The sequence below is a fragment of the Heptranchias perlo genome, chromosome 40 (genome assembly GCF_035084215.1).
Source record: "Heptranchias perlo isolate sHepPer1 chromosome 40, sHepPer1.hap1, whole genome shotgun sequence".
In the NCBI taxonomy this organism is placed as follows: Eukaryota; Metazoa; Chordata; class Chondrichthyes; order Hexanchiformes; family Hexanchidae; genus Heptranchias; species Heptranchias perlo.
The window spans coordinates 9,998,672-10,142,850 of NC_090364.1; the positions used below are offsets into that span (position 1 = coordinate 9,998,672).

Here is a 144,179-nt window from a genome sequence, read left to right on the forward strand (position 1 = left end):
AGTTTATCTTGAGCCACACGTCAGAGATTGATAGGGTACCATTGAGTATCAGTCCACTGTGGATTGGAGAATTATGAGCTGATTAAAGTATTTGGCTATCACCTTGTACTCTAATCAGCTCTAATCCTACCACTGCAGTGCAGAACCTACTCAATCACACATGATAAGGCTCATTACACCAAACCAATGGGAAGAGCCAAGATGGTGTCAGGTGATTGAATTCGGTTCTGATAGCGTCTTACGTCAATTCTCATTTGTGTGAGAAAGTCCAGTGACTCAGAGCTGTCGGCTTCTGAGGTGTCTGCCACAGAAGCCGCCATCACCACAGAGTAGGTTAATTCCACCTGTGCGTCTGTCTCTTAAATGTTATTGGACAGACTGAGGGCTACTATCTTGAATTTTAAAGCCAGTTTGATGTTGACCCACTGACCCCAGACTGACGGTATCTCTGTCATCATGAAATACCACTGGATGAGCGTTATTTCAGTCCCCCAGGGCTGAGTGCGCTCTATCCTGATGATGACAGAGATACCGTCAGTCTAATGCAAAGATTATGCCCGTACTTGATACTTAAAAAAAACCGCATTCCTATCCTATCAATGAACTTGCTGTTTTGGGTCCAGTTCACTCTAGAGCTACTCATCGATCAGCTAAGAAATGGCTCCATTCAATTTAACGTCGGCTGAAAATTCAGCTCAGACTTTGAGGCAATTCGGAAAACCACAATCCTGACAAAAGCTAATGGATGTCTTTATAACTTGTCTTTTCCAAAACGTACTCCCCTTAGCCTTTCCTTCCCCTTTAAGTGTAGGGCCTCACAATTTCACCCTCCCTAGTTTTTCCTTCCCCTTCAAGTGCTGGGCCTCATGATTTTGCCCTCCGTAGCCTTTCCTCGTGATCTGGAAGGAAGGGGGCGAGTCCCCGGCGGGGGAGGCCTAATGTGTCCTTGTAGACCCCGGAGAACCACAAGGAATGTAAAAAAAAGTACCTTTTTGGACCTCTTCTGGTCACGATCCTCTTGCCCGTCCTCCTCACCTGTTGGGAAGTGAGGAGAATTTTTTTTTACGCACTGCCTGAAAGGGCGGCAGAAGCAGATTCAATAGTAACTTTCAAAAGGGAACTGGATAAATACTCGAAGGGGAGAAAAGTTGAAGGGGAAAGAGCGTGGGGAGCGGGACTAATTGGATGACTCTTTCAAAGAGCCAACACGGACACGATGGGCCGAATGGCCTCCTTCTGCTGAATGATTCGAATGGTTTCTCCTCTGTACGGGAAACCTGTGAAGTAAGGGAAGAGAAAGGGTGGGGAAAATTGATTAAAGGAGAAAGGAAATGTACGAAAGACTCCAGGGTACAGCAATCACTGCCCGATGAGGGGAAATTCTTCTATATCTCTGGTGGCTCATTGATTCCACACAGGCTCCGTAAACATTTCAGAGAGCAATTTGAGCTGGCTGCACTTCAATCAGTGTACGATTAAGAGGGCCATCTAATGATGTGAGCCAAGCACCAGAATCACTGCCATGAAGACCCAGGTTCAGAAGCAAATTTCCCCCTCAATTCCCCGGGGAGAAGGTTGCAAGCCAACCATGGCTCCAAATGGAGAGACGGAGGGATAGCAAAAGCTGAGCGCCTCACAGGGGAGACCAGCAATTAGGTAAGTGGAGCAGGTGAGCTTAATGGACTGATTCTTCATTTACACTTCAATTAAGCTATCGTTTAATTGAACATTTAACGGCTCTGTGTTGTTCAGAATTTGCCACTTGAAGCAGAAGGCAAACGTTGACAAACACTTGTGCGAATAAGGCCCTTGCTGCTGGCGAATCAGAAGGTTAGGCACTCTTGAGAATGACGGCAGATAGACCGACAGGCTTGCCGATGATGTTACGGTAACGATTTGAAACGTTGCCTGGTCGCACCTAGATAGCGACGGGTAGAATTTCCTCAGGGTTTCCGTTGCTCTTCCGCCAAAGTTAAGGAGGAATATCTTGAGGAAGCCCGTGCAAATTCTATCCCCGTGTGTCATTAGGCAGTTCGGTCATGGGTAAACATTACAGCCCTGATCCCGACGTTCACACCAGCAGGGGGGTCCTGGGTTAGCAATGAGGAATGGGAACCTTGGCTGATCACGGGAGTGAGCAGAAGAATGGGGTTAGGCTACCACAGCAACCAGAACTTACATTTATATAGCGCCTTTAACATCGTAAAACGTACCAAGGCGCTTCACAGGAGCGATTATCAAACAAAATTTGATACCGAGCCACATACGAAGATATTAGGACAGGTGACCAAAAGCTTGGCCAAAGTGGCAGGTTTTAAGGAGCGTCTTAAAGGAGGAGTGAGAGGTAGCGAGGCGGAGAGGTTTAGGGAGGGAATTCCAGAGTTTAGTGCCTAGGCAGCTGAAGGCACGGCCGCCAATGGTGGAGTGATGAAAATTAGGGATGCGCAAAAGGCCAGAATTGGAGGAGTGTAGAGATCTCGGAGGGTTGTAGGGCTGGAGGAGGTTATGGAGATAAGGAGGGATGAGGCCAAGGAGGGATTTGAAAACAACGATGAGAATTTCAGAATCAGGGCATTGCTGGGCCGAGAGCCAATGTAAGTCAGCGAGCACAGGGGATGATAAGAACATAAGAACATAAGAAATAGGAGCAGGAGTAGGCCATACGGCCCCTCAAGCCTTCTCCACCATTCAATCAGATCAAGGCTGATCTTCGACCTCAACTCCACTTTCCCGCCCAATCCCCATATCCCTTGATTCCCCTAGAGTCCAAAAATCTATCCATCTCAGCCTCGAACATATTCAACGACTGAGCATCCACAGCCCTCTGGGGTAGAGAATTCCAAAGATTCACAACCCTCTGAGTGAAGAAATTCCTCCTCATCTCAGTCTTAAATGGCCAACCCCTTATCCTGAGACTTGCCCTCTAATTCTAGACTCTCCAGCCAGGGGAAACAACCTCTCAGAATCTGCCCTGTCATGCCCCCCCAGAATCTTATATGTTTCAATGAGATCACCTCTCATTCTTCTAAATTCCAGACAGTATATGCCCATTCTACTCAATCTCTCCTCATAGGACAATCCTCTCATCTCAGGAATCAATCTAGTGAACCTTCATTGCACTGACACTAAGGCAAGTATATCCTTCCCTCGATAAGGAGACCAAAACTGTACACAGTACTCCAGGTGAGGTCTCACCGAAACCCTATAGAATTGTAATAAGGCTTCCTTATTCTTGTACTCCAACCCCCTTGCAATAAAGGTCAACATGCCATTTGCTTTCCTAATTGCTTGCTGTAACTGCATGCTAACTTTTTGTATTTCTTGTACGAGAACAACCAGGTCTCTCTGAACACCAGGCTTGGGCTGATAAGTGATAAGTAACACTCGCGCCAGACAAGTGCCAAGAAATGACCATCTCCAACAAGAGAGAGTCTAACCACCTCCCCTTGACATTCAACGGCATCACCATTGCCGAATTCCCCACCATCAACATCCTGGGGGTCACCATTGAACAGAAACTTAACTGGACCAGCCACATAAATACTGTGACTACAAGAGCAGGTCAGATGCTGGGTATTCTGCAGCGAGTATCTCACCTCCTGACTCCCCAAAACCTTCCCACCATCTACAAGGCACAAGTCAGGAATGTGATGGAATACTCTCCACTTGCCTGGATGAGTGCAGCTCCAACAACTCTCAGGAAGCTCGACACCATCCAGGACAAAGCAGCCCGCTTGATTGGCACCCCATCCACCATCTTAAACATTCACTCTCTCCACCACCAGCGCACCATGGCTACAGTGTGTACCATCTATAAGATGCACTGCAGCAACTTGCCAAGGCTTCTTCGACAGCACCTCCCAAACCCATGACCTCTACCATCTAGAAGGACAAGGGCAGCAGGCGCATGGGAACACCACCACCTGCATGTTCTTCTCCAAGTCATTTCCCATCCTGACTTGGAAATATATCGCTGTTCCTTCATCGTTGCTAGGTCAAAATCCTGGAAATCCCTACCTAACAGCACTGTGGGAGAACCTTCACCACACGGACTGCAGCCGCTCAAGAAGACGGCTCACCACCACTTTCTCAAGGGCAATTAGGGATGGGCAATAAATGGTGGCCTTGCCAGCGACGCCCACATCCCATGAATGGATGAATAAAAAAACACTAACATTTAATAGTTTCTCACCATATAAAAAATATTCAGTTTTTCTCTTCTTCCTACCTCACATTTCCCCACATTATACTCCAGCTGCCACCTTCTTGCCCACTCACTTAACCTGTCTATATCCGTTTGCAGACTCTGTGTCCTCCTCACAGTTTATTTTCCCAGGTAGCTTTGTATTGTCAACAAACTTGGATACATTACACTCGGTACCTTTGTCTAAGTCATTAATATAGATTGTAAATAGCTGAGGCCCAAGCACTGATCCTTGCGGCACCCCACTAGTTACAGCCTGCCAAACTGAAAATGACCCGTTTATCCCTACTCTCTGTTTTCTGTTCATTAACCAATCCTCTATCCTCTATTACCCCCAACCCCATGAGTCCTTATCTTGCCTAACCACATTTTATGTGGCACCTTATCGAATGCCTTTTGAAAATCCAAATATACTACATCCACTGGTTCCCCTTTATATACCTGTTAGTTGCATCCTCAAAAAACTCTAATAAATATGTCAAATACGATTTCCCTTTCAAAAAATGTGTTGACTCTGCCTAATCATATTATGATTTTCTAAGTGCCCTGTACCACTTCCTTAATAATGGATTCCAGCATTTTCCCAATGACTTATGTCAGGCTAACTGGCCTGTAGTTCCCTGTTTTCTCTCTCTCTCCTTTCTTGGATAGTGAGGTTACATTTAGCTATCTTCCAAACCGTTGGGACCATTCTAGAATCTAGGGAATTTTGGAAGATCACAACCAATGCATCTACTATCTCTGCAGCCACCTCTTTTAGAACCTAGGATGTAGGTCATCAGGTCCAGGGGATTTATTGGCTTTTAGTCCCATTAGTTTCTCAAGAACTTTTTCTCTACTGATATTAATTACTTTAGGTTCCTCATTCTCATTAGCCCCTTAGATCCCCATTATTTCTGGTATGCTTTTTGTGTCTTCTACTGTGAAGACAGATACAAAATATTTGTTTAACGACTCTGCCATTTTCTTATTCACCATTATAATTTCTCCTGTCTCAGCCTCTAAGGGACCAACGTTTACTTTTGTTACTCTCTTCCTTTTTACATAATTGTAGAAGCTCTTACAATCTGTTTTTATATTTCTTGCTAGTTTACTTTCATATTCTATTTTCTCCCTTTTTATCAATTTTTTGGTCATCCTTTGGTTTCTAAAACTCTCCCAATCCTCAGGCTTACTACTTTTCTTCGCAACATTATAAGCCTATTCGTTTAATCTAATATTATCCTTAACTTCTTTATTTAGCCACGGTTGGATCACTTTTCTCCTGGAGTTTTTATTTCTCAATGGAATATATATTCGTTGAGAATATTGAAATATTTCTTTAAATGTTTCCCATTGCTTATCTACTGTCATACCTTTTAATTTAATCTCCCAATCTACGTTAGCCAACTCACCCCTCATACCTATATAATTGGCTTTATTTAAGTTTAAGACTCTAGTTTTGGTCTTAAGTACGTCACTCTCAAACTCAATGTGAAATTCTATCATATTATGATCACTCTTCCCCAGAGGATCCTTTACTGTGAGATTACTAATTTAACCCTGTCTCATTACACAATACAAGATCTAAAATAGCCAGTTCCCTGGTTGGTTCCAAGACGTATTGTTCTATGAAACTATCTCGAATACATTCCATGAAGTCGTCCTCCATACTGCCTTTGCTAATTTGATTTGTCCAGTCTATATGAAGATTAAAGTCCTCCAGGATTATTGCATTACCTTTGTTACAAGCTCCTATTATTTCATGATTAATATTATGTCCAATGGTATAGCTACTGTTAGGGGGCCTATAAACTCCCACCAGTGTTTTCTGCCCCTTATTTCTTATCTTCACCAATACTGATTCTACTTCCTGATCCTCTAAGCCAAGATCCTTTCTCACCACTGTCCTTATGTCATCCTTTATTATCAGGGCTACACCCACTCCTCCTTTTCCATTTTGTCTGTCTTTTTGAAACATCAAGTACCCTGGAATATTTAGTTCCCAACCTTGGTCACCTTGCAACCACGTCTCTGTAATGGCTGTTAGATCAAACCCATTTATCTCTGTTTGTGCCACTAGTTCATCTATCTTGTTACGAATGCTCCATGCATTCAGATAAAGAGCCTTTAATTTTAACTTTTTACCATTTTTCCCTGCTTTGACCTTATTCGCTGATGCACTATTACCGTTAAACTCTCTGTCCTTTCCTGCTACGGTCTGCTTACCTTTACCCAAATCGCCACACTGCTCTGTTGCCTTGACTTTTCTCATTAGATTTCTAAATTTCCCCTGACACCTCACCCTACAGCCCTAGTTATTCGATTCACCAGGACACTGGTCCCAGCCTGGTTTAAGTGGAGTCCGTCCTGAACGAACAGCTCCCTCTTTCCCCAGTGCTGGTGCCAGTGCCCCATGAATCGAAACCCCTGTCTCCTACACCACTCTTTGAGCCACATATTTAGCTCTCTGACCTGTTTGTCCCTGTGCCAATTCGCACGTGGCTCGGGTAGTAATCTAGAGATTATTACCTTGAAAGTCTGCTTACTTGAACCCTAGCTGCTCCAACTGTTTCAGCAGAACCTCATTCTTAGTTCTACCTATGATGTTGGTTCCTACATGGACCACGACAAGTGGATCCTTCCCCTCATGCTCCATGGGTGGTGGGTGAACGGGAATTAGTGAGGGCTAGGATCGGGCAGCAGGGTTTTGGATGAGCTCAAGTTTACAGAGAGTGTAAATTGGGTGCCGGGGCAGGAGAGAGTTGGAATAATGGTGGCTCGTGCATCTGGGCAAAGACACCATCTGGTCTGGTAGCGATGCTTGAAAGTCTAGAAAGTCCAAGGTTCGATCCCTGCACTGTGCTGAGTTAGCTGATCTCAGTCCCATCAACTAGGAGGCTATGATTAGCTTCAGCACCCCTGGGTTAGTGATGGAAAACAAAATTATAGGACGTTACAGTGAGGCATCAGACCATTTGGCCCATCGCGTCTATGCCGGTGTTTCTTCCCATCTAATCCACTGCCATTTTTCCCGCTCAGCCAAGGTCCCGGTTCCCGACTGCTATGCACTGACCCCTGCTGGTGAGGACAGGATCTGCGCTGTGATGGCTTCCATGCTTGAACAGCCTAAAGACACTCATCACAGCCTAAGTTCAGACATGATGAATGGCAGCTTGGGAAAGGCCCCAGAGATTCTGGCACGTTCGTGGAACTGTACCTCAGCAAAAGCCAGCACCACGAGGAGAGGAGAAAATAAAAGCAAATTGATTTTAAAAAAAAGATAAATTTTTAAAAATGGCCAACTGCAAGGAAGACGTCATCAGCCAATACCCCTTTCAGATCAAGAATCCTAATTGACTCCATTCAAGGTGATATGAACTCAGTCCATTTGTTAGAGCCTCTCCCATCAGTAGACATGAAATAAAATGGAGGGCTTTTCTCAATAAAGGTATTGATTTATTTTTCATATCCCGACATGACCATTTGGTCCTTGTGTCAGCAATCTGCCTTTACTCCCATCAAGCGATCTCAGTCTGTGAATCCCAACATCAAACCCCACTTGAGATTATTTAATTTTAAGTGGGACCCCCCTGTAAGATTGGCGTGAAATCATTAATCATTACTCATAGTCGCCCCATTCCAGGAGAGAGAAAAAAAATCAGCCTGTTTTCAATGAGTGGGATGGAGCAGATGATTGATTACGGTACAAGATTTGCCAAGTGCAACATTCAATCATGCATGTACCCTGACAAACTGGAAATAGGATAATTCTTCTTGGAACATGCCTTTAAACCATCTGAACTTTCTTATTAAAGGAGCCTGTAACTTGCTTCTAAATATCTATTATTTTACATAATGGCCAAACAAATCCTTCAATTAGATTCCTGCTTTTAATTCACTCTCAAGTCTCCATTATTCCATCCAAAAAGCTTATGAACCACTCAAATTAGTTTTCAGTCTGTAACTCAATCCTGGGTAACAATTATTCTAAATATGAATCATCCAAAACCCTCAAATTAGTTTTGGGTCTATAGCTCATTACCTTGTATTCTATATACAAACCATCCAGACTCCTGAAATTAAAATCCAGTCTCGCCCCCCCCCTATCGCTGTAATCTCCTCCAGCCCTACAGCCCTCCGAGGTCTCCGTGCTCCTCCAATTCTGGTCTCTTGCCCATCCCGATTTTCATTGGTCCAATATTGGTGGCCATGCCTTCAGCTGCCCAGGCATTGGAATTCCCTCCCTAAACATCTCTATCTCTCTCTCCTCCTTTAAGACGCTCATTAAAACTTACCTCTTTGACCAAGCTTTTGGTCACCTGTCCTAATATCTCCTTATGTGGCTTGGTGTCAAATTTTGTTTGATAACGTTCCTGTGAAACGCCTTGGGACATTTTACCACGTTAAAGGTGCTATATAAATGCAAGTGGTTGTTGTTGTTTTGAAGGCTTCTTCGACAGGACCTCCCAAACCCGCAACCTCCAACACCTAGAAGGACAAGAGCAGCAGGCACATGGGAACAACACCACCTGCACGTTCCCCTCCAAGTCACACACCATCCCGACTTGGAAATATATCGCCGTTCCTTCATCGTCGCTGGGTCAAAATCCTGGAACTCCCTTCCTAACAGCACTGTGGGAGAACCTTCACCACACGGACTGCAGCGGTTCAAGAAGGCGGCTCACCACCACCTTCTCAAGGGCAATTAGTGATGGGCAATAAATGCCGGCCTCGCCAGCGACGCCCACATCCCATGAACGAATAAAAAAAAACTAATTTCCATGTATTCATTATTCTAAATATAAATAATTTGAACCTGCCAGTTAAATTCCAGTTTAATTTTAGTCCCATGTATCCATTAATCTGTTCGGAATGCCTGAATTTCCCTGAAATTTCCCTGAAATTCAGGCATTCCGAACAGATTAATGGATACATGGTAACCTGAAATTCATTCTGCATCAACTTCAGAAGAACGGCCTCTACTGCACTAGTATAATATTTCTGCTTTGAGTGAGACTGCCAAATTAGGGCTGGTTGTGTTGTGGGCATCTGTGTGCAATGAACAGGGCTGAGACTGCCCGAACTCATTTCACTGATTATACTTACAACTAACAAACAGAGGAGACATGATGCCTTTTTTTTATGTGCTATGTATCTGCTCGACACTGAAAAATATTTGGCCAAACACTTTTTCAGCAAGGCGTTGCCCCTTTAAGAAAGATCGTGCTGGTAAGTGGAGTTTGAAGCTGCACATAATCTACAACACTTCAGTCAAGGGAAACAGAATTGTACATCGGGGAATAATGTGCAGTTTAATCTTAGTTGGCCTCTTCCTCACGACAATGGGACCATTTTTTTTTAGATTAAACAGAAAATGCATTTTTCTAATCTACTAAATATTCAGGACTGGATACTCAGATGCAAACTGATCAACCTCTGAAAATACGTTCCTTTGGGGTCTGTTTGGAGAGAGCTGTGCATCACAACCGTATGACTGCCTAACCCTCTCAGACAGCCCAGCGCTATCAGTAATTGTTTGATGGAAAGCTATAAATGCAAAATTTTCCAAATAGCCAAAGTATTAATTTTAATGCAGCTTTCATGCCTGTTGGTATTAATAGGTTTCAATATTGTGTCCCTTCTGTTCGTATGTTACTTAAAAATAGACAGTGACAAAGAACTCTGATTAACTTTAAGATTTTTTTTTAAAGCTCCACATATCCAAGTGGATTGATTGTAAGACAATTGTCCTTTATCAAATCGTTCCGTGGCCTTGTCCTTCTCCTCCAACCATTAGGGTTGCCAACTCTGGTTGGACGTATTCGTGGAGGTATTCTGGAGGTTCCAACCGCCCCACCCGGTCAAACAGCCTTTCCCTCCCCATCTCCTGTATTTTTATAACTAATAAATAAAAGTGTTCAAAGAAAATGAAAATAACACACAATTTTTTTAATGCCCCCTATGATTTATCTCCCGGGTTGCTCGCAATAATGTCCAGGAGATCAATCTTTAATTCCTGGAGACTCCAGGACAATCCTGGAGGGTTGGCAACCCTACCGGCCATACATCCTTGCACTACCTCTGATATTGGACTACTCCTTGACGCCCATTCTCCCCACTCCGCCATCGGTAGCCCTTCTTTCAGTCATGTTTCCCCTGTGCTCTGGACCTCCCTCTCTGCTTTTAAAGGCCTCCTTAAAATCTTGCTCTTTATATTTTCACATTTCTCCAGCCTCACATTTTTCCCTCCTTTTTTCTCTTCTGCTTGGTGAAACAAGGAGATGCTGCTCACTACAAAAAGGGGCGTTGTGCAAATTTAAGTTCCTTTTCTTTTTCCTTCTGGTGAAATTTTTTGGACTCATCGAGATGTCCGTTGACTTTCCTACTTCAGCCACCCAGGTATCGGCACCATGCGTTGGGTCATCTAGAGCAAAGTTACGTCCTTTACTCTGCCCCACCAATGCACAGCTGTCCCAATATCAAAAGAGTACCATCCACCGCTCAAATGTGATCTTTCCATTTCCCACACCAGTCATCAAGTCACCCATATTACTTAGTCTCAAATTAGAGGAAGTTTTTGCGCTGCAGACTGTGCCCAATGGGTTGAGACTCCTCAATCACATCACATGTAGAATTCCCACAACTGGCAGAGAGAAGATATTTTCATTCTGTTAGTCTAGGGACTTGATTTGACCACCAGGCCTCATGCAGATAGTTGGCTACTGTCACATTCAGTGCCTTAGTTTTGTTCCTTCAAGGAGTTAATGCACAACACTCTTTTCAGTGAGTAAACATGGTCTGTAGTATGGGGCTCCAGCAAGGTTGAAAGGAGTACAAGAGAAGACAAGATAAATCAGGAAATAATTTGACTTAGTGTACCAGAGTGTCTATTGAAAGCATTGTGCCAACCAATGAGTTGGAGGTGAGGCAGGACTTAAGGCAGGACTCATAGCAAACAGTCTATTTTTCAGCAAACAAAGTCTATTTACTCAGCAAACAGAGTTTATTTAAACAGCGCCCTACAGCAAACGGTCTATTTACAGAGTCTATTTGAAAAGAGTCTCTACCAACTACAACAAGCAGAACTCATGACTGAAACTACAGCAATGTCTCCCGATAAAAGCAGGATTATTCCTCCAGCAAAATGCATTGAGTGGAGGATAGTTACACAATACAAATTACTTGCGTAAAATCAATCCCAGTCACTTACAGCAGTGCGGTCTCCAGGCATGATTGATGAGGGAATTACCCAATCATCTCTATTCTGGCCGGGAATAGTGGTATCACTATATTTTTTTTTTTCGTTCATGTGATGTGGGCGTCGCTGGCGAGGCCGGCATTTGTTGCCCATCCCTAATTGCCCTTGAGAAGGTGGTGGTGAGCCGCCTTCTTGAACCGCTGCAGTCCGTGTGGTGACGGTTCTCCCACAGTGCTGTTAGGAAGGGAGTTCCGGGATTTTGACCCAGTGACGATGAAGGAACGGCGATATATTTCCAAGTCGGGATGGTGTGTGACTTGGAGGGGAACGTGCAAGTGGTGTTGTTCCCATGTACCTGTTGCTCTTGTCCTTCTAGATGGTAGAGGTCATGGGTTTGGGAGGCGCTGTCGACGAAGCCTTGGCAAGATGCTACAGTGCATCCTGTGGATGGTACACACTGCAGCCACTGTGCGCGGTGGTGAAGGGAGTGAATGTTTAGGGTGGTGGATGGGGTGCCAATCAAGCAGGCTGCTTTGTCCTGGATGGTGTCGAGCTTCTTGAGTGTTGTTGGAGCTGCACTCATCCAGGCAAGTGGAGAGTATTCCATCACACTCCTGACTTGTGCCTTCTAGATGGTGGAAAGGCTTTGGGGAGTCAGAAGGTGAGTCACTCGCCACAGAATACCCAGCCTCTGACCTGCTCTTGTAGCCACAGTATTTATATGGCTGGTCCAGTTTAGTTTCTGGTCAATGGTGACCCCCAGGATTTTGATGGTGGGGGATTTGACGATGGTAATGCCGTTGAATGTCAAGGGGAGGTGGTTAGACTCTCTCTTGTTGGAGATAGTCATTGCCTGGCACTTGTCTGGTGTGAATGTTACTTGCCATAGAGTACAGGACATGGGGCCTAACACAATATGGCCGCTACAGTTTATGACACACTGCAAGGATAAGAGACAGGCACAAACTGCTTTGATTTTTAAAAAAAATTTGCGGGTGTAGAATATTTTTATACTGATGACAGCATTGGGGCAAAACAGAAATATCATCAATGGAGGTACAGGACCCCCTGTGCCAAGTGGTTTAACATTGCAACCAAGTCTAGCATTTAAACATAAGAGCAACGAGGATTGAGACAGGGGAATTTGGCCCCTGCAAATTGCTTCTCGCAGTACATTTTCTTTGCTATGATCGCATGTACAATGGAATTTTCATAACCCTGTTTTCACCTTGACTGCTTGCCATCTAATATAATGTTTCTGTTCTTACCCCTTATCTGATTTTGAACACAACTTTTGAACTCCTAACTCCTTCACTTCTTCCTCCAATGTCCCATTGTTTATTTTGTACGTGGGAACAACTTCTGTAAACCTTGTTTTTTATTGGGTGTAAACTTTATTCCATAGAATTACATAGAATTTACAGCACAGAAACAGGCCATTCGGCCCAACTGGTCTATGCTGGTGTTTATGCTGCACCCGAGCCTCCTCCCACCCTATTTCATCTCACCCTATCAGCATATCCTTCTATTTCTTTCTCCCTCAAGTGCTTATTTAGCTTCCCCTTAAATGCATCTATACCATTCGCCTCAACTACTCCATGTGGTAGTTGAGTAGAATGGGCCTATTCTCTCTGGAGTTTAGAAGAATGAGAGGTGATCTCATTGAAACATATAAGATTCTGAGGGGGCTTGACAGGGTAGAGGCTGAGAGGTTGCTTCCCCTGGCTGGAGATTCTAGAACTAGGGGGCATAGTCGCAGGATAAGGGGTCGGCCATTTAAGACTGAGATGAGGAGGCATTTCTTCTCTCAGAGGATCTTTGGAATTTTCTACCCCAGAGGGCTATGGATGCTGAGTCATTGAGTATATTCAAGGCTGAGATAGATAATTTTTTGGAATCTAGGGGAATTAAGGGAAATGGGGATCAGGCAGGAAAGTGGAGTTGAGGTTGAAGATCAGCCATGATCTGATTGAATTGCGGAGCAGGCTTGAGAGGCCATATAGCCTACTCCTGCTCCTATTTCTTATGTTCTCATGTAGCAAGTTCCACATTCTAACCATTCTCTGGGTAAAGAAGTTTCTCCTGAATTCCCTATTGGATTTATTAGTGACTATCTTATATTTATGACCCCTAGTTTTCGACTCCCCCGCAAGTGGAAACATCTTCACTACGTCTACCCTATCGAACTCTTTCATAATTTTAAAGACCTCTATCAGGACACCTCTCAAGAGAAAAGAGGCCCAGCCTGTTCTTGTTTCAAAAGTCAGTTTTTTTAACCAACTGAAAGTTTGCTCAGTCTTAAAATTGACCCGGTTGTGTCCCAGATGCAACCTGGCCAACATGTGCCATGTAAAAACCTGTTGGAACCGGATAGAGTCGATTTGACTAAAGAATCACCTCTTCATGCCGGGAACTGTACTTTTTGCACTCGTCAAGGTGAGGGATGTCAGTGCTGGGAAATAAAGCACTTTGCCATTTTTGGCACTCAATCTCAGCAGTAAACACTCCCTGCTCAGCCAGCCACAGAGTAAAATTCCCCGTACTGTACCCTCACAATCTCATCCTGAGAAACGCAAGACCTGTTGTATTATTGTGACATTTTCACTTTCCACACCAGCCATCCTTGTGGGGGAATCTCTGAGTAAATTTTCCAATTTTCCAGTAAGTACTGTTACTGAAGGTAGTTTTATGCTATCAACCCGTACCCATTAGGGCCCGGATTTATGCAACATTTCACATGATATGATCCTTCTTGTTTTCAGAAAGCAAACATATCCCATTCACACCTAAAACACATCATCCTGCACATGTATGGGGGAATTGTCGATTGAAGGCAGCTTTATGCCAAGTTAACCTATTAGTACTACCTTAAGGCACACATGGCACCTAAATGGTGTAGATTGGCTACTCCTGAAAGTATGATGCTTTCCAATTATAAAACATACCAGCTAAAGCTGACAGCTCAGTCTCACCCGCTGTGTTTGGCTTATATATGTCTCAGTGTCAATTCTTGTACATGAACATGAGTAAAAGCTGCAAACTCACTCCCATATGGTATAATATGACTCATGAATGCCTCAGTGTCATCTCCTGTATATTTATGGTGAAACTCAAGTGGGTGATGTACCCAGCCTAACCAAGGAATTACCTTTTGAAAGCCAGGCAAGCTATCTTTTTGAGAGATGAACTACATCTCAAACGAGTATTGCATTTGGGGAGATGTTGGTGATGGCGGAACTGGGTGCCTCAGTGCATCAGATAGTAGCCTTTCACCTCTATGACTTGTGTTTAAATCCAACTCAGACTGACAACAAAGTGTCTTCTGTCTCTTGGACTATCTGAAATGAGTTCGGGCATTCCCATCCCAGCTCTGAGTGGTATTAGCCCGCAAGGCAAGCCCACCCATAAATTGGCACTATGGCGACTTTGGAGAGGCCGCGGGAATCACTGATGCGGGAAATGGAAAAATATTAACTTAGTGCAAGAGGAGTGCTCTTCTGAGGTTGGTACCGAGGCACATTGTCGGAGCAGAGCAGAGGGCGTTCAGGAAGAAGACCCACCATCACCTTCTCTAGGGCATCTAGGGATGGGCAATAAATGCCAGCCTTGCCAGCGATGCCCACATCCTGAAGAATGATTTTTTAAAAAATATATTCCTGATATTTTATACACGTTCCCAGAATTGTTATTTCTTGTGACATGACTGATAGATTTGTCTACTTCTCTGAACATCTTGTACTCTGTTGATTCACTGCTTCCATGAACACAAACCTCCTGGGGTGCTGGTTGGACATCACACTCTTATTACCCACTTTTAATCGCCATGCTGTTTGAAAGAAGCCCTTTTACTCGATACTCATAGGTGTTGATTTAAACATCAATGTATGACTTGTCTGAAGGCCTAGCTGATTAAGGGGTGAGTAGCTAACACGTGAAGACTAGAAACATGCCTGCTTTGATTCTGTGCTGAGTTACCTTGTCTTGGTGGGGGATTGCAAATGGCTTCAGCACCCCTGGGATAGGGAAGAGAAAACCTGGGGTTCCTAATCTATCTTGTGACCCTGCTGGAAAGTGCTTGTGTGCGGACATCAGGTGAGTTCCAGAGTGGGCTTGATTGTGAAGGTCATGCAGTCGAGTACCCGGTTGACCCTCATTGTCTAGGCTCATGCATCAAGAATGGTCACTTGCGTGAAGGCCCAGAAAGTCCCCAATGCCTGTGGAACTTTACCTCAGCATGAAGTCCATGTCATCAGGAGAAAGGTGGGGGGGTGGTGGGAATTGTAAAGGACGTGCTGGATGGGAGGGGGAGAATCAACATGGTATTTTTCAAATTGAACATTTCCAGAAGCACTATCTTTTCTTCTATTTACATGTCATCAAAAGAGGTGATCAGCTCCTAAGGGCAATATAAGGGCTACTGAGACCAGTGGAACAGCTTGTGGTCACTGGCCCTTCCTTAACCAAAAGGTCCATTCACCGAGTAAATGCCATCAACAACAAGATCACAGTGTTCCCACCATCATGGCCCCTTGGGATTATGGAGATGAAAAGCCAGGGTTTCAACTCCTGCTTTTTATCCCATTACCTTGCTGGGGAGTCCATGTATGTGGACAATCCAACCTCCATTTATCTGATGGCAGCTCAGATCTGGATTTTCCTGGGTCCCTCTGTTAGGTCTCCAGAGTCAAATTCCCTCTCTTGTAGCAACGGGAAGTGCAGGTCTCTCGTTTTCAACAGAAGGGAAGGCACGAAGTAAAATGAACAGAGGAGGCCCGCTTCAGTCAAAGGGTCTCCATTCGAGAGTCAGATCCCTGAGAGACCCCTCAGCACAATATAAAAGTGCTTAAATTTGCGAACCATGGCTTCAAAGCAATGACAATATTTTTTCTCTCTTCCTTCGGCTGCAGAGGTTGTCGTAATATAACTGGTGAACTTTCCGCAGCACCAGGAACCCGAGGTAATGTCGCAACCTGGTCAGTGACACAAACTCAACATAAGTCATATCGCTGGGCTTCAAAATCCACCGCATAGCACTCCATCTCCATGAGAGCAAGTAAGACAACAACAACTTGCATTTATGCAGCGCCTTTAATGTAGTAAAACATCCCAAGGCGCTTCACAGGAGCGATTATCAGACAAAATTTGACACCGAGCCACAGAAGGAGATGGCCAAAAGCTTGGTCAAAGAGGTAAGTTTTAAGAAGTGTCGTAAGGGAGGAGCGAAATGGGTTGACAATCCAAGAAAGGGACTGAGAAAGGAGAGAAACGCCAGGCAATCATTCAATAGTGGCCGTCCACCTGGCACCATACCTTGCTCCAGTGGCAAGGGGACCCACCTTATTGTGGGTCTTGTGGCCAGGTTTGCCGACTTCACTTCTGCTTGATGTGTGATGGAGAATGGCAACAGATGGGAATGTGAACAGGGACAGCAGCACCGGGAAGCCTGGTATAACACGGATCTGTGAAGTAAAAGTACCCTTTGAGACTTTGCCACCAACATGTAAAGCCAGCCTCGGATGTGCCTAGATGTGGAGTTAGTCCAACCAATGGACTATTAAACTTTACTGGTACTTCAATATAAGTCAATGTTTCCATGTTATAATCATCAATGTCAGATACATCACTGCTTTGCCAACTTGATATAAATATCCTCAAACTCTCCTCGTTGTTTTTTTTCTGTGAAAATTGTTATATTTGTTTTCCAAATTAATGCTTGGCAAATGACTTGTCCTTAAAATCTATGCCTGAATCTGTTCAGATTTCAGTTTGGAAATTGCCGTGACTGGGGCAGAAGTCCTTTCAATGAAGGAAACCGTTGCTATGGTGACATTTGAGAGCTTCCGAAGGTGCTTAAACTCCCAAATGCCAAGGGGCTGCATTGCAACCGGAGGAGGTCCTACCAATAATAGCTTAATAGAACTTCCTTTAAGGTGGACACTAAATGGACCTGACCATCACATCCAGTGGCAATGCTCGACCGGGACCCCTAGGAAGGACACCCACTGCCACTGGAGGTGAACTTGTAACTTTGGAAATCTTCACAAATTTAACAAATAGATAAAGAAGTACAACCATCACAAATATGAAAAATAAGTAAGGAAAAGGTGATTCTGACAGTGAGTGTTTGTTCTGCAAAGTTCCTGTACCTTTAAGATCTCCACTTTGCAAATTTTTCAAAAAGCCTCTTTATTTCCAAACACGTCTGTAATTAAGAGGCCTCCTGTATAAAGCTCAGAGGATGTCTTTTCCATGAAGAGTATGCAATCTCGTAACATCAGCCTAGAGAATCCCCAAAGAGGAAAATCTCTCTCAGAGATCAGGATTGAGTTCATTTATTTTTTAAAGAAAGATCTTGATCAGTTAAGACACAGGTCAACTGCACTCAAGCCAATGGATCTATTCCACACGAAATGCTTGAGGTGAAGATATTAAGGATAGAAGTGGGGGCAGAGGAGAACTGAACTGGCCTCGCCCTTCCCTATCGCTGTAACCTCCTCCAGCCCTACAACCCTCCAAGATCTCCACGCTCCTCCAATTCTGGCCTCTTGCGCATCCCCGATTTTCACCGGTCCACCATTGGCAGCCGTGCCTTTAGGTTCTAAGTTCTGGAATTCCCTCCCTAAAACTCTCTACCTCTCCCTCCTCCTTTAAGACGCTCCTTAAAACCTACCTCTTTGACCAAGCCCTGTCCTAATATCTCCTCACATGGCTCGGTGTCAAATTTTGTTTGATAATCGCTCCTGTAAAGCACCTTGGGACGTTTTACTATGTTAAAGGAGATATATGAATGCAAGCTGCTGTTGTTGCACAGTGCATACAAATAAGGCCCTGTCATCTCTGGAACCTGGGTTCAAATCCAGCCCAGATGGTTGACATACGTCGATCAGCTTAAGGGGCCATTCAATAGTGGCCGTCCACCTGGCACCATACCTTGCTCCAGTGGCAAGCGGACCCACCTTATTGTGGGTCTTGTGGCCAGGTTTGCCGACTTCACTTCTGCTTGATGTGTGATGGGGAATGGCAACAGATGGGAATGTGAACAGGGGCAGCAGCACTGGGAAGCCTGGTAGTGAAATGAGTTTGGCCATCTTGATGCAGTTGGTGCAAGTCCGCAGTACATACTGCCCACAACTGCACATTAATGAGTGACCGTACCAGGATAGCTCGTGCGGGAAATGGAAACATCAGTAAGGAGCTGGGAGTACTTGATACTTGCACTAGGGAGGAAACAAATTGGAACAGTCTTCCCTTCTCCAGCGCTAACAACAAAATAGAACAGAGAGGAATTAAATCAATGTGCTTCCTGCTCATCAAAGAATGAGTAATGCATCTTATTAAGATGGATATAGTTACATGTCCTTTCAGAAGCTCCTTTGAGTTAACCGCTGCTCAACTGGAGAAACATTACGCAGTCTGAGGTTGATGAAAATCCGCAGCGTATGGTTCAGCCTTTCTAAACAAACTGTTCCCTTCTTTTCTTCCCTTCACTGACTCCTGTATATCCACAAATCGAATAAAAGACAGCTTTAGGGTATGTTTTTGCACCCATCTGGAAAATAAAACACAATAAACATATTGTGCTTTACGAACCCCTGGCTCTCTCTTGCATGAAGATTTTTAAGAGATGGCTTTTTTTTTTCTTTCCTTAGGTCAAACCAGTCTTTCAGCTGTTTAGGGTCAAAACGATAGTCCCGAATTCTTCCAAATTCACTATCAGCGGTCAGATTTAAGGATGCTTTCTGAACTAGGCCAAAGGCTTGCACCGATCCAAATTAGCCCATTCTGACAGGCATTTTTCCAATGAGTCTCAGGTAGGGTTGCCAACCCTCCAGGATTGCCCTGGAGTCTCCAGGACTTGAAGATTCATCTCCAGGACACTGCTGCGAACAACCCAAGACAAACATCACAGGGGCATTAAAACATTGTGGTTTCCTAAAATTTTCTTTGAACACTTTTGTTTATTAGTAATAAAAAATATCAGACATGGGAAAAAAGGCTTTTTGACTGACAGTCAGGAATCATCCAATTGGTTAATGAAGAGTTGATTCGCTTTCCAATTGGTGGGAAGGCAGTGCGTCGAGTATGGGCGTGTTGGACGACCAATGGCAGGAGCGTGGGGGCGGGGTGTTTGGAGGCAGGAGGTCATGTGATGAGACCTCCAGGAATATGTCCAATCAGTGTTGGCAACCCTAGTTTCAATTCAGATGTTTCTGTCCCGGATCGGGTTTTCTTTTCTCTTCCTCTTTTAGACCTGTTTCCCCTTTTCCCACTTCTTGTGTGAGCAGCTGGAGTTTCATTGCCGACCGCCTGCGTCTTCCACAATGATTTGGGCCTACGTCGGCACTGCTCACCTCAAGCCTCAAAAGCTCTCCTATCCTCTGGCGTTTTAAATGGTCCTTAAATTACCCTGTGATTCATTGTGCGTTTATCCCTCTGCATATGGGCAAGGTTTCAGTGAATGTGCAGAAGAGATTACAGGGCGATTCCATCCATTCCACACCTGCACCCACCCCCCGCCAACCTGCGCGATTTGGGGTTTGGAAACATTTGAAGTCCTTTTCACCTTCTACGCCTGGGCAGTAATCTAGCGCAACAGATCGCCCTCCCCATTGGAGAACCCGCTTGCTTTTCATTCCGTTGATCTCAGTGAGGGTCAAAACGGGGCAGTTTCTATAACGGGCAGGCGATCCGCTCTGCCAGATGACTGCCCAGGTGGTAAAGCATTGTTTTATCATGCCACCTCTAGGCCCACAGATAAAGCATGGCGACTTGGGCAAGGCACAGGAGGGCTGTCGGTCTGCACCCAGAATGAATTGCTGCCTTCAGAACAGGAGGGGGAAACACCTGAAAATTTCTTAGAACGTACAACCATTCGGCCCAACTGGTCCATGCCAGTGTTTATGCTCCATGCGAGCCTCCTCCCACCTTACCTCATCTAACCCTATCAACATATCCTTCTATTCCTTTCTCCCTCATGTGTTTATGCGGCTTCCCCTTAAAGGCATCCATGCCTATTCGCCTCAACTACTCCCTGTGGTAGTGAGTTCCACATTCTAACCACTCTCTGGGTAAAGAAGTTTCTCCTGAATTGTCTATTGGATTTATCAGTGACTATCTTATATCTATGGCCCCTAGTTTTGGTCTCCCCCACCAGTGGAAATATCTTCTCTACCCAATCAAACCCTTTCATAATCTTAAAGACCTCTATAGGGTCAGCCCAGGAGCCAGGACCCTCAGCTTAAAGGAAAAGCATCTAACGATCTCCCTCCTCACACTGTGAATTGAATAGCTCATCGTCACATTCAGCTAGACATCAGCCCTGACAGAGCTGCTGAAGCATTACAAGGGGCCAGAATTTGCTGACAAAATAATGGGGAGGCTAATGGCGTTTGCTGTTATTTATGCGTGAACGGTACAGCAACTTCAGGCGGGGTGCAGCCGCACGATTAAGCGGGAATATCCAAAAGTTGCTGCCCGCTGCTCCACCATTAGCTTCGCGAAAATGGCATCTCGCCATCCGCCTCACCAACGGCACGCATTGAATGGCGTGAAGTTGCTGTATTTGCGCGGTAAATACGAACTAAACTCGCTGCAGATATTTAGGACGAGTAATTACAAGCGTAAGTACCCTTTTAATGATGTGAGAAGTGATAATCACTGCCAACAAACTCTCTGGCACCAAAATTAACTGTGGAGTCTCATTCCTTCAGGTTGTGAATTGTTTTAGGAAATTTGAAAAATGTCAAATTTAAAATTTTGTTTTCCTATTTTTCCTTTCTTTTCACTCTCTCTTAATCCAATCTTCCTTTCCCTCGCTTTATTTCTCTTTCTGTTCCTGTTTTGATGTTGAATTCACCCCCTTTAATTCACCCTCCTTCTCAGTCCTTCCACTGTTTATTTCCCAATCCTTAAATCTCCTTGGTTACGGAGATACCCAGTTGCTTGCCCTGTTCACTCAGGCCCCAGACGCCCTGTTTCCCTCGCTGCCCCGTTATCAGCTCGTACTTTCACCAACTTAATGGGCAAAAAATGATTTGAGCTGGAGGGTGCAGGGGCAAATCTAACTAACGGCAGATACCGTTAGATGCCCTGCTGCAGCGAAATCTGGCCCATTACTTTCCTTAAAAGCCACAACGCCCTGTAACTGCTTGCAGTCCTGAAGCTCATCCAGAAATCTGGCTGTTCACCAAACATCACATTTCAAGGAACAAATATTTGCTGAGGTGTCAGAATAGCGCGGCCACCAGAAACAGCGTGGGAAGAAAGTGTTCCTGAGCATTTCTCCGAGCTGAGTAGATGGGTATATAAAAAAGTGCTTATCCATCACTCAATGGTTAACACATTTCTTGATTAATTAGTTACGACATGTATTGAATCATAGATTGGGCAATCAATAATAATCATCGACCTTCACTTTCTTAATTTATTCATCCCCTTTTTTGCTATAAAGAGGTACTTATGTGCAGTAAAAGTGTCCTCAGGAGGTGCCTCGCCAGGACACTGTGTTGGCATGACGACATCTCTGGCCTACCACTCGTATTTAAACGACAAACGAGAGAGCAGGCATGGGAAGAATTTCTTGCTCCTCCCCAAAGGTCTCGTCCCAGTTGGGCTCTGGTCCCTCTTGCCCAAGCAGTCTTGTCGGGCTATTCTACTATGGGAGGGGGGGCTGCATCACAGCCAAGCACGACCATGCCCTTGCCTGACTTGTACGCAGGCAGGGTTTCTAGTGGGGGGTGACACCAGACAGTGATCTAGAGCAGGAACCCTGGCTGACTTCCCCCTCACTATTTCAATGGCACTAATGGGGAACCTCCACTACCACTTAGCTGAAATCAGTTGAGTCACTCGGAGCTGGCACTTTTCTGGCCAGTATAGATCCGAAATCCATTGGGTTAATTACTGAGCCAGCAATCGTTTCCGAAATAAAATTATGTGATAATCTATTATTACATTTAAAGAATTAGGTTATTAAAAAAAACAGTGCCTTATTTCCCTGTAGGAGCTCTGAGCCCATTAAGATCCAAAGGATGCTACACCTGGGAGATACAATTAATAAAAATGGCACATTTTAAAGGTGAAAGCCTCATTTATGACTTGCTGACCAGAAATTCCTACCTATCACCATTGTGATATAAATCTGGAAATCCAGACATGTGAATCTGCTACGTTGACGTTGGGAGTGAATTTCCTCAGGACTTGTCCCACTCAGCTGTCGTAACTTCAGTGAAAGCTTGGCATAAACCCTCGCCTTCTCACCTAAACAGGGTCTTTGCCAAAGTTACGATGAAGTGGCAGAGGTGCAGAGGAAATTCCAGCCATTGTTTTTGGAAATATAGACTTGGTCTTTTATCACACCTCTCAGAAACGTCTCGAGCTGCCGCATAGAATAAATTACTTTGAGGGGTGGTGACTGTTGTTATGTAGGCAACAACAGCAGCCATTTTGGACTCAGCAAGATCCCACAAACACCAGTGAGATGAAGGGCCATGAGTCTGTTTTTTGCTGATGTTGGTTGAGGGGGGAATGATAGCCAGGACATTGGGAGGATTACCTGCTCATCTTGAAATAATATTGCCATGTTTTGCGATCTTCTTGGCCATTTTTCAACAGAAAGGATTTGGAAGAAAGAGTTACTTTAAATGTAGTGTTTAGAAGCAAAGTATAATTATGCACATTATAAAAGGGATCTGAGAGGATAGATGGTTAAGATGCTAATGAGCTAGCTTTGATGTTGTTTCCTCATAGATAAGTAATAATAAGTAATTTGTTAGTTTGTCTTGATAATCAATAAACACCTCACACTCATTGTGTTGGGGAGCTGTTGGTCCTGGGTGCTTGCCAGGAACTCAGAAAGGCCTTCCCTTTTTGGCTGTGAACAGAGAGAACTGAAAGACACATACACAGGCAGCCAAGCCGAGGATTTTGAAAAACAATGATGCCAAGCGGTATTGCCCAGAAAACGACTGTGAGAAGGATGCAATGTGGGGGGAGTTAGACATTAGTTCGGCTAAATCAAGCAAGGCGACCCACAGATGTGGGGAAGTGTAGCGTATTCATTATTTTCCTATCCTTGGATAATGACAAGTTGTACCGATTGGTTGAATCTGACCATGTGGTGCTCTGTTTGTCATGAAATAAGGAAGCTTAATGATCTGTATCAAGCCTTGTCCCACTCGGAGTTTGCTTGGTCCACTTGATGAGATATTGAAGAAGTACGGATACAAAAGACATAAGTATCTGGTTCAGGTCACTAGCGAGTGCTATTGTTAAAACCCAGGGTTATGTTATCATGCATGCAGATATAGGGCAATGTGAGTCAGCTCCCAGAAAAGTAAGCCACTCAGATCACTTACTAATTGACACCATTGAACCTCAGAAGGTATTGATGGCAGACCCGGCAATACAGGTTAACAAGGCCATAAAAAATGCAAACAAAGCACTGGGGCTCATTTCTAGAGGAATAGAATTAAAAAGCAGAGAGGTAATGCTAAATTTGTATAGAACCTTGGTTAGACCATGCTTAGAGTACTGTGCACAGTTCTGGTCTTCACATTACAAGAAGGATACGGAGGCATTGGAGAAGGTGCAAAAAAAGCTTTACAAGGATGATACTAGAACTGATAGGATGTAAGTATCTGAAAGACTGAACAGGCTGGGGCTCATTTCTCTAGAAAAGAGAAGGCTGAGGGGTGACCTGATAGAAGACTTTAAAATTATGAAGGGGTTTGATAGGGTAGACGTAAAGAAGATGTTTCCACTTGTGGGGGAGACCAGAATTTAGAGGCCATAAATATAAGATAATCACTAATAAATCCAATAGGGAATCCAGGAGAAACATCTTTACCCAGAGAGTGGTTAGAATGCGGAACTTGCTACCACATGGAGTAGTTGAGGCAAATAACATGGATGCATTTAAGGGGAAGCTAGGTAAGTATAACAGGGAGAAAGGAATACAATGATATTTCTTTTATTCGTTCATAGGATGTGGGCGTCGCTGGCGAGGCCGGCATTTATTGCCCATCCCTAATTGCCCTTGAGAAGGTGGTGGTGAGCCGCCTTCTTGAACCGCTGCAGTCCGTGTGTTGAAGGTTCTCCCATAGTGCTGTTAGGAAGGGAGTTCCAGGATTTTGACCCAGCGACGATGAAGGAACGGCGATATATTTCCAAGTGCTGATAGGGTGAGATGAAGTAGAGTGGGAGGAGGCTCGTGTGGAGCATAAACACCGGCATAGACCAGTTGAGCCAAATAGCCTGTTTCTGTGCTGTAAATTCTATGTAATTCTATGTAATATTATTTAATGCAACGCCTTGATACACATTGAACACAAGTCTTCCATTTATTTATAGAAGCTAGAGAACCATAAAAGTTTACAACACAGAATAAGGCCGCTTGGCCCATTGAATCCTTGCTAGAGTAATCCAGAATGAATCCCACTGTCCCACTCTCTCCCCATAGCCCTGTATCTTCCTCTCCCTTAAAGGATGCAATGGTTTCTGCTCCAACAACTCTTGTGACAAAGCCACCGACTGTTTAAGAGAGATCCTGTGCTGTTGATATCCCATTGCTTGGTTGAAAGTACAGTACAATGACAAGAATAGTGTGTTATTTTATGTTCATATAGTCAGCAGTATACAGGATAACCAACGACACGCAGAAATGCTTTCTGTTTAAATTATTGGCAAGGCCCATTTCCATGAAAGGGCCCTCTGATGTTGACAAGTCTATTTTCCCCGTGAGTCTTACACATAGTTTGACATCTGCTAACAAAAGGCTGCCAAGTAGCTCCCAAAGTACTTAACTGGCGTCTGTCAGTGAATAGGGAAAAATAACTCATTTCTCAGCTTTTGTTTTTCATGGGTAGATAAAATGAGAAAAATGAATTAATGCTAAGGACCAGATTTGGTCTTGTGAATTAAATGGAAGTTGTTTGAGTACTAAGTGAAATAAGCTTGAGGCAGTTTCAACTGGATTCCTCGTGTCCACGAGACCCCAGCACAAAAGTGCAAATAGCTTGTCAGTGATAGGCACTAAATTGTTGCTCACACTCACTGGCCGGTTTGGGAAGTGGAAATGGAAAGCAGTTAAAAATGTATACGGGATCGTGGGCTTTAGAAATAGAGGCATAGAGTACAAAAGTATAGAGGTCATAATGAACCTTTATAAAACATTGGTTTGGCCACAACTGGAGTTTTGTGTCCAATTCTGGGCACCGCAATTTAGGAAAGATGTGAAGGCCTTAGAGAGGGTGCAGAAGAGATTTACTAGAATGATTCCAAGGATGAGGGACTTTAGTTACGTGGATAGACTGGAGAAGCTGGGGTTGTTCTCCATGGAACGGAGACGGTTGCGAGGAGATTTGATAGAGGTATTCAAAATCATGAAGGGTCTAGGCAGAGTAGATAGAGAGAAACTGTTCCCATTGGCAGAAAGGTCAAGAACCAGAGGACATAGATTTAAGGTGATTGGCAAAAGAACCAAAGGTGACATGAGGAAAAACTTTTTCACACAGCGAGTGGTTGGGATCTGGAATGCACTGCCCGAGGGGGTGGTGGAGGCAGATTCAATCATGGCCTTCAAAAGGGAACTGGATAAGTACTTGAAAGGAAAAAAGTTGCAGGGCTACGGGGATAGGGCGGGGGAGTGGGACCAGCTGGATTGCTCTTGCATAGAGCCCGTGCGGACTCGATGGGCCGAATGGCCTCCATCCGTGCTGTAACCTTGCTATGATTCTATGATTCTATGAAATGTCCCATCCACACAGAGGGTAGTGGAAATATGGAATTCCCTGCCCCAAAAGGCTGTGGATGCTGGCAGACAGTTGGAGCTTTTAAGACTTAGATCGCTAGATTGTTTTAGGTAAGGGTTTCAAGAGATACGGAGCTAAGGCAGGAAAATTGAGTTGAGGTACAGATCAGCCATGATCTAATTGAATGGTGGAGCGGGCTTGAGGGGCTGAATGGCCTCCTCCTGTTCCTATGTTCCTAAAAGGCAAAATGATTCAGTAGGGGGCGCTGGGGGTAATATATTAGCGTGGATTAAAGATTGATTAATGGACAGAAAACAGAGAGTAGGACTAAACAGATCATTTCGGGATTGGCAGGTTGTAGCTAGTGGGGTGCCGCAAGGATCAGTGCTTGGGCCTCAGCTATTTACAATCTATATTAATGATTTAGATGAAGGGACCGAGTGTAATGTATTCAAGTTTGCTGATGATACAAAGCTAGGTGGGAAAGTAAGCTGTGAGGAGGACACAAAGAGTCTGTAAAGGGATATAGACAGGTTATGTGAGTAGACAAGAAAGTGGCAGATGGAGTATAATGTGAGGAAATGTGGAATTATCCACTTTGGTAGGAAGAATAGAAAAGCAGAATATTATTTAAAAGGTGAGAGACTAAGAGATGTTGGTAGTCAAAGGGATTTGGGTGTCCTTGTACATGAATCACAGAAAGTTAACATGCAGGTACAGCAAGCAATTAGGAAGGCAAATAGTATGCTAGCCTTTATTGAAAGGGGGTTGGAGTATAAGAGTAAGGAGATCTTGCTGCAATTATATAGAGCTCTGGTGAGACCACACCTGGAGTACTGTGTACAGTTTTGGTCTCCTTACCTAAGGAAGGATATACTTGCCTTAGAGAGGTTGCAACAAAGGTTCACTAGATTGATTCATGGGATGAGAGGGTTGTCCTATGAGGAGAGATTGAGTAGAATGGGCCTATATTCTCTGGAGATTAGAAGAATGAGAGGTGATCTCATTGAAACGTATAAAATTCGTAGAGGGTTTGACAGGGTAGATGCTGAGAGGCTGTTTCTCCTGGCTGGCAAGTCTAGAACTAGGGGACATAGTTTCAAGATAAGGGGTCAGCCATTTAGGACTGAAGTGAGGGAAAATTTCTTCACTCAGAGGGTTGTGAATCTTTGGAATTCTCTACCCCAGAGGGCTGTGGATTCTTAGTCGTTGAGTATATTCAAGACTGAGATCGATGGATATGGGGACAGGGCGGGAAAGTAGAGTTGAGGTAGAAGATCAGCCATGATCTTATACAATGGTGGAGCAGGCTTGAGGGGCCGTATGGCCTATTCCTGCTCCTATTTCTTATGTTCTTATGTTCTAAGAAAGGGCCTCAAGATTAAAGGTCACCATTTTTTGCCCAGTCAAGAAAAAACAGGGTTGGTGGGGGGGGGGCGGGGGGAGCGAAATAGCTGGTGTCCTGAGGTTTATTTTGCTTATGATGAAAATTCTTTGAAAACTATTGATGTCTCCAGCCTTTTGGAAATTTTCAGAGGCCCGTCTCCAAGTGGCAGGCTTACCTGTACAGGTGACAGCCGTAGTCAAAGCAGCTTGTGGGGGTGGAGCAGAGGGAGCCTTACAGACGAGGGAAATTAATTAGTGCTGACTGGAAAAAGACAGCAGACGCACTGTGCTCATGCTTCATCTTAGCGAGCACAAATAAACACGCACACACACACGTATGAGTGCGTGAGTTTAATTGTGTTCACTAAGGTGAGGAATATGAGTACAGTTCAGATGTTTACACACACACTGTATGTTTATATAAGTACTGAGCTATGGCTCAGTGGGTAGCACTCTTATTTCTAAGTCAGATGTTTGTGGGTTCAAGCCCCACTCCAGGAACTTAAGCATATAAATCTACACTACTAATCCAGTGCAGTACTGAGGGAGTGCTGCACTGTCTGAAGAGCCATCTTTCAGATGAGATGTTAAATCAAGGCTCTGGTCGCTGTGAAAGAACCCATGGCCCTATTTTGAAGACGAGCGGCAGAGTTCTCCCCAGTGTCCTGGCCAATTTTTATCCCTCAAGCAACATCACTAAAAAAACAGATTATCTGGTCATTATCACATTTGCTCTTTGTGGGATCTTGCTGTGCACAAATTGGCTGCCTACATTACAACAATGACTGCACTTCAAAGGTACTTAAATGGTTGTAAAGCATTTTGGGACGTCCTGAGGTTGTGAAAGGTGCTATATAAATGCAAGTCTCTCTCTCTATATATAATTAATTAACACTGGAGTTTTCCATTTGACTTTGAAACGTTCTGTAGAATAGGAATTACAGAGTGAATCAGTGACATCTAGTGGAACAAAGTAGGTTCTGCAGCAGCATTCTTTTTCCATTACAGCAAAACCAACCATTCGAAGTGAAATCCTGCCTGAGGTCTACTTTCTCTCTGACAAATAATTACTCACCTTACAACGTTCCATGATATCCAGGGTGCGGCGAGTCGCGAGCAGGTTATCAGCTACAGAGCCACGAACGCTGGTTGGAAGGTTCTGCAGCTTTCGGCTATCTGAGACACCTCCAGCCGAAAGCTAAAGAGCCCTACAGAGGGCAGCCATTAGACTTGTTGGCATGGCAAGAGGTGGAGACCATTGTAGAGGGGGAACACCAAGAGGTGCAAAGGCTGAGCCGCTATTACGCAAATGAGATTATTTTTCAATTATTGATTGAGCAGAATTATTTTCCTTTTCTACTAGCCCCTGCAGTTGGGACTCCAGTCAGATGCTAATAAAGGAACACCATTATGCAACATTGACACATTAAAAGGTTGGGGTTTTTTCCTGTCCCGAGGAGGGACATATATTACTGGCATATCGATGAGATCTCTTCTTAATGACATGCATGGCAGGGCTGAATTCATTAGAAGCTAGAGGCATTGTGAAAGAGCACTTACTGCAATGAAAAGCTCCTCGTTGCTCATTAAGCTAATAGCAAGACGTCATAGCTGGGAATCTTTCCCAGCAATGTTTTACAATGGCCTGCTGCAGCGAAAGACCCCGACTGTTCTTCCGTACAGGGGTGTGCTTCGCTAATGACTTCACATTCTGGAGGATGGGATATTGTGCTTGGTAATGCAAGCTGCCTTTGTTTGCAGTCACGCAAACGATAACTTCGGCTAACACAGGACATGCACGCTCGACAAAGCCAGCATTAAAGTGGTGAAATCTTGCACCAATTTTGAATGAGAATCATAGAATCAAACAGCACAGAAGGAGGCCATTCGGCCCACCGTGTCTGCGCCGGCACTTTGAAAGAGCTGTCCAATTAGTCTCACTCCTCTGCTGTTTGTCCATGGCCCTGCAATTTTCTCCTTTTCAAGTGTATATATATATGATTCCCTTTTGAAAGCTACTATTGAATCTGCTTCCACCACCCTTCCAGGTAAGGCATTCCATTTTTGCCAATTATCTTAAATCTGTGTCCTCTGGTTACCGACCCTCCTGCCAGTGGAAAACAGTTTCTCCCCAACTACTCTATCAAAACCCCTCATGATTTTGAACACTGCGACTGAATCTTCCCTTACCCTTCTCTGCTGTAAGGAGAACAATTCCAGCTTCTTCAGTCTCTCCACATAACTGAAGTCCCTCATCCCCGGTACCGTTCTGGTGAATCTCCTCTGCACCCTCTCCAAGGCCTTGACATCCTTCCTAAAGTGTGGTGCCCAGAATTGGACACAATACTGAGGCCTAACCAGTGATTTATAAGGATGGACAATTAAAGGAACAAAAAAAGACTTGCATTTATATAGTGCCTTTCACAACCTCAGAACGGTGAAGTGCAATGAACATTACAGCCAATTAAGTACTTTTGAAGTGTAGTCACTGTTGTAGTGTAGGAAACATGGCAGCCAATTTGCGCACAGCAAGATCCCAGAAACAGCAATGAGTTAATGACCAGGTAATCTGTTATTTTCAGTGATGTTGGTTGAGGGATAAATATTGGCCCAGGAAACTCCCCAGCTCTTCCTCAAAATAGTGCCGTGGGATTTTTTACATCGACCTGATTGGTTTAACGTTTCATCCCAAAAGACTTTCCCAATGCTCTTCTTGCCGGCTTCCTACTCTCAACCATTTGTATCTCTGCTCCCTGTATCCTAACAACCACCATTCATCCCACTTCATGGCCTCGCCCCTCCCTATCTCTGAAACCTCCTCCATCCTACAGCCCACACCCCCCTCACCACCACAACTCTCTGTTCATTGCCTCTTGTGCATCCCCTCTCTCTTCACCCCACCATTGCTGGCCGTGCCTTCAGCCGTCTAAGCCCACACTCTGGAATTCCCTCCTTAAACCTCTCTGCCTCTCCACTTGTCTCTTCACCTTTAAGACCATCCTTAAAACTCATGTCTGTGTGAAATCTTTTGTTCACCCCTCCTAATATCTCTTTCTTTGGCTCAGCAGCCGTTTTTGTCTGATTACAACTTTGTGAATCACCTTGGAACATTTTTCTACAGTGGAAGTGCTACACAAATAACATATTCATTAGTTTGTTTAGGTAATTGAAGAAGATCGCATACCAATTATGTTTGAAAATCTTTTGATCCCTCTGTCTGTGAAGAGAGATAAATAGGGACAGGTTTTTTTGAAACAGAAAGGCTGTAGGGGCAATCAAGGCTTTTTAAAATACAGAACTGTGAAAACTTTAGGCAGGCTCATGAAGTCAGAAATGCTGAAGGAACAATTAGAAGACATTGGGCGCTAAATTGGACCGTGTAGAGCCCGTTGTTTCGGCGCTACACTGCCTCTCCGACATCCAAGATGGCGTCTTGGACGCGCACGCACGTTTCCAGTGTGACGTGCGCCAGACGCCATCTTGGTATAGGAGTTAGCGCAGGCACAAATACTGAACGCCATCAGCATGTAAAGTGAGGAGTAAATGGATACAACCAGTGTGCAACGCTGATTTAAAGTGATAAACACCATTTTGGGACTTAACACTCAACTCAACGCACAGTCTTAACCCCGACCATCTGAACATGTCTTAGAGTGCCTGGAGGACCCCCACCAGCGCTATTTAAAGGGACCATGCAGGATTTACAGGTTAGTGGCTGGATTATTGCATCCCACTGCCGTGACATTTGTAACTGTTTTTGGAGGTCTCCTATACTTGAATACTAGGACGTGGGGACATAGCCTAACATTTAGAGCCAGGACGTGCAGGAGTGAAGTTAGGAAATGCTTCTACACGCAAAGGGTGGGAGACATTTGGAATGCTCTTCTGCAGACGGTAGTTGATGCTCGCTCAATTGTGAATGTTAATTCTGAGATTGATAGATTTCTGTGAACCAAGGGTATTAAGGGCTATGGGGCTAAGGCGGGTATATGGAGTTAGGTCACAGGTCCACCATGATCTAACTGAATGGCGGAACAGGCTCGATGGGCTAAATGCCACTGCCACTTGCTGCCTCCTGATATGCGCCACCTTCTCCTGGAAGAAAGTGGGATGTGTGTCTGTGTGATGTGCCTGTCATGGTTGAATAGCTGCCAGTGTGTGAAGTCTGTGAGTTGTGGGTTGGCAGCTTGAAACAGCGGTAATGTATGAGGGTGAGATGAAGCGTCTGATTGGAAGAGTTGAGTACTCATGGAAAGAGTTTGTTGGTATGTGGGTGATGGGGTGTAGTGTGTGGAGCAGTGGATGCGGCTAGTGGTGCAGTTGGTTGGAGACGCCACTTGACAGTTGACCTCACTCACCTTGACCACTCATGTCAAAGCATTGAACTTCTTCCTGCACTGCATCCATGTTCATGCTGCTGTGCGCCTGGCATTGACTTCGTCCCCCGCTGCCTCCCACGGCCTTTTAGATATATGTCTGGAGGGCCCCCTGCACCACCACCCCTCCCCCCACCCCCGCGGATATAGGATGCCCCTCCTTCTGTCCACCTCTTGCACCAAAGTCTCTAGTGCATCAACAGATAACCTTGGTGTACGGACTCTCGCAGGCCTGGTACCAACTGAGATTGGCAGTTTGGTGAGGTCTGACATGCAGATTGGAGGACGTGGGATTTAATAGTGCGCAACCTTTATTCAATGTTTTAACATAACTCATCAGTGTGTAACTATTACGTGTCTGATGTCTGATCTCCGTTCAGACTCCATGCAGACAGTAGACTATTATTTTCAGCAAATAACAGGTACCAGCTACCTTTAAGAGATTTCGAAGAAACATCCTCCCTTTAAGAGATTGAACTCCCCCTGCTGGTGGAAAGTGCAAATTGCATTGATTCCACGTACAAGGCCTGGAATGGAATGCTGAATGCGGGTGAGTCCTCGGGCCGGCCGAAACTCGCGTTCTGTCTGCGCAGAGGTCATTGGGAACGGGGTAATAGCGCATCACGCTACCCGCGCCCAAAAATGGCCCTTCTCCAATTTTTTTTCTTCCCCCCCATCTTGTTTAAGTCAAGTAGGATGACCCACTGATGTGGGGAAGTGTGAATTTGATCTTCACTGTTGCTCGGTGTGTTCACTTGGTGTGAAATAAAACAACTTAATGGTTTCTATTAACCCTTGCCTCACCAAATGGCCTTTGGAGACTTGAAGAAGCGTTCATGTGAACGACATTCGTGAACCAACAGATCTCCCCCCTCACCCATACCTTTCAGCATCTTTCATTGAGTGTATTCTTCCATTCCTTGTTTTTTTCTCCAAAGATGCAATACCTCACACTTACACACATTAAATTGCATCAGTCACCTGTCTGCCCATTCTGCCAACCTGTCTGTCTTTTCCAGTCCCCCTCACTGTTTGTCGAACTTTTGCGGCAGCAGCACTTTTCAAGATTGTGCGGCCTATACCCGGGTCTAAATCATCTCTATAATACCGAGAACAAAGTGCATCCAACACTGATCCATGCTGCTACATTTACTCTTATACCAAAGGAACATAGGAGCATAGGTACAGGAGTAGGCCATTCAGCCCCTCAAGTCTGTTCCACCATTCAATTAGATCATGGCTGATCTGTATCTTAACTCCAGTTACCTGCCTTGGTTCAGTAACCCTTAATACCCTCGCCTAACAAAAATCGATCAATCTCAGTTTTGAAATTTTCAATTGGCCCCCAGCCTCAACAGCTTTTTGGGGGAGAGAGTTCCAGATTTCCACTACCCTTTGTGTGAAGAAATGCCTGAATTTTTCTCAAAATCCGTATATACGACAACTCCTTGCATTCCCTTTATTAGTCCAATTGGTCATTTCTTCAAAAAAAAACATTATGCCCAAGTCCTGGATTGGGGATTGAACAGCAAACTTCTGACTTAGAGGCTACTGACTGACATTTGATTGTAAGAGGATGAGGATTTCTTCCTCAATTTTCATCCCCTTTCCCCCCTTTTCTCCTGGAGATAGGGATAGAGTTCCACAGGCTACAGTAGGCCTGCCACAAGTGGCCATTCTTTATAGAGGAAGGCATCACAACTAAGGCTAATCTCATCCTTACTCAAAATCACACTGAAGGGTGTTGGACTTTTCAGTAACAATTTTAAGGAAACGAAAAGATTTGCTTGAAATCTGGATTAATTACCTGCCTAAAGGAGCTTAAAAGTATTAATTCAACAAAGGAACTGTTAGACTGACTGTTCAAGGTGGCATGCTGGGAAGGTTGGCCAAATTCGAAAAGTGTTATTCACTCTGTCTGGCCGGCAATGGAAAAGGAGGCCTTGAGAAATTGTGGAAAATGGTCGTTAACGCCAAGTGCTGTTTGGTAGCACCAATCTGTGGAAGCATGGGAAACTGAGAGAGGAAAGTTACTGAAAATAAGACCATAAGAGACCATGGGAGATAGAAGCAGGAGTAGGCCATTCGGCCCCTCGAGCCTGCTCCGCCATTCAATGAGATCATGGCTGATCTGATTTTTACCTCAACTCCACTTTCCCGCCCTTTCCCCATATCCGTTGACTCCCTTGCTGATCAAAATGAAAAGCTTGTTTATGTTAGCAAGAATGGTAAAAAAAGCCATTCTAAAGTGAAGGAAGGAGAAAGTCCACAGGGAGACTATGAGGACAGACCAGAAGAACGAGATGTCGATGGAGAATTAACCTCTCAGTCTCCCGAATCAGAAGAAATGGCCATTCTGAGTTTTGAGTTGTACTTCTAATTAAGGTTATATGAACCTCTACTTGTAAAACTTGTATTTTAATGTTAAAGAAACTAATTGTTAGAAAAATTTAAAGCCTTGGTTGATCTTACCTCTGATTATCCCAAAGAGTAAAGAGAGTTAAATTTAAAACCCTATAACAATTACTAGAAGGAGTCAGTGGAGACAAACAATTAAATGAAGGAAGTATATCTGAGTGACAGACAGGTGAGGGGTTTAATCCTACTTATCTCTGGTATTGACTTCGATATCTTTTATCTAAATTGACTTACATCAACCGAACATTTCTGAACAAATAATTTATTCAGTGCATTATTTCACTCTGAAAAGTAACAATTACAGGCCCAAACTTCACCAAACTCAAAAATCTTGTTGGTTCTTTCCTCTGGTTAATTCTGAGTGATGCAGTCTTCGTAGAAAGCACATATGGTAATAAGGAAGCGATTTTATAAGAAAATGGGAAAACACTTGACCTTTAGCAAAATTCTCTCATCAAAACAGAGTGAGTTACCATTTCCATATTTATAAGGATAACTCCTGGCTAGATGCCAACGAGATACTTGAGTAATAAAGAGCTTTTTGTCTGTCACCGAAGATAACTATCACTCTGAAGGCTGTGGTGCATATTTTATACTGAAATTACAATTTATGAATGAGTTTTGTTAATCTGCGTCTTTGTTTCATAAATGTCTTGCTCCCATTCATCTGTACACCCTATTAGTACCTTGTCCAAAGTGGATTTCTTTCTGTCTGACCTTAGACAGGGTGATCAGCTAGATTTTAAATCGTCGCACTTAATACCCATACGCACATCCTTTCTGAGATGGACAAATTAAGTACAATGTCTTCGGATGTGGAGAAGAGACAAGAAAGTCAGGAGAGAAAGAAGAGGGAGTGAGAGGAAACATGAGGAAACATTTTGTTCATGCAGCGAGTTGTTATGATCTGGAATGCACTGCCTGAAGCAGATTCAATAGTAAGTTTCAAAAGGGAATTGGATAAATACTTGAAGGGGAAAAAACATTTACAGGGCGATGGGGAAAGGGCAGGGGAATGGGACTAATTGGATAGCTCTTTCAAAGAGCCAGCACAGGCGGCGATGGGCCGAATGGCCCCCTCCTGTGCTGTACCTAAAAAAAGAGGAGAGAACGACAAAGAGTAGGAGAGAAGGAATGGGGGAGAGAGAGAGAGACTTAAAAATTACTAGCCACGTTACTGGGGTACGTCTTCAGACTCTCAACAATGCCAGTGAATAGTTGCCCTCAATTTTAATATTTTATTGGATTTTTTTCTCGTTCCAAGGAAGATGGTGATGAATGTGTCATGTCATAGAAAAACAAAAAGATAATGCAACCTACTGGTCCCTTTTAGCAGTTTTCACTGGACCTAATAGATCCCCCTTGCTTGTAACTGATTTAAGCAATTGTCAGCCTTCACTAAGGTTCAAGCAATAATGGTTTGAATTATTGCACGCCACGTTCACAGAGACCCCTCGGAGACTAGATCCTATAGATTGAAGAGCCAAAGGCAAACTAACATTTCAGCAAACCAAAGAAAAGGGTTCAATAAAAAGAAAGGGAGAGGGGGAAAGTTGATCAAGGAACGAGGTTGAATAGAACAAAAAAAGAGGAAAGGTTGAAAAAGACAAAATGAGGGGGAGAAAAGGAAGACAGAAGTAGAGAGAGAAAAGTAGATAGAGAAAAGGGGAGAGAGAGAAAGAGAAAGAAGAAAGAAATTGCATTTATGTAGTGCCTTTCACCAACCCACCAGAAACACCAGAACTTGGATACTGATCCCAGCCTCTTGCCTGATCGAGCCCACTTTTGGACGTGGCAAAAGCTGGACACCCAGCAACCAAAATTAGATGTGGAGGACAGACCTGAGGCAAATGGCTACAGCACCACTCCAGCCCTCCTGATTATACAGCAAACACTGGAGAAAGCCTCGAGTTCTATGGTTTCTAACCCGCAATTACTTGCAGGAATGGAAATAAAGTAACCATGAGTATTCTAGAATGCTGCAAAGTTTGTTTACAGGTCGTCCATATCAGAGTAAACAGCGCTGCAAATTAATTCAGGTATAATCGGGATTAAGCTCTGAAATTCCCTCCCCAAACCTCTCTGCCGCATTATCTCTCCTCCTTTAAGATGCTCCTTAAAACCTACCTCCGTGACCAAGCCTAATATCTGCTTATGTGGTTCAGTGTCAAATCTTGTCTGATAACGCTCCTGTGAAGCACCTTGGGATGTGTTACAACATTAAGGGCATTATATAAATGCAAGTTGTTGCTGTTGTTAATAAGGCTTTAAAATGATTTACCTGAATGAATGAGGTAATGTTGCATTAATGGCCATTCTTAAAAACTTAATTACTTTTACCTGGGGGAAGGGTGAAGAAGGGACAAACTGGAATCGCTGGGAGGGGGAGGGAAAATCCATTGGGACCAACAATTTGCCAATTTTTTGATAAATCTCAACCCCACCTGCCCAAGTGCTCAAGAAGTGGTAACAGGGCACTTAGGACATCATCATATGATTGGGCAGAGTCAGCATGGTTTTATGAAAGGGAAATTGTGTTTGACAAATTTATTAGAGTTTTTTGACGATGTAACTCGCAGGGTAGATAAAGGGGAACCAGTAGATGTAGTATATTTGGATTTTCAAAAGGCTTTTGATAAGGTGCCACACAAAAGGTTGTTACGCAAGATAAGGGCTCATGGAGTTGGGAGTAACATATTAGCATGGATAGAGGATTGGTTAATGGAGAGAAAACAGAGAGTAGGGATAAACGGGTCATTTTCAGGCTGTAACTAGTGGGGTGCCGCAAGGATCGGTGCTTGGGCCTCAGCTATTTACAATCTATATTAATGACTTGGATGAAGGGACCGAGTGTAATGTATCCAAGTTTGCTGATGATACAAAGCTAGGTGGGAAAGTAAGCTGTGAGGAGGACACAGAGTCTGCAAAGGGATATAGACAGATTAAGTGAGTGAGCAAGAAGGTGGCAGATGGAGTATAATGTGGGGAAATGTGAGGTTATTCACTTTGGTAGGAAGAATAGAAAAACAGAATATTTTTTAAATGGTGAGAAACTATTAAACGTTGGTGCCCAGAGAGACTTGGGTGTCCTGGTACAAGAAACACAAAAAGTGAGCATGCTGGTACAGCAGGCAATTAGGAAAGCAAATGGCCTTTATTGCAAGAGGGTTGGAGTACAAGAGTAAGGAAGTCTTACTACAATTGTACAGGGCTTTGGTGAGACCTCACCTGGAGTACTGTGTACAGTTTTGGTCTCCTTTTCTAATGAAGGATATACTTGCCTTAAAGGCGGTGCAACGAAGGCTCATTAGATTAATTGCTGGGATAAGAGGGTTGTCCTATGAGAAGAGGTTGAGTAGAATGGGCCTACACTCTCTGGAGTTTAGAAGAATGAGAGGTGATCTCATTGAAACATATAAGATTCTGAGGGGGCTTGATGGGGTAACGGCTGAGAGGTTGTTTCCCCTGGCTGGAGAGTCTAGAACTAGAGGGCATAGTCACAGGATAAGGGGTCAGCCATTTAAGATTGAGATGAGGAGGAATTTCTTCACTCAGAGGGTTGTGAACCTTTGGAATTCTCTACCCCAGAGGGCTATGGATGCTCAGTCTTTGAGTATATTCAAGGCTCAAAGAGGTAGATTTTTGGACTCTTGGGGAATCAAGGGTTATGGGGATCGGGCAGGAAAGTGCAGTTGAGGTTGAAGATCAGCCATAATCTGATTGAATGGCGGAGCAGGCTCGAGGGGCCGTATGGCCTACTCCTGCTCCTATTTCTTATGTTCTTATGTTCTTATTCCTTAATGTGTCAGCCTGTCTCAGTTGCTAGACCCCTGTACCTCTAAGTCATGAAAAGTTGCAGATTCAAACTCCACACCAGGACTTCAGCCCATAATCTGCAGAATTAAAGGGGTGCTGCCTTTTGGATAAGACATTAAAATGAAGTCCCTTCTACCTGTTCTGGTGAACATAAAAGATGCCACTATTCCTTAAACACTTATTCCACAACTCTTTGTGTAAAAGAGTTCTGATGCTTTGCACGCCTCACTTGCTCATTTTGAAATGGCTGGCATTAACGTTTCTCTTTTCCAAGGTGAATAAAATGAAGAGTATCGGGCCTTGCAATTGTTGACATGGACTGCAGTCAACCCGGACTGTGTTAGTCCTGTAGCAGTCAATCCTAGTCATGGCATGCATGAGGGCGAAGGTTTTAGTTTATGGAAGACTCTGCCTGCTTATCAAAAAAGTCCCTCGGCCGAGAGCACGTTGTAAGCCCTGGGAGAAAGCCCATAAAAGTAGCAGTGCCTTTGAGCGATTTGATTGCTCAGATTCTTGCTCCTGAGTTGCTGCTCATTGTTATTTACCAACTGAATCGAAGTGTCTTACATTTAGTCAATTGGATATTAGCTAAGTGTTCATTTCATTCATTCACTGATCTTGCCCTATGGGATGTGTGACACTTGTCGCCTTTGAGGTGCGAGTCCCTTGACGTCACACTTTCAGGTGTGCAGACTTTGAGTAGCTTGACTTGACGCACACGAGCTGGACGCCAGGTGGTAGAATTTCTATCTGTTACCTGATCTCTCGCTGAAACTTAGTCGGAAAGTCGGCAGGAAACCCGGAGTAATGGCGTAAATGGCATTTACACAGTGCCTCTCATATCCTCGGGATGCACCAAAGCACTTCACTGCCATTTTTGAAGCATAGTCACTGTTCTCATAGAATCATAGAAAGTTACGGCACAGAAGGAGGCCATTCGGCCTATCATGTGTCCGTGCCGGCCAAAATAGAGCTATCCAGCTTAATCCCATTTTCCAGCACTTGGTCCGTAACCCTGTAGGTTATGGCACTTCAAGTGCACATCCAAGTACTTTTTAATAGAGTTGAGGGTTTCTGCCTCGACCACCCTTTGAGGCAGTGAGTTCCAGACCCCCACCACCCTCTGGGTGAAAAAGTTTCTCCTCAGCTCCCCTCTAATCCTTCTACCAATTACTTTAAATCTATGCCCCCTGGTCAGTGATCCCTCTGCTAAAGGAATTAGGTCCTCCCTATCCACTCTATCTACTCCCGTCATAATTTTATACACCTCAATTAAATCTTCCCTCAGCCTCCTTTGTTCCAAAGAAAACAACCTCAGCCTATCCAATCTTTTCTCATAGCTAAAATTCTCCAAGGTTTTGTAGGAAAAGAGGTAGAGTTCATTTCTGCCACCTACAAATTAACTTCATATTATTTTAATTGCACAAGGTAATTTTAATCAGTTTTAGGGTGGCTCAGTCTCTTGACACTAAGTCACAAAGGTCATAGGTTCAAGTCCCACTCCAGATATGAGCACAAAATCTAAGCTGACACTCCCAGTGCAGGAGTGAGGGGGTGATGCACTGTTGGAGGTGCCATCTTTCTGGATGAGATATTACTTAGGAGTAGGCCATATGTTAAACCATGACCCTGCCTGCCCTCTCAGTTGGATGTAAAAGATCCCATGGCACCATTTCAAAGAAGAGTAGTGGAGTTCTCCCTGGCCAATATTTGTCCCTCAAACAACATCACTAAAAAAACACATTATCTAGTCATGATCACATTGCTGTTTGTGGGAGCTTGCTGTGTGCAAATTGGCTGCCTTTTTTCCTACATTACAACAGTGTTGGCTAGGGGCCTCTTTGTACTAAGCCAGTAACCGTAACCGGTGAGCTCCGGTCAACAACAGTGATTAAACTTCAAAAGTACTTCATTGGCTGTAAAGCGCTTTGGGACGTCCTGAGGTCGTGAAAGGCGCTATATAAATGCAAGTTCTTTCTTTCTTCTTGGCGTTGATTTTTGTGTTGTCAGAGTTTGTCAATGAAGAGATGGATTACCAGCACACTCGACAGTATTAATGCATGGCAGCATTCGCACTGCTGAACCGACCATGAACTCATTACTCCAACTTAATCACAAAACTAACTCAAATTGATTACTAAGAGCTTCTATGGCCAGCGTACGTTAGACGTAGAATAATTGACTGCTGGCAGTGAGTTACAAAGCTGCAGTTCAATCAGATCGGTCTGATCATGTCACAATCCATGAAAGTCAAACTGAACCAGTTTATGAACATCAGACGAACCCTGGGCTTTGAAATAACAGCCAAAGATTGACTGCCAAGTCGTGTTTGGCAGTGTTACTCTTAGCATTTTGTCTTGCTCCTGGATTGCTCTCAGGACACTAAGACCAGCCCACCACCAAGTGGTGAGGTGCAGGTCCCCCCTAGAGCGAGCTCCTTGATTTCCGTGGGCAGTTGGCAAATGGAGGTTGGATCATTCGCTGACCTGGGAGTGCTTCGTTCTGACAATGGAGACCAAAAGTGGAAAAGAATCGAATTCAACCTCACCACTTATATCCCTCACCTTATCAATACTCAGCTGGGGTATTGTGTTCAATTCTGGGCTCCACACTTTAGGAAGGATGTCAAGGCCTTAGAGAGGGTGCAGAAGAGATTTACTAGAATGGTACCAGGGATGAGGGACTTCAGTTACGTGGAGAGACTGGAGAAGCTGGGGTTGTTCTCCTTAGAACAGAGGCGGTTAAGGGGAGATTTGATAGAGGTGTTCAAAATCATGAAGGGTTTTGATAGAGTAAATAAGGAGAAACTGTTTCTAGTGATAGAAGGGTCATAATCAGAGGACACAGATATAAGGTGATCGGCAAAAGAGCCAGAGGCGACATGAGGAAACAGTTTTTTACGCAGCGAGTTGTTATGATCTGGAAGGCACTGTCGGAAAGGGCGGTGGAAGCAGATTCAATAGTAACTTTCAAAAGGGAATTGGATAAATACTTGAAGGGAAAAAATTTACAGGGCTACGGGGAAAGAGCAGGGGAATGGGACTAATTGGATAGCTCTTTCAAAGAGCTGGCACAGGAATGATGGTCCGAATGGCCTCCCCCTGAACTGTACCTTGATGAGAAAAACAAAACGGCTTTCAAAAAAAAGCCATGCATTTCTTTGTAGATGACACCGTGCTCTGCGATGATGAAATATAGGTTCACAGCAATGGCTCTCCACGTTGGAGTTCCCAATCTTGGACTCGTAGCCAGGCTAGTGAGGAAGATACCTTCTTTCCAACAGGAATGGAGGAGGGGAGGATGGGGGGATTTTTGTTTGGGGAGGAGTGCATCGCTAAGGCTCAAGGGCCTGTTACTAAAGAGCATTAACAAAGGCCTAGGAGCTGGATAACATCCCACCCTCTCAGCCAGACACAGCAGGAAAGAGAAGGAAGAGATAAAACTTTGAAAAAGGTGGATGACAAAATTAATGGAGGTGGCTGTTAAACTGCCTTTTGTTACAAACTTTGTGTTCACATCACAGTGGATTTGCCACAGACATTAAGTTGCCTCTTCCTGCTTCGTCAAGTGGTCTAAATGGTAACTCGCCAAGATTCACCTTGTGTTGAGTCTGAGGGGCAGAAATTGGTATGCGTTAAGCTTGTTTTTTGGGCATAAAATGGATGCAAAGCATAACGATCTAGCAGCGAGATGGTTTGTGGCCAATCTTCACTGGCATTGGTCCCACTGCTAAATTCACGGGGCCCATTTATTTAGGCATCCCGGCTGGATGCCTAAAACAGGCGTTAGGACTCTTCAATATATTAATTAGGGGCCTAATATGTGCTGAAGGGCCCCTTTTATAAAATTAGTTATCGATAGTGCTGGCCCTGCTCAGAATTCTTCAGCTGCCAACAGCCCCACCCCCGCTGTGGCCGCCAATGAAAAGCAAGTTGGGAAAATGTTTAAAAAGATACATTACTGTGGAACCAGGAGGAGCAGGAGTGCTTCCCCAATTCCACAGGGAGCAACCCCCTACCCCTCTCCGCACCCCGCCCTCTCCCGGGATTTACCCGAGGGCCGCTGCCAGTGGGGCAGACGGCCTAAATTGTCCTCCCCGTCGGGCGAGTTGCTTGTGGGGACGGAACCAATCCAATGCCGGCAGCTCGCCCCGAATATGCAGATGAGGCCTGAGGACCAATCTCTGTGGATCCTCGAGTCTCTCCGTTCAGGCGCGTGCTAGAATCATACAGCACAGGAGGAGGCCGTTTGGCCCATCACGCCTGTGCTGGCTCTTTGAAAGAGCTATCCAATTAGTCCCACTCCCCAGCTCTTTCCCCATAGCCCTGCAAATGTTTTTCTTTTTCAAGTATTTATCCAATTCCCTTTTGAAAGTTACTATTGAATCTGCTTCCACCGCCCTTTCAGGCAGCGCATTCCAGATCATAACAACTCGCTGCGTAAAAAATAATTCTCCTCATCTCCCGAAAACGGGCCGAGATTAGTTTCTACCCCGAATGTTAGTTCAGGCTAGGGCTGATATCCTATGGGATGGGATTGGATTGCTTCAGTACACCTACAACTACTGATCCCCAACCTCCCCGACAAACTCTCAAATTGTCAGCCTTGACCGACTCAAAAGGGCACAAGGTTCAGTCCCTAATGGAACAGCATGCGTAAAGCAAGAGATGACAATTCAAAACTGTCCTCCCCTTTATACTATAAGGGGTAGAAATTTTTCTGGGCCCATTTATAGGCCCAGACTCAGCACTCCGCGAGCAGCCTGCACCCGAACCAAGAGTGTGCCATGTGTGGATTAGGGGTTGCCAACCCTCCAGGATTGACCTGGAGTCTCCAGGAATTAAAGATTAATCTCCTGGGCACTGCTGTGAGCAAACACCCAGGGAGAAAAATCTTAGGGGCAACAAAATATTGTGTGCGATTTATTCATTTTTTTTGTACATTTATTAGTTATAAAAACATTGGAGACAGGATAAAAAGGTTGTTTTGACTGACAGTCAAGAATCATCCATTCGGGTAATTAAGAGCCTGTTTGCGCCGCGGGAAGGCAGTGCACTGAGGATGGACGTGTTGGGCGACCAAAGGTGGGAGCCTGGGGGCGGGGCAGTTGGAAGTGGGGGGTCGTGAGGTGAAACCTCCAGGAATACGTCCAAGCAGAGTTGGCAACACATGTAGATCCAAATGAAGAGCCAGCATTACCGCATGGAGTCTCAGCATAAACACATTGCCAGGCCCACAACAACCATCACACAGGCAATTATTACTTTTCTATCTGCAACAGAAACTCCATCAACATCCTGGGGGTCACCATTGACCAGAAACTTAACTGGGCCAACCACATAGATACTGTGGCTACAAGAGCAGGTCAGAGGCTGGGTATTCTGCGGCGAGTGACTCACCTCCTGACTCCCCAAAGCCTTTCCACCATCTACAAGGCACAAGTCAGGAGTGTGATGGAATACTCTCCAGTTGCCTGGATGAGTGCAGCTCCAACAACACTCAAGAAGCTCGACACCATCCAGGACAAAGCAGCCCGCTTGATTGGCACCCCATCCACCACCCTAAATATTCACTCCCTCCACCATTGGCGCACCGTGGCTGCAGTGTGTACCATCCACAGCATGCACTGCAGCAACTCGCCAAGGCTTCTTCGACAGCACCTCCCAAACCCGCGACCTCTACCACCTAGAAGGACGAGAGCAGCAGGCACATGGGAACAACACCACCTGCACGTTCCCCTTCAAGTCACACACCATCCCGACTTAGAAATATATCGCTGTTCCTTCATCGTCGCTGGGTCAAAATCCTGGAACTCCCTTCCTAACAGCACTGTGGGAGAACCGTCACCACACGGACTGCAGCGGTTCAAGAAGGCGGCTCACCACCACCTTCTCAAGGGCAATTAGGGATGGGCAATAAATGCCGGCCTCGCCAGCAACGCCCACATCCCATGAACGAATAAAAAAAAAACGAGCGGATAGGTTTTGATTGCTTCCAGCTCCATAATCCAGGGTGTTGATTAAATTCTTTGCCCTCTACATTAATTTGCTTTTGTAGGGGGCTCGATCAAAAAGTTTGCAGTTGATACAAAAATTGGCCGTGTGGTTGATAGTGAGGAGGAAAGCTGTAGACTGCAGGAAGATATCAATGGACTGGTCAGGTGGGCAGAAAAGTGGTAAATGGAATTCAATCCGGAGAAATGGGAGGTAATGTATTTGGGGAGGGCAAACAAGGCAAGGGAATGCACAATAAATGGAAGGATACTGAAAGGTGTAGAGGAACAAAGGGACCTTGGAGTGCATGTCCACAGATCCCTGAAGGTAGCAGGACAGGTAGATAAGGTGGTTAAGAAGGAATGCAGGATACTTTCCTTTATTAGCTGAGGCATAGAATATAAGAGCAGGGAGGTTATGCCAGAACAGTATAAAACACTAGTTGAGCCACAGCTTGAGTACTGCGTACAGTTCTGGTCACCACATTACAGGAAAGATGTAATTGCACTAGAGAGAGTACAGAGGAGATTTACAAGGATGTTGCCAGGCTGGAGAATTTTAGCTATGAGAAAAGATTGGATAAGCTGGGGTTGTTTCCTTTGGAACAGAGGAGGCTGAGGGGAGATTTAACTGAGATGTATAAAATTATGAGGGGCCTAGATCGAGTGCATAGGGAGGACCTATTTCCCTTAGCAGAGGGGTCAGTGACCAGGGGGCATAGATTTAAAGTAATTGATAGAAGGATTAGAGGGGAGCTGAGGAGAATTTTTTTCACCCAAAGGGTGGTGAGGATCTGGAACTCACTGAAAGGGTGGTAGAGGAAGAAACCCTCAAATCATTTCAAAGTACTTGGATATGCACTGGAAGTGCCATAACCTACAGGGCTACGGACCAAGTGCTAGAAATTGGGCTTAAGCTGGATAGCTCTTTTTCGGCCAGCACGGACAAGATGGGCCGAATGGCCTTCCTCTGTGACGTAACTTTCTATGATTCTATGGCCCTTTTCTCCCATCTTTAAGATCCACTTGACAGTCTGGTGTCAACAGACAGAAAAAAATAATCAAATGGCTGCATACAGTGACATCACAAGTCCCGGCCAGAATGGAGATGATTGGGTAATTCCCCTGCCAATCATGCCCGGAGCCCACACTGCTATAAGTGACTAGGATTGATTTTCTACACATAATTTCTATTCTGTAACTATCCTCTACTCCCTGCGTTTTGCTGGAGAAATAATCCTGCTTTTATCGGGAGACTTTGCTGTAGTTTCGGCCATGGGTTCTGCTTGCTGTAGTTTGAGAGACTGTTTAAACATAGAAAAATAGGAACATAGAAAATAGGAGCAGGAGTAGGCCATTCGGCCCTTCGAGCCTGCTCCGCCATTCAAAATGATCATGGCTGATCCTCTATCTCAATACCATATTCCCGCTCTCTCCCCATACCCCTTGATGCCTTTAGTATCTAGAAATCTATCTAGTTCCTTCTTAAATATATTCAGTGACTTGGCCTCCACAGCCTTCTGTGGTAGAGAATTTCACAGGTTCACCACCATCTGAGCGAAGAAATTTCTCCTCATCTCAGTCCTAAATGTCCTACCCTGTATCCTGAGACTGTGACCCCTCGTTCTGGACCTCCCAGCCAGGGGAAACATCCTCCCTGCATCCAGTCTGTCTAGCCCTGTCACGTTTGAATGAGATCCCCTCTCATTCTTCTAAACTCGAGTGAATACAGGCCGAGTCGACCCAATCTCTCCTCATACAACAGTCCTGCCATCCCAGGGATCAGTCTGGTGAACCTTCGCTGCACTCCGTCTATGGCAAATAAACTCTGTTCGCTGTAAGTCCTGCCCCACCTCCAACTCATTGTCTGATTACAGTGGTGTCAATACACTTCGTAGTTAAATTCACTAAAGCTCTGAGGGATAGAATATGTCTGCCACGAGTGGATTTGTTTCCTGTAATGATTTATAACCACAGCTTTATGTGTTCGAGGATTCACCAGCACTAATTATTTTCAAGATGGCCGACATGAAACACTACACGGGTTTAACTGAATAGAAAATAAGAAAGAACTTGCGTTTATACAGCGCCTTTCACGACCTCAGGACACCTCAAAGCGCTTCACAGCCAATGAAGTACTTTTGAAGTGTAGTCACTGTTGTAATGTAGGAAACGCGGCAGCCAATTTGTGCACAGCAAGATCCCACAAGCAGCAATGAGATAATGACCAGATAATCTGTTTTTTTTTTAAGTGATGTTGCTTGAGGGATAAATACTGGCCAGGACACCGGGGAGAACTTCCCTGCTCTTCTTCGAATAGTGCCACTGGATCTTTTATGTCCACCGAGAGGGCAGACAGGGCCTCGGTTTAACATCTCATCCGAAAAGACGGCACCTCCGACAGTGCAGCACTCACTCAGTGCTGCATTGAAGTATCCGCTAAGATTATGGGGCTCAAGTTTTTGGAGTGGGACTTGAACCCATGACCTTCTGACCAACTGAGCCACTTCTCACACCTTTATGTCATATATTATACATGCTGCTTGGAGCTTCACTAAGGAAAACAAACCACTCATGCCACTGTATAAAATAAACGTACTACAGAATATTATTTATTGCTGGAACCTCTAAATCGGAATGTTTATTTGAAAGGAAGGTAAACTTAGAAGAACAATTCATCTGGAATACATTCAATAATGGTTAAAATGAAAGCTAGCCTCAGTCCTTCTAGGTAGGAAAGGGATCCGGCTTCTAACCGCTCAGCCGAGACCCCTGCTGGAAATGGGGATTGTAAGTGAGCGAACGATTGACCCTAATAGTTGAACAGCCTACCCATGCACGCTTGGGTGAGTAAGACGGATTTTAATTGTCCATCAAGAAACCATCCCATCTATTAGGGTGACATCATGAAAAGTATGACTATGCTGATCACCGGAAGGGCCCGAACAGTGAGACTCCATTTTTGAAAGGGGTCCTGATGATGAGACTCCCTTTTTGAAAGAGATCCTGATGGTGAAACTCCCTCTTTGAAAGGGGTCCTGATGGTGAGACTCCCTCTTTGAAAGGGGTCCTGATGGTGAGACTCCCTCTTTGAAAGGGGTCCTGATGGTGAGACTCCCTCTTTGAAAGGGGTCCTGATGGTGAAACTTCCTCTTTGAAAGGGGTCTTGATGGTGAAACTCCATCTTTGAAAAAGGTCCTGTTGGTGAGATTCCATCTTTGAAAGGGGTCCTGATGATGAGACATCCACTTTTAAAAAGCGGTTTTAAAAGTAATGAAGAGGACATTTGATTATCTCAGAGTAGGGGGAGAACACTCTCATTAATAGTTTTCCACAGCATTTTATGAATTAATTGGCATACTTTGAGATAAGGAAAGAATGTTGACAGGGAGCGACTGGTGGGTGACTAGTTATATTGGAAGTGAGAAGACAAGCTGGTGCAGACTGGACAGCTGTGAAAGTCATTAATGAGCTTTGCAGTAGGAAAAGCACTCGCTTGTAGCTACTACATAGAAGACATTTGACTCACGATGAGCATAAAAGATAAACTTTAATCAATCACAGCTTATTTAAATTCTGAACGCTCATTGGCTGAAAGGTATCCCTAGTTATTGATTGACAATTAGTGGAGCTGAATCAAAGATACCGTAATACAGAGTGTATAGGGTTCACATCAAACTGGAACCTAAAATCAAAATCATGTTTGTGGAGACATATATTCAATACTCATTTAACTGTGTGTTTGGAGATGTGGGGTTAGAATTTCCACGGTGGCTTTTCTGACCTTCTACCATTCCTTTGGCCAAAAATTAGCAGAAGTCCCAGAGAAATGGCATAAGCTCATACTGGGACATGGCTATCAACAGCCCTGTGGTATCTCCAGCCAAGTGCGTAAGCCCAGACACTCAGCATTGCCGGATTATCTGACAGAGGGGGCTTCCCACCTGAGCCCGGTTCCATTCTCACCTACCATCCACACTCAAACATCTTCCAGCGGAGGTAACTGGATAGTGACTAGGAGCTGGAACCCTCCACACCACCAGTACATGGAAACTGGAGTCAGTTCTAGTGCCCCTACCACCGACCCAGTTAATATCAGCATAAACCAGGGATTAACCTCGTCTGTATGGTTCAGTGCCACAGATGCATTGCGAAAGCCTTTCTTTTAATTTACTTTTAACAGGAGTACTAACACTTGATAAAGAACAAATTGAGAGCCTTAAACCCTCAGCTGCAGATGGAACATCTGTTCTTCACCTCTCAGATTGACGTAAAGGATCCCAAGGCACTATTCCGAAGAAGAGCAGGGGAGTTCTCCCCAGTGTCCTGGTCAATATTTATCCCTTAGCTAACATCACTGTAAACTGTGGGACCTTGCTGTGTGCAAATTGGCTACTGTGTTTCTTACAACAGTGACTATGCTTCACAGTACCTCATTAGCTCTAAAGCACTTTGGGACGTCCTTTGGTTGTGAAAGGCGCTATATAAATGCAAGCTCTATCTTTCTATCTTTGCATCAGTGAGTGGGAACATCTAAAAGGTTTCAGTGGCCTGAAAAACACAATTACTTAACAAAAAGCCTTTGGCGCTACGGATTATCCAGGGAATTCAAAAGCTCATCACTTCCATCCCACTCTGGTACAACAGACACCATCAACCATAAAGAATAGCAAGGCCATTTAGAATCTAAATCGCCAACTCATCCACAAGTAAATCATTGCCGACTATACCATTAAACAGATGTATACAGAGAGACATCAAATGCAACTGATGACTTAGATATCAGTAGACGTGAGCACACACTGTCACCCCTTGAAGAGCACTGACTGATGAGAGATATTTGACAGTTCATCATTTATCACAGTAGAAATGAGCTTATTGATGAAGGCTGAGGGTGTTTTTAAGGCTATAAATATTTCTTAATACTTATAAGTGGATGTAAATAAACTTAAATGATACGGGTCGATCCCCATTGCTCATGCATGGGGGCAGGATTGCGATGTGTAGCTGCTAATTTGGTCTGTCTTTTTAAGTACTCCTTGTGGGGAAGTGATCCAAACAGGAAAATCTGAGTAACTTTAGCCTGCTTGTAGCTTGTAACTTAAAAGAAAGGCTTTTGCAATGCATCAATGGCACTGAACCATACAGACGAGGTTAACCCCTGGTTTATGCTGATATTAACTGGGTCGGTGGTAGGGGCACTAGAACTGACTCCAGTTTCCATGTACTGGTGGTGTGGAGTTAGGGCGAATGAGTGGTCAATATTTATCCCTTAGCTAACATCGCTGTAGACTGTGGGATCTTGCTGTGCGCAAATTGACGACTGTGTTTCTTACAACAGTGACTACGCTTCATAGTACCTCATTAGCTGTATAGCACTTTGGGATGTCCTTTGGCCGTGAAAGGCGCTATATAAATGCAAGTTCTTACTATCTATCTTTGCATCAGTATTAACCAGGTTTCAGCTCCTACTCACTATCCAGTTACCTCCGCTGTTTGAGTGTGGATGGTAGGTGAGACGGTTAATTAGAGGGCAGTTGTAACCACTTGTGAATCTCTCGCTACTGAGAAAAAAAGAACCGTCTTTCTTCCTCTTTTTGATGATGGTTTTGCATTTGTATCAAAGTGTGACGCTTTGAAGATTAGTGCCCACAGCTCAACAATGGACTTGTCTGTGTTCACTCGATCAACGTGTTAGGTCACTTCTCATTTCCATATCTTTTTGTGACTGTGTATTTAACCTTCTCTTAAATTCTTACGCTCTGTACGCTTTGAGAGAATGTTAAGGAAACCGTTCTTAAGAAACAAGAGAGAGTCTAACCACCTCTCCTTGACATTCAACGGCATTACCATCGCCGAATCCCCCACGATCAACATCCTGGGGTTCACCATTGACCAGAAACTTAACAGGACCAGCCACATAAATACAGTGGCTACAAGAGCAGGTCAGAGGCTGGGTATTCTGCGGTGAGTGACTCACCTCCTGACTCCCCAAAGCTTTTCCACCATCTACATGGCACAAGTCAGGAGTGTGATGGAATACTCTCCACTTGCCTGGATGAGTGCAGCTCCAACAACACTCAAGAAGCTCGACTCCATCCAGGACAAAGCAGCCCGCTTGATTGGCACCCCATCCACCACCCTAAACATTCACTCCCTTCACCACCGGCGCACAGTGGCTGCAGTGTGTACCATCCACAGGATGCACTGCAGCAACTCGCCAAGGCTTCTTCGACAGCACCTCCCAAACCCGCGACCTCCACCACCTGGAAGGACAAGAGCAGCAGGCACATGGGAACAACACCACCTGCACGTTCCCCTCCAAGTCACACACCATCCCGACTTGGAAATATATCGCCGTTCCTTCATTGTTGCTGGGTCAAAATCCTGGAACTCCCTTCCTAACAGCACTGTGGGAGAACCTTCACCACACGGACTGCAGCGGCTCAAGAAGGCGGCTCACCACCACCTTCTCAAGGGCAATTCGGGATGGGCCATAAATGTCGGCTTCGCCAGCGACGCCCACATCCCATGAACGGATCAAAAATAAATAAATGGTGAAAACCGTAAACAGCCAATGTAAGCCAGAATCTAACTGATTTTTAGTGGAGGTACAAATTCCCTCTTTAAGCTGTTGAACGTCTCAGTCTGATGTCAATAGCAACTGACAGTGGAAGCATGGGGATGGGGAAGCGGCTTTTGAAGAATATAAGAACATAAGTTCTGACGAAGGGTCTTTGACCTGAAACGTTAACTCTATTTCTTTCTCCACAGATGCTGCCTCACTTGCTGAGCTTCTCCAGCATTTTCTGTTTTCATTTCAGATTTCCAGCATCCACTGTATTTTGCTTTTGATCAGAACATAAGAAATAGGAGCAGGAGTAGGCCAAACGGCCCCTCGAGCCTGCTCCACCATTCAATTAGATCATGGATGATCTTCGACCTCAACTCCACTTTCCCACCTGATCCCCATATCCCTTGATTCCCTCAGAGTCCAAAAATCTATCGATCTCAGCCTTGAATATACTCAATGACTGAGCACCCACAACCCTCTGGGGTAGAGAATTCCAAAGATTCACAACCCTCTGCGTGAAGAAATTTCTCCTCATCTCAGTCCTAAATGGCTGACCCCTTATCCTGAGACTATGCCCCCCTAGTTCTAGACTCTCCAGCCAGGGGAAACAGCCTCTCAGCATCAACCCTGTCAAGCCCACAGAATCTTATATGTTGCAATGAGATCACCTCTCATTCTTCAAAACTCCAGAGAGAATAGGCCCATTCTACTCAATCTCTCCCCATAGGGCAACTCTCTCAATCCAGGAATCAATCTAGTGAACCTTCGTTGCACCGCCTCTAAGGCAAGTCTATCCATCCTTAGATAAGGAGACCAAAACTGTACACAGTACTTCAGGTGTGGTCTCAAGATGGTTTAACAGCTCCGTAGCCACAGGCTACAATTAACACACTTTCAAATTAGAGCTTTAACTGGGCCAATAGTGGCAACATGCTCGAAGAACTGCTAAATAACCTTGAAATGCAGAAATAGTTTTTTGTTTTTCCCCACAGAGGGAGAAGGCAAACTGGAGGATCGACCACCAACGCATTTTCTTTCCCCTCCGCCAGCCTGACCTGATATATGCTCAAAAGATAGCATCTGAAATGGCCTGAAATCAGTCTACCAGCCTGGCCTCTTGTCCACAAAGCTTCGCATGACTGAAGGAGGCCTAATGAGAGGGAGAAAGTTAAATATACGTGTTAAAAGCTGGGCATTCAAGAAAAATTAATCGGAACAAACGAGATGTAGTACAGCTTTAACAGAGGAAGCAGAGTCTACACCCCTCTGCTTCCAACCCAAACAACATAACCTTCTATTCCTTTCTCACTCATGTGTTCATCTTGCTTCCACTTAAATGCATCTAATGCTATTTGCCTCAACTACTCCTCCTGGTAACGAGTTCCACATTCTAACCACTCTCTGGGTAAAGAAGTTTCTCCTGAGTTCCCCATTGGAATTATTGGTGACTATCTTATATTTATGGCCCTTAGTTTTGGACTCCCCCCACAGGTGGAAACATCTTTTGTACGATTCTAATGATATAATTAGGCTCTTTTCTGACTTTTCCACATAATTCCACTAACTTCACTCCTTAATTGACAAACGTGGAGATTAGGAAGCAGTCTGATGTTGGAAGAGGGCAGGAAGTCCTGAATAAGACAAAGATCCTTCTATCATCAAAATTCTTCTGGTGCTTGAAAAACTATCTGAAACAAGATAAACACTGAAAAAAGGATCCTTTCTCTGTGTTGGAATTAGAATTCCTCGTGCCTGTGTCCTTGATTTGTGCGGATTTGTACTATGAGTGGGCACTATACTGCTGGGGGTATTGCCTTATTGTTCAATTGAATCATCAAGTGTACAATCCCTTCTGCCTGCCCGATACGGAGATGTAGAGCCAGTGTCAGACTGCTACGACTGGAGAGTAATATTGGTATCCTCGTCTTCACCTCCACCCCAACAAAAAACTTCAAGCATTCTGCTTCTTCCTAGAGTTCCAAGTTAAAATGACAGCGAGCGATGTTAATCGTTTATCCTCTACTCCAAATCCTTCCCTACGTTATTGGCATAAGGTTTAAATGTAATTTTGGATGATGATTCTACTGACACTCGTTGTCTAAGCACATACATGAAGGATGAACATCTGACAGAATGGTCTGAATGGCTGCAGTCACCATTACAAAGGTGACTACACTTCAAAAGTACTTCATTGGCTGTAAAGCGTTTTGGGATGCCCTGAGGCCGTGAAAGGTGCTGTATAAATGCAAGTCTTTCTTTTCCTTCTTATTGGAACTTTACCCCAGTACAGGAGAGGAAGGCAGGAAACACAATCGATAACCGTTCCCTTCCATCACTGGCCCACTGCGACTGCAGTATGTACAATCTGCAGGATGCGCTCCAGCAACTCACCAAGCTAATTCGACAGCACCTCCCTCCCCCCTGCAACCTCTAACACCAAGAGGGACAGGAGCAGTATTGCCAATGGAACACCCAAGTTCCCCTCCAAGTCGCACACTATCCTGACTTGGACATGTATGGCTGTTCCATCATCATCAGAATCCTGGAATTCGCTACCTAACACCACTGTGGGAGCACCATCAGCACCAGGACTACAGTGGTTCAAGGAGAGGGCCCAGCGCCATCTTCTCAGGGTAACTAGGGATGGGCAATAAGTGTGGTCTTGCCAGCGTTGCCCACGTCCTGAGAACAAATTTTTCAAAAAAGAAAAAGTCGGTAATGCTGTTTACCCCACACATTGTGCGATTGTTTCAGATTACACAAATCTCTTCTGTTCAAAATGAGCCAGTTGGTTTAGGTGGGGATGGGGACAGTGGAAATATAGAAACATAGAAAATAGGAGCAGGAGTAGGCCATTCGGCCCCTTCGAGCCTGCTCCGCCATTCAATATGATCATGGCCGATCCTCTATCTCAATACCATATTCCTGCTCTCTCCCCATACCCCTTGATGCCTTTTGTGTCTAGAAATCTATCTAGCTCCTTCTTAAATATATTCAGTGACTTGGAGGGGGAGAGGGAAAGAAATGGGCAGTAAATAACAGCGCAGCTTAAATTGTTCAACCAACATGTGCTGGGAGGACCTGAAGGAGACAAATAAATAATTAATTAAAGCACTACAAAGGTTAATCCCCATCGTAATTGGCGTAATAGATCAATGTTGGGCCTTAGCTGAAACACTTCCGCATTTTTCCGTGAATTAATTTTTCAAGTTTTGAATTTAAATTAAGTTAGTCCATCCTGAGGTTTCTAATATGTAGGGGGATAGGGCAGGGGAGTGCGACTAGCTGGATTGCTCTGGGATAGAGCTGGCGTGGACTCGATGGACCGAATGGCCTCCTTCCGTGCTGCAACCCTTCTATGATGCTATGATTCTAACAGAAAGTGATACTTTGATTTCCGATCACACACACTGCTCTTGGTGCAATAGTCCGTCATAATTATAGCCTAGTGATATATCGCAGTAAACCTTGTTGCTATGGAAAGGATGTATAAAACCAGCACTCACTTTCATGAGTAGCGAGTTACCTGTATAATGAAGTTGACGGGCAGGATGATACAAAGATGGGAGGGAAAGTAGAGAGTGAGGAGGACATAAAAAACCTACAAGGGGATATAGACAGGCTGGGTGAGTGGGCGGAGATTTGGCAGATGCAATACAATATTGGAAAATGTGAGGTTATGCACTTTGGCAGGAAAAATCGGAGAGCAAGTTATTATCTAATGGCGAGAAACTGGAAAGTACTGCAGTACAAAGGGATCTGGGGGTCCTAGTGCAAGAAAATCAAAAAGTTAGTATGCAGGTGCAGCAGGTGATCAAGAAGGCCAACGGAATGTTGGCGTTTATTGCTAGGGGGATAGAATATAAAAACAGGGAGGTATTGCTGCAGTTATATAAGGTATTGGTGAGACCGCACCTGGAATACTGCATACAGTTTTGGTCTCCATACTTAAGAAAAGACATACTTGCTCTCGAGGCAGTACAAAGAAGGTTCACTCGGTTAATCCCGGGGATGAGGGGGCGGACATATGAGGACAGGTTGAGCAAATTGGGGCTCTACTCATTGGAGTTCAGAAGATTGAGAGGCGATCTTATTGAAACATATAAGATTGTGAAGGGGCTTGATCGGGTGGATGCGGTAAGGATGTTCCCAAGGATGGGTGGAACTAGAACTAGGGGGCATAATCTTAGAATAAGGGGCTGCTCTTTCAAAACTGAGATGAGGAGAAACTTCTTCACTCAGAGGGTAGTAGGTCTGTGGAATTTGCTGCCCCAGGAAGCTGTGGAAGCTACATCATTAAATAAATTCAAAACAGAAATAGACAGTTTCCTAGAAGTAAAGGGAATTAGGGGTTACGGGGAGGGAGCAGGAAATTGGACATGAATTTAGATTTGAGGTTAGGATCAGATCAGCCATGATCTTATTGAATGGCGGAGCAGGCTCGAGGGGCCGATTGGCCTACTCCTGCTCCTATTTCTTATGTTCTTATGTTCTTATAGAAAAAGACCAGTTCATCCATCAAGCCTGCCCCACACCATGATAGCCGGAGTATCATATCTAAGCACTTCTTCCCTCCACTCACCCCACCTCTCCCCCTCCCCACGCAGCCATGTAATCACCTGGGAGAGGCAAAAAAACCCCAGAGAGAATGCCCAGAGCCCATGAAAAATACTCTGGAAAATTCCTCTCCGACTCCCTCAGACACTCAAAGCTTGTCCAGATGTTCACATTGGCTAAGTGTTCTCTATAAAGACACTTACCAAATTACTGAAAGAAGCACAGCCCACCTCAGCCGATTTGCCATCCCAGAGTCATTCAGGCCTTGAAACAATACGCAAAGGGTTCCAAATCTCAATTTGCCTTTCGATCTGTTTTGGGTTATTTTATTATTTCCCCCCCCCCCTCACCAAAGGGTGACCCTCGCCTGCACAAAGTCCAGCATCCCATCACCTCCACCCTCCTCCCCCAACCTTGCCGAAACTCCACTGGCTCCCTGTGACCCAGTGAATGGACTCAGAGCTCCCACCCCTCCAAATCTCCCCAGGGCTTCGTCAACCCCCTGGAGCCATACATTGCCGCCTGCACCCTCTGCAATGGGCGAATTCTCGCTCTCTACTCCGTCTGATTCGCTACCAAAGGATACCCTGTTTTTAACCATGATTCCCCAGCACTCTGGAACTCCGTCCCATAATTCTTCACCTTGCCACGAGCCTCCCTGCTTTCACAAGCTTCTGCTGTGCCTTCACTTACCCCAGTTCTTCTGTTTTTCTCTTTCCCGTCTTCTTGGCACTCACCCACGTCCTGTGAAACATTCCAAGATGTCTTTTCGTACCACAAGGAGTGCTGTGGAAACTTATGCTGCCGTTCTCTCCTCAAGGGGCTAACTATTGCCGGAGTACCGTTCCACTGTCACCTCAACCAAAGTGCCCGGTTTTCATGTGAGGTTAGACAATGAGTTGGTCTTTAAGCAAAAAAGAGAAGCTGGCTAGGAATTGGCTGATGCGCACCAGTTTTACAGGCGTAAAATGGGCGCCAAGTCGTCCAATATGGCGGGCACCCTGCACGCGCAAATTCCATGCTGGAAGTGTGCCGCCCGCCACATTGGGAAAGGCAGGAAAAGAGGTGTTCAGGGCCCGCACCTGAACCAGGAACGAGTGGTCTATATGCGGCCTAACAGGCCGTCCTTAAAGGGACCACTGCAAAAGATAAGCTTGTTGAAAAATACCATGGCTGCAGTGTGTACCATCGACAGGATGCACTGCAGCAATTCGGCAAGGCTTCTTTGACAGCGCCTCCCAAACCCGCGACCTCTACCACTAGAAGGACAAGGGCAGAGAGACAAGGGAACAACACCACCTGCACGTTCCCCTCCAAGTCACACACCATCCTGACTTGGAAATTTATTGCCGTTCCTTCATCGTCGCTGGGTCAAAATCCTGGAACTCCCTTCCTAACAGCACGGTGGGAGAACCTTCACCACACGGACTGCAGCGGTTCAAGAAGGCGGCTCACCACCACCTTCTCAAGGGTAATTAGGGATGGGTAATAAATGCTGGCCTTGCCAGCGATGCCCACATCCCATGAACGAATAAAAAAAACTTAACTGAATGTGGAGCTGAGAGAAGCAGGAGTGCACCTCCCGCCCACTGCATTGCCGAAGATTGTTGGTCGCTCCCATTCGACCCTCTCCCGATCACCTCCTCCCCTCCCTATCGTCTCTTCCCTCCCGATTGCCCCCTCCTTCCTGATCCCTTCCCCACCAATCTCCCCCTCCCTCCCGATTGCCCCTTCCTCCTGCTTCCCTCTTGATCATCTCCCTCCCTCCGATCCCTTCCCCCCAAATCTCCCTCCCGATTGCCCCTCCCTCCCAATTGTCCCCCTCCCTCCCGATTGCTACCCCCCCCCAATCTCAACCCTCCCTCCCGATCGTTCCCCTCCCTCCCGATCGCAACCCACCCAATCTCCCCCTCCCTCCTGATCGTCCCCATACCTCCATTTGTCCCGCTCTCTCTTGATTGCCCTCCTCCCCCCAATTGCTTCCCCCTTTACCATTTGCCTTCCCGCTCCTCCCCACTTTCCAGGGCGTACCCAAGGGCTACTGTCAATGACACAGTGGCCTAAAATCCAATGCTGGCGAGCTGGGGAGATGCCTGGGGATGCCCAGCAGCATCCACAGCTCACCGGTCTCAGGCCCAAGGCTTTATATCGGGTGTTCACTGGGCATAACCCCTTCGGCATAGGGATCGTGCCCTGCGCCCAGTCTGCCTAGGCCAGAAAGTCTGATGCTGTACAAGGAATGTTCACAAGATTGCAAAACAATTACACACTTAAGTGATGTTCTGCTACGTTAAAGATGTTATATAAATGTAGGCTGTTGTACATATCCACCCCCCCATCATATCAACCCTTGAGCGATGCTAAGGTTTTTGTCTCCACTCCCTCACCTAGAAGGCCATTTCAAGTGTTGATCGCTCTTTGCATGAGGGTCTTCATCCTTACATGTGTCCTAAATTTCCTTTCAGCAGTTTTAAACTATGCCCCCTTGTTCCAGTATCCTTCCACACCTTGATATAGTGTTCCACCTATCTTTACTATCTCGTATACTTCCATAATATTCCACCCTCTATGAAGGCTGATGAGGCCCAGTTTATCCAGTCTTTCCTCATAACTTGACTCTTTGACACCAGGAACCAGCTTCCTGGCTCTTCATAGAATCACAGAATGATACAGCACAGAAGGAGGCCATTCGGACCATCCTGCCTGTACCGGCTCTTTGAAAGAGCTATCCAATTAGTCCCACTCCCCCCTGCTCTTTCCCCATAACCCTGCAAATTTTTCCCCTTCAAGTATTTATCTAATTCCCTTTTGAAAGTTACTATTGAATCTGCTTCCACCACCCTGGCAGTCCAATTCATAACACCTTCATTGCACTGCCTCTACGTTTCGAATTCCTCGCAAGTCCTGGTGATGAAAACCAAACACTTGAGGCCCTGAAGCAATGAGAGCTACAGGCCATGTATGGAAACAACCATTTTGAAAATTACTATCTAACTTTATTTAAAATGGCCTCCAGGTTTATCTCACTTGAATCTCCCAGGAAAAATTGAGACAGCAATTGTGATTGACCAAAAATACTGTCCGACTCTGTGGCAGTACCATCGGTTACAAAATGCACTGAGGGTTAAAAATATGGAACATTATTCAGGAGGTTCCTCAAAGAACCTACCAGGCTTGTATAAGTAGGCCTGAACAAAACAGGGAGGAGATTTCCTCTCTGCGCTAACAAAATTGCAGATCCCTTTTTAAAGAATGGGTTTACGATTTCATCCACACACCGGGTCCACTCATTTGTGCCCATGTTTTTATTTTAAGGCAGCGATTGAGAATTGGATCTTGTGCGGTCAAATTTTCTGTTGCCAATAGCAACAGCTGGTTGCTGCCAAAACAAGATGGCCACCCTTGCCTCAAAACGTGCGTAGACGCACTCAGTTGCCCCACTGGATGGAATACTGTAGGTCGCATTATTGGAATGAGCTACTCTTCCCTCACATGTGGATGCCTGTGTCCGAATTGCTTTACAGTGCTGTAACTAACGGTAACAGCCCACTTCAGCCCTGTTGAGGCGAATCAGACGCTGACAGACTGGACATTCCAACCCACCGGTTTGGGCCTAGTAATGCGTTTGTTTCTCCCCCCATTTGTTACCCTGTGTGTGCCTTCCGCAACCGCCGGCAAAGATACAGCAACAGAGCGCAATGCCTCGAGAACGCTCACCTCGAAAGCAGCCAAGAGCGGGCAGACAGGAGTGCTCCGGTGTGTTGTGCCGATACAGTGCAGCCTTGAGTGCGAGCAGGGCAAACCCCACAGCAAAGGAGATCAGGCATGCTGTGACAGAAGCCCTTCTCGAAGCATCTCCGCAGTATAAATAGGCTGTTAAATTTGCACAGGAAAACCTTACACAGAACAATTACACTGTCACGTCGAGTGACAGATCCCAAGACTTACAACTAAAATTGCTCTGCCTCTGACTGGAAACTTCAAGAACTTTCTCCCCCTGTGAGGGAAGAGTAACTCATTCCAATACCAGGTCTAATGTGATCTACAGTATTCCACCCAGTGGAGCAACTGAGCGCGTCTACGCACGTTTTGAGGTAAGGGCGGCCATCTTATTTTGGCAGCGACCAGCAGTTACTATTGGGAGAAAGAACTTCTGGACCCAGAAGGAAAGTGCAAAACAAATTCTCAAACTTTTGGAGTCTCTTCTGGCCCCGAGCCACTTTCCCCGCTTGGTTGGTCTGGCGGGAAATGCACTGCCGCTTCCCGCTCAGGCTGCCGAGTTAAACTTGCGGTCAGACCTAATCGGGAGCCTGACGTCCACTCGTTAAAAATGCTTATGTCGCAAATGGCTTCCCAAAATAGTCTGCTCCTGTAAGCGTGAGACGCAGAGCCACTAAATAGAGTGTCCTCGACATCGGCTCAGTCGAACGGGTTAAAATTGCGATCGGTCAGTTGGCTACAGGCAGCTCCAGGGCAGGTAAGACCCTTGGCGACTTTAACTACCCAGCCGGGAAGGAAGGGTTAAAATCGCTCCCTTTAAACCTCTCGGACTGCTTGCTCTTCACACCATTTCAAGTCACAACCGAGAGGCAGCAGGGAGAGCACAAAATGTTTATTTTTGTGCGAGTTCGAGCCAATTCCCTGTTTATCGCTTGAGTTAATCAGCACGCTAATAGATGCAGTGCCATCTACACAGAGGCAAGGATAGGGCTGTTTTAGCAGCAAGTCCTTTCAGTGCTGACATTACAAATGAAGCTTAACTGGTTCAATTTACAACAACGGCAAATAAGAACAGCTTTGCCTTGGCAAATTCATTCTGCCAAGACGCTCTCTCTCTCTCAAAGTACCTGCTCTTCACAGCCAGACAGTTATAATTCCTCTGCCTTGTTCAATTTTATTTTTAAAAACGCAGGTAGTTACATGTGACAGCCTCCCCCTGGAGACGGCTATTTTCACCTTCATCAGTCTTTCCTGTAGAATAACCTTGCCTTGAGTCTTAAGCAAGGATCTTTCATCAGTTCTGAGCCCAATATTGCCTCAGGGAGCCCCCCAGGTAACAATGCCACACAAGTTGCTCAGCGTGTGCTGTCTGCTGGGCTGCTTTAGAGCAGTTTTATATATAACAAGGGCTCTCGAAGGCTAACCCTCAACTGGACTGCGGTGGTTAGCGGGACTAAATTTCCATTTCAGAACCAGCTTGCTCAAAGTGGGGGCAGGGCCTCCTGTTTAAGGTACTTTCTCTGGATCGCTGCTAAAAAAGGGTATGTTTAGGCACACACATCTTTATTTTTATTCCCTCTCTGTCTGCCCTCTCAGGTGGACGTAAAAGCTCCCGTGAGACTATTTAAAGAAGAGCAAAGGAGTTCTCCCCGGTGTCCTGGACCAATATTTATCCTTCAACCAACAGCTAAAAGCAGATTATCTGGTCATTATCACATTTCTGTTTGTGGGATCTTGCTGTGCACAAATTGACTGCCGCGCTTCCAATATTACAACAGTGACTGCACTTCGAAAGTACTTCATTTGGGACGTATAAATGCAAATTCTTTCTTAAAGTAAAGACGAGAAAGGTTGCGACGGAGAGCTAGGTCAGAGGCTAAAGTTGAGTGAAAGGTCACTTGTCGGGTGACGAGCCCTTTCGAAGAACGTCCCGAGGCATGGTTCCTAGTTTTGATTGGTGAGAGCAGTAGGCTGACATACGCCATATAATGTTTATTAATTTCTGCCAGTGCACCAACTGCATAAGACACCGTGCTACTGTGAAATAGCTAATGAAAGAACAGTTCGAAAAAAACAATCCCTCTCAATGGGCAGGCTTCCCTCGCCACACAAGAGACAAACCGCACAGATGTTTCACTGTTGCTTTCGTCCCCTCCGAGACACCGTTTAGTGGCTCTGCCTCTCACGCTTATTGGAACAATCTACTTTGCCTTTTGTGACATGAAATTATGAATGCTCTCGTGATTTTTTTTTCAAGTGGGCATTAAATATTACAGCAGTTCCTTGCTATAAATATCACACTCAAAGACCAGAGTCCCCGATACCTCATATCATTATTCATTGCATGCTCATTAACGGAGAAACCACATAAACTGTCTTCTCTGTGAGACACCCTTTGTTATAATAATCTTTGATATGCCACTGTCTCTAATTTGGTATGCTCTGTTAATAGCACCATTATTAAAAGATAAATCATATAAAATAGTTTCTATAAAGTTGCACCTCACTCCTCTCATTATATAACCCGCCAACATTTTTTCCACTTTCCTCACTCCCCTTACAACAACAACAACTTGCATTTATATAGCGCCTTTAACGTAGTAAAACGTCCCAAGGTGCTTCACAGGAGCGATTTTCAAATAAAATTTGACACCGGGCCACATAAGGAGATATTAGGACTGGTGAAACAAAAGCTTGGTCAAAGAGGTATGTTTTAAGGAGCGTCTTAAAGGAGGAAAGAGAGATAGAGAGGCGGAGAGGTTCACGGAGGGAATTCCGGAGCTCAGGGCCTAGGCAGCTGAAGGCACGGACGCCAGTGATGGAGCGATTAAAATCGGGGATGCGCAAGAGGCAAGAATTGGAGGAGCGCAGAGACCTCGGAGGGTTGCAGGGCTGGGGGAGGTTACAGAGCTGGGGAGGGGCGGGGCCATGGAGAGATTTGAAAACAAGGATGATAATTTTAAAATCGAGGCATTCCTTGACCGGGAGCCAATGCAGGGGTGATGGGTGAACGGGACTTAGTGTGGGTTAGGATAGCAATGAATCCTAGAGTTTGGTCGAATGGAATCTCACCGTTCTTGGTGTGTGAGGCTGAGCCGTGAATTCTGGGTGACTATCTAAACCCCCAGAGGTCATCACAGCCCAGACGACACCTACACACGCTAACTTTCCAGGTGGGATAACAAGAATCACAATCAGGATCAGGGACCATGGTTGATTTTTAATCCTTTGTAGCCTGGGGGATACTGAGGCCAATTGGAGCGCTGGCTAAGATCGCCTAACACAGGTCAATGATTAAACTTGGGACCCATAGAATCACGTAGAAATTACAACATGGAAACAGGCTTTCCTACCCAACTAGCCTGTGTTGACACTTATGCTCCATGTGAGCAATAGTCCTAAATCCCATGTGCCCGCTCCCTATATTCCCCTTTCCTTCAACCACCTATCTAACCAATTCTCAAATGTTCAATCACTATCTCTGGTAGTGCATTCCACAGCCTCACAATCCTCTGTGTAAAGAGGTTTCCCTTGCTCTCTGTCTTAGTTCTTTTGCATTTAATTTAATTTCTATGTCCTCTCATTCTGGACCCCCTCAATCACTGAAAACAGTCTGTTTCTATCTACTCCGTCTCATCCCTTTATAATTTTGAACATCTCCATCAAATCTCCTCTGTTCTAACATAAACAGCCCCAATTTTTCAAGTCTTTCATTATGTTTATATTCCCTTACACCAGGCAGTGTCCTAGTGAATCTGGGATGTCCCCTCGCTATTGCTTCAATATCCTTCATATAGTGTGGAACCTAAAGCTGCACACAATACTCCAACTGTGGTCCTATTAAGGTTTTATATAGATTCACCATTACATCTTGACTCCAATTTTTATGACACCCCCAGTGTCCATTTGCCCCCCCTGAAACATGAGCCAGGGTTTGCGGGGGGGCACAGGGTGGGGGGAGGGCCATCCATTTCAGGGGGCGCTTGAGGTTTCTATTTATTTTCAGTTCCCGCAAACACCCCGCCATTTCCACACCCAGCAGAGAGCCTCTCGCCCCGATGCCAACTCACTGTTGACCCCAGGGAACCATAGTACCAGCTGAATGGAGAGCGGCACTAGGGAGATCCTGAAGGTTGGCGGTATAGCTCCCTTCCGACCAGAGCTGAGGAGTGGGAAGGATGGTGATTCGCATCATGGCCTATGGAGCTACTGGGTCATGTCACCATGCCAATGAGCTAGGCAACGTTTGTAGATATTATTTTATATTACTTTATATTGGAATTACTCCCCAACACATACCTAATTGTACTGGTAGTGCGACATATGTAGTAGCACACAGCAGCATGGTGGAGGACTGGGTATGCAGAAAAGGGTCAGATTTGGCTATGATGGTTTCCCACCCCCTCCTCGCTCCCAAACAACCCACCAATATTCTAATGAAGTGTCTACACCCAAAATGTGAAGCTACCTTTTCTCTTTACACGTGGTGATGGGTTTACTGGGCATTTGCTGCATTTTCGGTTTCACTTTAGACTCCCAGCGCTTTGCAGTCTCGTTCTTTAAACCAGCCCGACAACATTCATTATCTAGACAAAAACAGTGGAACGAGTGGGTTCTGTCACCTCCTGGAACTGTGCCTCAATATCAGTCACTACCCTCAGGTTGGGAAGGGTCATTAAACATCAAAGGGAAAGCTGAAGAAAGAAATAATATAAAGAATTCTGAGCGATAGCTTCCCTCCCCCGTTTATATTTTTGTTTAGAGTCCTGATGATATCACTGGGCAACTGTCTCGAAGCAGAGGCTGAGGCAATCAATGTGAGTGGGCAGAATTAACAGACGGTTGAAATGAAAAGACCCATGGGTTTCCAGTTAAAGAAAAACTTGCATTTATATAGCGCCTTTCACATCCTCATGATGTCCCAAAGCGCTTTACAGCCTACGAAGTGCTTTTTGAAGCGTAGTCACTGTTGTAATGTAAGAAACGCGGCAGCCAATTAGCGCACAGCAAGCTCCCACGAACAGCAATGGAATAAACGACCAGATAATCTGCTTTAGGTCTTGGTTGAGGGCTAAATGTTGGTCAGGACAACGGGGAGAACTCCCTTGTTCTTCGTCGAAATAGTGACCATGGGATCTTTAACATCCACCTGAGAGGGCAGACAAGGCCTCGGTTTTAACATCTCATTCGAAAGGCAGCACCTCCGACAGTGCAGCACTCCCTCAGTACTGCACTGGAGTGTCAGCCTAGATTATAGTCCCAAGTCTTTGGAGTGGGACTTGAACCTAGAAACCTTCTGATTCCAAGATGTGAGTGCTACCACTGAGCCAAAGTTGACACCATTTATGGCCATGGAGACCCATGCAGCTCCTTCAGCACTATAGATCTTTGGCCGACTAGGGAATCAGTGCTGACAGCCTACAATTCAATTCCCAAAACATTGGGGGGTGGCCTGATGTCCTAATGCAACTTTGGCGGAAGATTGGCAGAAAAGCGGTGAAACGGTATGGGTTTCTGCCGATCTTCTGCTGAAGTTAGAGCAGGCGATCAGGAAAGCTCCACAGAAATTCGATCCCCATAAATCAATGGCCTCGAAAATGATATCAAAGTTAATTCTACACATTGGGCACTAGTTCTATTCTTTCTTTGTAAACAATTGCTCAATAAATATTATACATCACACGACAACCAGTAACCTGCTGATGTCTGCACTGAGAACCATTGTCTGCAAAGAAATACAACAAATTGCAGGGTTATATGGAAAGACCAGGGGAGTGGGACTAATTGGATAGCTGTTTCAAAGAGCTGGCACAGGCATGATGGGCCGAATGGCCTCCTTCTGCACTGTATGAATCTATGTCCTATGGAGTTGCGCATATGATGAGTTATTTTTGCAGCAGGGTATATATTATATGATATATTTCATCTCCCACACCATTGATCCCGCACTAAATTAAGAACAAATATCGTCTTTGCAAGTGTCTCTTTCTCATTCTTTTCCACGGCCTCATTCTTTCGGTGGGGGTCATTTTATCTTTCATCGTCGGGCGTAATACAGGTGGGAGCAAACTATTCCACCAAGCCCTGCTGCACGCCAGACAAGATTCTGCCCTGCTCACCCTCCCCAGACAGCACCACCATATCCCGGACTATCGAACCATCTCAGTCTCTAATCAAGCTTGAGAACACGGCTGTTTTCGACAATTAAGTGTAATTTCAGTCATTTCTGCTAATCTATGCCTGACTAGCAGAAGGCCTGATTGGAGTGGGAATGAGTTGTTCAGTAAGTTACTTTAACTTCCTCTCACCAGCATTCTAATTAGTGCTCTCATAAAGAATGAGTGAAGTTCAGTGATTTTTTTTTCAGTGACAGTAATGCCCAGAACTCAAACTTTTAATTTCCCAGTTGGGATTGCAGGACTCGATTGCTTTCGGTGTTTTCAGCACTGCAGATCTATCTCTTTGACACTCACAAGGCAGTGTATGGAATCTAGGCATGAGGCAGTAATTGAATTAAAGCAATGTGTTGACGTTTTCGGCTCCAGTCATGAAGCTCGAGTGCTTTCGAATGTCTAGCAAGCTCTATTGTCTGCCGGCTATTTTCACTGCCCCGAATTCCCTCCGAGCCGCCGGCGTGAATTTGCCGGAAGTGTGCGGAATTCCCGATTCTTCGCCATGCTTGCAACGGTGCAGCGGGAATGGCTCCCAGGAAATTCCAGGCCTTCCCTTCCTCTCCTGACAGTGCTGACCCATTCTGGGGTAAATCATGGACATGGGCTACATTCAATAAGCGACTAATCTTTTTACTTGTGAGCCATTGTTGACAGACTATTTGACTTTATGATGCATCACAGTTAACATCCATGTTCTCATTTAATGTCCACACTTGCACACTTTCAAGCAGGTTTCACTGGATAGGGATTGGGGTCTGAAATGTAGGCTGACTTTTACAATCTATCCTCTCACAAGCAGTGGAGCAAATTGTAGCACCTTGAAAGTCCAGCGTTAGAAATGGCCATTGGTCCCTTAAATCTATCCAGAGTCCATACTCATGCCCAGGTATCAGCCGTGGCTCAGTTGATAGCACTCTGGCCTCAGAGGTAGAAAGTCTTAAGGTTCGAAAACCCACTACAGAGACTTGAGCACAGAATCTAAGCTTACTACTTCAGGGGAGTGCTGCACTGTCGGAGGTGGCCTTTTGGACAAGAAGTTAAACCGAGGTCCCGTCTGCCCTCTCAGGTGGGTGTAAAAGACCCCATGGCACTATTCAAAGAAGAACAGGGAAATTCTCCCCGGAGTCCTGGTCAATCCCTCAACCAACATTACTAAAGCAGGTTATCTGGTCATTATCTCATTGCTGTTTGTGGGAGCTTGCTGTGCGCAAATTGGCTGCTGCGTCTCCGACATTACAACAGTGACAACACCTCAAAAGTACTTCATTGGTCGTAAAGCACTTTGGGACTTCCTGAGGTCAGGAAAGGCGCTATATAAATGCAAGTTCTTGCTTTAATGTTGATCTCCCATGGTTAGTCAGAGGATACGGTGACTCCATTGCCTCTCTTCGATGTCTTCATGTTGCTGTTTCTCTCTATCGCTCCTCTTCTGCTTCTGCCTGTCTCTCTATAATCCTGTTTTTCTCCCCTTAACTCTTCTTTTTGCTTCTCTCTCTGACTTCTTTCTTTTTATTGCGGTCAGCTGGGAGATGGTGGGTCGTATGGCGGAGGAAAGCAGTCACCAATGGCTGCAGGCTACATCTGGGGTTGAGGTTGCATAGAAATGGTAAGCCTCAGCATTCCCTGCCCATTCCATGCCCATTCCATGCCCATTCCCTGCCCATTCCCTGCCCATTCCATGCCCATTCCATGCCCATTCCATGCCCATTCCATGCCCATTCCATGCCCATTCCCTGCCCATTCCATGCCCATTCCATGCCCATTCCCTCCCCCACCACTCATGCTTCTCCACATTCGCTTGCTCCCATCACGTCCTCTACCCCTTCACTGGTCCAACTACCCATTCATTTTCCCACCATTACCCCCACTCCCATCACTACCCTGTTCTAGGTTTTATCTCAAGAGGTACAGAATATAAAAGTGAATCTATATAAAACCCTTAATAAGACCTGAGTACTGCGTGCAGTATTGGGCGCCACATTATAGGAAGGATATAGAGGCTTTAGAGTGGGTACAATGCAGATTCTCGAGGATTCTGTCTGGTATACAGAAATACGAAGACTTGAAAAATTGGCTTTTCTCATTAGGGAAAAAAGCAGATTATGGAGTGATGTGATAGAAAGTGTGTAGAATTATGAGAGGACGGGATCGGGTCGATAGAAAAAGGCTGTTCCCAGTAGGTGAGGTGTCAAGAATGAGGGGCCATGGATTCAAGATTGAATGTAAGAGATTTAGAACAGAGGGCAGGAGAAATTTCTCCACACAGAGATTTCTGAGGCTGTGGAATCCACTTCCAGGGTTAGAGGTTGAGGAGAAACTATGCCAATATTCAATATTGGATTTTTTTTTTATTCGTTCATGGGATGTGGGCGTCACTGGCGAGGCCGGCATTTATTGCCCATCCCTAATTGCCCTGGAGAAGGTGGCGGTGAGCCGCCTTCTTGAACTGCTGCAGTCCGTGTGGTGAAGGTTCTCCCACAGTGCTGTTAGGAAGGGAATTCCAGGATTTTGACCCAGCGACGATGAAGGAACGGCCGATATATTTCCAAGCCGGGATGGTGTGTGACTTGGAGGGGAACGTGCAGGTGGTGTTGTTCCCATGTGCCTGCTGCTTTTGTCCTTCTAGGTGGTAGAGGTCGCGGGTTTGGGAGGTGCTGTCGAAGAAGCCTTGGCGAGTTGCTGCAGTGCATCCTGTGGATGGTGCACACTGCAGCCACAGTGTGCCGGTGGTGAAGGGAGTGAATGTTTAGGGTGGTGGATGGGGTGCCAATCAAGCGGGCTGCTTTGTCCTGGATGGTGTTGAGCTTCTTGAGTGTTGTTGGAGCTGCACTCATCCAGGCAAGTGGAGAATATTCCATCACACTCCTGACTTGTGCCTTGTAGATGGTGGAAAGGCTTTGGGGAGTCAGGAGGTGAGTCACTCGCCACAGAATACCCAGCCTCTGACCTGCTCTTGTAGCCACAGTATTTATATGGCTGGTCCAGTTAAGTTTCTGGATTTACCGAATCCAATATCGGCCACAGAGAGATCAGAGATTGAGGTAATTGACACTGGACTTTGAATGGATAAGGATTCTATTAGGGAGAGGTTAGACAGACTGGGACTTTTTTCCCTGGAGAGTAGGAGGTTAAGGGGTGATCTTATAGAAGTCTATAAAATAATGAGGGGCATAGATAAGGTAGATAGTCAAAATCTTTTCCCAAAGGTAGGGGAGTCTATAACGAGGGGGCATAGATTTAAGGTGAGAGGGGAGAGATACAAAAGGGTCCAGAGGGGCAATTTTTTCACTCAAAGGGTGGTGAGTGTCTGGAACGAGCTGCCAGAGGCAGTAGTAGAGGCGGGTACAATTTTGTCTTTTAAAAAGCATTTGGACAGTTACATGGGTAAGATGGGTATAGAGGGATATGGGCCTAGTGCAGGAAATTGGGACTAGCTTAGTGGTATAAACTGGGCGACATGGACATGTTGGGCCGAAGGGCCTGTTTCCATGTTGTAACTTCTATGATTCTATGAAACAGGATGGGTAAATGTGATTAGAACTAACTGCTCGTGTTGAGGGTAAACACTGACATGAACTGGTTGGGCCGAATGGCCTTTTTCCATGTTGTAACGTTTTTATGTATTTCCTATGTGTTAAAGAAGTCAGTGGAAAAGATAACCGGGCGCGGTGTAAAATGGGCTGTCGATTCGATGTCAGTCTGTTTTGCGTTACAGGCATAGGCTGATTTCACCCTAAAGATTTTTTTAAATATCAGGAGTCGATCTCCCGAGTTTTATACATGGGGGTGCCAAAGCAGAGTTAGAAGGCAGAGAATAATTGGACCAATGTCTCCTTATACACCCCACCCATAAAGATGCCGCAGTGTCGCCACAAGTAGGAAGCCATCTTTACAATGTAAGAATTTTGCTTGGGCAATTCAAATTATAAATGTGAACATAGAAATTTAGAAGGGAAATATAAAAATAAGGACAGAGTGTAACTGAAATTTCTAATGTCCCAAATAAGGAATTAAGCAAATACAAAATTTAAAAATACATATTTTTCAAGAACATGGTTACATTTATCCATTAAATTGTCTTTGTATCTTTTAACACCTTAACTAGATTTTTACTTAAAGGCCTCAGCCTCTCCCAATAGCCCGGGCTAATATTTTCATTCAAAGGTGTGACTGTCAGCTGAATTTGAATTTCCAGTCCCTCCACTGGCAGGAGGGTGTAATTGCAGTGTTACAAGTTTACATAGGCAGTTTCCATTATAAATGTGGACATAGGAGTTTATAATGGAAAAAAGTGACAGGAAGTCTGTGCAGATGTAAGATATTTAACATATTAAATAATTCAAATAAAATATAAATTTAGAATGGGTACTGCGTGCCCTGATCCAATAATCCACCAAGCTCCAATCCTGCTTCACCGCAAGATTACAATTGGTCTTGACTTTCCATGTGCAATGCCACAGTAGGTCAACTAGTGATATGTTTAAAGTCTCACGTATAGTGTGCACTTTCTGCAAGTCCCACATTTACTTCCTGTTAGACAGAAGTGTTAATTTTGTATTTTTGGGGGGAAATTTGCAGGACTATGGGGAAGGAGCAGGAGAGTGGGACTAATTGGATGGCTCTTTCAAAGAGCCGGCACAGGCACGATGGGCCGAATGGCCTCCTTCTGTGCTGTATCGTTCTAAGATTCTATAAACACTTTCTCTGACGACACCCCTGTTGTTACAAAATAACATATCCTCCAACTCACCGTGAGCAATGCCACTAGACATCTGCGAATGTAGGTGTACCTCTACCAGCTGGCTTGCCATGATTTGCTGCGGAGTTAAGCTCCCTGTGTTGAACTGCTGAGAAGGCAGCAACAAGAAAAGACCACTTGGCCCATCGAGCTCGTTGTTTCCACTGGTCCTGTTCAATCCTCCATCATGGATTCCATCCAACCCATTTCATCTCCTAAGGAAAGTAAACAAGCAAAACATCAGGATATCTTTCCAAAATGACATCCTCTAATATTTTCCATCATTCATTGTTTGTTTCTCTTGGCATGACATTTCCATATTCCAGCATCTCAGGGCTCATCATGTCCCACGCAGAATGCAATAGCTGGATCTGTACTTATCTTTATAACTCTCAGTCCCATTCGTAATTTAGGTCATGGGTTGAAGCCCACTCCAGGGACTCGAGCACATAATCTAAACTGACACATCAGTGCAGCATTGAGGGAGTGATGCATTCCCAGAGATGTGCGTCTTTTGGACGTGACATTAAACCGACATCATATTGAATGGCGGAGCAGGCTCGAAGGGCCGAATGGTTCTATTTTTAAATTGAGGCCTCCTCTGCCTCTTGAATTGTCTTTGTATCTTCTAACACCTTAATTAAATTTTTACTTAAAGGCCTCAGCCTCTCCCAACAGCCTGGGCTAATATTTTCACCCACAGGTGTGACAGTGAGCTGAATTTGAGTATCCAGTGTAAACAACAGCCAGCAAAAACAGATTAACTATTTATCTCATGGCTGATTTTGGCACCTTGCTGGGCGCAAATTGGCTGCCGTGTTTGCCTACATAGTAACAGTAGTCATACTTCAAAGTCTTTCATTGGCTGTGAAGCATTCTGAGGATATGAAAGGTGCTTTAGAAATGCAAGCTTTTTTCTTTTCGTGAATAAATATTCATCCATCTTTCCTTTAACGTTTTAATTGACACCATAGTGCCAGTTTTAACAAGCAGTCTACTCCATAGATCCACCACAGCTTTAGAGGGTCTGAACAGTCCTTCTGGTCTTCATTCTTCACTGCTTCAAATTTTATTCATTTTATACTTGCTGATTGAACACTATTAATCCTCAAAATACTTATGTGTTTCTGCATTCAGCCACTGAAGCATAGAATTGAAAAGCAGGGAAGTTATGTTAAACTTGATTTGCGCCTTGGTTAGACCACACTTGGGGCACTGTGCTCACTTCTGGTCTCCATATTACAAAAAGGATATAGAGGCTCTAGAGAAGGTACAAAAAAGATTTACAAGGATGATGCCAGAACTGAGAGGTTATAGCTATCAGGAAAGATTGAACGGGCTGGGGCTCTTTTCTCTAGAAAAGAGAAGGCTGAGGGATGACCTACTAGAGGTCTTTAAAATTATAAAGGGGTTTGATAGGGTAGATGTAGTTTCCACTTGTGGGGGGAGGCTATAAATATAAGATAGTCACTAATAAATCCCTTAAAGAATTCAGGAGAAACTTCTTCACCCAGAGAGTGGTGAGAATGTGGAACTTGCTACCACATGGAGGAGTTGAGGCGAATAGCATAGATGCATTTAAGAGGAAGCCAGATAAGCGCATGAGGGAGAAAGGAATAGAAGGTTATCCTGATAGGGTGAGATGAAGTAAGGTGGGAGGAGGCTCGTGAGGAGCATAAGCACCGGCATAGACCAGTTGGGCCGAATGGCCCGTTTCTGTGCTGTAAATTCTGCAAACAGAACCCGGATCCAGATATTTCCGGCTTCATTTGGATTCTGCTTGACTGCTTTTCAAACTTGAACCGGTTCCGCTGGCTCTAGGTGCTTTCTGTCACGCCCCATTTACGTTACGATGGATATTGAGGCAACTGCAGCAAACGGGAAAACAATTAATGCACGTTGCGGTTGCCGTAATGTTGCGATTTGGTTTTTGGGCTTCCGGTCTGGATCCTCCCTGGTACTGGATGAAGATCTGCAAAGCAAAAAAAATGAATCAAATGCCTGTTCAGGCTGGCTGAGAGCGCTTTGCCTGGGCCAGAACAAAATGGCTGCCAGGCCTCATATGTTGGCCCTAATCTCCAATATCTGGGCAAGCCCCTGAAAACCATCTCCTGAGGTGTTTGTTGGTTGGTGTGATGGTACTAATAACACCTCATTTACCTTACAATATTAAGATCAAATTTAGGGTTCCTATTGTAACATAAAAAGGGTAATAGTATGTGGTATGTTAACCCAGTGATAAGTGAAAATTCTCTTTTTCTGTTGGCTCTAAAGGGCCCTAAACTGAATGAGTTTGGCAGCCTCAATCCAGTTCCTAATGGGCATGGGCTTACAACACAACACTGCCCCCAATCGGGCACAAATCGTGAGTTCTGCACAGCGTCCTGGCCAATATTTATCCCTCAACCACCATCACTAAAACAGATTATCTGGTTGTAATTACACTGGTGTTTTCGGGACCTTGCTGTTGCAAATTGGCTGCTGTGAGACCTAAATTTTCACAGTGACTATACTTCAGAAGTTTTTAATTGGCTGTAAGGCGTTTTGGGACGTTGTGAAATGCACTATATAAATATAAGTCTTTCCTTCTTTTCTTTCTTTGCCATTTTCAGAAACCTTGAATTCCAGATGCCTGCAGCCAGAGTTCACCTCCTCCTTAAGATGTGCAGGCTGCCTTTAAATGGCGTCAGGAATTGTCCCGCCCCCCCCGCGAGGCGAGCTGCCAATCAACAGCGCGAATAGTGCTGGCAGCTTGCCAATTCCATTCAAAGGAGGCACAAGGCCGAATTTGGGGCCTTACTTGTGGCCACATGATCGGGCGAGGCTTATGAGCGCACCAACTAATTCTGCACCCGAAAACGGGCCTAAACCAATTTCTCTTCCTCTGTGTGGAGAATTTCCAGGCATTTGGACCTTATGTTTGCGTTTCACTGTGCTCTGTTATCCTACTGTCCTGACTCAACTTGAGGCAATGTTACAGGTTTGCCTTTTCCACACCCCTCACTGTCTTAAGGCCACTTCTCCGTTGCCTCCCTTCAAGGCCAAGTGCTCCAAAGTAAAAGCCACGTAGCCAGCTCTTAGCCCATTCTCCTTCAGCTTCTCCGCACTGAATAACTCTCAGCTTTAGTAACGGCAATGAATAAACGATACAGGAAAGCAGGAGTCAGCACCGTCAGCCTCCTGGACTAAATGACAGCCATCTGGCGCTCAGGGAAGTAAGTCCAGGTATCGGTGTTCTATAAGCCATCCTGTATTACTTTTGGGTTTTTACAACACTTGTGCATTTAGACTGCATATTCAGTTGACACAGTGTAGATCCCCATTGAGACTATTATTGTCTAACGAGGCCAGGGAGCTGTATCACCTCAAAATCTGATTAGAATTCACAAGCAAACACCAGCATAAGTGCACGTAGGCCGAACTCCACCTGGAACCTGCAGAGAGGACGTGAAGTAAAGACAAAGCTCTAGAGGTACAAGGCAGGGCAGTCAGCATTGGAAAATAGAAAAGACAGGTTAATCGACGGAGGATTCAGTTTGGAATAACAGGCCCACCCAGGGGGATCATTGCTTCATAGTTCTGTGGAAAAGTATGTTCCGAAGCATTTAACTTGTCTTTTCTCATTTGAGATGGATCTGCTGTGTATTTCCACAGCACTTTATGTTTTTATTTCAGATTTCCAGTTTTTTTGGCTATCTCTGCTCCTGGATAGGGGGTTGCCAACCCTCCTGGATTGTCCTGGACTCTCCAGGAATTAAAGATTAATCTCCAGGATACTGCTGCGAGCAACACCCAGGAGAAAAATCATAGGGGCGTTAAAAAAAAATTGTGTTTTTAAAAAACATTTCTTTGAACACTTTTGTTTACTAGTCATAAAAATATTGGACGTGGGAAAAGAGGCTGTTTGACTTTCCAATTGGCCATGGGAAGGCGGTGCATCATAAGTATGGACATGTTGGGCGGCCAATGGCGGGAGTGTGGGGGGCGGAGCAATTGGAGGCAGGAGGTCATGTGATGAAACCTCCAGGAATATGTCCAACCAGAGTTGGTTCCTTTCGGACCTTCTTGCGGAGATGTTGTCTGGCTGCAGACAGTCTCTGCTGGAAGGAAGAATGAAGAGAGGCAATATAATGGTACAATTTTAAAGGGGGTACAGGGATAGAGAGACCTGGGGGTTCACATGCACAAATCTTTGAAGGTAGCAGGACAAGTTGAGAAGGTTGTTAAAAAAACATACAGGATGCTGGACTTTATAAGTAGAGGCATAGGACAGGTAGGGAGCTACAGGTAGATCTCTTGGACAAAACGAGCCTCTCCACCTCTCTCTCCTCCTTTAAGACGCTCCTTAAAACCTACCTCTTTGACCAAACTTTTGGTCGCCTGTCCTAATATCTCCTTATGTGGCTCGGGGTCAAATTTTGTTTGATAACGCTCCTGTGAAGCGCCTTGGGACGTTTTACTGGGTTAAAGGTGCTATATAAATGCAAGTTGTTGTGATTGAATGAAATCTTTGTTGTCAATGTCAACCAACACCATGAAGTAACACTCCTTTAAATTGAATCATCAAGCTCGTGCCAAATATAAGGGGTAAGCTGCATGCTGCAGAGATGTACTCTATAAACCTCTATATAAAGCCACTTGATGAAGCAAATCTATGATATGTGACATGGTTGATTAATATGTCACACATATCTGACTTTACTGTGGGTGGGCCCATAAAATATGCTCACTAACTGAATGGTGTGGGTGGACAGCGCTAACCAGCTGGTTTAAAATGGCCTTATTTATACCCATTAACTCAAATGTGGAAGACGTAATGGATGTTATGAAGCGACAAAGCTGGCAGCTTATTAGACAAGGTTAATGAAACTTTCTGCACCAGCAAAAGTATAAAGATGCATCTCAGGAGAGCTTGAAAGAACGTACTTTAAGGAGAAGGGGGGTGGTTGCGTATGCTGTGACTTAGCACAGTGATCTTTCACCTTTGAGACGTGGGTTTAAATCCAGCCCAGACTGATGGGGTTGTGGACATCTAACTCCTGCCTGTATGGGTTCTCCGTGAAATGAGCTTGGCCAATCTCAATCCAGTTGCTCACGGGCCTGGGGGCAACAGAGAGGCCACATGATGTGAGAATCGGAGGAATGCCGTAACCAATGCAGCAGAGGATGCTCTTCATTAGGTTGGGATGGAGGGACATTGCTGGGCCAAAGTAGGCACAGCTTTGCTTTGCATCTAACAGTGTTATTATACCTGATCTAGGAGTGCTTGATATGCAATGCCCAAAAGTGGGGAAAGTATTACATACCACATCCATCATCCTTAATAAGGACAAAACTCACAGGACGAAGAAACATTATGAAAAGAACTGGTTGGTTTAGTTGGTTAGATGCTGGCATGGACCTCCCACTGCTGCATTTATCATTATTTACGCCCATAAAATTGAGGTAACAACTTTGAATTTCTACTCCAGAATCTTGTGGAATCGGTGGGAAGTTACTGCAATGAGTTAAGAATTAGTTCCATTCCATGGTAGGCAGAAAGTTGATATTGATCTGTGAACCTACTTGGAGGCCGATTACCAGTGGTGTCCCACGGGCAGGAATCAGTGTTAAGGCCACATTTTTTTTTACTATTCTTATAAATGACCTAGATAAAGGTGCTGGGGGAATGGACCGCAAGTTTGCAGGCCATATGAAAAATTTTGAGAGCGTTAGGACTGTGAAGGAGAACAAAAATATTTGCAAGCAGATTTAGATGTGCTGAGGAATGGGCCACACTCTGGAAAATAGCATTCAACCTAAATATGTTCATGCATTTGAGCAGGAGCAACACCAAGTACAGTTACACTTTACATGGAACATGACAGAAATCGATTGAGAGAGAAAAGGATCTTGGTGTTCTGGTGCATAATTCTCTAAAGGTCCATGACTAATGTCGAGACGCTGTAGCCAAAGCAAACAGGGTATTGGGTTATATTAATAGGACTATTCAGTGTCAACAAAGTGTATCATTTTGTCCTTGTTCAAGACTGCATTTACAATATTGCATCTGGTTTTAGTCCCTTCATATCGTGGGTGATGTAAAGGCGATGGGAATAGATTCAGAGAAGGGCCTCATGAATGATTTCCAGTTTAAAAAATATTAATTACTCAGAGACGCTTAAATCTATTCACTTTAGAGCTGCGTAGGCTTAGAGATGATTTTATTGGAGTATATAAAATAAAAGTCTAGACTGTGATTCGATTAATAGATTATTTCAATTGGGCAAGACCAGGGATCAAGCGTCTAAGTTCTGCAGGGGTACAGCTAGGTTAAATAGAATCATAGAAAGATTACAGCACGGAAGGCCCATCGAGTCCGCGCCGGCTCGATGCAAGAGCAATCCAATTAGTCCCGCTCTGCCACCCTATCCCCGCGGCCCTGCAAATTTTTACTTTCAAGTACATGTTAATGTTAGCTCTTCTTATCCTAGGGACAATGGGACCTTTGGAATAAGTAGCTGGCACGTGGGGTGAGTGCTGACTCTCTGCATACCTTCAAAAGAAAGCTGGATTGGTCGGAGATCATAGAATCATAGAATCATAGAAGTTTACAACATGGAAACAGGCCCTTCGGCCCAACATGTCCATGTCGCCCAGTTTATACCACTAAGCTAGTCCCAATTGCCTGCACTTGGCCCATATCCCTCTATACCCATCTTACCCATGTAACTGTCCAAATGCTTTTTAAAAGACAAAATTGTACCCGCCTCTACTACTGCCTCTGGCAGCTCGTTCCAGACACTCACCACCCTTTGAGTGAAAAAATTGCCCCTCTGGACCCTTTTGTATCTCTCCCCTCTCACCTTAAATCTATGCCCCCTCATTATAGACTCCCCTACCTTTGGGAAAAGATTTTGACTATCGACCTTATCTATGCACCTCATTATTTTATAGACTTCTATAAGATCACCCCGAAACCTCCTACTCTCCAGGGAAAAAAGTCTCAGCCTATCCAACCTCTCCCTATAAGTCAAACCATCAAGTCCCGGTAGCATCCTAGTAAATCTTTTCTGCACTCTTTCTAGTTTAATAATATCCTTTCTATAATAGGGTGACCAGAACTGTACACAGTATTCCAAGTGTGGCCTTACCAATGTCCTGTACAACTTCAACAAGACATCCCAACTCCTGTATTCAATGTTCTGACCAATGAAACCAAGCATGCTGAATGCCTTCTTCACCACCCTATCCACCTGTGACTCCACTTTCAAGGAGCTATGAACCTGTACTCCTAGATCTCTTTGTTCTATAACTCTCCCCAACGCCCTACCATTAACGGAGTAGGTCCTGGCCCGATTCGATCTACCAAAATGCATCACCTCACATTTATCTAAATTAAACTCCATCTGCCATTCGTCGGCCCACTGGCCCAATTTATCAAGATCCCGTTGCAATCCTAGATAACCTTCTTCACTGTCCACAATGCCACATGTCTTGTGAACGCAAGGTGAAGTATCAGTTAATACAAGCATGGTCAATGTGGTCTCCTGGAATAGTTTCGATCGCCTAAGGGGGCCGGAGAGGAATTTTCCAGATTTTTTTCCCTAATTGGTCTTGGGTTTTTAATCAGGTGTTTTGCCTCTCCCAGGAGATCACAGGGCTGCTGGTGGGTCGGGGGTTTGTCTAATCATTGATGTGACTGTTCAGGGTGGGCTAGATGGTCCAGATGGTCTTTTTTGCATGTTTGTAAGAGGAAGATTAGTGGAGGGACACCAGGCAGGGCGGGCTACACCTGAGGTGCTTGTGACCCATCTGCCAGCACCCTGACTGCATCTACGGGCAAAAGCGCAAATACCTCATTTTGGCAGAGGATTAGTACATGAGAAGCCTCCAAGTCTCAACGTAGCTTGTGAGAGGAGGCCCGATAGCACAGGTGTGAAATGTGAAGGCCTGACATACAAATGGTTTGTCGGAAGCACCCTAACAGGCCGTGTTTTCAGTGGCTCTACATAAAAGCGGGCATGCCAGGCAGAGTCAGTGACAGTGATGGACAGCCACAGCCTCCAATCTGCCTCCATCTCCTTACAGGCTTGCTGGCAATGCTGACCTATGGAGATGGCGCCCTGCAGTGGCTAAAAGGACCACCTTCCTCACAACTACCTCATGCAGGACCACCTCAACTTCAGTAGCCATCAGATGGGGTCCTGGGCTGCTCCGTTACTTGGGTCCAGACTGATGCTAACACAATGGGTTTTCTTTCCCTTCATTTCTGCCTGTCACTCTCGCCCTCTCTCCACTTTCAGTCTTGGCAAAGACATTAAGATGTCTTTTTGAAAGAAAGAACGGCTTGCATTTAAACAGTTCCTTCCACGGCCTCAAGATGTCCCAAAGAGCTTTACCGCCAATTAATTACTTTTTGTTTTGGAAGTGTAGTCACTCTTGTAATGTAGGAAACGCAGCAGCCAAGTTGCACACAGCAAGATCCCACAAACAGCAATGAGATACTGACCAGATAATCTGTTTTAGTGATGTTGGTTGAGAGCTAAATATTGGCCAGAACACCAGGGGAGAACTCCTTCCGAAGGCTGCAAGAATTGCCTTAACTCTATTGTTTGTACTTGCTGCTGTTCATTTGCTCTTCGAGATATTTGTCTGGCAATTTATAACCTCAGCCATGATCTGACAGAATGTTTATTCTATTGCTTTCTAACGTTGAGCAAACCAGGTGGCAGCACCATGATATATTCAGTAAGTCGACAAGCATTCTCTATTCAAACCTGGGCTTACTTCATTTACCTAGATATTGGGCAAGTAAAGGGTTATAGGGAGTGAAGGATTGCTTACAGGAGAGAGTTTGTGATGATGAACCCGAGGGAAATATTTATCATAAACACCCGAAAAAGGTAACAGGTCCAATGAATTAGTCGCACAATTGCTGTTTAAATATTTAAGCCGCTGATACGTCGAGACTCTGTAATGTTGCTGTGAATGAAACCAAGAAGGAAACATAATTAAATGACACCCTACAGCGTGATTGTGTATAAAACAAATTTGTTCGGAAAAGTTAGCACAACCTAGTATGTAATAAGGTCAGTGCGCTGCCTAGTTTATTTTGTTTAAAAAAAATGAAATCAGAAGCTTGTGCTGCGTTCCAATTTCCCCCGAGGTCACTGTTGCTTGGAGAGACCGTGTGAGGGAGCGAATTTATTCTGTGCAGAAGAGAATGTTATGAGAAAATTATTTAATTTAGTCCAGTAGGCCGAGGAGGTATAGGTACATGGAGTCATTTCTGCCCGCTGTGTAACAAAGATGCAAGTTAAGTTGCAGCTCAGTAATTCTAACTCATAAGAACATAAGAAATCGGAGCAGGAGTAGGCCATACGGCCCCTCGAGCCTGCTCCGCCATTCAATAAGATCATGGATGATCTTCGACCTCAACTCCACTTTCCCACCTGATCTCCATATCCCTTGATTCCCCTAGAGTCCAAAAATCTATCAATCTCAGCCTTGAATATACTCAACGACTGAGCATCCACAGCCCTCTGGGGTAGAGAATTCCAAAGATTCACCACCCACTGAGTGAAGAAATTCCTCCTCATCTCAGTCTTGAATGGCCGACCCCTTATCCTGCGACTATGCCCCCTAGTTCTAGACTCCCTACCTAAGACTCCCTGGACTTCAACTCCCTACCTAACAGCACTGTTGGAGCACCTTCACCACACGAACCGCAAAGGTTCAAGAAGAAGGCTCACCACCATCACCAAGGGCAACTAGGGATGGACAATAAATGCCGGCCTTACAGGCCCATATCCCGCCAATGAATTTTTTAAAGACACAGTGGTGTGCCAGGCCTCATTTGAAGAATTTCTCAATTTTAAACCAGGTGGGATTGAAGCCTTAGTTTTAGCTCTGCCCAAGTCGACAAACACTTTCTTTCTCTCCTCTCCTCTTGAGGAACGTGCAACTTCCTCTTGCTGCCTCACCTCCCCCCAACTATTACTGCCAGCATTATATGGCAGCTTAGGTTAACAGTAGCCCTCTCAGCTTCGAGTCAGAAGGCTATGGGTTCGATTGTGTCTCCAGCACATAATTTAGGCTGACACTTCACCGCAGCACTGCGTTGCCGGAGGTGCCCTCTTTTGGATGATATCTTAAACCCATCCATTCAGGTGGACGTAAAAGATCTCATGGTTCTGCCAGTGTCCTGACCAACCTTCAACCCTCAGACAACACTGCCAAAACAGATTAATTGGTCATTCATCTCATTGTGCTGTGCACAAATTGATTGGCACAATTGCCTACAAATCAACAGGACTACACTTGACGCTTGTTAGCTAAGCAGCTCTTTGGGACACCCTGATTATATAAATGCAATTTCTTTCAAATTGGAAACTTGCTGTGTGAAGAATTGAAGGATAAGGATCTCAATGCCAACTTGCATTCTTCTAAATCGAGTTACATCGAGCACAGAAACGGGTCATTCAGTCCAACTGGTCTATGCATGTGTTTATCCTCCACACGAGCCTCCTCCCTCCCACATGAGCCTCCTCCCTCCCACACGAGCCTCCTCCCTCCCACACGAGCCTCCTCCCTCCCACACGAGCCTCCTCCCTCCCACACGAGCCTCCTCCCTCCCACACGAGCCTCCTCCCTCCCACACGAGCCTCCTCCCTCCCACACGAGCCTCCTCCCTCCCACACGAGCCTCCTCCCTCCCACACGAGCCTCCTCCCTCCCACACGAGCCTCCTCCCTCCCACACGAGCCTCCTCCCTCCCTTTTAGGTTTCAGCCTTGGCTCAGTGGTTGCACAATTGCCTCCGAGTAGCTTACGCAAACTCCAAGTGATCCAGAACTTTGCTGCTCACATACTAAGTTGGAGTCACCCAGTGCCCCTGCCCTGCACTGGCTCCCTGGCCCCCATTGCATTAATTTAAGCCTGACGCATCAGTCTTGGCTCAGTGGTAGCACTCTCACCTCTGAGTCAAAAGGTCATGGCTTCGGGGAATACCCACTCCAGGTGCTTGAGCACATAATCTAGGCTGCCACTTCAGTGCAGTACTGAGGGAGTGCTGTATTATCAGAAGTGCCGTCTTTGGATGAGACGTTAAACTGAGGCCCAATCTACCCTAACAGGTGGACATAGAAGATCCCATTGCACTATTTGAAGAAGAGCTAGGTGTTTTAGCCAATATTTAGCCTTCAACTAACATCACTAAAAGCGATTATCTAGTCATTCATCTCATTCCTTGTTTGTGGGATCTTGCTGTGCGCAAATTGGCTGCTGTGTTTCTTTGCGTTACAACAAACAGTGACTACACTTCAAAAGTATTTCATTGGCAGTGAAGCACTTTGGGACATCCTGAGGATGTAAAAGGTGCTATTTAAATGCATGTTCTTTACCAGTATATAGCTCAACATGTCAGAGCACCAATGCACTGTCATCCTGCTTGTAACACATCGGCTTTGTAAGCTTGAAATCAATTGAAGTCTACACATGAGCTGTAGGAAGTGAGGAGTCTGAGTTGACTGCGATCAGCTGTTGCTCTAGGCTGCTTCACTCATCGTGATCATGTGACGAGTTGCTGTACTCCCATCATCTGCCGCCAACCTATCTTGAATAACACATCCGTTTCCTGGTCTACTTCTCCTGTAGACTGGATCCGAGGCAAGTATCATCCAAGGGCCTTGGGTGGATTCATATTTTCCCCTTACATTACATTTTTTCTCACCCCAGGCCCCAAGAGTGCAGTGTAACACTGGTTGAGTTTGACTGAACCGAATTGGGCAGGACTACTTCCAAGGGTTTGACTTACCTCCATCCCAGCCACGGTGAAAAAGGAGCCAGCACGAAACATTTGCGTTTCCTTCTGCTGCCTCCTTTACCAGAATGTTGTTGCATTCTGATTGAAAAAGAAACGGTCGGAAAGAAAAGCAGCTATCAGTACAAATTGGATTCCGAATGCTCACCCAATGTGCTAACATAGAGCTCCATCATCACTACCAAACTGTGCTGCAAGAAGCTTGTGCTGCCACTTCACATTGCCACACAGATTCACTACTGCATCTGCAGGCAAGTTCAACAGGGGTAGAGGGACAGGAGTAGGCCGTTCAGCCCCTCGAGCCCGTTCCGCCATTCAATTAGATCTTGGCTGCTCTGTATCTTAACTCCATCTACCCGCCTTGGTTCCATATACACAAACTGAGTTCAGCTTCCTTTCCGTCGGTAAAAGAACCGGAGGTGAGATGAGGAGACATTTTTTTTTTTTACGCAGCGAGTTGTTATGATCTGGAACGCGCTGCCTGAAAGGGCGGTGGAAGCAGATTCAATAGTAACTTTCAAAAGGGAATTGAATAAATACTCAAAAGGGAGAAAATTGCAGGACTGTGGGGAAAGAGCAGGGGGGGCGGAGTGGAACTAACTGGATAGGTCTTTCAAAGAGCCGGCACAGGCACGATGGGTCGAATGGCCTCCTTCTGTGCAGTAAGATTCTATGATTCTAACTCTATTTTGTCGAGCTCTAGACTTTCTCTGCATCCTTTTGACATTTCTATTAATCATTTCTCCCTGTTCCAAATAGTACATCATTATGAATTTAATATCTACCCTCTCCACAACCAGTGCACTGTGCCTCATTATACATCATCTACAGCAACTCATCGAGGTTACTTCAAAGGCACCGCCCTCCCTTGCGACCAAGAGCAACAAGAGCAGCGATGACATGGGAACAGCATCATTTCCAGGTCACGCACCTTCCTGACTTGGACATATATCGGCCGTTCCTTCATCTCGTGGGGTCAAAATCCTGGAACTCCCTACCTGACAGCAATGTGGGGAGAACCTTCACCACACGGACTGCAGCGGTTCAAGCAGAAGGCCCACCACCACCTTCTCAAGGGCAACCAGGGATGGGCAATAAATGCCGGCCTTGCCAACGATGCGCACATCCTGAGAACAAATAAAATGAAAGTCTTTAAACCGTCCTCGTCGCCCTGCTGATAACATACATATCTATATTATATTTATAGTCTTATGCCTGAGTGGACTTCCTGTCAATCTTTCCATTATAAATTCCTTTGACCACATTTAGAATGGACATTTCCCATGTCACTCTGTAATTACACCCTCTTGCCAATGATAGCAAGTTTACATAGGCAATTTTCATGATAAATATGGACATATTTATAAAAATAAGAACAGAATGCATGACTTTAATGGAGACTGAATTATGTCTGGTCCGATTCTTCCCCACTCTCTAACCCCCCTTCACCTGAAGACCACACATGACCCTTTGTGCAGCACCACAGGACTTTGACTAGTGGGTCGCAAAATGATCACACTCACTGATGGCTGGGAGTGAGTTACAAGGCAATAATTGAATTGGGCAAACTTGATATGCATGTAAGAGGAAGGCTCATTAAAAGCAGGGATTGTGGTGGATTCAGTGGGTTAATCCACCGCGTGCTACAATATATAGAAAGGCTCCAGATTCCCTTGGCCAGTGCTCAGTTAGCTGGCCTCAGCTCGGTCAATACAATTAGCTTCAGTGGCCCTAGGCTAGAGAGAGTAAATCAATCGGCCACTGATCCAGCGACCCCTCCCCTCCACGCTTGGAGTACTGCGCATATTATGGTCTCCATATTATAAAAAGGATATAGAGGCACTGACGAAGGTGCAAAGATTTACAAGGATGATACCAGAATTGGGAGGTTATAACTATAGGCTGGGGCTCTTTTCTCTAGAAAAGAGAAAGCTGAGGGGTGATCTAATGGAGGTCTTTAAGATTATGAAAGTATTTGATAGAGTAGACGAAGAGAAGATGTTTGCACTTGTGGGGAGACCAAAACTAGAGGGCATAAGTGTAAGATAGTCACTAATAAATCCAATAGGGAATTCAGGAGAAACTTCTTTACCCAGAGAGTGGTTAGAATGTGGAACTTGCTACCACATGGAGTGGTTGAGGCGAATAGCATTGATGCATTAAAGGGGAAGCTAGATAAACACATGAGGGAGAAAGGAAGAGAAGGTTATGCTAATAGGGTTAGACGAAGAGGGATGGGAGGAGGCTCGTGTGGAGCATAAACACCGGCACAGACCTATTGGGCCGAATGGCCTGTTTCTGTGCTGTAAATTTTATGCCATTTGTAACTCTATGTAAGAAGTACGGACGTGTGGCTGTCGGGTGAGGACAGGATTGGGTGACTAGTTGTGATGCCCCCAACGCACATACCCCCCCAACCGAACCCCAACCCATGACCAAATAACTTAGTGAGACTCACTATTTAGACTCACAGAAAGGATTTACATGGGCAAAATAGCAGAACAGCTGATGCACAAGGTTCCTCAGCATTGATCAGTGCCTTTGGGAGGAGAGGGGAGGAGAGAAAAGTTGAGAAGGGGAAAAAAGACTGTCCCACTCTATTGAAGGTACGACATCTTTTGTTTGCTGGCGACTTTTCTATCCATTGTTCTGTTTACAGACTGAGCGGAGGCGGCCATAATTGAAAGCTCTGAAGATGGCAGTGACACAAGACCCTGAAGGTATGTAGCATCATTTAATAAGTACTTACAGTATTAGTGGGTTTTCCTTCAGCTGCAGATTGCCAGCAACTAAACCGTTCAGTGTGTATTATGAGGTTAAGAGTTGTCTATGAGCGGTTCTGATTGATCACACCTGTCTAAGTTCTGGCCAATTTGTCTCACGTTGGCAGCTGTAATTTATCTCCATAAATTAAAGTGGTAAAAATAATCTTCTCCACCTCAACAACTTTAAGCCCATGCTGCTTCCGTTGCATTTGACCCTCTCCTCAGAAGTGAAAGTGCTGTCTTTCAAACTAGTTTTCCACTATCAGTCCCAATACTGGCTGTATTTTATATGAAGTTCAGATCTTCCAATTCAGGTTGCTAATTAAAGAGGAAGCTTGGCATTTCACAGTGCCACCCTCTTGCTGATGGTGTCAGGTCTGGTGGTGTAGCGGTCATGGTACTGGACCAGCACCCCAGGGATCAGGACTTCATATTCCACCAGGAGGTGTAGTTCAATTAATCTGGTGATTTGTAAGGTTTCCAACTCTGGTCGGACGTATTCCTGGAGGTTTCATCACATGGCCTCCAACCGTACCCCACCCCTCCCGCTACACACTCCCGCAATTGGTCACCAGACGCATCCATCCTCGCAGTGCCCCGCCTTCCCACACCAATTGGAAAGCGAACAAACTCTCCGTTACTCGATTGGATGAATCATGACTGTCAATCAAACAGCCATTTTTCCCATTGCCAATATTTTGATGACTAATAAATGATAGTGTTCAAAGAAAATGAAGGAAACGCACAATTCTTCTCAATGCCCCCATGATTTTTCTCCTGGCTTACTCGCAGCAGTGTCCTAGAGATTCCTGGAGAATCCAGGGCAATCCTCGAGCGTTGGCAACCCTACGCCAGAAGAAATGACCATCAAAGATGCTGAATTGTCACAAAAGCCCAAATGTAACACTAATCATCTTCAGGGAAGGGACCCTACCTGATCTGGACCTTATGCGTACTGTGTGGTTGACTCTTCTTTGCCTCGGATGTAGCCTGCCAAGCCACTCAGTTGTAAAAAACAAACAATTGTTAGAAGACCCTCCACCACCTTCTCAGGAAGACCAGGTCAGAAAAATGGAGATAGTCATCAGCCATGGAGTCTACCCTCTTCAAGCGTTCCACATCCTTTTACTTATATAGGCATAAGACAGTAGGAACACCGAAAAACCTTTTAGTCTCTGCATATTGCCCATCATTTAGGTCCTCATTCAGGAGTTGCATGGACCATTTCTAATCCCTCGTATCATTACTGATTCTGCACTGTCTATTTTCTTTTTCATGTTTCAACTAGGGCTACATTCTTTGAGTGACAGTCTATTATAAAAGGCCATTCTAAATGTGAAGTTATATTTAGCTGTGGCTTCCATTCCTGCTAACAGTGTTCCTAGTTTCCTATTCCTGCCACACACAAAATCCTCTCTCTACCCAGTTCAACATTTCCCAAACAGTATTAATAAAAATGGGATCATATCCCATTATCTTTCACTCTCCAACCCCACTCAAAGAGATCAGACTGAGCCCTCCTAGCCTCCCTCCACAATTCAAGAGCATTAGTATCATAGCAATACTAGAAGTGGTACACTGTGCATCAGTATATGATCAGAAATTCATTGCCTGAAAGGGTGGTGGAAGCAGGTTCAATAATAACTTTCAAAAGGGGATTGGATAAATAATTGCAGGGCTATGGGAAAAGAGCAGGGGAGCAAGGTTAATTGGTTAGCTCTTTCAAAGAGCCGGCACAAGCACGATGGGCTGAATGGCCTCCTTTTGTGCTGTAAGATTCTATGATTCTTATGAAGTGAATTAACTTTCAAACCCTGTGCTGAACCTTTTCTACAATCCACGCCTAATGGAAGCAATTAATCGCGGCAAAATATCTGAAAATCATGAATCAACTACAGGGAGGAATTGAAATATTCGGGCGTGGGGGATTCTCTATCTGAGAAAAGGTGTATAAGTATAGGGATTTCCAGAGACTGTCCAAGATTCAGCACTTGCCCTGTGCCAGTGAAGGTGGTGCTTACTGTTTTTTTTTATTCGTTCACGGGATGTGGGCATTGCTGGCGAGGCCGGCATTTATTGCCCATCCCTAATTGCCCTCGAGAAGGTGGTGGTGAGCCGCCTTCTTGAACCGCTGCAGTCCGTGTGGTGACGGTTCTCCCACAGTGCTGTTAGGAAGGGAGTTCCAGGATTTTGACCCAGCGACAATGAAGGAACGGCGATATATTTCCAAATCGGGATGGTGTGTGACTTGGAGGGGAACGTGCAGGTGGTGTTGTTCCCATGCGCCTGCTGCTCTTGTCCTTCTAGGTGGTAGAGGTCGCGGGTTTGGGAGGTGCTGTCGAAGAAAGAAGCCTTGGCGAGTTGCTGCAGTGCATCCTGTGGATGGTACACACTGCAGCCACAGTGCGCCGGTGGTGAAGGGAGTGAATGTTTAGGGTGGTGGATGGGGTGCCAATCAAGCGGGCTGCTTTATCTTGGATGGTGTCGAGCTTCTTGAGTGTTGTTGGAGCTGCACTCATCCAGGCAAGTGGAGAGTATTCCATCACACTCCTGACTTGTGCCTTGTAGATGGTGGAAAGGCTTTGGGGAGTCAGGAGGTGAGTCACTCGCCGCAGAATACCCAGCCTCTGGCCTGCTGCTCGAGGAGCTTCCATCAGTTCCTAAGCACCACCAGGTATTTGATTCATGTGAGCACACTACTCCCATTTAAGCCAGATGCTAACACCTGGCTACTGGAATGCTAGCGTGGCAGAATAATTGTAGGTGGGAACATTCAAATCGTGCATGCAAGGATTTCATTGGCTCGGTACGTGCATCGCAGAAGTGGTTCGAGCGGGACTGGTGTATACATATCATGAATCAAGTGCGAGGCAGTGCACTGAGGTCAGGGACGGGTGTGTCCATATCAGCAACAGGGCCCAGAAAGCAGCATTTGCACTGACTTCAGGTCTACTCAGAAAAATCATATCACTTGGAGGTGGGTTGGGGTATTATAAGCAGTAGGTGCTGAAAGTTATGTCACAAATGTCACGTCATGATAGATTAGGGTAACGGATGTCACGGACGTCACATTCTGACTGATTATGTCACAGATGTCAAGCCTTGGGAAATTATTTCACAGGTGCCATGGCATGGCAGATGACTTACCTTATACACAACTACTTATAAATAGTAACATGCATAAAACATCGGGAGAACAAGGCTGAGGTAGTGAGAGAGCAATTTTCAGATTTAAATTTCCTGTGCTGGGAGTAACTCTAGTGAACTCCCTGCACCATGGGAAATTTGAATCTGCTGATTTAACTTCAATGCAAATTTAGACAAGTTGACTGCCCATCCAGAAAGTTCCAGCTTGCCCCATCTGAGCAAGATGAATGCACTACACCTTGAATATTAACACTGGAGGATCAGTTACTGCTGCGGGAGCACCTACGACTTGTAATGTCTTTCAGCCTCCTTGGTTACCAAATACTTTGACCAGATACCTCAATGAAATAATCTGGGCTATTTGAACTGTAAATATTTCTTTTGAAAGTTGGTCACACCACTATTGAACTAGTTTAGCTCAAGGCTTTCCTAATGACTCAGCTGAAAATTAACTGAACCGTGTGGAACACCAAGATCTTGAGGCCAACCTCATACCAGTGCCAAGTTAGCAGATCTCACCTGAGGCATCAGTGGGACCAATAGAGAAGGCCTCAGTGACTCCAGGCGAGTGAAGTAGGAAAAAATAATGAATTCCTCTTCGGATTCCCATCTAGTAAACCGTTGAAAGGATGCACGTATTGATAGGATTGGACTCCGCCATGCTGCTCTCACTCCAGATGGTAGCTTGCCGGAACTCATGAATGATCACTTGAGTGGGCTATGACAGGCAATCAGCATAGTCGATGGAACTATACCAATGATGAATCACTAAGCGGGAGGAACACAAGAAATAATTTAGCTCTGACTGATCAGCATTTGAAATATTTTCAAATACTCATTAAAAATCAACTTTACATTCCACTGTGAAATGAAACAGTCATAAATCCCAATATCGAAACCCATGCCAACATTTAAAGTACCAGCATGAAACTCCAGAACCTTGTTTGTGAAGCTACCCATAAATCATATGGAACCCACTCAAGTCAACCCAGTTGACCTAATTTGTGGAGATAAATGTTACAAAGACCATGATACGTCCTTCATTCACTCCATGCCACACTCAAGAAATGAAATCGGTTCGAATTCATGAGTGTGTTTGCACCGAAGATATCAAAAGAAAATAACTGCCTGAAGCCATCTTATTACAGAGTCCCTCAAAGTCATTTTGTGTTAAACTTCTAAAATAAAGAAATTCCCCATTTAGCCTTGTAACTGGCAATTTGTCATCATCTCCTCACTGTCAATAGCTTCCCATGGTGTTGGTAATCCAATACGACGCTCATAAGTCCCATGCTGAAATATTGGAGCAATGGGAAGTTAATGAATTATTGTGGACTCTTTGGAAAACCAAGCCCTCAGCACTGGTTGCGTCCGGTGGACAGGTCTTAAAGGACGGCACTAGTTGCACAGCATTGGCATGTGGCATCGTCAAATGGTGGGCCATGCCAGCTTGACCGTAAGCCGCAACACTCTGACCGTTTTGTGCATCACCACAGCAATCTAGTTAAGTAGTGGATGTGACAAGGGGCTAGAAACTCAATGGCAGCCTCGTCCATGGGCCACTCTTGCACATTTCCTGGCTGCCATTTTCACAGCGGTACAGATGGAAAATCAGAGAACGAGTCAAACAAGCCTGATTGGTGAAAAATTAAAAAAAGTTATGAACCCTGCCAGCCCTCCATATTCCGTTGAGTGTAGAAGATTAAGGGGTGATCAAATTGAGATGGTTAAGATGATGAGAGGATTTGATAGGGTAGATAGAGAGAAACTATTTCCTCTGGTGGGGGGAAGTCCAGAACAAGGGGCCGTAACCTTAAAATTAGAGCCAGGCCATTCAGGGGGTGATGTCAGGAAGCACTTCTTCAGATAAAGGGGAGTGGAAATCTTGAACTCTCTCCCCCAAAAAGCCGTTGAGGCTGGGGGTCAATTGAAAATTTCAGAACTCTCCCCCAAGCTGCCAACTGCCTATGGCCCCTCATCACCACAATATTTCTGCAGGTGTTGATCTTTTCAGCCACTCCCTTTCCACTACTTTTGATGCCTTTGTCTCCAGTAAAACCTTTACTCTCTCCCGTCCTGGTCATTCTCCCTGATGTGGTCCCCATCTTCCCACTCTCAAATCCAAGGGGGTGCATACTTGAGTGGGGTTGGCACACAACTGGTTTAGCCATCCATCAAGGGATCTGGCTGGACCTTATCAAGTGCTATTGGGCGTGGCTTTCCTGTGCCAAAATCGGCCACTGCTGCACCATCGTCCTTGCAGAGCAAAGATAACTCTGGCTTCTTTTTGCCGCTAACAATCTCCTTAAGCCCCTCTCCCCTGCCCTATCGCTACAAAACCGGTACATACCCCTAAAAGGTAAAGGCTCTACTTGCACAGTTAAGCAAGCGTAGTCAACAAATGAGGTAAGAGACAGTGCCAAGCTAAAAGAAAAGGTTTGTACAAATGCAGAGAACAAGTGGAAATCCAGCAGACTTGCAGCAGCATAGGGATACAAATAAAATAATACAAGTTGCAAAAAGGGATATAAAAAACTTGCAAGGGTTAGCAAAGCTTTTATTTTGGCTAATAATCTCATGTAAGAAGCCCAAAGTTTTGTAGCAAAGTTGGTAAGTAGGATTATGTTTGCTACGCTCTCAGAATTTTAGACACCAGAATCTGCCCTTTCCTGAACCTTTTCACTGAATGGAATAAGCTAGGATCAGGAATTAGATAGTGGAATGCCAACATCATTGTATTGTTCTGATCCAACATGTTAACTCATCATTCCCTTACTTCAAATTTTAAAAAATCCCCATTTGTCTCTCTTTCTGTCGCAAATGCTCCTCCAGTCGAGACAAGGGGAATTGTCAATCATGATGCGACAAGATGCTGCAAGTTCATGAATTAAGACTAATCTTGCTATTAGCCCTTCCCTGCGGCCCCCCCTTCTTTCCCTGGCTCTACACTTGCTTATAAACTGTTAAATCTCTGCCTTCTTCCAGTTCTGACGAAAGGTCATCGACCTGAAACGTTAGCTCTGTTTCTCTCTCCACTAATGCTGCCCGGCCCGCTGAGTATTTCTAGCACCTTCTGTTTTTTATTTCCGATTTCCAGCATCCGCGGTGATTTGCCTTTGAAATAACGGGTCTTCTTTCTCTCCTGCTCTGAAAGAGTCACAATTCCACATGGCCTCTCGTTGAGCATTCCCAGCAGACAGTCAATGAAATATACCCAAGTGAGGTCAAAGAGCCTGAGGGTCCCAAAACACACCTTCTGGAGAGGAGTCGAGGCCCTCAGTACAACATCCACAGCTCAAGCTGTTGCCTGCCACCAGGTTCACCAGACAGATGTTTGTGTGGGAGGTTTCTCATACCTTAAATTACAGTTATCAGCAGGAGATTAGCAGATGGCACTGATTGCTTGAGATCTGTAAGAGTTGTGCACGAGCAACACTTAGATCAGATCACATAAGTATAGTTTACAAAAAGTAGCAGTTCGCTTTTAAAGGGAAAGCACACGCTTCCAAACTGCTTCATCATATCTCAGTTATAGGAAGTTAAAGGTCCAATACCTATGCACTTCTGATAGCCTCCTTGTTAAATACTTCATTTCCACATCGTTCACCTGAGGAAGGAGGTAGCCTCCGAAAGCTTGTGAATTTAAAATAAAATTGCTGGACTATAACTTGGTGTTGTAAAATTGTTTACAATTGTCAACCCCAGTCCATCACCGGCATCTCCACATCATGTTAAATACTAGTTGGAGGCATTCTGGCAGTGGACATTTTACTTATAGCTTTCCCTTACAAGCTTAGACTTTGCTCCAGTAACATTCTGAATGGGGAAGTTTATTCTCAGATCAGTGTTTCTAAGCATTAATACAATCGAATGCCATCTGTATCACTTAGGAGGGACGTTTAATACAAAATGTCATCCCCTGAAATTTCTCTAACCAGTGCTAAAGGCATAAAAACACCAAATGGAGGAGAAAATGAGCTTGTATTGTGCCTCGAATGTCTCTCCTGAAAATCCTACATAGTAAATGCAGCCGCCATTAACATACAGTGGAGATATATTCCTCTATAACCACATGGGATTACAGGCCAATCTGATTCCGCTTTTATATTTCAATCACAAACTTCAGTCTATTTTCTGCTGCTCCAAACTACCTGTCCATTTCTTTCTTTTCCCCTCTCCTCTCTCTTTGCAGAAACTATCAGTTACCCATCGATGTACTGCCATTGCATTAAGTTACAGCCAGAAACCTGCATTTCTGGCCCTCCAGAGGAACTCGCCATTTTCCCTGAGTTCATTTCCAGTGACGCTGTTCAGAGCCAAAATTAAATGTCACTGGCTCATTCCCACTCTAATTCATTGTGTGTGTGTGTGTGTGTGTGTGTGTCCGTGTGTGTGTGTATGTCCGTATGTCTGTGTGCGTCCGTGTGTGTATCCGTGTGTTGGTGTGTCCGTATGTCTGTGTGCGTCCGTGTGTGTATCCGTGTGTTGGTGTGTCCCTGTGTGTGTGTCCATCCGTGTGTGTGCATGCATGTATGTCCATGTGTCCATGTGCGAGTGCATCCATCCGTATGCGTGTCTATCCCCGTGTGCACGTGTGTGTCCATGTGGGCGTGTGTGTGTGTGTGTGTGTGTGCGTGTTTGTCTGTCAGTATGTGTGTCTGTCCGTGTGTGTGAGGTGTGTGTGTCTGTCCATGTGTATGTGTGTGTCCGTGTGTATGTGTGTGAGGTGTGTGTGTCTATCCGTGTGTGTGTGTGTGTGTGTGTGTGTATGTGTGTGAGGTGTGTGTGTCTGTCCATGTGTATGTGTGTGTCCGTGTGTATGTGTGTGAGGTGTGTGTGTCTATCCGTGTGTGTGAGTGTGTGTGTGTGTGTCCGTGTGTATGTGGGTGAGGTGTGTGCATCTGTCCGTGTGAGTGTGTGTGCATGCGTCTCCCTCTCTGACCCCTCTTTGTGGTGCCTGTATCTCTTTTGGGGCTCGCAAAGCAGCCTAGTATTCACATCCTGCTGAAACTAACTGGCCGAATCAAATAGACAGTCAGTTTCCTGGACCTGCTGGCAGTCTAAGAGTGTGAAGTCAATAAAGTAATGGTAATGACAGCTGAAAGTAATGCTAAAACCACTGCTGAGTAAAGATAGAGAAGCTAATGAGGTGAACAATACTCTTCACACTTATACGGTAGGCTATAATGAGGGAATTATTTTGCAGCTCTAAAGCAAAATTGTTAGGAATTAAGATCCGAAAATATTGTTTATTAGTAGTTAAAAGCATACTTAAGTGTTTAATAAAATAATCACTGGTCTTTTTCTGGAGAACCTGTGTTGCAGCCTCTTAATCAAATGAGTCTGTCCCAGTTTGTTAATATTTGCACAAACACCTAAAGCAATATGGTGGAGTCTTTGACAAGTCAATTAGCTGTGTAGTATCTTCAAACTGTCATCTCTTGCCAGTTGCCCAAGAGCCAGAGAGAATGAAGGACGAACAAGAGGTCAGAGTCACAGGAGCGGAGATTCGGGAGGTGGGGGGTGTAGGGCTGTGGGAGGTTACAGGAATTGGGAAGGCTGAGGCCACTGTGGATTTAAACATAAAGATGAGAATTTGAAATTTGAGGTCAGGCAGTGAATAGACGTCAGCAAGGACAGGGGTGATGGGTGAGTGGGACTTGATGCAGGATCGAATACGGACAGGGGCATTTGGATGAGCTGGGATTTATGGAATTCATGGAAGGCCGGCCCGGACAGCATCGGATTAGTCGAGTTTGAAGTTGGTAAAAACATGGATGAGGGTTTCAATGACAGATGGGCAAGGCTAGGGCAGAGGCGGGCAATGTTATGGAGGTGGAAGTCTCTGAGATAGAGAGGATATAAGGTCAGAAGCTTAGCTCAGGGTTGAAAAGGATGTCAAGGTGGTGAATAGTCTAGTTCAACACAAGACAGTGGCCGGGGAGAGGGATGGGGTCATTGACAAGGGTATGGAGTTTGAGGCAGGGTCAAGACAATGGCTTCGAACTACCCTATGCTTAGCTTCGGGGAAATTGCATCTTATTTAAGACTGGATATTGGACAAGCAGTCTGAAGCGCAGAGGCAGTGGAAGCATGGAGAGAGATGATGGACGTCAGCAGTGTACATACGGAAGCTGACCCCATGTCTGTGGATGATGTTGCCAAGGGGCAGCAAGCAGATGAGGAAGAGGAGGGACCAGAGGACCCTTGGGGGCCTCCAGAGGTAATGGTGTGAGGGCTGGAAGAGAAACCACTGCTGGACAACCTCTGGCTACGATCGGATAGGTACGAGTAGATCCCACCTGAGCTAGACAACAGAGAAGAGGTATTGGAGGAGGATGGTGTGATCGACCACGTCAAAGGCTACGGAGAGGTTAAGGACAATGTGGAGGGGTAGTGTACCATGGTCACATTCACAGAGAGTTTAATTTGTGACTTTGCTTAGGGCCATTTCAATGCAGTGTTAGGGGCAGAAATCTGATTGGAGAGATTCACACATGGAATTGCAGCAAAAGATGGGCATGGATTTGGGATGAGACATCTTCAAGGACTTTGGAGAGGAAAGGGAGTTGGAGATTTGAGGATAGAGGGGTCAAAAGTGGGTTTTTTGAGGAGTTGGCGTTATGACTGTACTTTTGACTGACTGGAAAAACTGGTCTTTGGAACAGAGCAGAACTAGCCCTGCATCGAATGACAGACCCACCTTAGCAGCAGAATAATACACTGTAGATGACACTGGATAATTGTCATGCCATTTTTAAACCAGTGCCATCATCTGACTGACACTGATCAATGTCATGGGAGACCTGCGGTCACACAAGACAAGTGACCACAAGCAGTGTACGATAGACTTCAATCTTAGTAGAGTTTTGTGACACACTCCCAGGCATCTCACACGGCCTTTGCTGGCTTCCATGATTATACTTTAATCCATTGTTGATGAATTAGAGCACTTAGTTCTTCACTATTATTGTTATTAATGACTTCAAATGCACTTAATAGAAAACTTAACCCTGCGATTTGTTTTAATCTAAGACGTTCCAATGGAGGGAATTCTACGATTGACGCAAAAAATGACATACCTTCTTACACTGCAAATGGACCAGCCTAATTCGTGGAGCGGATTCCTGAAGGGAATGGATCGAACGTAGACTTTGGATTATCTCATGCTCTTCTTAAAAAAGAAAAGTGATTTTTGTTGACGGTGAAGAAGATTGAGGCTAGAAAAATAAAAGACTCCAGTCAATTTCCTGCGGCACTGCACACAGGAAGTAGAGAGCAAGGCCCAGAATTTCCTCGGAGCTGCTCCCACTCCATCGCGGAACGTGATGCACGCGAGTGCGGTTTCCGCCGGACTGCGGGTGAAATTCCGGAAGCGCTGCTAGAGGCAGGGGTGGTAAATGCACGAGGTCCACACGGATGTAATTCAGTCCCACTTTAAAGTCACATATTCTATCCTTATTTTTCTTTTTTCCATTGTAAATGTGGACGTAGGAATTTATGATGGAAAAAGTTCACGGGAAGTGCTCGCGGATGTAAGATTTTTAATGCGGATTTGTGCTTCAACAACAACAACTTGCATTTATATAGCACCTTTAACGTAGTAAAATGTCACAAGACGTTATCAAACAAAGTTTGACACAAACCACATAAGGAGATATTAGGACAGGTGACCAAAAACTTGGTCAAACAGGTTTTAAAGAGCATCTTAAAAGGAGGAGAGAGAGGCGGAGAGGTTTAGTGAGGGGATTCCAGAGCTCAGAGCCTAGGCAGCTGAAGGCACGGCCGCCGATGGCGGAGCGATTAAAATCGGGGATACGCAAGTGGCAAGTATTGGAGGAGTGTAGAGATCCCGGAGGGTTGTAGGGCTGGAGGAGGTTCAGAGATAGGGAGGGGCGAGGCCATGAAGGGATTTGAAAATAGGGATGAAAATTTTAAAATCGAGGAGTTGCCAGACCGGGAGCCAATGTAGGTCAGCGAGCACAGGGGTGATGGGGGAACGGGACTTGGTGCGAGTTAGGATACGGAGAGCAGAGCATGAGCTCAAGTTTATGGAGGGTGGGAGGCCGGCCAGGAGAGCATTGGAATAGTCGAGTCTGGAGGTAACAAAGGCATGGATGAGGGTTTCAGCAGCAGATTAGCTGAGAACAAGAGAACATAAGAAATAGGAGCAGGAGTAGGCCATATGGCCCCTCCAGCCTGCTCCGCCATTCAATAAGATCATGGCTGATCTTCAATCTCAACTCCACTTTCCCGCCCGATCCCCATATCCCTTGATTCCCTTAGAGTCCAAAAATCTATCAATCTCAATCTTTGAATATACTCAATGACTGAGCATCCACAGCCCTCTGTGGTAGAGAATTCCAAAGATTCACAACTCTCTGAATGAATAAATTTTTCCTCATCTCAGTCCTAAATAGCCAACTGCTTATCCTGAGACTATGTCCCCTGGTTCTAGACTCTCCAGCCAGGGGAAACAGCCTCTCAGCATCTACCCTGTCAAGCCCTCTCAGAATCTTATATATTTCAATGAGATCACCTCTCATCTTCTAAACTCCAGTGAGTATATGCCCATTCTATTCAATCGTTCCTCATAGGACAACCCTCTCATCCCAGGAATCAATCTCGTGAACCTTCCTTAGGAAAGGAGACCAAAACTGTACACAGTTCTCCAGGTGTGGTCTCACCACAGCCCTGTACAATTGCAGCAAGATTTCCTTACTCTTATACTCCAACCCCCTTGCAATAAAGGCCAACATACCATTTGCCTTCCTAATTGCTTGCTGTACCTGCTTCAGACATTCAGTATCAGTGTCAAGCGCCCCCAGGTGAGGTATGGCATGGGCTCAGTGCAGAGTAAAGCTTACTCTACTCTGCCTCCACAATCTTAACTCCATGATCGGCGAGCACCATCGCTAAAGTAGATAGACTTGTTAGGAGTGGACTTCTGATGAACAATAGTAGTCTTATTTTTTAGAATTAGATAAGTCAAGCAAGCTAACATTTGTAAACCAAATCAGTAGTTTCTCCCTCAAGAGTTTTTGGACTGGGTTAAGACTGGACAATCTCAGTCAGCCTGAGCTAGGCAGTGCTTAGTGCATCAGGTCTGAGCTGGATTTGAACCCATCAGTATGCAGAAGAATGAAACAACTACAGTTCCTCCAACACTTGAGAAATATCACTGCAACTGACAGAAAACTGACCCAAAAATTACAAGGTGACGACGGTGAATGTGAGCTGGATAAAACAGTGTGGCAGTATCGTGCTCAAGGTTGGGAGCACGATAAAAGTGGGCTGAAGATTAACCCGAATGACCCCCTGACCAGCCTCTTCATGACAGTATCTTCCAATTGTTTCAAGTCCTTTGTGTGATCAGTTCCAAGATGACTCTCTCTGATTTTTCTCCCAATCTCAATTAAGATGTTTGGTCTGGGACCGAAATGTCCATAGCTACTGAAAATATATACAATGCGAATATACATCACCCATAGAATCTTCAGCTAAACCATTGGGAAATTAACTATTGACATGCCAGAAGTAATGTTCTTCATTAGTTCAGTGTTCATGCCTTAAGGTCGTAGAGGCTACTAAATAGTCACCAATGACAACCGCCTCTAATACAAAAATAAATCCTCCACATAAAATCTACTGTTCAATTATACTATACATTGTACATCAATATGGAGCAGTTTTTATTCTGCATGGACACCAACTGCGCAACTCCAGTGCAAAGCCAACATCTGAGTCAAACTTAGCTAAGTACGTAGGTGTGTCAGGTGCAAACCAGTTGCACAACTGTAACAGTGCAGCGCAAGTGTTAAAAAAGTTTGGATGCATTAGAAAAGAGACAACTGTCCTGTCGGCACTAACATGAAATGTCCTGTCAGCTCTAACATTGCAACTTAACTGGCTTTTGGATGCAAGTGAGTTAAGCTTTGTGCATGCTCTGCTTTCTCTGATCAGCGAGATGTGAAGCTTGCAGTCTGTTTACCCACAGCAAGTCCTTAAACCAGTACCCGCAGTATATCAATGCACTTAGGTAACACATATGAAGTAATGTAATGGCTGTATTACAACCTCAAGGGTTCAGAAAATAGTTATAAACCACCGAAACATAGACGTTACAACACGGAAACAGGAGATTCAGGAAAATCAGTCCGTGTTGGCGCTTAGGCCCTGTGTGAGCAAATTGTTCTAATCATATTTACTCGCCTCGTTCCTGTATCCCTCCATCCCCTTTTCCTTCATCAACTTATCCAATCTATTCTTAAATGTTGACATGGTTTTTCTGCCTCAACCACTAACCTGGAAGCGAATTTCACAGCTTGACAACTCTCTGTCAATGCCCAAACCCCTTAGACTACTGCCAATTAATACTGCCTTTATGTGTTTTACACGCCCACGACGTACAAGGGCTGGAATTCCCAAGTGTGGAACATTCATGTAAAACTTCATACTGCTTTAGATCAAGGCAAGTGATATAGATGTGATTCCATTTTGCTCCAATCTCAGGTTTTATGATCCTATATCTAGCGATTTTATTACAAGCGCGGAAGTGAGAGGCCCTTGTGTCCCATCTAAAGCTGAAGAGTTTGCAGCAATTTTAAAACTGGGATATCAGAGTGGCTCAAGTAGAAGAGGCCCCATCTCCATGGTGACATATGAGCATCAAACCAGCAATTTCAATCTACGAGGCCTGGTGGAGAAGTGACTTGTGGATTAATGAGATTCCTTCTAGGAAGAGCCTTTTAACCATCCTTCCCGTATACTCTTCAGGCTTTTCCACTCTGCGGAGATTCATGGAAAGAGCCACACTCAGAAACAGGCCATCAACAAGTGACAGGAATTGTATATGTTACAAGGAATGGCTGATTATCTCCTTTCTGCAATGGTTCCCAAAGCCACCGTGTAGTAATTGTGGCTGCGTTAAATCAAAACTACATCAGTCGCTTTCGGTTCAGGCTTGCTTTGCAAACTGGGCCGATTGAAAGTGACAACTGGACTGCACAGCGTTCAGAATTGACATGTTGTCTGGATCACTGGCTGTTTGCATGCAACAGAGTGGTCCTCGGTTGATTTCCCCCCTCCCTTCCCCGCTTTCCCCCCCCCCCACTGTTTTGCTTTTATTAATAGAGGAACATGAAGTCACAGCTGTTGTATTGAATTTCTCAGATCCCCTGCTGCTCTCCTTGGGATCTCCCTGCCCTCGCTGATTAGTCTCATTTCATGCATCTCTCTCCTTCAATTTAAAAACTGTAATGAGACTGAAGCTGTGTGCATATTAAAGAGGCCTTCAATCATTTTCTGGGAAGAGAAACAACTCAGAACACCTGGGCTAAGTCTCTCTTTGGAAACAAAGGGGATATGTGAAAGCCAGACAAAGGCCACACCTCCCAGACTAGTTTCCCATGCACAGTTCCAAGCCAGTTTCTTTTAGTAAATGAAAATATACCAGAGGGTCGAGCTTGATTTTGTGCGACACTATAAAACGGGCAGCTCGTTTTTTTCCATCTCTCCCGATTTTTATTTCCATGGGAAGGCTGGAGATACTTTCACCACTCACTTCTCTCTCTCTGCTCTCCCTTCTCACCACAAGCTAACCCTCGTCCCTCTCTTTCATTTCAGGTGCTGAAGATGTGGCGGGGGAGGAAGAAGAGGCCAGCCTTCCTGGAGATGCACCGTCACTCGATCTCACCCACGCGAGCACCAGCTCAGACACCGGGCACCACGCAGATTTTCAGAGGTTGGGTTAGAGGGGGTTTCTGCACGTGGTGACTCGCCGGGCACAAGTACGCAGGAGCTAGGGCAGGGGGATAGGACACCACAGGGCAAAGTCGTATACTAGATCTGCTGCAGAGGACTCAGATGTTGACTTTGAGAGCCCAAAGAAGGCTGGTGGATATCTACCAGGATATCTTAGGTGAAGATACACCATGCCCGTTATACACCACGCCAGAGAGCTGGTGCACAATTTCGCAGAGCATGGAGGAGTTCAGTTCCAACCTGTCTCAAGACATCTCATAGAGCATGGAGAACATTCAACGGCGGGCCCAGACTGGCTCTGGAGCCCCATGTCGAAGGGGGGCCTCCGCAACGTCACAGCAGTCCTGCACTCTGTTCTGGCCTCAGGAGTGCTGAGGCGCCTTCCCAGGAGAGTGGCCCTGGCTCCATGGTAGAAGCAGTTGCCGTCCTCTCTCTCAGGACGACAGCATGCCTGTTCCCCCACTCCATCGGTGTGCCCTTGGCAGGCCTCATTTCAATATTGTCCTGCGCCCAGGTCAGACCTGGACTCCTAAATTTGTTTGCCCTAGTCAATACTTGTGATGCATGAGTTCCAACTGGTCTTGAGCGGCCTAACCTGTCCTTAAAGAGCCCGCTGGAGGCCTCTCAAAATAAAGGCCCCAAAACTTTTGTTTCTAGTGGAGTTGGAAGGATCCCCATTCCTCTTGGCTCCACAAAACAACTGAGGGTTTTTGCCAGTCCGCCCTCTGCCCCCCCTCCCAATTGCTTCCCTCCGCCCCAGACTTACCCGTGGGCCTTGGCGCCAGCCAATGTGATTAGGCCCAGATGGCCAAGCTGCATTGGGGTGCCTGTTTAGTGCCCGCAGCTCTCTTGAATTATGACGATGTGGCCCGAGGTCGAAATCAGCTCGTTTCTCGGGCCTCTCCGTTCTGGTGCGCCATTGCTGAACGCTGCCGGAATCGGGCCTGGTTTGGGTCGCTAACGAATTTAGGCCCCTTTGAACCTAAAGGTGAAAGATAGTGCTGTAGCCCCTTACACCTTGCACCCACTGAACTACACAGTCTTACAACCCTCCCCTGCTGATACAGTGGAAACTCCATTGTAATAGGGGGAACCCACCACATGTGGAAAATGGAAATTGGCAGATAATCACCAGGCCCCAAATCTTGGCCTGGCTATATTACATAGTGTTACACAGAATGTACAGCACAGAAACAGGCCATTCGCCCCAACTGGTCTATGCCGGTGTTTATGCTCCACACGAGCCTCCTTCCACCCCTTTTCATCTAACCCTATCAGCATACTCTTCTATTCCTTTCTCCTTCATGGGTTTATCCAGCTTCCCCTTAAATGCATCCAATCTATTCGGCTCAACTACTCCATATTCCACATTCTAACCAGTCTCTGGGTAAGGAAGTTTCTCCTGAATTCCCTATTGGATTTATTAGTGACTATCTTACATTGATGACCCTTAGTTTTGGCCTCCTCCACTAGTGGAATCATCTTCTCTACACCCACTCCACCAAACCCTTTTATAATCTTAAAATACCTCTACCAGGTCACCCCTCAGCCTTCTGTGGTGCAGTACAGAGATACACCAGGCACAAGAATGAAGACAAACTTTTAAAAATTCATTCTGGGGAAAGGGCTGTTGCTAGCAAGGCCAGCATTTATCGCCCATCCCTAGTTGCCCCTTGAGAAGGTGGTGGTGGGCCTTCTTCTTGAACTGCTGCAGTCCATGAGGTGAAGGTTCTCCTACAATGCTGTTAGGTAGGGAGTCCCAGGGTTATGACCCAGTGACGATGAAGGAATGGCCGATATAAATCCAAGTAAGGGTGGTGTGAGACTTGGAGGGTGATTTGGGGATGATGGTGATCCTATGTGCCTGCTGCCCATGTCCTTCTAGGTGGTAAACGTCATGGGTTTGGGAGGTGCTGTCGAAGAAGCCTTGGCGAATTGCTGCAATGCATCCTGTAAATAGTACACACCGCAGCCACGGTGCACCGGTGATGGAGGCAGTGGATGTTTAAGATGGTGGATGGGTTGCCAATCAAGTACAATGCAAATAAATTCAATCTAGCCTTCCTTTGGCTGAGGTTGATTTGTGCGAGACAAAAAGAAATTCACAGACTGTGCTAAGAGGTGACATCTTATGAAAGGTTCTGCTGCACAAACAATTTAGTAGATAATCAGGAAGGCAAATAGTTGAAGAGCAGTTCCGTTGTAAATAGAAAAATAATTCAACAAAATTCTCACATCTGCCTTCAGGAGTTAAGTATGTTGTACCTAGTCATATAACATAGGCGACTGTTTATGTGTACCTGAATCATTATAAAGTGATGTGATTTAAAGGAAGTAACGGCAGTGCCATTATCATCCTCAAAACTAATTAATTAAACGGTGCATGACTCGGTCTGATGAGCTGTAGGGTCATTGTTAACCATGATCCCTTCCCATCCAATCAAATTACCTCGTGAGAGCATGTGACCAAGCTGACTTCAGGCCGTGGCCATATTTGCTCAATAGAATGACAGAGAAAAAAAACCTTAATCGCAGCAGACATTAGGTATTTGAGGAATTAATTTTTTGCATAGTAAGTTGCAGAACTTGAATGGATTTTTAATCTTCTAACGTTGACAAGAAAAATACTAATCTCTTTTGTTTCACCTTGTCGCTGCCAAGATTACAGACGTGTCCCTCCTGAATAATCACTTGCTTATGGACAGTGATCATTGCTGCTGCTGAGTGATTAGGCTCGGGTTTAACTGAAGGTTGATCCCAGGGGAAAAGTTTCAATTTGGACTATCAGACACTAGTGGAAGAATAGCAAGAGAGGTAGGTACTGGGTAATAATGGGCAGAGTGGTAGACACTGGGTAATAATGGGCAGAGTGGTAGACACTGGGTAATAATGGGCAGAGAGGTAGACACTGGGTAATAATGGGCAGAGTGGTAGACACTGGGTAATAATGGGCAGAGTGGTAGACACTGGGTAATAATGGGCAGAGAGGTAGACACTGGGTAATAATGAGCAGAGTGGTAGACACTGGGTAATAATGGGCAGAGTGGTAGTCACTGGGTAATAATGGGCAGAGTGGTAGACACTGGGTAATAATGGGCAGAGAGGTAGACACTGGGTAATAATGGGCAGAGTGGTAGACACTGGGTAATAATGGGCAGAGTGGTAGACACTGGGTAATAATGGGCAGAGAGGTAGATACTGGGTAATAATGGGCAGAGAGGTAGACACTGGATAATAATGGGCAGAGAGGTAGACACTGGGTAATAATGGGCAGAGTGGTAGATACTGGGTAATAATGGGCAGAGTGGTAGATACTGGGTAATAATGGGCAGAGAGGTAGACACTGGGTAATAATGGGCAGAGAGGTAGATACTGGGTAATAATGGGCAGAGTGGTAGATACTGGGTAATAATGGGCAGAGAGGTAGATACTGGGTAATAATGGGCAGAGTGGTAGATACTGGGTAATAATGGGCAGAGAGGTAGACACTGGGTAATAATGGGCAGAGAGGTAGACACTGGGTAATAATGGGCAGAGTGGTAGATACTGGGTAATAATGGGCAGAGAGGTAGACACTGGGTAATAATGGGCAGAGAGATAGACACTGGGTAATAATGGGCAGAGTGGTAGACACTGGGTAATAATGGGCAGAGAGGTAGACACTGGGTAATAATGGGCAGAGAGGTAGACACTGGGTAATAATGGGCAGAGTGGTAGACACTGGGTAATAATGGGCAGAGAGGTAGACACTGGGTAATAATGGGCAGAGTGGTAGACACTGGGTAATAATGGGCAGAGAGGTAGACACTGGGTAATAATGGGCAGAGAGGTAGACACTGGGTAATAATGGGCAGAGAGGTAGACACTGGGTAATAATGGGCAGAGAGATAGACACTGGGTAATAATGGGCATAGGTGGGCATTGGGTAATAATGGCAGAGAGGGAGGCATAGGGTCTCACTGTTGGCCACTTCTGCAGCTGTGCCTGGGTCCCTGACAAGAGTCATGAGCCATGTCTGAAGAGGCTATCCCTCGTTGTCCAGTAACCAGTCTGGTGACCTTGTTGAAAAAAGGTGGCACAGAGGACTGGCGCAGGATGAATGAATCATGACTGCTGCCAGAAAACCAGGCACAGGCCTGCCTCATGCTCTGCCTGTGGCCACTAGAAAGCTGGCCACTGGGGGAGTGGAATCCCTAGAAATTAAGAAAGATGCCAGCATGGTAATGGGGAACATGCAGGGCAATGTGGGTACAGTCTGTGGCACCTTGGACCGTGGGGAAGTCTGCAATGCTAGTACTTGCTCATCGTGCTTCGCTGTGCCCATTGGGAAAATGATGCAGGTGTTCCTCTAGCATAGAGAACCTCGGTGACCTCCCTGATACAAACTTTGCAATGTCGCTGATGTCAGCTGCTGCAGCCTGAAAGGAGCCCCCTGGCATAAATGTTAAGGGCCACGGTGACCTTGAGAGCCACAGGCAGTGTTGGCCCACGCCCTGGTTCAAAGCTCGAGTTGTGGCTGCAGCCGGTGACATAGCTCGGTGAAAGCCTCCTTGGTGAAATGAAGGCACCTCATACATTGCTCCTCAGTGAAGTTTGGTCCCTGAAGACCCACTGTGGGTGACGCCTTCTGCGCAGTGCCCTCCTCCTCCTCTCCCCTCTTCTCTCAGCTGCTCCGGCTCCCTCCTGTCATCCTGGCTGCTCCCCCTCATCCTCCAACCCCAAAGGCTGCCCTACCAGACTGTAATAAAACTGTTTTGGAGGCAGCACCATCAAGGAGTTGTTAGCAGAAGTCAGAATTCAGTTGTTGAAAGTAGAAAATAGCAAAATAAAAATGCCAAGCAATTAACCAGTAGCCTTAGAAGACAAAGCTGCAAATAACCTGTATGGAGTGGAAGAGCCCTTTAAATAGCGTTGCTAAAGGGTCCTTTCTGCCTGTTAGTGCCATGAGTTGCTGAGCGAGTTTATCACATGATGAGTCAGTCGCTGGGGCAGCCCGATTTCACGAAAACATCCTACAAGTGTGGGACCCTTACTTAATTATTATAATTAAGTTATAATTATTTAAAATTTTTCCAGCGTGTGCCTTGGACACCAACGGAGGAGCACAATCCAATATGGCACTTCCGGTGCGGAATGAGTGTGCGCACGCGACCCGCCATATTGGACCCATAGGTGCCCGTTTTAGGCCTGTTAAAACAGGGTGCAGTGCGATCGAATTTCTAGGCCAAGATAACTGGGACTACAGAAAATTGTAAGGAACAAAATGAACAACAATTTCTAAACACCATGCAGGAATACACCTGCAGTTCTTCACAAGAGCCACCCTTTCTCTTTTTGCTTATTAAAGCAAGCCTATTTCTCAAGGCTTTTTGTCTTCCATTCCTCCCAGTTTTGTTTCACATCAACCTCCAGGTTTCCCACAGGCCGCCTTCTTGTCCCAAAGGATTCTGAGCGAGTTGTTGTTAAACTGCCAAAAAACAATTCCTTGATGCAGAACTCCGGCACACACTTTCTCTCTACCCTGTCTCCATGTCATTAAAGATGTGGGGAATTCCCAGCACTTGCACATGCCTGTGTTGGCTCTTTGAAAGAGCTATCCAATTAGTCCCACTCCCCCGCCCTTTCCCCGTAGCCCTACAATTCTTTCCCCCTTCAAGTATTTATCCAATTCCCTTTTGAAAGTTACTATTGAATCTGCTTCCACCGCCCTTTCAGGCAGCGCATTCCAGATCATAACAATTTGCTGCATAAAAAAAATTCTCCTCATCTCCCCCTCTGCTTCTTTTGCCAATTACCTTAAATCCGTGTCCTCTGGTTACCGACCCTCCCACCATTGGAAACAGTTTCTCCCTCTTTACTCTATCAAAACCCCTCAAACTCCAGTTATTGTACAGTCAGACACTCAAATATGTGGCCCTCCCTTTGAAGTCAAAATCCTTTACAAAGCAGGCTCTTTACGTCACCTTTAAGCAGTAAACTGAATCCTTAACGATGTGTGCACTCATCTGGAGAGCATGAATACACCTCCACTTCAACAAACATGTGTTAGGTCAAGCATTCTGCAATTAGGAATCCATTCCGACAAGTCCAAGGTTAAATTTATATCAAGTTAGAGAGCAATATTTGGTACGATGATCTTTTTTTCAACATACTTTCAGAGGGTATTAAATATATGAAGTTTGCTGCTGAATATGTTGGGACACCTAGTGACAAATACTGTACCAATTCCGATATTTCAAAAGTACTTCATTGGCTGCAAAGCATTTCAGGACGTCCTGAGGTCATGAAAGGCGCTATATAAATGTAAGTTCTTTCTTTCTTTTCTCTATTTTTAATAGGAGGCCAGATATCCAATTTGGAGATTTGGGCAACTTTCTTATATGCTCCAAATGGAATGTTAAATGTCCAGGGGGGCAGCTTGACATGAGCTTTGATCCGTTACACAGTACAAACACCTATGGGTGTTGTACGAGCATCAAATGTGCCCCATCCTTTGCTTTAAGAACCCCACGGCCCTCAAATAACAATCGCTCCTGGGCATCGCCTTCAGAAGCTCCTGAAGGAGCATTGACAGCAGAAGTCTGACTAAGATCGTCTTAGCCTCCCATCATTTGGTCATCGATGATCTCAACTGCTGGTCATGGCAGCAACGCTCAGTGCCTGGCCCGCCAGTGAAACCTGGCTGGAAAAGGCCCAGGTGAGTTTTAATTTTTTAATCGTTTGAAGGTTTCCTTGTGAGCCAGGAGGAGCAGGAGTGCTCAAGGCCAATTATACTAATTTCTTGTATTTTCAGTCACATGAGGGCCAAGAGAATAGAGGGCTATGGGGGCAGGGTGGGATAGTAAGTAGGGTGGGAGGAGGCTCGAATGGAGTACAAACATCAACATAGACCAGTTGGGCCGAATGGCCTGTTCTATGCTCTGGATTCTAACTCTATTTGAAGTTTGTCGTACCTCTTTTCTTACAGCTCTGGAAGGTGAGAGAAAACGGAGAAGGTGACTAGACACCGGCGACAGACTATGGACCACATTGTAAATATGTGTCTGCTTCGACTGTTTGCCAGCGGCATCTCAAACTCGCACCCAAGCCACTTCCACAGCTATCATAGAATCATAGAAGTTACAACATGGAAACAGGCCCTTCAGCCCAACATGTCCATGTCGCCCAGTTTATACCACTAAGCTAGTCCCAATTGCCTGCACTTGGCCCATATCCCTCTATACCCATCTTACCCATGTAACTGTCCAAATGCTTTTTAAAAGACAAAATTGTACCCGCCTCTACTACTGCCTCTGGCAGCTCGTTCCAGACACTCACCACCCTTTGAGTGAAAAAATTGCCCCTCTGGACCCTTTTGTATCTCTCCCCTCTCACCTTAAATCTATGCCCCCTCGTTCTAGACTCCCCTACCTTTGGGAAAAGATTTTGACTATCTACCTTATCTATGCCCCTCATTATTTTATAGACTTCTATAAAATCACCCCTTAACCTCCTTATCCATTTTGGAGTGGGGAAGGGTGGAGCAGGGAAAGAGGGAACGGAAGACGATTATCTCTCCACTAAGCTGATGGATGAAACTTAACGTTTGGCGAGACAAATATGTTGAAGTTTAGAACCGGTTATGGTGCTTTGCCCACCTTCTAGTCAGGCTACAGCAAGGGCACTTGAGAGGCTGCAGATGGGTCTTGTTTAAATGTCAGCCATGGCTCAGTGGGTAGCACTTTTTCCTGTGAGTCAGACGGTTGTGGGTTCAAGACCCACGCCAGAGACTTGAGCACATAATTCCAGGCTGAAACTCCAGTGCAATGATGAAGGAGTGCTGCACCATCAGAAGGTGCCATCTTTTGGATGAGACAATAAACCCCACCGAGGTCCCATCTGCCCTCTCAGGTGGATGTAAAAGATTCCATAGCACTATTTGAAAAAGAGGAGAGGAGTTCTGCCTGGTGTCCTGACCAATATTTATCCCTTAACCAACATGACTAAAACAGATTATCTGGTCATTTATCTCATTGATGTTTGTGGGATCTTGCTGTGCGCAAATTGGCAGGTGCATTTCCTACATTGCAACAGTGACTACACTTCAAAAATACTTCATTGGTTGTAAAGTGCTTTGGGACATCCTGAGGTCGTGAAAGTTACTGTCTTTCATTTTCTTCTGGCTTGTCACAGTAGTGCAAATAAAGTTTGCTGACATTGAAAAACTCTAATTTAAAATCTTGCTGCATTCTGGCGACTTTCCCAATGAGGAAGGCCATCTCCTTACTGTTACCCAAGGCTGGCACTGAACCGTGATATCCACAAGTCTGCATCGGATCTCAGCAAACCCTCCCTCCACTGAAAGCAACAAAATGCTGGCAGCCGAGGTGGAGGTGCCCAGTCTCAGAAATAGCAAGTGGCAGCCATCCAGACCCGGAGACCAGCTCCAAACTGATAAAACTTAGAAACAATACAAGTAATTTGGATATAACTAATGTCAGCCGTGGCTCAGTGGGTAGCACTCTTACCACTGATGTTAGAATCTTGTGGGTTCAAGTCCATGAGACTTGAGCACAAGATCTAGGCAGACACTCCAGTAATGAGAGAGTGCTGCACAGTTGGATGGTGCTGTCATTCAGAATGAGATGTTAAACTGTTGCCCTTGCAGGTGGATGTAAAAGATCCCAGGGCACTGTTTCGAAGAAGAACAGGGGAGGTGTCCTGGCCAATATGGGTAAGAAGTGGGAACAGGGTACTGAGTTAAATGATCATTTTGAATGGCGGATCAGGGCCGAATGGCCTACTCTTGCTCCTATTTTCTATGTTTCTATATTATCCCTCAACCAACATCACTAAAAACAGATGATCTGGTCATTATCACTTTGCTGTTTATGGAGCTTGCTGTGCACAAATTGGCTGCCGCATTTCCCACATTACAACAGTGACTACACTTCAAAAAGTATTTTAAGGGCTGGAAAGCACTTTGAGGCGTCCTGAGGTGGTGAATGTGAATGGCACTACATAAATGCAAGTCTTTCAGGATGAGGCCCATTGCAGAACTTTATCCTGGCCTATTCCTTTAGTAAGTAATTTGACGTCTGGGGCACAGGATAAGCACGAATGAGAGATCAACTAACTGGCAGCCAACAAGCCTGACTATTATTTGCCAACTGCAGCAACTTCTTTGAATTAGTGATGTTCATCAAGTTCACCACTGAAGCCATTAAATTTTTATTCCAAATTAATTATGTATTGTTTGGCCAACGGATTGTGTCCCAGCAGTAGATACTATCCTCTTCCCTTATGGTTGTACTCACAGGAGTGATCAAATGCAAATTAGCCCAACCAAGCTCTAGACGGGATTTTTTAATTCCAGGAGCGGAGAGTGTTTAAATTACAATCCCATATTTAGCATAAAGCAAATCAGATATTTCCTTAAAAATGACTTTATAAAAATGTATGTGTGATATTGAAAGGCCATGCTCTTACTTTCTTGCACCATGTCCAACATGGAATCCCTCTCCTTCTGGGATTCCAAGCTAAACTCAATCGGAACCCAAAACTAAAGCAATTTGGGTCTGATATTGAATTTGAAAATGCCTGAGGACAAGAAAGCAGCTCCCAAGAAGGGCGCCAAGAAAACCTTGAGTAAAGCCCCAGCCAAGGGCGGCAAGAAGTGGAGAAAGTAGAGGAAGGAGAGTTACTCCATCTACATCTACAAAGTGATGAAGCAGGTTCACCCGGACACCTGCATCTCCTCCAAGGCCATGAGCATCATGAACTCCTTTGTGAACTATATTTTCGAGCGCATCGCAGGTGAGGCTTCCCGCCTGGCCCATTATAATAAACGCCACACCATCAGCTCCCGGGAGATCCAGACCGCCGTGCGCCTGCTGCTGCCCGGGGAACTGGCCAAGCACGCCGTGTCGGAAGGGACAAAGACGGTGACCAAGTACACCAGCTCCAAGTAAAACTGCACAATGTACTGAAAAAAAAAACATTTCCAGGACTACGTGCTTCGAGACGCACTGAGGACGAGTGCGGCCGCCGCAAAGGCTCTGTGGGGAAAGGCAACCATTTAAGCCTTCCCGCCATTGTATACCGAGGGGCTGCAATCAGGGAAAAACTCCGCCGGGCAGAATGTAAAATTCAAATTGATGTAATGTATCTGTAATGTACCTGTAATGAATCTGTAATCAATAATCTGTATTGAGTGTAATGCAATGAGGCACCCTAGAGTGTCATGAAATGTAATTATGCACAAAGTGGTCATTGAACTGTACTTGATGTAACCTGCAAATTGCATAATCTGTATTGTGTACGTTTGGAATGTGATATGAGAACTGTATTGTATGTTTTGCTGCAAATTTTATGAATAAAGTATATTTTAATGAAAAAAACATTTCCAGTTCATTTGCGAATCCCTTGTATTTGAGAGCACTGCCAAATCAGTAGCTGGTACTTATTTAGCTTCTCAAGCAGATACAATGTCCATACAGCTCCTGATCAAAGACATTTTTACACAGAGTGTTAGGACATGGAATGCCTTACCAGAAATAACAGTGGAGGGAAGTATTTGAAAGAGAAAAGAAAATCAAATGGGGAAGGGTCAGGGGAAAGGGACCAAGTGGATAGCTGCTACAGAGAGCTGGTACAGGCACGGAGGGAGGGCTGAATGGTCTTCGCTGTGGCAGGCCTGTTCCAAGGTGGGAATTCTAAAGCTGGTCTTTCTCTTTAAGATGTCGACTGACATTCTGTGCCCTTCTGACATTGCGGGAGTAATTACATAGAATTTACAGCACAGAAACAGGCCATTCGGCCCAACTGGTCCATGCCGGTGTTTAACCTAATCAGGTGAAACTCCAATTTTACACTCCGCCCAACATTGCTCTCCGTTGATTTCATTGAAATCGGATGAGGTGCAAAACTAGCTTTGCACCTGATTAGGTTAAAATTGCCCACACTGGCGCATTTTTATTTTTGTTCGAAGGTTATCAGGCACAGTAGGTACGGAAGCAAATAAATCAAAGTTTATGAACGTGGACTCTGTGCGCACCCTCTCTCTGTGTAGGACAAAAGACCATGGGGGTTAATTCGATAATCCCTGGGTACGGAGGTCTCGGTGTGCGATTAACCCGTGAGATTCGTGCTGCCTGGTCATTTACCTGATATCTGCAAGCAGCCAGACCTAGCTCGCGGATATCGCGCGAGTGGCTAGCACCACGTAAAGCCAGCCTGCACCTCTTAAAGGCAGCCTGCACCTCTTAAAGGCAGCCTGCACCTCTCATTTGCAAAATATAAGATATGGGTCCGCATGGAGTCTGAACGGAGATCAGATGTAAAACACAGATGCAGGTCTCGTCCCTATGTTTACAAACTGTTGAATTATGTTAATACATTGAATAAAGGTTGCACACTACTAAATCCCACATCCTCCAATCTGCACACCAGACCTCACCAATCTGCCGATCTGAGTTTGTACCAGGCCTGCGAGAGAGAGCATGCACCAAGGTTCTCTGCTGATGCACTAGAGGCTTTGGTGCAAGAGCTGGACAGAAGGAGGGACATCCTATATCCACAGGTGGGGGCAAGAGGCCCTCCAGACATATGCTCAAGAGGCAGTAGGAGGCAGTAGGGGATGAAGTCAATGCCAGGCGCATAGCACCACCAATATGGATGCAGTGCAGGAAGAAGTTCAATGCTTTGACACGAGTGGTCAAGGTGAGTGAGGTCAACTGTCAAGTGGCGTCTCCTACCAACTGCATCCACTGCTCCACACACTACACCCCCATCACCCACATACCAACAAACTCTTTCAGTCAGTACTCAACTCTTCCAATCAGATGCTTCCTCTCACCCTCACACATTACCACTGTTGCAAGCCGCACACCCACAACTCACAGGTCACATACACTGGCAGCTATTCAACCATGACAGGCACATCCTGTAGGACACTCACCGACACACGTCCCGCTTTCTTGCAGGAGAAGGTGTCGCATAACAGGAGGCAGCAAGTGGCAGTGGCTCCATGGAACATGAACCTGCTGTCCTCTCTCAGGATGACAGCATTCCTGGCCCAACCCTGCCACTCTGCCAGTGCCCTTGCTGTTGCCTGTCAGCTAGCCAGCCCACACCCTGCAGAGTATTGAAACTTCATTACAGGAACAAAGGAAGATAGGGACAGGAGTAGGCCATTTAGCCCCTCGAGCCTGTTCCGCCATTCAATGAGATCATGGTTGATCTGTGACCTAACTCCATATACCTGCCTTAGCCCCATATCCCTTAATACCTTTGGTTAACAAAAATCTATCAATCTCAGATTTAAAATTAACAATTGAGCTAGCATTAACTGCTGTTTGCAGAAGAGAATTTCAAACTTCTACCACCCTCTGTGTGTAGAAGTGTTTCCCAACTTCATTCCTGCAAGTCTTGGCTCTAATTTTTAGGCTATTTCCTCTAGCCCCAGTATTCAGGTATAGGAGACCACCAAAAACAGGTAAAAATGCATCAGCAGCCAGAAGCAATAATCCAGCAACTAACTTGTAAATCCTGCATGATCCCTTTAAATAGGACTGGTGGGGGGTCCTCCATGCTGTTTACGACCTGTTCAGCTGTGCGAGGTTAAGACAGTGCATTGGCTGGAGCTTTGAGTTCCAAATCGTATCTGTCCCTTTAAATCAGCGTTGTATACTGATCTACCGCATGTGCTCCTTACTTTACATGCTGCCGGCATTTGTTATCTGCGTGTGCGCAAACGCCTTTACCAAGATGGTGTCCAGCGCACGTCATGCTAGAAGCGTGCGGCGCATTCCAGACGCCATTTAGGGTCCTTAGGAGGCCGCGTAGTGCCTACAAAACGGGCACTACCTGGCGCAATTTATAGCCCCATAAACGCAAATCCAAACTCATCTGAAGTTTAGAGGCTTCAAGTAAATGGAGCTGATTTGAGTTTTTGGAGGTTCACTACTCAAAAGTCCTTCAAGAATGATAGGAATGAGGGCAGAGAACCTGACACCTATGCAACTATGATCTTGGGAGACTCTTAAAAACTGAGAACATAACTTGGCATCACAGTCGAGTGTGCGAGGCTGTGTGGACACTTGTGATTTGGTGGGACTTCGAAATCCTTTCAAGGAGAGCAGAACTCGAGAGGTAAATGCTTTAATGTGACACTTTTTCTCAAACATATATTGCACAGGATTTACTGCTTAGAAACAGGCCATTCGGCCCAACTGGTCTGTGCCAGTGATTATACTCCACACGAGCCTCCTCCCACCCCTCTTCATCTCACCCTATCAGCATATCCTGTTATTCCTTTCTCCCTCATCAGCTTAGTTAGTTTCCCCTTACATGGGATTAAAGGGACAGTGGCAGCATGGATACAAAATTGGCTAAGGGACAGAATGCAGAGAGTAGTGGTGAACGGTTGTTTTTCAGACTGGAGGGAAGAATACAGTGGTGTTCCTCATGGGTCGGTATTAGGACCACTGCTCTTTTTGATGAGCTGGACTTTGGTATACAGGGTATAATTTCAAAGTTTTACAGATGGCACGAAACTCGAGAATGTAGTAAACAAAGTGGAGGATAGTAACAGATTCAGGGGGACATAGTCACACTGATGGAATGGGCAGACACATGGCAGATGAAATTTAATGCAGAGAAGTGTGAAGTGATACATTTTGGTAGAAAGAATGAGGAGAGGCAATATAAACTAAGGGGGTGCAGGAACAGAGAGACCTGGGGGTGTATGTACACAAATCTTTGAAGGTGACAGGACAAGTTGAGAAGGCTGTTAAAAAAGCATATGGGATCCTGGGCTTTATTAATAGAGACATAGAGTGCAAAAGCAAGGAAGTTATGCTAAACCTTTATAAAACACTGGTTAAGTCTCAGCTGGAGTATTGTGTTCAATTTTGGGTACCACACTTTAGGAGGGATGTCAAGGCCTTAGAGAGACTGCAGAAGAGATTTACTAGAATGGTACCAGGGATGAGGGACTTCAGTTACGTGGAGAGACTGGAGAAGCTTGGGGTTGTTCTCCTCAGAGCAGAGAAGTTCCAATCATGAAGGGTTTTGATAGAGTAAATAAGGAGAAACCGTTTCCAGTGGCAGAAGGATCGGTAAGCAGAGGACACAGATTTAAGATGATCGGCAAAAGAACCAGAGGCGACATGAGGAAACATTTTTTTATGCAGAGAGTTGTTATGATCTGGAACGCACTGCCTGAAAAGGTGGTGGAAGCAGATTCAATAATAACTTTCAAAAGGGAATTGGATAAAAACTTGGAGAAAAAATTTACAGGTCTATGGGGAAAGAGCAGGGGAATGGGATTAATTGGATGGCTCTTTCAAAGAAGCCAAATGGCCTCCTTCTGTGATGTAACATACTGTGATACTAATGATAAATGCATCGATGCTTTTATCTGTCGATGCGAGTGGATATTCTGTGATTAAATGTACTTAGATATGAATAAATCTAGAAGATCTTACACACTGTGCTTCCCTGCTGCTAGCGAATGAGATCCTACGCAGCAGGCCCGTATCTGACCACACCACCAGCAAGTTCCATTTCTGCTTAGGTTTGATCAGATATGAGGACTTCAAATTATAAAACAATCGCCCCCCTATCCCCCCGTACCCCCACTCCCTCTCCTATTAAAAATGATTTCAAGTGGCCTCAACATTCCTGCAAGGGTAGGGGAGGGGTGGTGTTGGGTGGGGGTGGGAAAATAAGGGATCCCACACCCAACCCAGAGCCTCTTGCTGGAAAGAGCATGTGTGCAGCCAAAAGGTTAGGACAGGATTAGGCTCATCTGTGACGGCCTCCAGGATCAATCAGCTCACCGTTGACGTATTGGGACTTGGGTCAAGGTAGAAGAGGGTTGGACAAAGCCCATATGAGTGAGCTTCACAGCTTCAAGTCTTAAGGAGAGGAGCAAAAATTACTTGGGGTGGGGAGGGCAGGGTTTTTTGTTTAATTCGTTCATGGGATGTGGGCGTCGCTGGCGAGGCCAACATTTATTGCCCATCCCTAATTACCCTTGAGAAGGTGGTGGTGAGCCGCCTTCTTGAACCGCTGCAGTCCGTGTGGTGAAGGTTCTCGCACAGTGCTGTTAGGAAGGGAGTTCCAGGATTTTGACCCAGCGACGATGAAGGAACGGCGATATATTTCCAAGTCGGGATGGTGTGTGACTTGGAGGGGAACGTGCAGGTGGTGTTGTTCCCATGTGCCTGCTGCTCTTGTCCTTCTAGGTGGTAGAGGTCATGGGTTTGGGAGGTGCTGTCGAAGAAGCCTTGGCGAGTTGTTGCAGTGCATCCTGTGGATGGTACACACTGCAGCCACTGTGCGCCGGTGGTGAAGGGAGTGAATGTTTAGGGTGGTGGATGGGGTGCCAATCAAGCGGGCTGCTTTGTCCTGGATGGTATGAAGCTTCTTGAATGTTGTTGGAGCTGCACTCATCCAGGCAAATGGAGAGTATTCCATCACACTCCTGACTTGTGGCTTGTAGATGGTGGAAAGGCTTTGGGGAGTCAGGAGGTGAGTAACTCGCTGCAGAATACCCAGCCTCTGACCTGCTCTTGTAGCCACAGAATTTATATGGCTGGTCCAGTTAAGTTTCTGGTCAATGGTGACCCCCAGGATGTTGATGGTGGGGGATTTGGCGATGGTAATGTCATTGAATGTCAAGGGGAGGTGATTAGACTCTCTCTTGTTGGAGATGGTCATTGCCTGGCACTTGTCTGGCACGAATGTTACTTGCCACTTATCAGCCCAAGCCTGGATGTTGTCCAGGTCTTGCTGCATGCGGGCACGGACTGCTTCATTATCTGAGGGGTGGCGAATGGAACTGAACACTATGCAATCATCAGCGAACATCCCCACTTCTGACTGGTGAATTAAAAAAAATAAGAGCAGCACTGTCAATTGCAAAGAGGCCCAAACCCAGAGCTCAGCTCAGCTCGATCCTAACCAATTAAAAAAACAAGACCGCCCCCTCACCCCCCCACGTCGTGTTAAAGTCAACAATACGTCTTCTCACAAACATTGGCCCCTATCCTCTGGGAATAATTACAACCTCTCTGACATTCTCTCGTCTCCGCTTCACTGCATTCAGCCCACGGTCTGTTATGCCTGCGGAGAATTCTGGAAGTCGAAAAGCAATGAAAAGGAGCCGGGGAGAAAAGGGAAACCTAATTGACAGCTCCCGCAGTAGGAGAAAAAGCAGTTTCTTTTCCACTTGAGCATGCGGCTCGACCCATACAAGCATTTGTTTAAAGCTAATTGTTGTCAACTGCAAAGCTGCAAGTGTTTCAACATTATTTTCGCAGGCAACAGCTAGACAGGATGATACACTTTGCTTTTAGTTATTTTTCTTGAGAAAAGAAGAAGCCCCCATCTTTAATATATCAACATGTGTTCATGTGGTTGTTATAAAGTCACTTACTTTTGGTTCAGTAGTACCAGTCTTAGGAGACAACTGGTGCTCAATTCTGAAACACAGTGTTCCTTCTGTTCTAGACTCAGGACTTGGCAAAATATTTCAAATCAATTCCTCTCACTGTCAGCTGTTGCTCGCTGGGAAACACTCTTATCTCGAAGTCAGAAGGAGATGGGTTCAAGTCTCTTCGGGAGACTTTAATCTTGGCTGACACTCCAGTGCCAGTACTGAGGGAGTGCTGCACCGTCGCTGCTGCTGCCTTTTGCATGAGATGTTAACGTGAGGCCCCCATCTCAGGTCGGAAGCAAAAGATCCCATGGCACTATTTCGAAGAAGAGCATGGCAGTTCTCCCCGGTGTCCTGGGCCAACATTTATCCCTCAACCAACACCTGGAAACAGATTATCTGGTCACTATCACATTGCTGTGCGCAATTTGGCTTCTGTGTTTCCTATATTACAACAGTGACTACACTTCAAAAGTACTTCATTGACTGTGAAGCACTTTGGGACGTCCCGAGGTTATGAAAGGCGCTATATAAATGCAAGTCTTTCATTCTTTGACGCATGCTGGGATCCAGTTCCTCAGGTGGCAGGCACCCTTCAATACCTCCCTCAAGTGGCCCTCCTTCATGTGCCAGTCTAGGTAATGGGTGTCAGCATGGCTATTTGACCATGGGGTGGCAATCACAGGAGAGCCTGATCTCATGTCCATGGACTTGCACTTCCCAAAGAGGTGGGGGGGGGGGTCACTGGAGGAGGAACCTTGTCTGTGTTTCCCACTGCCCCCCACTCCCCCCCCACACTCCCCTCCCTTGGAAAGAAAGACATTCATTTATATAGTGCCTTTCAGGACGTCCCAAAATGCTTCACAGCCAAATAAGTACTTTTTGACGTGAAATCACTGTTGTAATGTAGGAAACGCAGCAGCCAATTTGCGCACAGCAAGATCCCACAAACAGCAAGATGATAACGACCACATAATGTGTTTTAGTGATGTTGGTTGAGGGATAAATATTCGTCAGGACACCGGGGAGAACTCCCCTGCTCTTCTAAGAAATAGTGCCTTAGGATCTTTTACGTCCACCTGAGAGGGCAGACGGGGCCTCGGTTTAATGTCCCAACCAAAAGACGGCACCTCCCTCAGTACTGCACTGGAGTGTCAGCATAGATTATGTGCTCAAATCCCGAGAGTAATGCTTGAACCCATACCCTTATGACTCAGATGCAATAGTGCTACCCACTGAGCTACAGTTGACACTATCTTGAGCCCTACCTGGCCCAAAGATGCCAAGGCCAATTGTAGACCTCCCGTCCCCTGGAATTAGCCAACCTCCTGGGACCTCTCGGTCTGCGTGTCTCCCTGCCACTCCAACAATGCATTTTTCCCCATGAAGCCATCTGGAAAGCCTCAGAGGGTTTTTAAGAAACCCAAGTTAAACGAGTATGGAGGCTGTCAACCCAGTCCGAGATCAGCAGGACTCCAGAGCCAAAAACATGTCGTAACCAGATAATCTCACATCAAGATCACGAACACAAGAGTCAAAATGCCAGTTGACCCATCAAACCTGAACCTAAGACCCCAACTCTCCCAGACTAGCAATGGTTGGGTTGAGGGATGAACGTCTGGTGCTGTGGTTGTTGGGGTTGGAGTTGGGGCGTGGTGATACTTTTCTGAGGATTGAGCTTCTTTAAAAAGAACGCTGTCAAGTGAGCCATAATCATAGCTGCTTTCTCCAGCCACAATTTCCCACAAACCAAATCCCTGGTGTCATCCAAGCTAGGAGCCACCCAAATATAAACACTCCATCACGCAAAGAAATATCAGTTTCTCTGCTCTTGGCGTTTGAACACCTGCCTCAGAAAGTCTATTCCCAACTCCAATTCCTGCCTCAGAGCTACAATTCTGAAGCTCAGACATTTCATCAGCACTCCATGAAAAAATGATGCCCTTATAATAGCATAACCTTTACACCAAATATACGCCAGCAGCTCAATAAATTCAAATGTCGTAGCACCTGAATCTCACTGCCTTAGCTCCCTACATTGGCTGTGAAGCAGTTTGGGACATCCCGTGGTCATGAAAGTCACCATATGAATGCAAGTTCTTTCTTTATTGTCTCCAATGAGATCCACACAAGTAGGTAGCTCAGCAGTGGACTATATTTATATAGCAACTTTAATGTAGTAAAACGTCTCAAGGCGCTTCACACGAGCATAGTCAGGTAACAATTGACACCGAGCCAAAGAAGGGGACATTAGGATAGGTGACCAAATGCTTGGTCAAAGCGGTAGGTTTTAAGCAGTGTTTTAAAGGAGGAGAGAGAGGTGGTGAGGTTTGGGGAAGGGAATTCCAGAACCTAGACGGTTAAAGGCACGGCCGCCAATGGTGAAGCGAAGGGAGTCGGGGATGCGCGAGAGGCCAGAGTTGGAGGAACGGGGAGATCTCGGAGGGTTGTAGGGTGGGAGGAGGTTACAGAGATAGGGAGGGGGCGAGGCCATGGAGGGATCTGAACAGCGGGATGAGAATTTTCAAATCGAGGCATTGGTGAAAGAAAGAAAACAAAAGCATTGCTTTTATACAGCATCTTTTACATCTGTCCCAAAAATATTCATAGCCAACAAATCACTTTTGAAGTGTTGTTTTGTAGGTAAACATGCTGGCCAATTTGTATACAGCAAGGATCCATAAAAGCAATGAATAACCAGTTAATCTGTATTGGTGGTGTTGCTTGAGGGATGAGTGTTGGTGAAGACACTGGGAGAACTCACTGCTTTTCTTCAAAAATGTCCTTCGGGATCTTTTACATCCAACTGGCTAGGCTGACAGGGCCTTGGTTTAACATCTCATCTGATGGACACAACTCTAACAGTGCAGTACTCCCTCACTACTGCACTGGAGTGTCAGCCTTGATTATGTGCTCAGGTGGGATTTTAGCCCACAACTTGCTGATTTCGAGGCAAGACTATGGCCCCTGAGGCAAGGTAACAGCACACCAGCTCTAAACTAACACCAGAAGCCAAGAGTGTCCCACAAATCAATATGTATCTCAGATGTATTGATGCTCCCATATATCTACTGACCCAAACTAGTCACCTCTTTGTCTCACAGTGATAAGTAGATGTAATGAACACGGCATCAGGGTCTAATCACTGCACATACTGGCACTCTAGTTTCATCTGAATGAAACACACAGCACCACTGCACAGGTATATTTATGCCACATCACAAACATTCACACTACATGAGTGCCAAGCAATGACTATCTCCAACAAGAGAGTGCCTAACCACCTTCCTTTGACATTCAATGGCATTACCATCGCCAAATCCCCCACCATCAACATCCTGGGAGTCACCGTTGACCAGAAACCCAATTGGACTAGCCACAAAAATGCTGTGGCAACTACAGCAGGTCAGAGGCCAAGCATTCTGCAGTGCATGGCTCACCTCCTGACTCCCCAAAGCCTTTCCACCCACCTACAAAGCACAAGTCAGGAGTGCGATGGAATACTCTTCACTTGCCTGGATGGGTGCAGCTCCAACAACACTCAAGAAGCAAGGACAAAGCAGCCCACTTGATCAGCAGGCCATCCGCCACCTTAAACACCCACCCCCTCCCCAATGGCACACCATAGCTGCAGTGTGTACTATCTACAGGATGCACTGCAGCAACTCGCCAAGGCTTCTTCGACAGCCCCTTCCAAACCCACAGCCTCTGCCACCTAGGGCAAGGGCAAGGGCAGCATGTGCATGGGAACAACATCACCTCCAAGTTCCCCCCCCACCCACCCTCTAAGTCACACACCATCCTGACTTGGAAATATATCACCATTCCTTCATGGTTACTGGGTAAAAATTATGGAACTCCCTACCTAACAGCACTGTGGGAGAACCGTCACCACATGGACTGCAGCGGTTCAAAAAGGCGACTCACCACCACCTTCTCAAGGGCAACTAGGGATGGGCAATAAATGCCAGCCTTGCCAGCAACACCCATATCCCAGGAATTAATTGTAAAAACATGCTTGGAAATGTAAAGTGGCACTCGGGGTTTCAGAGGAAACCAGAGAGCCCAGTTTGTACAGTGTTCTTTAAACATTATCTTGGCAATTCAACAAAGATTATAGAAGCTTGCAATCAACCCAGTTTAACCAATAATTCAGTCAGCAAACCAAAATGGCTGTCACCTTTTTGCTTTGTAGGTTATGATCCAAAACAAAACCATATCACACGGTAAACATTCCTGGATTACAGCTTCTAGGTTCCAGCAGATGTACTGAAATCAGTAATCACTTCCACAGCTGAAGAGAATCAAAACACTGGAACATCCCCACCACCTCGACAGAATGGCTGCCTCTCTTCCTCCTCCACATGAACCTTCTCCCAACAGGACCCATCAGCTAAGGTACCAAAAAAGATGCCTGTGATTCAGGACATGCCAACTACTGCCAGAACGTAAACTACAACACTAATCTTAAAACTTGTTAGTGGGGAAGTAATTAAGTCATGAATTTAGCTAGCCACTTTAAGCTTCATGACAAAGAGCACGCTCTTCACCCAGAGAGTGGTGAGAATGTGGAACTTGTTACCACAAGGAGTCGTTGAGGCGAATAGCATAGATGTATTTCAGGGGAAGCTAGATAAGGACACGAGGGAGAAAGGAATAGAAGGATATTTTGATAGGATTGGATGAGGTAGGGTGGGAGGAGGCTCGTGTGGAGCATAAACACCGGCACAGACCAGATGGGCCGAATGGCCTGTTTATGAGCTGTAAATTCTAGGTTACTTAAAGACAGAGTCACATTTAAAATAGGAGAGCCATTCTTGATCTATTACAAGGTCCCATTTATTAGGTCGGAGTTGAGTGAGCAGCGGGGCCACTATATTTACCCTCAGCATCCCTGGACTAGGGTGGGAAATATCAGCAGGGTTCCTGCTCCTGATCAACATCCAGTTGCCACCAACTCAAAGTTTCTAGTGTGTGGACGGAAGGTGAGGACAGGATCAGGTTCCGCTGCGACGCTTCCACAGTCGAAGAGCCTGCCAACCCTCACCATCTGGGCTCGCACGTGAAGAATGGCCGTTTGCTCGGAGGGCCTGGCACTTCTGGAACTGTTACTCCAGCGTAAGTCGGGACCTTCGGGAAAGGAGAAGGGGAAAAGGGAAACTGGAGGGAAAACAAAAGGCCACACAGAAAAACATAGACCATTTATTTCAGAAGCTGCCCGCATCCAAGATGCTTGAAAATGAATAGCAGTTGCTCCAACAACGATACTATTTGTTGGTTCTCAGAATGGCCTTGTCTGTTATTCCACTGAGCCATCTTCTGCCCATGCACGTACAAGAGTTGACAGACACACACGAGTCACACTGCATCAGCAGAGCTTTCAACGCTGCACAAATCCTAGGTGTGAGGTTTACAGTCACACGTCAGCAGAGGTATCTGGCCTGTCGGCTCTCTTCAATCAGTCAAAAACGCATTGGGGGTAGAAGGCCATCAATTGGCACCCTGTGCAACTTTACAACGGCATCAGCAAGCAGTAACAATCGGAACAAAGACTTGCATTTATATAGCGCCTTTCATGACCTCAGGACGTCCCAAAGCGCTTTACAGCCAATGAAGTACTTTTTTGAAGTGTGGGGATTGTTGCAATGTAGGGAAAAGCAGCAGCCAATCTGGCCACAGGAAGCTCCCATAAACAGCAATGAGATAAATGACCAGTTTTTAGGTGTTAGTTGAGGGATAAATACCGGCCAAGGCACCCCACTCTCCTTCAAAATAGTGCCGTGGGATCTTTTACAACCACTTGAGAGAGCAAACAGGGCCTCAGTTTAACATCTCATCTGAAAGACAGCACTTCCAACAGTGTAGCACTCCCTCAGTACCCCACTAGAATGTTAGCCTAAATTTAAGCTCAAGGGCAGCAGGCGCATGGGAACACCACCACCTGCACGTTCCTCTCCAAGTCACACACCATCCCGACTTGGAAATATATCGCCGTTCCTTCATCGTCGCTGGCTCAAAATCCTGGAACTCCCTTCCTAACAGCACTGTGGGAGAACCGTCACCACATGGACTGCAGCGGTTCAAGAAGGCGGCTCACCACCACCTCCTCAAGGGCAATTCGGGATGGGCAATAAATGCCGGCCTCGCCAACGACGCCCACATCCCAGGAACGAATTTTAAAAAGTCTCTGGAGTGGGGGTTGAACCCTTGACCTTCAAAATCTATAGTAAGAGTGCGACCAACTGAGCCACAGCTAACGTTATCCTGTATATCTGTGAAAATAAAGCTGTCACCACTTCCATTCACGCAAGGTAAAAATGCTTTTAAAATATTCTCTCTTATTGACTTTTCTCTGATTTCCTCCTTGTTTTATACCTTTGTTCTCTCTATATTTATTACAAGAGAAAAATATATACAGAGGCACTTTAAATCAGCAGATAAAATTATCAATACAGTATTTAAGGGAATTGGCCAAAAGCTTCTTGTGTTTATCACACCTGAAAAGGAGGACTCTTGAGTACAACGCTGCCAATCAAGCCCGTTTCGATGGGCCATCTTCACCGCGGCATCATTTGTCTGAACAATGCTTCTTATTTCATTCAGAAATCGAATGTCCAATTAGTACCTTGAAGAGGGATAATTAGATTAGTTCTGGGAAGGCCATTCTGCACCTAACTAATCAGCAAATCAAAGCATCTGGCTTGTGTCACGCAGAGGCATTTTTTGATGGCCTAGTCACGAAGGACAATGATCGCATCTCCTCATTCACATCCTCTGAAACCTGTCAGTCTGGAAGCTACAAAATAAAATATCGCCATTGCCTTCAAAGCGTCAACAATTTGACAATAGTTCCACAGCTATTGGGTCACAGTCAAGAGAGAATTTCTGTTGCCATTAACTACAACACCAAAGACTTGCATTTATATAGCGTGTTGAACGTAGTAAAATGTCCCAAGGCGCTTCACGGGAGCGATCATCAGACAAAAATTGACTCTGAGCCACATAAGGAGATATTAGGACAGGAGACCAAAACCTTGGTCAAACAGGTAGGTTTTAAGGAGCGTCTTAAAGGAGGAGAGAGAGAGGTAGAGAGTCGGAGAGGCTTCGGGAGGGAATTCCAGAGCTTAGGACCCACACAGCTGAATTGTGTGAATTCGCTCAACCACGCACACACCAACACATAAGTGTTGATAATGGAGGAAATGATTGGGCCTACTCTAGTTAGAGATCGTCATTGCTTGGCACTTATTTTGTGTGACTGTCACCTGTCGCCTGTCAGCTCAAGTTTGGATGTTATCCAAGACTTATTGATGGGTTGCATGTACTGCTTCATTATTGGAGGAGTTGTGAATGGAACAGAGTATTGTGAAAATATCAGTGAACACCCCGTTTATGGTGGAGGGAAGGTCATGGATGAAGCAGCTGAAGATGGTTAGGTCAAGGCCCCTGAAGAGATCCTGCACTGATGTCCTGGGGTGTTCTGGCAAATTGGCCTCTGACAAGCACAACCATCTTCCTTTGTGTCAGAAATGTTATACTTGAAACAAAATGGCTCCCTATTTCTGTCACGGCCAAGGGGAAATATTGCTGCAGTGTTAACCTAAAATTACCAAAAGAAATAATAGGAACAGAATCTGAAATCAAAAATAATTTTAAAAATTGAAAAATTCTGCTCTTATTATCCCTCCTTTTCTCCCATCTCTCTCCTACACTTGCCACATTATTTTTCTTATTTTTAACTTTCATTTTTTCTCTTATTCCAATGAAGTATAATTTTGCAATTGTTACAAGAGTGACTGAACAGCGACATCAATACCTCCTGTCCCCTGAGGCCACTCTCGGTCTGCAGAAGTGTAGTTAAGAGGTTGAACCCGTGTTTGCCGCCTCTGATATGTCCCCCGGGTCTTGTACTATCCTCCTTAACCTAGAACCTCTTTGGCTTTCCTGCAGAGATCTCGCAGAGGCTGGGAAATTGAAAGCATCTTCTCACATTTCATTTTGGCAACATCCTGCTCCTCGGACCATTACCTCATTCCAACTCCGTCTCATTCTCTCATTGTAACTTATCCTAAGATAAGAACATAAGAAATAGGAGTAGGAGTAGGTCATCCAGCCCCTCCAGCCTACTCTGCCTTCAATAAGATCATGGCTGATCTTCGATCTCAACTCCACTTTCCCGCCCGATCCCCATATCCCTTGATTCCCCAAGAGTCCAAAAATCTATCGATCTCAGCCTTGAATATACTCAATGACTGAGCATCCACAGCCCTCTGGGGTAGAGAATTCCAAAGATTCGCAACCCTCTGAGTGAAGAAATTCCTCCTCATCTCAGTCCTAAATGGCCAACCCCTCATCCTGAGACTATGCCCCCTAGTTCCAGCCAGAGGAAACAGCCTCTCAGCATCTACCCTGTTAAACCCCCTCAGAATTTTATATGTTTCAATGAGATCACCTCTCATTCTTCTAAACTCCAGAGAGTATAGGCCCATTCTACTCAACCTTTCCTCATAGGACAACCCTTTCATCCCAGGAATCAATCTAGTGAACCTTTGTTTCACTGCCTCTAAGGCAAGTATATCCTTCCTTAGGTAATTAGATCAAAACTCTACACAGTACACCAGGTGTGGTCTCACCAAAGCTCTTTACAATTGCAGCAAGACTTCCTTTTTCTTGAACTCCAACCCCCTTTCAATAAAGGCCAACATACCATTTGCCTTCCTAATTGCCTGCTGTACCTGCATGTAAACTTTCTGTGTTTCGTGTACAAGGACACCCAAATCCCTCTGAACACCAACATTTAATAGTTTCTCACCATTTAAAAAATATTCTGTTTTTCTATTCTTCCTACCAAAGTGAATAACCTCACATTTCCCCACATTATACTCCATCTGCCACCTTCTTGCCCACTCACTTAACCTGTCTATATCCCTTTGCAGACTCTGTGTCCTCCTCACAGCTTACTTTCCCACCTAACTTTGTATCATCAGCAAACTTGGATACATTACACTCAGTCCCTTCATCTAAGTCATTGATATAGATTGTAAATAGCTGAGGCCCAAGCACCGATCCCTGCAGCACCCCACTAGTTATAACCTGCCAACCTAAAATTGACCCGTTTATTCCTACTCCCTGTTTTCTGTCCATTAACCAATCCTCTATCCATGCTAATATGTTACCCCCAACCCTATGAGCCCATATCTTGTGTAACAACCTTTTATGTGGCACCTTATTTAATGCCTTTTGAAAATCCAAATATACTACATCTACTGGTTCCCCTTTATCTACCCTGCTAGTTACATCCTCAAAAAACTCTAATAGATCTGTCAAACACGATTTCCCTTTCATAAAACCAGTTGACTCTGCTTAATCATATTATAATTTTCTAAGTGCCCTGTTACCACGTCCTTAATAATGGATTCCAGCATTTTCCCGACTACTGATGCCAGGCTAACTGGCCTATAGTTCCCTGTTTTCTCTCTTCCCTCCTTTCCTGAATTGCGGGGTTACATTTGCTACCTTCCAATCTGCTGGAACTGTTCTAGAATCTAGGGAATTTTCAAAGATCATAACCAGTGCATCCACTATCTCTGCAGCCACCTCTTTTAGAACCCTAGGATGTAGGCCATCAGATCCAGGGGATATGTCGGCTTTTACTCCCTTTAATTTCTCCAGTGCTTTTTCTTTACTAATACTTTAAGTTCCTCACTCTCATTAGACCCTTGATTCCCCACTATTCCTAGTGATCCTCCTCAGATGCCATCATGCGAAGAGTTATTGCCTACTTGGAATGAGGATGAATCATCAGTGGAGATATGAGCAAAGCAATTATGAATTTATGACTTTGAACAGAACATTATTTAAGGGTCCAATAATTTTTGTAAAGACTATCCCACATTAGGCTTTTGAAATTAATTTTGTTCAAACTTAAGAACCGTGAAAATTAGTTGTGTATCAAAAAGTACCACAGAACATTACATTGGCAGCCATGCCGATCTAAATTATATTCCTAGATATGTATTGGTGGCCGTGCTTTCAACTGCCTAGGCCCTAAGCTCTGGAATTCCCTCCCTAAACCTCTCCGCCTCTCCACCTCTCTCTCCTCCTTTAAGACGCTCCTTAAAACCTACCTCTTTGACCAGGCTTTTGGTCGCCTGTCCTAATATCTCCTTAACGCGGCTCGGTGTCAAATTTTGTTTGATAATCGCTCCTGCGAAGCACCTTGGGATGTCTTACTACGTTAGAGGCGCTATATAAATGCAAGTTGTTGTTGTCGATGTCTTTATACACTGAATGTCAGGACCCTATACATTGTGAGGTTTTGTTGGCACTGCTGTGGGCAGGTTCAAGTCCGGATTTGGGCGTGCGTGGATATTGCCTGAGTGGCTGACTGTTGTAATTCGCAGCAGGCAACAAAGTGGGAACAAGGGAGACTGTGCGGCCGGTCAAATTGAACCTTCTTGCGAAGGAGGAGTTATGATAATGAGGTCCCAAGAACATCTTGCATTTATATAGCGCCTTTAAAGCAGTAAAACGTCCCAAGGTGCTTCATAGAGGAGATTATCAGACCACATTTGACACTGAGCCACATAAAGAGATATTAGGACAGGTGACCAAAAGCTTGGTCAAAGTGGTAGGTTTTAAGGAGCGTCTTAAAGGAGGAGAGAGAGGTGGAGAGGTTTAGGGAGGGAATTCCAGAGCTTAGGACCAAGGCAGCTGAAGGCACGGCCGCCAACGGTGGGGTGAAGAAAATCGGGGATTCGCAAGAGGCCAGAATTGGAGGAGCGCAGAGATCTCGGAGGAGTTGTAGGGCTGGAGGAGGTTACTGAGATAGGGAGGGGCGAGGCCATGGAGGGATTTCAACACAAGGATGAAAGTTTTTAAATCGAGGCGTTGCCGGATCGGGAGCCGATGTAGGTCACCGAGCACGATGGTGATGGGTGAGCAGGACTTGGTGCGAGTTGGGATACGGGCAGCAGACACTGAAACTCATGCTGTTTGGGCGAGTTCCACCATTTGTGTTCACCTCCCCCTCTTAAAGTGGATGTATGACTGACCCACTGGTCTGTCCTGCTGAGATTGGATTCTTAAAGTTAGGTTACCATTCCCAAAGCTTAATTGAAACGTTATTTTGGTTCAAGTATCGATATTTAATTGCATTTTGCTTCAACAACAAAAACAACAACTTGCATTTTTTTTTTTTAGCGCCTTTTACATCGTAAACCGTCCCAAGGTGCTTTGCAGGAACGAGTATCAAACTAAATTTGACACCGGTCCATATAAGGAGATATTAGGACAGGGGACCAAAAGCTTGGTCAAAGAGGTAGGTTTTGAGGAGCATTTAAAGCAGGAGAGAGAGGCGGAGAGGCAGAGAGGTTCAGGGATGCAATTCTGGAGCTTAGGACCTAGGCAGCTAAAGGCTCGGCCACCAATAAAAATCGCAGATGCGCAAGAGGCCAGAACTGGAAGAGCGCAGAGATCTCGGAGGGTTGTAAGGCTGGAGGAGGTTACGGAGATAGGGAGGGGCGAGGCCATGGTGGGATTTGAAAACTTCCTGCATTATTTCTGTTGTTGTGGACTGCGCCATCTTTACATCCTAATGTTGATTGTTGACTGCTATTCTGGCCTCTTGCGCATCCCTGATTTTAATCGCTCCACCATTGGCGGCCGTGCCTTCAGCTGCCTAGACCCTAAGCTCCAGAATTCCCTCCCTAAAACCTCTCCGCCTCTCTACCTCTCTCTCCTCCTTTAAGACACTCCTTAAAACCTACCTCGTCACCTCCTTATGTGGCTCAGTGTCAGATTTTGTTTGAAAATCGCTCCTGTGAAGCGCCTTGGGACATAAAAGGCGCTATATAAATGCAAGTTGTTGTGGTTGTTCTGTAGCGCTGTCCTAGAATATTGCAGATGGCTTCTGCTAACGAACTCGGGACACATAAAGTGTTGAGAACGAGCATATTAAACCAGGCAGGAGAAACCTTCAGACGCACACTGATGACTACGGCATATGAGACTGGAATACGAATTCTAGGCAGACTGTAGAAACAGCTCGCAGTAACTAATTCCAATCCCGGGTGAGCTGCACTCGGTTGGTAAGTGGCCAATAGATCATTTATGCTTCCTTTTTGTTTTAATACGCCAATCTGTGTTGATGGATAAAGCCCCTTCACCAAATTTTAAACGATCTTTGTCTAAAGTGTACGTTCCCTGGCGAATTTTGGTCTCCATGACATTTTGACAGATTCACCACCAGCTGCTGCCCAATCAGACTCATCAACAGAGGTCGACGGGTTCACCGCTGGTTGTTAAGATGGTAAACATGCATTTCATCCAACAAACCTTTGGATACTGTATTTTATAACTGGCGGTAATGGGCTTAATTATATCGGCTTAATTAAGTACTGTTTACTTTGGCTCCCATATCCTCTGCTGCAGGAACTGCCCCATTTTATATAGAGCTGCTCCTACAGCAGATTTTTAAGAAGTTTGCCAGTCATCAGGTGGCTCGCAACGCTCGCATCCTTGCACAGCTGTCACAAGAAAGCTTACGGGTTTTCGATAAATCCAGTGGCCAGAAAGATCCACTTACTTTCACTGGATTGTTGTCAACCCTTTGGCCCTTCAGCAGGTTGTCTTTCAGGATGCAGATGGCCGATTGAGGCCTGAGCGTCAGGAGCTGGTACCGCCAGCTTGGGTGGCAGCACTGGCCACTGTTACTTTGCCAGCTCATCGCCCTTTACTCCTCTCCTGAGCTCGTTAAGTTCCACGGTTCCCGGTCGCCCTCTGATGCCTCCCCCAATTGGCCGTTCTTCAGGTGACCCTAGAGAGTGTCCATTGGTACCCTTTTCACGGGTATCCCAGCCTTGCCCCGACCCTGTCACCATCTGATGCCCACAAACCCACATACCTTCCGATGTGGTACTGACTGGCGATAGTTGCCCGTGAAACTGTACCCCAGGAGGAGTCAGTACGCTCGGCAGACCCCTTATCGTTAAGGTAATTGGCAAAGGAGCCAGAGATAAGATGAGGAGACATTTTTTACGCAGTGAGTTGTTCTGATCTGGAATGCACTGCCTGAAAAGGTGATGGAAGCAGATTCAATAGTAACTTTCAAAAGGGAATTGGATAAATAGTTGAAGGGGAGAAAATTGCAGGGCTGTGGGGAAAGGGCAGGGAAGTGGAACTAATTGGATCGCTCTGGCACAGGCACGATGGGCCGAATGGCCTCCTCCTGTGCTGTCGGATTCTATGATTCTGTAAAGAAAGACCGGAATTTGCTATTCTTGTGTATTTCTTAGATGGAACAGGCTGAACACGCAGAGAAACATGACAATATTCTGCTGATTACCTTGGCTTTGAATTGAAAAGAGTTTTAAAAATAATGAAGTAAATTAAGGATTTGGTTTGAACAAAACAAGAGACAATTACAACTTAATGTATTGCAAACAAAGTTAAATTTAAAATAAAAGCCAACAACTGATGTGGTGCAATGTATTCAACTGTGAAAATGAATCAATTTAAAGCTCTCAAACAATCAAATTAAAATATAAACAAAATATCAATCAGTGTATTCTCTAAATGGTGAGAAAGTAGGAACGAGGAGCATAGAGATTTGGGAGTCCAAGTACACAAATTATTTAAAGCTAGTAAACAGGTACAAATTGTAACGAAAAAGACTAATGGAATGTTAGCCTTTATCTCAAGGAGGCCGGAATAAAAAGGGGTGTTTAAAATGTTAAAATGTTTCAATAGGGTCGATACAGAGAGATTATTTCCTCTGGTGGGGGAGTCAAGAACTTCATCAGATGCTTCCTTATGTCCCTTACGTGGGATTTATAGACACTCCCTTGTCTACCTTATTAGTGACCTCCTCAAAACATTCAATTAGATTAGTCAGACATGACTTACCCTTAACAAAGCCATGATGGCTCTCTCTGATCAGCTCTTATTTGTCCAAGTGCTCAGTCACTCCATCCCTAATGACAGATTCTAGTAGCTTCCCTTAACTGACGTTAAACTGACAGGCCTGTAGTTACCTATTTCCCTGCCTCCCTTCTTAAATAAAGGAGTGACATTTACAAGCCACAATTCCCGAATCTAGGGAATCTTTGGAAAATTGTGACTAACACATCGACAATTTCCTTACCAACTTCTTTTAAAACCCTGGGGTGGAAACCATCAGGTCCTGGAGATTTATCTATCCTAAGTCCCGTTATTTTCTCCATTACCATTTCTTTTACTAATATTGAATACAATAAGTTCCTCCGCTTGATTTATTTTTAGTTATCCTTCTATCACTGGTATATTATCCTCTTCCTGGACTGTGAAAATGGATACAAAGTGCTCGTTTAATAAATCTGCCATTATTTCATTGTGTATTACAATATCACCAGTGTCTGCCTTTAATGTGCCCACCTCTCCCTTAGCCTTTCCCTTAATATATTTATAAAAACTTTTACTATTAGCCTTTATATTACTTGCAAGTTCTTTTTCGTATTCCCTTTTTGCAGCTCTTAATATTTTCTTTGTGTCTTTTTGTTATTTTCTACATTTCTCCCGGTCCTCTGAATTATTACTTATCTTGCCATTTAGTCATGGGATCGGTCCCTGGCAGTTAGGTATGGGGAGAGGGAGGGGGAAGGAGGACAAAGGTGATAGGGGAGGGGGAAAGGAACAGCCTGGAGTAAGGCAGGCCCAAGGCTTCCTTGTAGGGGCTCAGAAGAGCAGGGTGCGGCTTAAAGAATCATAGAAAATTTACGGCACGGAAGGAGGCCATTCGGCCCGTCGTGTCCGCGCCGTTTTTTTCATTTGTTCTTGGGATACGGGTGACATGAGCAAGGCAGTATTTATATCCCTGACTCAGTGGGTAGCACTCTCTCCCCTGAGTCAGAAGGTTGCGGGTTCAACCTCAATTGAGAGACATAAACTAGGCTTCTGCTTCAGTGCTTTACCGAGGGAGTGCTGCACTGCCGGAGGTGCCGTCTTTCAGATGCTGCATTAAACCGAGGTTCCGTCTGCCCTCTCAGATAAAAGATCCCACAGCACTATTCGAAGAAGAGTCCTTCCTGGGTCCTGGCCAACATTTATTCCTCAGCCAACATCACTAAAACAGATGATCGAGTCATTTACTTCATTGCTGTTTGTGGGATCTTGCTGTGCGCAAACTGGCTGTCGTCTGTCCTACATTACAACAGTGACTACGCTTCAAAAGTACTTCATTGGCTGTAAAGCGCTTTGGGATGTTTTGAGATTGCGAAAGGCGCTATATAAATGCAAATTCTTTCTTTAGTTGCCCTGACGACATTAAGACATAGTGCGAAACCGAAGTCACATGTGGGCCAGACCAGTTAACAGCAGCAGCTCCCCTTTCCAGAAGGAAACTGTAAAGGTCCCTAGTGAACCAAATGGGTTTCTACAACGACCAGCAACTTTCATGGTTGTGATCTGCTGCTAACTCACAAATTACCAGATTTATTGAACTCAGTTTCATAACTTGCCATGATCTAAACTCATGACCTCTGGCTTGCTGGTCCAGTACCATAACCACTAGGCTGCCATACCCACCAGCCTGGACACATCTGGAATACTGTGTGCACACCTGGAATCCTCGCTACAGAAAAGATGTGGGCTGAGCTGAGAAAGGTGTTGAGAGGAGCTACCAGGATGACAAGAGATAAAGCACAACAGAATAGATTCACGAAACTGGAACTTTTCTCAATATCGTGGAACAGACAGATGGGGACATAGTTAAGGTATTCAAATTAATAAGGCTCATGGGTGCAGAGGATCAGACAGGATATTTGATTTTGGTACAGGATAGCAGTATGAGGCGATACAGCGTAAGTGGAAAAGACTGGCCATAAGGGAGCATCTGATGAAGTTCTGATGTTGCCATTTACAGCTCCTCTACACCCATCTTTTGTTGCTTTACCTGTCCCATTACCACCCTCCTTTGCCTTGCACCATCATCCCTTTTTTCATTCAATCACTCCTGCCCTCCATTCTATCAAAGACCCTCCCCTTTTTGTTCATTCCTCCCCTCCCTCCCCCCCCCCTTTCCCTGGGATCCGTACTTGCTTAAAAACTGTTTAATTTTCAACTTGATATGGGCCAAAGGCGGGTATATGGAGTTCGATCACAGATCAGCCATGATCTTATCAAATGGCGGAGGGGGCTCGAGGGGCTGAATGGCCTACTCCTGTTCCTATGTTCCTAACTTCTTCCAGTTCTGATGAAGAGTCTTTGGCCTGAAACGTTAACTCTGTTTCTTGCTCCACGGATGCTGCCTGACTTGCTGAGTATTTCCAGCATTTTCTGGTTTTACTCATTATATAAGGAAGCATTACTTTACTGAGAGCATCGTTGGTGTGTGGATGAGCTTACCAAGGCAAGCATTGGGCACAAGTAGATTAGATCTTTTCAAGGCCAATGGAAATAAAAATCGGGAGAGATGTCAACCGGGCTGACGACTCGCTATCAGCCGTCTTACACTATCACTACAAAGTCAAGATCCACCACTGTTCCGAATTTTAACCCGCTGTACTGAGCAGGCGGAAAGGACACCCGCCCAAAGCTGGCAGAGTCCTTCTTTACAGAAGTAGATCAGGTTCCAATGATGTCATTGAGACCTGACTGCAATTTTTACGAGCCCGGCTGAGCAGGAAGCCGCTGAGGCTTCCCCACTAGGTGGAGGTGGTGATATCGAGGAGCCGGGCCAGGAGAGGCCCAAACAGGTCTTGTGGGGCCAGAATGAGCTCCTCCGAGCCCCGCTGGGAAAGCTTAGGACTCCGCCACCCCCAACTTCAAAAATACAAGACCCCCTGTGAGACGACCCCCGAAACCGATCCCACCACCTACGGGTGGCATTCAGGCTGTGCAATCTTCCGCCGTTTCACGCCAATATCAATGCGGCCCGCGAGTTAAAAGAGAATCATAGAATCATAGGGGGAAATGTTCGATAGGGGCCGTTTTTGGACGCGGGTACCCCGTGCCCAGTGGACCTTGCACAGGCAGGACACAAGTTTGGATCCAAGGGAGCACTGACCTGCAATCGGCCTTCCTTTCCAGGCCTTGCAGGTAGAATCAATGTAATTCGCACTTTCCACCACCAGAGGGAGGTCAATCTCTTAAAGGGAGGATGTTTTGTAGAAATCTCTTAAAGGTAGCTGGTACCTGTCATTTGCTGAAAATAACAGACTGTCTGCCCGGAGTCTGAACGGAGATCAGACATCGCACACGTAAAACACCAGGTCCCATCCCTATGTTTACACACTGATGAGTTATGTTAAAACATCGAATAAAGGTTGCGCACTACTAAATCCCACATCCTCCAATCTGGACGCCAGACCTCACCAATCTGCCGATCTGAGTTGGTACCAGGCCTGTGAGAGTGCATGCACCAAGGTTCTCTGCTGATGCACTAGAGGCCTTGGTGCAAGAGGTGGACAGAAGGAGGGACATCCTATATCTGCGGTGGGAGGGGGGGGTTGGTGGGGGCAAGAGGCCCTCCAAACATATACTCAAAAGGCAGTGGGAGGCAGCGGGGGACAAAGTCAATGCCAGGCGCACAGCATCATGAACATGGATGCAGTGCAGGAAGAAGTTCAATGCTTTGACATGAGTGGTCAAGGTGAGTGAGGTCAACTGTCAAGTGGCGTCTCCTACCAACTGCACCACTAGCCGCATCCACTGCTCCACACACTACACCCCATCACCCACCTACCTACAAACTCTTTCCATCAGTACTCAACTCTTCTAATCAGATGCTTCCTCTCACCTTTACACATTACCACTGTTTCAAGCCGCCCACCCACAACTCACAGGCCACACACACTGGCAGCTATTCAACAATGACAGGCACATCACCCAGACACACGTCCTGCTTTCTTGCAGGAGAAGGTGGCGCATATCAGGAGGCAGCAAGTGGCAGTGGCATTTAGCCCCTCGAGCCTGTTCCACCATTCAATGAGATCATGATGGACCTGTGACCTAACTCCATATACCCGCCTTAGCCCCATATCCTTTGGTTCACAGAAATCTATCAGATTTAACATTCACAACTGAGCTAGCATCAACTACCGTCTGCAGAAAAACGTTCCAAACATCTCCCACCCTTTGCATGTAGAAGCATTTGCTAACTTCACTCCTGCACATCCTGGCTCTAAATGTTAGGCTATGTCCCCGTGTCCTAGTATTGAAGTCTAGGAGACCTCCATAAACAGTTACAAATGTCTCGGCTGCCAGAAGCAATAATCCAGCCACTAACCTGTAAATCCTGCAAGGTCCCTTTAAATAGCGATGGTGGGGGTTCCTCCAGGCACTCTAAGACACGTTCAGATGGTCGGGGTTAAGACTGTGCGTTGAGTTGAGCGTTAAGTCCCAAAATGGTGTCTATCACTTTAAATCAGCATTGCACACTGATTGAAGCCATTTTCTCCTTACTTTACATGATTCCAGCGTCCGTTATCTGCGCCTCTGCGCTGACTCCTATACCAAGATGGCGTCTGGCGCACGTCACGCCGGAAACGTGCGTGCGCATCCAAGACGCCATCTTGGATGTCGGAGAGGCCGTGTAGCGTCGAAACAACGGGAGCTACACGGCCCAATTTAGCGCCCATAGAATCTTACAGCACAGAAGGCGGCCATTCGGCCCATCGCGCCTGCGTCGGCTCTTTGGAAGAGCTATCGGATTATTCCCGCTCCCCCACCCTTTCCCCATAACCCTGCAAATTTTCTCCCCTTCAAGTGTTTATCCAACTCTCTTTTGAAAGTTACTGTTAAATCTGCTTCCTCCAAGCTTTCAGGCCGTGCATTCCAGATCATAACAACTCACTGCATAAAAAAAAAGTCTCTTCATCTCCCCTCTGGTTCTTAAATCCGTGCCCTCCAGTTACCGACCCTCCTGCCAGTGGAAACCGTCCCTCCTTATTTCTGGAGCAGCTGGTGAACTTCCAACTCATCTCGATACCCACCTGCCCGGATATAAATGTGGGTTCCACCATTTCAATGACACAGTGCGTTGGAACAGAAAAAAAACAGCGCTGCAAGTGCATCTCCTTTAAGGCTTATCTCAAATTATTCCAGCACAGGGTCTGTTAGACAACATCTTGAAGAACAGTCAGGAGATAACAGCATACAGGCTGCTTATGTATAACACAGCTGGCCAGTGAAGGAGTCACTCCAGATTACACACTTAACTTGATGTAGATGACAGCAACCAGCTGAATTGGATTTTTTTTCTTAATAATCCGTGAAAATAATTAAAGATTCCACTAGAAATTAAAGACAAAAATGCAGCATCAACTTTGCCTTTATTTCATATGGAGAAAAGATGCATTTTAATTTAAAATTCTAATGAATTTTCTCTTGTCGGTTTAGCCTGAAATTAGTCTCGGCTGCTGAATCAAATTCTTCTTAATAAAGGCAAAGAAATTTCTGTTGGTTGATCAGTTTGGTATGGGAATCTGTGATAAGAGTTTTACAGCCTTGTGTCTTCAGCAGCCTAGGCCCTAAGCTCTAGAATTCCCTCCCAAAACCTCTCTACCTTTCTCTCCTCATTTAAGACACTCCAAGCTTTTGGTCGCCTATCCTAACATCTCCTTATGTGACTCGGTGTCAAATTTTGTTCGCTAACACTCCGTGGGATGTTTTACTACGTTAAAAGTGCTTTGTAAATGCAAATTGTTGTTACACTTGGCCCAATGGATGAAGATGATCCCTTACTTCTCCAAAAGATAATTGTAAACAATTTTACAACACCAAGTTATAGTCCAGCAATTTTATTTTAAATTCACAAGCTTTCGGAGGCTTCCTCCTTCCTCAGGTGAACATTTGGTGGAAATGAAATCCTCAAAAAGATAAGCAGAAAACAGACACCAGTCAAGTCAAAATTGAGCAAGCAAGTTCCTGTCAAAAGTTTACACACCTAGCACCTTGTTCAATGACACTTTTATTTATTTTAGCAAAGAAAGAAAGATGTGTATTTATATAATGCTTTTCTTCTTATTTATTTGTTCTTGGGACATGGGCGATGCTGGCAAGCCCACATTTATTGGCCCACCCTAGTTGCCCAGAGAAGGTGGTGGTGAGCCTCCATCTCGAACCTTTGCAGTCTTTTTGCTAATGATACTTTATTGTATTTCTCAAAAGCATCTCAAAACTCTTCATTTACAATAGGAACTTGGGAATTTCTGGATGAAAAAAGACTGGTTCGCCTGCTACCATCCTGGTAGTCACATGATGCGATAATGGAGTTAGCAGCCAATCCCCATCAATTAGTCTACAACAGATCTTGATATGATGCGAGGAAAACCACAATGTTGCAGATCTTTGGGAGCCATCGGTCCAAAGTGACCTTACCCCTTCCAAGCATGCTACACTTTCCATGTCATATCTCACTTTACTCATATCAAAGAATCATACAGCACAGAAGGAGGCCGTTCGGCCCATCGTGCCCGTGCCGACTCTTTGGAAGAGCTCTCCAATTAGTCCCACTCCCCTACTCCTTCCCCATAGCCCTGCAGTTTTTTTTCCTTTTCAAGTATATGTCCAATTTCCCATTGAAAGTTACCACTGAATCTGCTTTCACCTCCCTTTTCAAGTATTGCAGTCCAGATCATAACAACATGCTGCATAAAAAAAATTCTCCTGGTTCTTTTGCCAATTATCTTAAATCTGTGTCCTTTGGTTACCGACCCTCCTGCCACTGGAAACAGGTTTCTCCTTATTTACTCTATCAAAGCCCATCATAATTTTGAACATCTCTATTAAATCTCCCCTTAACCTTCTCTGCTCTAAGGAGAACAATCCCAGCTTCTCCAGTCTCTCCCCATAACTGAAGGCTCTCAACCCTGGTACCATTCTGGTAACTCTGCTCTGGACCCTCTCCATGGCCTGCTGTAAAGAAATGGTCAACATCTGGACCCATGGCCAGAGTATTTCAGCTCTAAGGCCAACCACTGTCCCTTCAACGCAAATCTCCGGTGGGAACACGGGATCGTGCATGTAGCCATCTAATCCGCCGAGAATTTATAAGTAGCATGGACTCTGAGCACGTGTTAATTGTGGCTCAATTAAGAGTGGGTAGCACTCTTGCCTCTGAAGGTTGTGGGTTCAAGTCCCATTCCAGAGACTTGAGCATAAAATCTAGGCTGACTCTCCAGTGCAGTACTGAGGGAGTGCTGCACTGTTGGAGGTGCTGATTTTCAAATGAGGTGTTAAACTGAGGCCCTGTCTGCCCTCTCAGGTGGATGTAAATGATCCCATGGCACTATTTCTCCCTGATGTCCTGGCCAATATTTAACCTTCAACCAACATTAATAAAACAGATCATCTGCTCATTATCACATTGCTGTTTGTGGGATCTTGCTGTGCACAAATTAGCTATTGCGTTTTCTACGTTACAACAGTGACTACACTTCAAAAGTGCTTCATTGTCTGTAAAGTGCTTTGGGACGTCCTGAGGTCGTGAAAGGTGATGCATAAATGCGAGTCTTTCTTTCATTCCAATTTCACACCAAGACAAGGTAGTGTAACTCCTCCTCCTCCTCCTGCTCCAGGATCTCTGCCAATAAGACATCCTGATTCTCAAGCATCCAACGCTACCATGGACAAGTCACGTGCATAAATTAGACTCACTGTACACTCTAGATCTAAAACGCATAATAATTCCCCCATCAAATTCAAATGATGCCTGGTTTTAATAATTTAGATTTGGTGCTGACCTGATCTGCCCCAATTCTTCCCAGGATTCAGCTGGATTCTTCGGCCTTTTCAAAATTTATTGATTTTGAGTGCTGGCTTCAGGCGATTGCTGCAGGTGTGCCCAGGTTGGTCACTACTCTGTCACTATTGTTTACCAAGTCATCTTTCTTACACTTGCCTCGTAGCGATGCCTTGCACTACAGCAATTTATTTTTTGGGAATGTCAGGCACTCTACACCCAAGATGCGCATTAGCCTGGAGCCCTGAGCAGGGAGGAGACAAAGAGCCATCCATCCAGCCATGCGTTCTCCTGGTGGTACAGGGAAATCAATAAACTGGAGCCCAGACGTCACAGGTCTCTCAACAACAACAACTTGCATTTATACAGCGCCTTTGACGTACTAAGACGTCCCAAGGCGCTTCACAGGAGCGTTATCAAAATAAAATTTGACACCAAGCCACATAAGGAGATGTTAGGACAGGCGACCAAAAGCTCGGTCAAAGAGGTAGATTTTGAGGAGCGTCTTAAAGGAGGAGAGAGAGAGATAGAGAGGGGGAGAGGCCTGGGGGAGGGATTTAGGGCCTAGGCAGCTGAAGGCACGGCCTCCAATAGTGGAGCACTGAAAATCGAAGATGGGCAAGAGGCCAGAATTGGAGGAGCGCGGAGATCTCAGAGGGTTGTGGGGCTGAAGGAGGTTACATTATCAGTCTGCAGTTAATAATTGAGTAGTTGGAAATTCTACAACTCCCAGGTGTGTGGAGTCAGTGCTTGTGGGCAATAAGTGATGACTCCATGGGCTCGATTTTAGGATCGTGTTTCCGGCGGGTTCCCAGCGGGGGGGCCCCGAAAATCCTGATATCCGGTCACGTGACCGGATCGCGACGAAATCCCGGCCACTTCCGGGTACCGCGCTGACGTGCGGGGCTGCGCGCACAAGCCCCGCTGGTGGGAATCCCGCAGGCAATTAAAGCCAGCGGGGTTCCACTTGAGAGTACTTACCTTGCTCGTTGTGGTCAGTTAATGAGCTGAAGCAGCTGTCAAAAGAGGAAGTGTGGGATTTTAGGTTCAAGGCAGTGAGTTTCCCACACTGGGGGAAACAGTCTCCCTCCAACCAGGCGTGTTGCAGCCAGCAGCCTGTGGCAGGTGCCAAGGTGCGCTCCACGGGGGAGAGCCCTCAGCCATGCAGGAGGCCACCGCGTCACATAGGGCAACCCCTGCCCTCCACCACCCCCCGCCAAGCCAGAGGACAGACCGACACGAAACCGCAGCCCCAGTCCGAGGAACCACACACCTACCCTGCACAACCCCTCAGACCAACACCTGCCAGTTGGGTGGTGTGTGGAGACCCTTGGAGGACGAAGAGCATGACCAGCACCAGCAGCCTCGCAGTCCACGCCGTCCGCCGCAGAGACGTGGATCCCCCCAACACGGTGTTGTTGCACGCCCACCTGCACAGCAGGAGGGAGGGCTACCGCAGAGAGAGACGCGTCGCAGAGGGCACTACCCTCGCCACATGGTCCACAGACCGAGGCGAAGCTCCCCAGACCTCTCCGAGCAGCAGTGCACAGGGAGGCGCAGATTCGCTCGACATGTAGTCGTGGAGATCTGCAGCGTCTTTCATGCCGAGCTGCTCCTGGCTGGCCCCAGCACCAACTGCTTACCTGTCGCTGTCAAAGTCACCACTGCCCGCCACACCTTCTCCTCCGCATCCTTCCAGGGTGCAGCCGGCTACACCGCCGATGTCTCTCAGTCGTCTGCGCGGAAGAGCCCTGCAAATACACCTGCACCTACTCTGCAGTAACACGATGGGTGGCATCAGTGGTGGGTCCTCATAGTGATACCCAGGAGCGGGCATTATTGGACACAACGGACAGGATTCGCGGAGACATGGCAGTGGTGGTGTCAATATAATGTGTGCTGTTTGTTGCTCTGAAATTCAATATGGGTAACACCCATGACAAACCCTCAGACACCCTTGTGCACCCCCTTCATGCTGACGAGTCGTTTGCCTTACGCTGCCTACTGCACATATGTGATGCATGCCCTGTGGCTGCAGCACAGGTGGTGGCAGGTTGAGTGAGGCTGGCCGTGAGGGAGATGCACGAGAGGGTGAGTATGGGATAGAGCCATGAGATTGTATGTGGATTGGGTTGCGTGTTAGTGGCAGGATGAGTACTGGCGAGGTGAGTAGGTGGAGGTAAGATGAGGATGGGGTGTGAGTGGGTATGAAGGGTGATGTGACAGAATAGTGTTGGCGGTGCCGAAGGAGATGTGGGGTGGGGGCAGTGTTGTGGCAGACGGAGTGTAGGGGAAAGACTTCGTGTTCTCACTTTGGCTGTCCTACTTAGGTCATTGCAGCGCCTCCTGCACTGTATGCAGGTGGGCCATATGTTGGTGGCGCAGGTGACCCCCTCTGCCACCTCGAGCCAGGCCTTCTTGGTGGCAGAGGCAGACCGCTTCCTCCCGCCCGCCGGGGGGAAGATCTGTGTCCTCCCCCTCCTCCTCACCCCATCTGATGATACCTGGGGTGAGGCATCATTAAACTGGGAGCAGCCTTCCCCCTGGGCTGCTCCATGCTGCAATTTGTCCCATTGGTTGCAGCATCTGTCAGTGGAGGACTGCCCCTTTAACTAGAGAGCCTCCAGCTGACAGATCGTACTGCGCATGCGCAGCCCGCCCGACGCGCAGGCCAGCGCCGTGGACCCCGGAGGAGCAGGTAATTGATTCCTATTAGTGGGTTGCCTGCTACGATCGCGTGGGCAACCCACTAATTTCGCCGAGCGTGTTGACCACGCTCCCGGAGGACCACCCGCTGGGAACCCGCAGGCCTGCTAAATTCGGGCCCCATGTGTGGCAACAAATTTATATCCTTTAGCTACCTCTCCACAATTATTTGGCAAGTTTTATTCAATTGAATTATTCAAACATTTTCTGAGGGCCTAAATGTTTCTCACTCATTGATTACGAGTAAGGAGCTACTGTTTAAATCTGGCCAGGCATCCTACAAGGTCTTTCAGTCCTTATCAATTATAAGGGAAGAAATCAGTACTTAGTCTAGTGGAACAAGCCTATTGCACACTCTGCAATAATTAATATGTAGCCTGTCATAAAATGTCGGTCGCATACAGCTCATTTCCATGCCTTTTAAATGACTTGTGTGTCTGTCTCTGAGCTCAGCCCTTTGATCAGCCTCTTGCTGTACATCAGTGCAGAAAAGAATTTGGGAAAAACGGAACTAAAAGCAGCAGCATGGCAAGTATTATTTTGGCCTTTCATCTGTGGTCTCGAAGAGATGAATAACCATCTTTTGCGAACAGGATTTAACAGGGAAGGCTCTCCAAAATGCTTGCAAAATCGATGTCACCCTGCTGCGAGACTCCTCTTTCATTGTCCCCGTCCCTTTAAGTTTAACAAGAATGCAACTTCCCATTCCCGACCACTTGGGGCACGTCTTGACTTTGTGCGATAAGGTAAAACGGGTGATGGTGAGCTGGCAGCCCGTTTTACATCACTCCCCGCTTTTATTTCCTTCGACGTCAACGGGGGAGAAGTGTGGTACGGCCTGTCGAATCGCTATCGAATGTTTCGCCCTGTCGCACAAAGTCAAGGTCTACCCCCTCCTGTTCTCCGGCCTGAATCTATGGCTGGGAATTTCCTTGGAGGCGCTACCCGCTCTGCTGCCATAACTTCACCGGAAGTGCGGCGGAAACCCCATTTACATGCGTCAGAGCTGAAATACTCTGGTGCCAATTCTCCGGTCTACGCTCTGTTTAGATGGCTCCTCGCTGGGAGCGTGGGGTTGGTGAATTTATCCTTCAATATTCCTTCATATGGACCCATCATTATTTGCAAATCCTTAAAATGAGTGGCAAGCTATAAGATTCCCAAGCAAAATTGGTTTGGGATAGTCTCAATCCAATTCATGGTTGGAACCGCCAAGAAAGACAAGAGATAAATAAAGTAGGTTATTCAAAGCACAGTTCCGATGTCAAGTTGGGAGAGTTTGATCAGCAGATAGATGAGCTTTGATGTGCTGAATGGCCTTTTCTTATCCTTTCTTATATTCTTAAAAGCCGATCTTTTGGCACTAAGTCGCTAGGACAGAAGACATGGAAAATGCAACTGTCAACACCAAGTGTAGAAGGGATGTTCTTCTGAGCTTGAGTTAAGATGCACTTTGGTTCCAAGTAGCGTGTTTTACTTTGCATCTAACTTGTGCAATACCTGACCTGAGAGGGCTGAGACTGGGTGCAAAAAAGGAAGAACTTCTATTTATTTTCCACCTTGCACACTCTCAGGGTGCCTCACGGCATTTCATAGACTTCACAACTACTTTTGAAACTGCAAATGTAGCAGCCAATTTGCATACGCCAAGAACCCACAAACAGCGAACAAAGTCAATTTTACAGGGAATCTGTTTTTGGCGTTGTTTCTTGAGGGAGGAATGTTGGCCAGGACGCCTGGAAAACTCCCCCCAACTCTTCGAATAGGGCAACAGGAGGGAACAGGCAGACAGGGCCTCAGTAGAAAGGCAGGTAATGTGCTCCACCCCAAAACTTTCTTCACCATGCCTCAACAAAGTGCCTGAACCTCAACCCTCGCAGAGCACCCTCGGATGCACCAGTCTGACATTTATCCATGTCCCACAACCCAATGAGCAAGATTGCCCATTCTAGCCAACGTGCGCTGAATGAGTTATAGGTTTGCCCACCAGAAACCAGGTTGCACAACTGTTGAATGGGTCGGAGATGGAGGTAGCTGGGAGACAGATGAGGTACACATATTTACAGTGGCTAGCACAAAGCAGGCAACTGGCAGAACAATTCGGCATGGAGTGATTAAATGATTGAAAAAGTTAAGCAATGTTCATCTATTTACATTGATCACACTTAATAGATACAGCACAGATCCTCATGGCAACTGCTCGCTGACTATTGATGACCTACCAACCTGGTATCACCGCATTCATTACAGCCTGGCTCAGGCTGATCCTCTGTAGAGCTTTTCCAGGGAATATATTACACACAATAATTACTATAATAATATTTTCTTAAAAATTACCATAATAATAACTTGCGTGTACCAAAATATCTCTTAATGAACTGAGCTGACACTGCATTTATTTTACACTGTAATTTTTCCTCCTCAATCATTTAGCTGCAATGAGTATTGTCACTAAAATATTAATAATAATCTCCCAGGGACAGCTGAATTATTGAGCTGAAGACATAAATCTCAAATGCGTGCCATGGCAAATTATTATGGCTTCACCCAGGAATGACCTCTGATCTTGTTAAGTTGCCCATTCACCCTGAGTATTATTGGACCATAACTTAGACTGCCATGTGGCAACGAGGGCCCCCATTTTGGATTCTAAATTGAACTCTACGCTGATCGATTTAGAGTCTATTGTACAGACCATGCTTCAACCTCTCTCCTTCCTTCGCACCCTGAAGGCTTCAATTTGGACCGTGAGACGTAAATCTCTTTCAGAAGTAATTTCAACTGGCATAAGTATAAGTACAGCAAAACTCTTGGACACAATTTATTGCGACAACTTATTATGCGTGAGAATACACACCTCAGTATGACATCCAAGATGTTTCTTCAATAGATTATATTTTAGAATTTCCTGGCAGGCAAAAGAGCCCCCATTACATAATGCAGAATTTTAATGCACAGAAACAACTGGTCCATGCCGGTGTTTATGCTCCACACGAGTCTCCTCCCACCCTACTTCATCTAATCTCATCAACGTATCCTTCTGTTCCTTTCTCTCTCAGGTGTTCATCTAACTTCCTCTTGAATGCATCTACGCTACTGGCCTCAACTGCTCCATGTGGTAGGGAGTTCCACATTCTCACCATTGTTCTCCATATCGAAGATTATGGCTATCGTTACTTCTAGTAACTTATCTGGGGAGGCTCTTCTAACACCTCCCGGGCAGGACACCAGAGCAAGCTTGTCATCTGATAGAACAGGAGTGTCCAAACATCAGCATGGGAGCCAACCCTAAGCAACTCAGTTCTATTTGCATTTTCAATTCTTATTTGCTGGTTTGTCCTGTTTGAATTTGTGGGCCTGGAGGTTTGAACAGATTTTGCCTGGCACTATTGCTCCATTGGTGCATAAGCCCTAAATCCGAACATCATGATCTGTTAGCACCGGGTATCTGCAAATGAATGGATTCCAACTTTATGGCTCTGGAAATCTGCGGCTGCCCGTACCAGCGTAAGTGCCAGGGTGTACCCACTGGTGACCTCTGGTGCTGCCCCCACCAGAGCACGCGGGGTCCGGGAGTGGTCACCCTATTTGCATAATCCAGGCGGATGCCTGCACCATATTAAGGGGTGCAACCCAGGCATCCACCGGAAGGGAGAAGTCATAAAATTTAGCTGTGGGTTCCCACTCCAGGGGGAGTGGGAATGTGCTGGCTCCTCCCACCATCCCCACAGGAAGATGCCTCCAATACCCCTGCTTTGTTGTCCAGTTCGGTAAGGCTGTCCTCACTTGGTTCAGCAATGGCTTCTCTTCCCAAACCCGCATCATTACCTCAAGAGTCCTCCAAGGATCCATTCTTGACCCCTCCTCTTCCTCATCAACATGCGGCAGACACGGGGTCAGCTTCTACATTTACACTGATGACACCCAGCTCTACCTCTCTACTACTTCTCTCAACCTCTCCACTGGCGCTGT

The 144,179-nt window shown here is 45.5% G+C and overlaps 1 long non-coding RNA gene across 2 annotated transcripts; it reads right to left on the reverse strand.

Annotated features, from left to right (window-relative positions):
* Nucleotides 1-17,593: 17,593 nt before the first annotated feature.
* On the reverse strand, nucleotides 17,594-82,808 carry LOC137305373 (uncharacterized). 2 transcript variants are annotated; one of them, XR_010958705.1, is made up of 3 exons: nucleotides 82,684-82,808; nucleotides 69,897-71,856; nucleotides 17,594-19,264 (listed from the first exon to the last, which is right to left on the reverse strand). It is a non-coding gene; the product is annotated as an uncharacterized lncRNA (long non-coding RNA). The 2 variants fall into 2 exon arrangements; XR_010958706.1 differs by lacking the exon at nucleotides 17,594-19,264 and adding an exon at nucleotides 47,139-47,352.
* Nucleotides 82,809-144,179: the final 61,371 nt, after the last annotated feature.